Here is a 144,179-nt window from a genome sequence, read left to right as displayed (position 1 = left end):
ATGAGACAATATTTCAGAACTGCTTAATGCATTCCTATCTAGGCAATTCATTGTAAGACTGTAACCTTCACTTTCATCAATGTAACTCTATTACAGAATGTTACGCATTTCTTTATCTAGCATAGATGCAAAAATCTGGTTATCGCAGCTTAATATCAAGATTGTTTCAAGTGTTTAATAATTAAATTATATTCGCATATTTCAAAACCAGTCATCCTAGAAGGTCTGCTTTTTATCATATATTTTATTTAACGGTGGGCACTGGGTTCATGTTACATATTTATATTATTTTATTTTATTTTTATAATATAGACATCACCTAGATGAGACAGCTTTACCATGTCCTGTAAAATACTAAAGTTACATTTTTCACCAACTTAATTGGAAAGACGGGGAAAGAGAGAGCAAACACACACACTTTAATGTGTTGTGGATCTAATCTAGAAATGTATCCTTGTGTCAACTTGTGTTCATTTACGACGGACGAGAAAAAAAACAACCGCCAACCAACCACAATAAAATTTCAGCATGTGTTAAAAGTGTCCATAAAGTGGTTTTCACTGTAACAGGACAGTTTAAGAGGTTATGCAGGCAGGCTGCTGCCAGTGTCACACTGAACAGAACGTCCCTGGCCGGGAGCTCACACGAGCACGTGCTGCCTGGGCACGGTGTCACTTGTGCAAATCGTAGAGTGATTCTTGCCAAACGTGGTTCTAAATGTAAATGTTCCTTCAAGAGCTAACACAAAACTGAGTCTTTGTAAATGTATCAATAAATATGGTGTACATGCTATAGTCAGGTTTTCTAAGGTATTAAGAGTCTAATTACATGTATATGCAGAACTGGTGCCCCTCTCATCTCCAGCTCTAGGGTATTATTGGTGGTTTCTTTGCTCACTACTTACCATTTATCAGGTTTCCTTTGCACTATCTGGCTTTTATAAAATCTTGCCTAAGACAAGAAAACGAAATAGCCACAGTGTGCACATCCTGTGGTCCTTGTAAGCAGCTGCTCATGCATCAACAATTGACAACACTTTAGTCAATGAGATCTAAAAGACTGTAGCCATATTACTCTCCAGTAGCAAAATTACCTCTCCAGGGCAGCAACATGCAACAAATTTTCCTTTATAGAAATTTGTCAGTCTTCATTTAGTAGGTATTAAATCTGAAATTACAGAGCGACTGATACTTGCATTTCTGTGTCTTACACATTCCAGCTCAGAGGAACAGAAAATTACATTTGCCTTCCATATATGTTTGCCTGGGTTTCGAGTGACCTCATGCCACATGGAAATTGGTTGAGAAATCTTGGTTAAGTGCTCAGAGAACAATGGTCTGCATTAAAAAGTGCATGCATAATTTTGCACAATGTAGATTCAACTGACAGTCCATTGAAAGACATCTTGGGATTAAATGAGCATGAAGACCAAATTGCCCTCTCACCCCAGAAAAGGGTGGTCCCTTATAGTCACACGAACACTTCATTGGCTAAGCAGTGTGACCAATCTTAAAATGAACCCTGTGGTAGCATCTGTAGGTTAATAGCAGCTCTTTGTCTCCGCTGCTTTCTGCCTTTAGTCTTTTCCCTGAATTCCATCACAAAAAGTTTTACAATTAAAAAATGTCCTGACAACCATTTTTGTAAATTGACCTTAGCATCTAATCTTTCCTTATTCAACGTGGGTGACAAAAATGTGAACTTCTCCTGAATGAGCCAGCTGTCTAAATCTGTCACATAGCGCGGTTTTATTACACTCTTCATAATCAGCAAAGCAAGAAAGTCGCTGAAGTATTTTAGCAACGTTTAAATATCTGACAGAGATAACATCTTTAACACTTTCTTCAATGAAATATATTTAAAAATAAACCCAACTTTAATTCCACTGTGACACACTATTTTCAACAACCAGCTGGGGAGATGTGATAGTTCTTTTCTCACTGTTTAGTTCCTTAAAAAATACCACAGATGGCACCTAAATTGAAGACTCACAATAATATATATGCCACAGTCATGCAGAGAAGGGATAACAATGATCCTAGAGTTTTGATCTTAATAATAAAGACAATTTAGTTTACTAGTGAAATCAGAAAATAAAACTCCAGTAAGAGCTAAGAATTAAATCCAGGCCTTATTCAAATCAATGGTAAAACCTTATATCAGCTCTGCTGCACCCAGAAATCACTTTCAAAATTTAAGCAAAATACTTCAGCTTATTTTATTCAAAAAACATTTTCTGTTTGAGTCATTCCACCAAAACTTGAAAACTAAGAAGCAATCTAAGTGAAGATTAGAGGGAAAGGGGAGATAGTTTGTGAAAGTGTTTTGTTTCATTTTTAAATCATCTTTTATATCATGGGAAAGCAAACATCTGCATTAAGCCCACATGTACATAGGAAGTCCCACTGCAAAAGAAGCATTCTCAAAAAAAAAAAAAAAAGACACAAAAAATCCTAGCTGCTTATTTATCAAAAGAAATTATACTATTAAAAAGAGTGAGCAAACCCCAGGCCTAGCCACCCAAGATGCTGATATAAAAAGGGCAACTGCAGTAATTGCCCTGAGAATTGGCATACAAAAAAAAAAAAAAAAAAGGGGTCTGTAGAAAGCCTGTTGCCAGTTAGGTCATTCTGCAGCCATTCTCACACAACCTCCGAGAGTGTCCCAGAATAAAACTGAGCTTATAAATGAAACTAGATAAATGAGGCAATTAGATAAGGGCCTCCAGAAGGGATTTTATGTATGTGCTCAAGTTGTCTCTGTCTCTGTGTCTCTCTCTCTCCTAATCTTTTATTCCATTCATTTCTTCCTTTATTCGGAGATACTGCCTCTCTGTTCCCAACACATTGTACATTTCAAGCATTCTTTGAGGCTTTCCACTGTTAAAGGAGAACAAACATACCTGTTGCAAGAAACATAACTCTGTTTCTGGTGTCTGCTAGTTTTAAAACCTCTGTTTTATTATTTTGGAACAGAAAACTTTCATTTTTCTCTTTTTAAATGCCACTGATCAGAAAGAAGGCATATTATTGGAATATAAGGAGACAGAAAGATGTTATGTAAAATCAGTTCCAAATTGTTTCACTCCATTTCAGAAAAACAGTAAACTCATTTTTCTAATGTGTCCAATAAGAAATATTAACTCAAACCCTCCCCCTGGGAATAAATTCTTCCTGTTAACAGTCAGGGACACAGATGCAAACCCTTTGTACCTTTAAATCCTCACAGGTTATTATATGTCATGCAATATGTGTATGTTAGTTATAACTAAGAGGACAAATTCTGTATCACCAGCATGTCACCTCTGTTTATCTCCTCCTTTCATTCACTTCTCCACATTTGGCTTTGCAGCTTCTTCCTTTCTAGAACCACAGCAAACATCAATAACCCCTGGTTGCTGCAGGTGATGCTTATTATTTTTGAAACTGCCTGACAGACACGTGCAACGAAAAGGCTTCCCAGCAGACTGAGGCTTTTATCTTTTGATCATTCCACAGAACTTTGTTATTTTATAGTGACTTCTAATACTGTGTCTTAGCTGGATATTTACAGTTCAGGAGTACCAGTCTCACACAGCTCAGGCTCAGGCTGAGAAGTTCAGGCACAGATAGACTGAAGCTGGAGGAAGGGAGAAATCACTTTGACACTTTCCAGTCACTGTGCTTGTCAGAAAGTTACCAATTTCAATTCAATGATCAGATACCTTAACTGAAAAGCATAATGATATTCCTGGGATTCTGAAATATTGCTTTTCAGTATACACTTCCTATCATTTGGGATCAGAAATTAGGACCTTTTCATGTAAAATTATGCAAAATTGAGATTCTGAAAATATGAACAAGTAATTTCACAGGTGTAAAGTCCCACTGTGATAAAAATCTAATGTAATTCTACTTGTATCCATGAAATAGGCATTTATAAGATTAAGCATACATGGAAAACACAAGTTCGAGGACATCCTGTTCTGCTTATTTTTCCTTAATTAAGTAAATTCTTTAAAAGACATTAATGTGTTTTAATTTATTATCCTTTAATTTATCTGTGTATCAGTTTATTTAGGAATTATACCATTTTGATCTTCTTTCCAACTTAAAACATGATCCTCGTCTCAGGAAAAAAAGACAAAAGGAAGCCAGGAAGCGAATAAAATTCACTAATATTTTGCAATTAAAAAAAAAATAACGTTCTCACTGAAAAGGCAACCAACACTTTAAATTTATTCCGATTCAAATTTGAAGAAAATTTATACCAATTAATCTGGGTTCTGGCTAAAAAAACCTGATAAATATTTCTGTAAATAGTTTCAGGACAAAATGTTTTAGAAACATTGAGAAAATACTGTTTTGCTGAAAAGTTTGTTGTTTTCAACAACAGAGTAATTCAGTGAAATAAGACACGTACTTTTGGGGCTACAGGTGTGAAACAGCAGAAGCCACCTGAAAGTTTAGTACAGGATTACTTTAATCTTTGAGGGCCTGACTCCAAGTCCATTGATGTCAACTGAAAATCTCCTATTGACTTCATTAGTTATAGGATTAAGTCTTTAAAAGATATCCACTTAGCTGGCAGAAGATCTTAACTTCAGACATCAGTGCACACACATGACCTCTCTGTGTCTGCATCTCCAGTCATTAGCCCAATGTTTTCCAGAATAAGACAGCAGGTTCAGCCCTGCACAAAGCCATATGAAGCATACCCAATCCTCTCAGGTTTCCTTATAGGTATTGCCAACATTTACACAAAATCTGCCAGACTTCTTGATACTTCTTGAAAAATGTTGAACAATTTGCTCACGTGTATATGCTTGTTTCAAACAGCACGTGCCAGTAAGCAGGAAAGTAATTAAAATATCAAGTCATTGTCCCCATTTTATGAAATGGCCATAGCAAGATGGGGCCCAAGGCAGTCCCCACAGATGCTCATGAACATCTATGCAACAGTTCCCTCAGCTGTTTTGAGTCCAGTATTACAAAGGATGATTTTGGCAGTATTAGGTGTGTTTTCAGACCTTTTTTTCCCTGGATATGTAGTAAGGATGGTGTAACATTTCAATCAAGACTATATCCTAATCCAAAAATGTTGTTGTCACCCTTACTAGTAAGACTAGGGAGACTGAAAGTGGTGAGAGTCCTCAGTACTGACCTGCCAGGCCTAAGCAATAATGGGGTTGGGACATGAGCAGACACTCCTTAGACGTGTCCTCCACGTGGGTTTGCTGCTTGCCTTTGTTCTCATTGATCTCAGTTACAACTCTGCACACAGAATTTATTGTGCTCTAAAATGGTTTCGACATCCAAAAAATCTTAGCACAGCCATTAATCCTGCATGGATTTACACTGGGTAGACTGACTAATCAGACAGTATTTCTAATGCCATTGCTGGAAAAAGAGAAATGTTACTGGTTTATAGCACAAGTGGGTCAACTGACACATCCACCTTTTTCCTTCAGTTCACTCCTGAGTTATTAGTAATTGCTATTTGGTTTATATATTAGCAAAGGATTATCCCGTTGTTCCATAACCCAAAGAAAACTCCCATAGGCTTCTGTAGGAAATTTTTCTTCACGTTACACTGTACAGATTGGTTTGAAAGCCAAGCGACACACCTGCTTCCAGAGCTCTCAGTACTGAAAAGGTATCATCTGGCAATCATTTCATGCCACAGAAATTCACAAACACTTAATATTCTGTGTTATATACATATAATGTGTGTCTTTGCCTGTTGTCTACACAGACAGGCTTCCACAAACAAAAATGTCAGAAATTATTGCACAGACAGCAAGCTGCATTATTGGAGTTCTATTTCTACTGATAAAAAACAACTTTCCATCTGCTACAAGTTATCAATAGGGTCCAATGTATCATATAGTAAAGTTCCTCTTATGGTCTATGAGATTTTACTATTTATTGTCATTTTGCAATGAAAAGAGAAGTAAAAAAGTAAAAAATATTTTACGTGAAAAATGGCTTTAATTCCAAGGAAATTTCAGAAAGGAGGCACCAGAAAAATATTGTGAATATACACAGTGGCTGTGTTCACAATATTCTTGGAAAGAAGGTAGAGAGAGGTGGCTGTTTTGGAGATTTTTTTTCTGTAGGATACATTTTACTGTAGGACAAAAGGGTGTTTTGCATCACAAGGCAGTAACAATCAATCCTGTTCTGTGAACGTTCCTAGGAGGAGCTGCTAAAAAGAAAATGTTCTAGGCAGTAAAAACTGGTGTGCAGAATTAACTTAATTCATATCAAGATATACCAAGACCAGAAACCATGTGGTATTAAGCCACCAGATGTATCTTGTAGTGATCTCCATTAGCACCAGAAGCAGTAACCCTACCCTATGAATTACCCAGAAATACTATTAGCTGTCCCCCACAAAATATACTGCAGAATTAAAATTTCAAGTCCCAATTGAGAACAATTAGATTGTAATGGGAGCCAAGCAGAAAAGGAAATAACAAACTTCAGTCACTTGAGAACATTACTGTTGTGACATTCCCCTGCTCAATTAGTTTTATTTTATAGTAGCTGTCAGGTACTGTATGTACATTTGAAATGTGGGGAAATAGCTTAGAAAATATCATTCAAACTAGGTTTAAGTATCTTCTATAAACTGTATTATACTACTAAGCATATACAGGCACCAATCTAGCAGAGCACCGGGAGCACACAAGTAATTTTAAGCATATGAGTCTCACTGAAGTCATGTGCTTAACATTATTAATATAATTAATTTAGTGCTTTCTTGGTTTGAGACCTTACAAGTCTTTGCAAGTCTACCTACATAGACTACATAAGCTATATGTGCATTTCTTCTTAGGGAGACAGCATGACTGAAGTTCACAAAAAGAGAATTCAGTTACTGTCTGTCAGAAATTCTATATATCCTGACATAATTGCATCTTTGTGCCTCCACTTTCCATCTGAAAATTAGTCAAATCAATCCTTGTAAAGCGCTTTGAGCTCTTCAAATGAAAAGTGCTATAAAAACTACAAATTATTATTATATTATTGAACACCATGTATGTATACACACTATTATGTAATATATAATATATGTATAATGCATATAAATTCTAACAAATGTATTTGTGTAATATCTGAGAAATGGAACAGTTGTATCTGGAAGTGATAAATACATAGAGTTGGATTTATTGTTAATCTGTGGATTTAATGATTTTTTTAGACAAAAGGATGTTTAAGTGTATAATTGCTTTTCTTAATTTAATATATTTATGTAAATGCATGCCTGAAGTTCTGGATAGATAGTTATTCTGTGTCCTTTAAGCTAATAAAATATATTAAACTTTATCTTACTATATAAGGTACACCTGCTGCTTTAAATTTTTTTGGTTTAATATTTTTTTATGACTAAATGCATAATTTAAAGTTCATGAAATTTTAATTTTAATCGGCTCTTTGATCCCTGCAGTAAAAGCAAAACGCCAGCATTTTATATATCCTTTGAAATGTACACTAGTCTTGTTTATATAAATTCTAAGATGCTTTCATGAAATGTGACTGAACACTGCTATTATTTTTGGAATGGGAAGTTTGGAGTGGGGTTTCCTGGATAGAAAATTAAGATGCCCATATTGAAAAGATACCTGTGTCATTGCAAGCAATACCTGAGTGGCCATGCAGCTGGAACCAGGGGATTTCATGTGCAGGTGTCTTGGAGAATTAGTTCGGTAACGACGGGAGAAACATCGGGGTCCTTTATTTGTTTTGTCTATTTAATATCTTCGGAGAAGCACGTCATCAAATCAACATACATTAAATTCAGAGGTGCCACTTCCAGTGATTTAGACAAGGGCCATAAAAAATGGATGCAGTGTGGAATTCCTTCCTTTTCTCCCCCCCTTAAGTAACAGGTTCTGTATCATTGAGCTCGACACCTGAGCATACATGTGGGAGCAGGGCCAACTCAACGTATCAACCCACTGTGGTTTTTTTGATACAAAAGAACAATTAATCACAACACTTAAATGTCAACTGCACTTGCAGCTTATAACTGGGAGAGCAAAAACCAGTTCGGACAGGGAGCACTAAAGAGCCAAGGGCTTCTTCACACACTGAGTTTACTTTAGTGGTTTTGAAATGCTGTTGAATTAGTCTTACACATTTAACTTACCCAAAGTCTTTAGCCTGTCCTGTGTTTATTTTTTAGGCTAAAGAATGAAGCATTACCAACTACGATATTGATGCTATCTTTACATTTCAGGACTAAGCCAAAATAATCTTGAAATTTTCATGAAATTGTTTTTCCATTTTTCAGCTAGTTATACCATTAGTGATATGGGCTGGTGGCCAGCCAGAAAACTAGGATCCAAGGAAAATTTGAACTTCACCCAAATTTGAGGATATTTGGAAACTATATTTTACTTCAGCTTTTCAGTGAATAAATATAGCAGTTGCAGCAATGTTCTTTTAAGCACATTTTCTTTAAAATTTTCTTCGTTTCAAGAAGTGCTCAGAACAAGAAAACAGCTGGAACATGGCAAATAAAAAAAAAATTAAGAAAACCATGAGGATTGTTTTGATTTTTTAGTGGGACCTATTATATTCATGTAGAAAGTAAAAGAATTCTGTGAGGTATAGTACATAATTACAATAAATACAGAGCAGCATGTAGTTCTGGTGACATCATGAGTCACTGAGTTTGCTCTTGTAATTTATTAAGACATTATGAAAACCCACTGACATATTTATAAGCCTTGGAATTAACAGCTACCTTTCATTCCTTTTACAACACATCAGACATGAATTTTACTTAAAGAATTATATACACTCAGCTGTGTACAGCAAGACTGTAATTCTACCTAGAGCTTCTGATAGTATCCTAAAGCTGAAGGGCCAAATTCTGCTCTGCATTTGGATGAGCCAAAGGAGGTATTCTTGGCCTCTTGAAAGAGGCTTGTGTGGTTTGTCAAAAGTCATCAAAACTTTCAAAAGGAATTCAAAGCTTAAATGCACAATTCAGCAGCATTTCATTTTAGTAATACAGTTACTACTGTTATATTTGATTCAGTATTTAATCACTATTCCCAAAACATACACTTTGAATAAGCTTCTGCCCTTTTATTGCCTTCTCTTTATTTCCAGCTCTGTTCTTTAAGTCCTTCACTCTTTATTTGTTTTCTTACAGATGTGCTGCTTCTCCATTCCATTGCACTAAACTCACTACATATTTACAAATTTTTAACAAGACTGATTACGGCACAAGTTCTTTTTTTCTATTTTATTTTAACAAAAACACTAAGTAAGGGATTGGCCCCTGGTTTAACTAAATTAAAAATGCACCACAAGTAAGTAGGGTAGAATCTTTAAAATGCCAAAGAATCATTTCGGTCTATGTGGTTGCATTTATTTATTTTGGGGGAAGGGTTGGTTTGAGTCATATTTGATGACATGTCTACGGATGACATACATCTCTGGGCAAAGTGGGACATAGCTCTGGTTTTGGAAAACCTCACTGAACAGTGGCTTTCTTGTTTGCTTGGTTTGGGGTGGTTTCTGGGGGTTTTTAAGTTCTTTTTTTTTGTTTATTTTTTTGTCTTTCAAAGCTAGGACTACTCCTGGATTTTGTCCGATTTCCAAAATTTTGGGCTAGAACAGTTGAATGAAGGGCTCTTATACTGGTTCAATGGTCAATATTGAAAATTTCAGATATTGTCAATATTTCAGTTGTCTTCCAACCGTCGCTTACCTTACATTAGTACAAATCACTGATGTTGGTGTTGTCAGGAGGTGAATCAGGTTAAGTAGTTGCTTTGCCCTCTCCCTCATTTTGTATCACTTTAAATACATCTCACTCAGAAGTGTCTGTCACATTGCTCCACAATGAAACCAGTGTCATCATACTAACAGAGTTGTCTCCAGTTAGACATACTGGAGCAACTTCCACATGTTTCATCTTTCACTAGGGACATTCCATTACTCAGAGAAGGACTGGCTGAGGGATGGAATGCAGGAGTTGTATGCCCATCCTCCACTAGATCAAGTGGTACGTTCCCCTTTCAGTATTAGAAAATTAAAATTCTGCAATATATATGCAAGCTACTTCCACTTTAGGGAAGGAGGACATACATGTGAATCAAGTGGCTGCATTTAGTTCAGGAGATTTATAAGAAGAGATCCAAACTCTACAAGCTCCCATGCAGTGGAATTTGTGCTTTCCTGGTTGGATGAATAGAACAGGTGCAGACACAGCTTTCAGGTCTTTAAACTACACCAGCCCAAATAAATTACAGCTACGGAGCACGTTTAGCAATTTCAAGCAAACATTAGAAATGCAATGCCCAGGGTGCAGATAAAGTGCTTATGAGAAAGGTGGACGTAACATCTGTACTGGCACAGAACGCCTGTTCTACAGTAATAGCTGCAAAATGCCTCCTATAAAGCATAAGACTGTTAGTACAGCTGCAGCTTTTAATAGCTATTGAATTTCTTGATCAGGGAGGCAGTTCCAGAGCAAGGGAAATGGACAAGTGAAACTATAAACTGCTATTTTACACCTATGAATGTAATATCAAATAAATGTGGTCAAACCCACTTCTATTTTTTTAAGAAATTCATCCCTAGAGAGCCTCGTGCTAGATCTTACCTAGCAAGCCATCAGAAGGCACTTATGTCAGCCTAACCCTGAGGTTTCCAAGATGTATAACTGTGCTCTCTGCATATACCTCTTGCTTATTATATCTGTAACAGAAACCTGCAGCCACACACACAAGCATAATACCTCATGCATCATTTCTGCACTTGCTCAAAGCTGTTTGTTCTAGATCGATGCAAACAAGTGGTGAAAAGGTAAGCAAGAGCTTAGGTAGTTTTAAAGATGGTTCTGTAAGAAAAAAATTACAGTGAAATCACTGAGTTGCACAGACTTCAATATAGGGAACAGGATGCAACTATTAAAGGACGCAACAGGATGCAACATGGTAAATCACCGTGGTAGCTTATTAAAATTATTCCAAAGAATACAGTAGTCTGGCATTTTCTGGGTTTTCTCATTTAAATACCTTAGTAGTAAAATGAATTTGGGTCTAAGGGGCCCCTCTGAATTACTAGAATCGTATTTACTTTGCATTTATAATTGCAGCTTTTTGTTTCTGATGGAACGCCTACAGAATTATCAGATTTTCAGTATGCAGATAAACTGCATTTTAATATTTTCTAAGCTTACTGTCTTGAAAATTCTTCACATCTTCTATTAGCCTGGAGATGAAACCCATCACATAACACTCAGGCAGCAGTGACTGCTGAGACTGCACATTCACCCGAAATTACCCCAGGTGGAACACTCTTAATATCTTCAAGTCTGTCATACACAGATTAGACAGGATTGTTTTCTTTTGTTGTGTTTGTGTTTAGGACCACTTTTCCCCCCAGGAAGATAGCAGGTTTTAAGCTACATGCTGTTGATATCTACTCAAAGTGTTTTCCAGGCCTGCAAATCCTTCTGAGTCCCAAACAACAATTCTGTCTACCCAGTTTCCAGTAGTACTTAAATTTGCTGGCACCTGAACTCACTGTGTTTCTTTTAATATGGCTAAAAGTTCTTCTGGCTGGCATACATCCTCAGACGTACCTGAACAATATGGAGATAGATAATTATCTCCTTCTAAAAGCAATGCAGGATAAGACATACAACTGCCAAAGCTTGCTTGAGACCTTAGAGAATCCTGAAAAGTTAGTCATAGTCAGCACCTCAATTAACTTCATGGGTGGTGGTGCCAGTTTAGTGATAAGAACACCACTACAATTCAGAAAGAGGTGGATCTAACTTCTGGTTGCTTCCCAAGAAATTGCTTTGACTGCCGTCTTTCTGGTTGAATCCAAGCTACAGTGAAGCCAGAAATGACAAAAAATGGTAGATCAAAAGAAGAGAGAGAGGAATGGAGTCAGAATCTTCTGGCCTAGAAAGTTCATTTGAAAGTGTAAATCAGCCCACTAAATTATCCCTGCTTACTAATTTATATATACACACTTGAGGAATCAGGACCGAATGCTCCCGTTCCTCCTCCTTTCAGGTGAGTCAACTCCTTTTTCTGCCTCTAAATGGTCTGTTTGCAACAGGCAGCACTGGGAATGCTGCCTTTTCCACATTTCTTCACTTAAAATTCACTGTGACAGCGCCATATATATATATATATATCTGAAATATCAAGATGTTTTGTAAGAATTTAAAGACAAATCCCAAAGTGTTTGTTCATCGGGAACAGTCAGGGATTTTTTTGATTATTACTATTTCACAAATAGTTGTGCTGCATCCAGCTCTGGGGTCCCCAGCAGAGGAAAGACATGGATCTGTTCGAGCAAGTCTAGAGGAGGGTCACCAACACTATTAGAGGGCTGGAGAACCTCTCCTATGAGGAAAGGCTGAGAGAGTTGGAGTTGCTGGAGAAAAGAAGGTTCCAGGGAGACCTTTCTGCAGCCTTTGAGAACTTGAAGGGGACCTATAAGAAAGATGGGAACAAACTGTTTAGCAGGGCCTTTTGCTATAGGACAAGGGGTAATGGTTTTTAACTGAAGGAGAGTCAATTTAGAAGAGATATAAGGAAGAAGTATTTTTACAAAGAGGGTGGTGAAACACCAGCACAGGTTGTCTGGAGAAGTTGGCATCCCTGGAAACATTCAAGGTCAGACTGGACAGGGCTCTGAGCAACCTGATCTAGTTGAAGATTTCTCTGCCCATTGAATGGGGGTTGGACTAGATGATCTTTAAAGGTCTCTTCCAACCAAAGCTATTATGTGATTTACAAAGAAGAGAAGACTGAAAAATGGCAAAGAAAAAGCAAAAGCTACCACATGAACCGCTAAGAAAACAGCCCCAACATAAAAATTACCACCTGAGAGCTAAAAGTTTTTGGCTTTCAAAATCCACCTGCAAAAGAAAGAAAAAAAAAATCCCAGCGTAGATCCAGATTTGTTGATGTCCATAGGAGTTATGGCTGTGCTTTCAGTGGTGCCAGAATACCAACCCACAGAGCAATTAAAATCTGATGAAGTTTAACAGAGTCTCCTAGGAAGGCAAGTTCAGACGGCAATGGGCTTCAGTGCAGCGTGTGTATATTATTGTGAGTTTGGAGCTTCAGATCCCTGACAAATGAATATACCCACAAAAAGCTCAAAACAAAAGGTTTGTCACATTATGGCACTGAGACACTAAAAACTCACAAGATTAAATTAATCCTTTCATGCTTCTTTTGGACAGGTAAAATAAAGTGCTGAAGTGTTCTCTATCTTACAAAATGAAACGAAAGTGAAGACATCTTTGCTGAAGTTTTTAGCAAGCACTGAGTTGTACAGAGATCTGGGAGACAGCTTTGAGTCAGCTCGAGTATGAGCAATAGTCTAGTGGTGGCATCAGGGAGCCTGTGAAGCTCTGCATGACTATTTGAACTGCAACCAGTACCCTAAAGTGCTTACTGACACCTCATTCAGAAATTTATGCTGTGTGCTGCAGTCACTATCAACTGCAGCATAGACACAGCAGGAGCCTCATCTTTAGGACTGTTACTCAGTTAAGTAGAACCTTCAACAGGTCAGAAAACGATCACTCAAATTAACAGGGAGTAATTAACAATTAATCCCTAACCCTTTTATTAGGAACAAACCCAAGAAAATCAGATTCCTTCCTCTGCCTATTTTGAAAGCTACCTGCTCAGAAAGAGCTTTCTATCAATTATTTGTGATGGAATTATTAGCACAATTTCCTCAGTAAGTTTCTCCTCAGATATAGGCAATGCTGGCAAACTTTCCACAATAACTGTAAGAGACAAAAGATTTTAAACAAACTAATATTCTCTGGGTTGCAAATGTTGAGATTAACATAATCAGGCACTCCCATAAAATGACAGTGCAATAGAGAATAATGTTTGGAGTAAATAAACTGGATTTTGCCTATGTAAAATATTTTCACCGATTTTAATTAAACATAAAACTCTCCTGCATTTTCTGCCTTAACAATTATCCTATATTTCCTGCTATTATAAAACAACTGCTACCTTGTATTTCAACCACACTGATAGGTTAGCTAATATTACTTACCTCCTGCTTTTTATGTGGCCGTAAAAGCATGAAGTTTGGCCTTCTTTCTGGTGCTTCTCAGTGACCAAATTATTTCAAGCATTATTTTAGCCACAGCACAGCATGTAAACTGCTTAGCACAAAAGAGAGAAGTGGTCTGCAGGCCCATTTCCTGCCACCAGGTGAAAAGAAACTAAGTTTAATCCAAAAAAATCAAAGAATTGACTGAGCTGTATGAGATGTGCAGACTTATGTGCAGAAGTGTAATTAACTCTTAAAATTTTGCATGCATAAAAATTGTACTTATCTGAAAACTAGAAAATCCTTAAGCATCAGCTATATATGTACAAAATATACATTTATTAAAATATACCATGGTGATGCCTCACTTGAATATAGATAGATCAGCATAGTAAATCTAAGAATATATCTGCAGGGGGTAGTCCCACTTATAAAAAATGCTTCAAATCAATAGGGATGAAAACATCTGGAAGTTGCTATTCAGACACAACATATGGTAGAAGATGCTACCTACAATGTCCCATTCTTAAGATCAACTTGCCATCTGATCATGACAGACAGGAAATGAAAGAACACGCACCAGGGGGAGTTTGCATTCTAAAAAAATTAAGGCTTAAAGTAATTATTTCTGTTTGCTCCTATCAAAGAATGACCATAAGAATTTCCAAGCAATATGCAGGGTAATATTTTAATAACAGGAATGGAATAAAACTCTGAGAGAAGGAATTAGAACCTGATTTTTAAAATCCTTTGCACAGAAAATTGGTGTCTGAACAACCTTGAAAGTCTGGCTTTTATTTCCTGATCCTGTAAAGTGCTCTACTTTGCCAGCTTTAGAAGCATAAGTCATTGGAATGAACAGAGAGCATCTGCCTATGGATTTTAAAGTTTCACATGTATAATATGTTCTGAATCAGATCTTGAGAATAAAAAGCTTCTTTTCACTCATGATTTCTTACGACATGATATTATATGATAATCTCTCCAGTGTTTAAGATACAAGATAGAACTTTAAAAGTTATACAGCACAAATGTGTTTACATTTTTTTAGACATATCAATCGCTTACAGTAATTTTTTCTTTCTCTCTCTTGATTAGTACATATCTGAATGCCTCAGCAGCCCAAACATGAATGTGAATAGATAAGCTAAAACCTGAGAATTTCAAGAGCACTGAAGTGCACCTCTCCCCCTTTTTAAAGTGTCAGATGCTTCCTGACACGCTTGGGTCCATGGAAATGGAACATATTTTCTCATTACGTTAATTAATGGGTCTGCTTGGGTGGCATAATTCAGTATAAATTTCCTTTAGTATTCTGTCATACCGAAAAAGGATCTTATTTTTGTGATGTCTTTAAATTTTTATGACTTCTACTCTGTTTAGTCTGTGTGTAATCCTTCTTTTGAAACCTAATGTCCTAGAAAATCTGCAGGTTTTTCTCAAAACTGGCACACTCTGTAGTTTACAGTCATTTCTTTTCCTTGCCTTCTTAGAACTCCATGCGAGTCCTTAAGGTGTAGTTCACAGCTCAGGGAATTTATGATGACATCGTCAGTGTAAACTAAAGCCCTGCGATATATTAAACCTGACAAGATGCTGTTCATTAATCTCTGAAATATGGCCAGGTGTGATGTAATGAAGAGAGGCTTCCAGCTCAGAGAAGCTTAATACAGCTCCCAGCTCAGCTTGCTGGTGGCTTCCTTTACCTCATCTGGGAGCAGGGCTGCCTGGGTGGGGACTCGCACTGGAAGCGTAATTCCAGAAAAATGTGGTTTGGGGAAAAGGAGACAGGGTAATCCCTCGCCGTGCCAATGTTTCTCAAACGGCTCAGCTTCTGCTTTCCTTTCGTTTCCAGGTTAGAACACTAACTTGGTCATGCTGTCATGAACCACAACTTCCCAAGGAAGTTGTTTGATGGGCTAGAGGTACATTTTTATGCATGAAAAAAAAGGAGCATTTGAAATGCTGGAGTCTCGACCAGTGAAGAAAGCCACGTCAGGCTGGGAACACGGGACAGCAAGTGCTACCATTTACACACACATTATATCTTAACCAAAACATGTTGGTTGTGACTATTTACTCTTTTTTTTTTTAATGAATAATTGTATCATTTCAGCACAAAAAAGGGCAAAATCAGAAGGGAGTAAATATAAGGAAAAGCTCAACATTTGCATATCATTAAATCAAATCTCAAAGTAAATTGATAAATGTTATTTGCCCAATTTTACTTCATTAATAGTGCACGTGGAATATTAAGACTTTGAAACTCATCCCTACCACAGTAACAGAAGAGACTTTGAGAATGAAACTCATATTCCCGGATATTTTTCAAATATGGAAATAAAATGTGAAAATAAGTTTTTATAAACTCCAGGATTTAGCATTTTTTATCCACAAAACACTAAAGTCCACATCCTAAAACAAGTTATGGCCATTAAGTAGCTTTGCTCTCTAGTTATGATTTTCACAGATTACTTGATTTATCAATTTTATCCAGCTACAAAAGATAAATTTTGAGTACAAAGATAGCTCCTACTACATACACCCTGGGAAAAAAAGACAGATCTTCTCAGAAAAACGGGAACTTAGGCAACATTTATACTACCTTCTGAAATTTCTAGGAAAGAATGCAGAGGAAGACTAGCCCTTGAATTTTCTTCTGACCATGGAAAAGTTATAAAGAGAATGCTCCACTTTTTAAATTGTCATTCTATTTTTTGTGATTGTTGTTATTAATATTACATTACATTCTCTCCTGTTTATTTCAGAGGAGATTCCTGTTAGCTATTCCTGAGCTCCTCATCCATGGACAAAGTGAAATAAACCAAACAGGAAAAAATAGTAAAAAGATTGTGGTATTGGAAACAGACAGATCAGAAAAGATTGAGGGTCTGCAAAAAGAAAAGTGAAATGGCATGAAAGGTTATAAAGAAAGAAGAGCTGATAGGATAATGAACCCTGAAGAAAAAGTTACAAACATGAACAATAACAGTTTTCCTTATATTTCATTGCTGTGAATTCTTTGTGAATATAAGTTTAATTACTTTTTAGTACCTCTCTCTCCCCAGACATTTTGACTTGTGTCACTGCTGGATGTGGCACTGGACAGCCCCAGGAGCAGAGCAGCAGTCAGGGGCACTGGCTGTGGCATTTCCACCTCTGTGCCAAACTCTGCAGTGCTCAAAGCCACTTTGGGCACGACTGTGTTGCAGTAGCAGTTGTGGGTCCAGTTTGCACAGAGCTGTCCAGGTCTTTGGATAAGACTATTTACTCCTTCATATCAGAATCCAAATCTTAGTAAAAGATGATTCTCCTATGTCAATTATTAGCATGTATGCCTTCCTGTCTCAACTGTTTCTGTCCTACCATGCATGGCCCCAGTCACTGAATGCCGTCTTTAGAAGAGAAATTACATCAGTAAATAGATATGAATACACTGGAATTAATCTGCAGAAGAATGTTATACCTAAGAACTTAAATTTGTAATGGATTTACTGTATTTATGCTCAGGACTTTATTTTTGCAGCTATTCTGGCATTTTACTTGTAGAAATGATAAAGCAGATCCTGACGAAGATACCTAGAAAGGGAATCATGTATTTAACAAGAAACCAGAATTTTAGTATTGTATTCATGCATTAGATTAAAAATTTCTCTTTTGGCCATGTTATCTATCAAGCTAAATTTGAATATGATATCAAAGAAGTACTGGAGTTATTTGTTGGTTGATTATCACAGAATCATAGAATGATTATGGTTTGGGTTGGAAGAAAACAAGCCCAAGCCAAACCAAACCCAGCTAAACCCACAAACCCCATATACTGTGGATTATGTTTCAGACATGGAATCATAGAATGGTAAGTGGTTGGAATGGACCTTAAAGATCTTCTAGCTACAATCCTCTGTCCATGGGCAGGGACGCCTTCCACTAGACCAGGTTGCTCAGATCTCCATCCAACCTGGCTTTGAACACTTTCAGGGATGGGGCACCCACAGATTCCCTGTGCAGCCTGTTCCAGTGCTTCAGCACCCTCACAGTAATTTATTTCTTCCTGTTATCTAATCTAAAGCTGCCCTCTTTCCGTTTGAAGCCATTTCCCCCTTGTCCCATCACTACACCCTTGTGAAAAGTCCTTCTTCAGCTCTCTCGTAGCCCCTTTAGGATACCACCTTTAGAGAAGGTGCTCCAAGGTCTCCCTGGAGCCTTCTCTTCTCCAGACTGAATAGCTCCAACTCTTGTATTTAATTTAACTACATATCTCTTATTTAACTACACTAGTTGAATTAAGCACATACAAAAATTAAATTACTCACTCCAACCACTAAGTTTGAGCATATCTTAAATCTTCAGAATTATTTTGAACCCATTCACAAATAGACAAAAAGGTGATGTACATCAAATTAAATATCCCACAAGAAGAATTAATTTAGCAATGGTCAAGGTATGTTGCAATTTCCTCAGTTAACATTGCATTCTTGCCCTAAGTTAACATTACATCAATTCTGGATCAATTCCTGCCTTGTAAGAAAATTTAAGAACAAAAGTTCTTGCTGTTGTTAGAGGTGTACCACTCAGATGCCAACACTTTATACAGAGCTATCTCAGCCTTTCACCAGAGTGTTTTCTATTACAGAAAAGGCATTTAGCCAAGAAAGAAATATTTCTTGTTAGATAAATATTTAAGAAAGCAATAATTGTGAAACAAAAGTACTCCAGAACTGACACAATATCCACCATACTTTGACCTTTTTTTCTTTTTTTTTTTTTTAGCAATAGCCAGATTTATCACATTTTTAAGACTAAGAATGAAATTTAAATTCTCTTGATGCCTAGCCAACAATCTTCATTAAACTACTGAACCCTGTAGGCCTCTTTCTGTACTAATGCTACATTTATTAAAGACCAAAACATGATGTGATCAATCATTTCAAGGTAAAGGTGGACCCAAAACCCTTTGAAAACTAGTTACTTAATCCCAGGCTCTGTAAAAACTTGCTTCCAGCATGAAAATAATGCACAAATCTTTAGATTCAAGGATACATACTCATATTTTCCATCAGAAAAATATTAAACTGAATTTTTTTTCCACAAGAATGAAACTTGCTGTAGCCTTAGTTGCAGTGATCAGGAACCAGTTATGGTTTCAAACTGAAGGTAAGTAGGTTTAGGTTAGATAATAGGAAAAAATTCTTACCTGTGAGGGTGGTGAGGCAATAGAACAGGTTGCCCAGAGAAGTTGTGGATGTCTCATCCCTGGAAGAGTTCCAGGCCAGGTTGGGTGGGGTTCTGAGCAACCCAGGCTAGTGAAAGGTGATGATACTTTAAGTTTCCTTCCAACCCAAGACATTTTATGATTGATTCTATGATTCCATTCCATTCCATTTCTATTTTATTTGATAGACTGTGGATTTTCTAAGCTAATATAGGTCGGTTACCCTTCAAATATTAACTTGATTTCCAGTACAATGATAACAGAAGCCCATAAAGTTCATGTTAATTGCACACAAGGTTTTTTTAATTGATCATAGACCTTCTTACCTATTAGAAGGGATTTAGTATAACTTCATTTACCAGTAACCACTGTCAAATGATACTGCAGGAATTTGAAAGCTTAGACTCTTTTAAATATTTTTAAAACTGAAAGATTCATGTTTTTTGAGACACTCATCAAATTATGCACATAAAAGAAATGCAAGAGCTATTCTGAGCCAGGTTTTACTCTCATGAGGTCACTGACACATGGAGAACAAAATCTACCACCTGCATTATGTATTTCCCCATCCTTATGCCTCCCCCGTAGTAAAATGATGTCCTAATGATTGTGTATTTAACATCAATTATCTAAAAATAAATAATTAGGCAATAAGTCAGAATACAGCAGATTATTGTAACAATTTAGGCCAGTAGTAGGAAAAAGGATTCACTCTTGATGGTCTTGGAGACTGTCAGAAATACCCTTCATCACTTAAAAAAGTGACTGCTGCCCCACATTCCAGGAGCAAAAAGACAAAATCCCTATGAATTCCATGTCTCTTGCAAGAGCATGTGACAAGTTCTGTTAAAATCTTTTCAATGTTAGGGTGTTTTCAGTATCATTGACCGAGAAACCTAAAGCTCAGCTACAGATAGAAATTAAGATTTAACTAATTACCTCTCAATAGCTACTAGAACTATTGTACAGATGCTTTATTCAGATAAACTAATAGCAAGTAAATACTGCCTCCTGCACATAAAATCTACTGTTAATATCAGAAATTAATATTCCCTAACAGCATTGCCTTTAAAACTAGCCTGTCTCTCTTCTCTTTCTTCTTGGCTCTTGGCTAAAAGTCCACGGCCAAATTTTGTGTTCTAAAATTAAATATTGACACTCAAAATTTGTACCTTTATATCGCCTTCTACCCAAAGTTTCAGAAAACTTTGAAAGGGCCAATTAATTCTCAAAATATATTTTAAATATTAGTTACATCTTGCAGAAAAGGAAAGCTGGCACAACAAATCTGAACCTAATTTTCAATGCTCTGAAAATCACACCATTTCTGTTACTGGAAGACTATGAATATAGACACTGAAAAGCAACCTCTAAGTTTGAAAAACATACACTAAAACGGTGCTCAATAGATGTGGAAAAAAACATGATTGGCATTATCCAATAGCTACTTCCTTCTCTGCATTATCATAATCATACTCAGTGTAGGAACATCCACCACTGACAGGCATATTTTGTGGCACAACTCCCCTCTGCCAGAAAATAAACCTTCTCCTTTGCAGAAGCCTCTCTGCAGGTTCCCCAGAGCACAGCTGCATGACTTACAGAAAAAAGCTGGAGATATTTATTCAGTTGTGCTGGCACACCTCACTACACTTCTCAGTAAATTTAATACAAAACCTCAGGTGAACCAGAAGGCTTTTCTAAACATCTGTGGAAGTCTGTCATACCTATCTATGCCCACAAACTATTTGCCTGGTGAGATATCCAAAGGCTGTCACGGTCTTTAAAAAGTCAGCGTCTAGTGAAACAGAATCCTTCTCTAAACAGTGTGGGAGGTTAACTGATTTCATTCTATCTGCTTCTATTCTTTGATTTTATCTTTTAATATTAATATTCTTAAGACCACCCATCAGCTAACCTGCTTAACAAAACTTACTGCCCAGTTATCTGATGAACAATTGCAGTGAGGTATAACTTCCTAAAAAGATGCAGAAGGTAATTATTTAATTACATTCTTGTGTCATGGATCATTCTGTCTGATTTTTTTTTTATATAAATACTTAAAACAATATAGTGGATATAACTTCATCTTTAAGGTAGTGGGACACTTTGAGATTTGGTTCAATAAGATATTTAATACCAAGTGGTTCTACTCCAATTAGTTTGCAAATACTAATCCTCTAATTTTTTACCTTTAGAACTTATTGAAAAAAATCATCCTCTCTAAAATTTGAAAACTTAACTTGATGTGATTTAAAAAATAATTTCTACGCAATATGCAAGATTTACTGAATTACCCAAAGCTAAAGGAGTGTGTCAGGACTACTTGTGGTGGACTTGGGAGTCTTAGTTTAATGCTTGATGATCTTAAGGGTCTTTTCCAATCTAAATGGTTCTATGATTCTATTTGTGAAAGTTCTGAGGGAAAAAACCCCCAAGAACAAGTGTTGTATCTCTTTATCCTACACTGCATATGCTATTTGCCTCAAACAAATTCTAAGTGAAGGAAAGCTAAAATGGAGCATTGCTAAAGTTCTATGGAGCCTCAGAAGACTGTTTAGGAAAAGGAGGTTTGCAGGAAAGACCAGATATTAAAATAGCTGCCATTTCAATCTGGATAACGTTCTACAGTCTAAAGCACACAAACACATCCTGAATGCATGACTGCTCTGAAAATGCAAGGAAATATGGGATTAATAACGTTCGCTCCCAGAGCAAAATTTACAGCTTGTAAAGGCATGCAACACATGCTGTATATTGATCAAAGAAAAAAAATTTCCATCCAGTGTTATTGATGTACTGTCAACAGCATGTCACCAAGTCTCCTAAAAAGTGCCACCTAGTGGAGCCTGTGCCCAAGTTCTACAACCTAGAAGCAGCCAGCCCTGTTCCGCAGCCCTTGGCTACCTTCCAGCTCTCGCCTGGGACAACTGTTTGGCATTTACCATTTCTCACACTGCACATCACCCATCCTCCTTAACCCACTCTGAAAACTTTGCCCTGCTAAGAACTGAGCCAAAAGATTTCTAGAATATCTAGTACTCGTGACCAAAAACACCTAAACCCTAAACCAGTACCAAAATCAGTTGATTACAGAAAAATGTGCCAACAGACAAAACCAAATGCAGCAATTTCTTGGTTGTCGGCCAAAGAAAGGATTTGCACGAGACATTATTGCAATATAAGATATTTATGACTATTTTGCCCTAACCAGCAGAAGTATATGGTTGAGACAATGAGAAAAGAGCTGCCCACTGCTTAACAGCAAAACAGACACACACACAACTCACATGCCTTTGGAAAGGCTTGGGAAATTAATCTGGACAGCAAAGAAGAGAGATGAGACCAAATAACATCCAGTTTCAGATATCTAGAAAAGAGTAACTTCTGAGTCTAAAAACTACTTTAATATGCAATTTTCCACAGGATGACTTTATTTTCCCAAGACCTCCAGCATTTCTAATAGCAGTACTAGCTATTTGCTCAAATAAATTTATATTACCTTCACCTTTCATCAAAAACTAATTGATTTTTTCTTGAATTTGAATACCAAAATACATAAATTATTTCAATATTACATTATAATTACACAGAGTGGAATTATATTTTTTTTAATAAATCTAATTGTATTAGATATAGAAATATACTTCCAGTACAGAAGGCACTATAGGAAAAAACAAAAATTACATGAGTTCAAAAAAATTCAAGTTACAAGTTGTATACAATATGCAGCTAAAAGTATGAAGTTCTCATTGGTGAATCTCTCTTAGAAGAATACATATAAGTCATGTTCACAGGTCCTAAAATACTCTGAAAGCTGTTATGTGCCCTTACCTATTTTCTAACTGCAAGAAAACTTGAGGATGCCAGAAGTAACTGATGGTGAGGTGTAATTTCACTGTACACCTTCCTTTAGCATAAAATTTTCTGAGTTAAGGTATCCTTTTTTCATGTACACTATGCAATAAACGTAATAAAACACAGATCCAAGACAGGCTCCATCAGTGCTCTGGAAAGCTCTTGTTCATGCATTGAGGAGTAGTCAGAAAACAGACTTGGTTTGCTGGTAACAGAGAAATACAGGAATCTGAGAAAGCATCCATGTGTTAGGATCACAGGGATGGATGTTAAACATCTGCTGAGGACAGTGAACACCAGCTAGATTTTTAGCATGTTGCCCTCTATACTATGGTAGAGCCCAAACACTCCATTTGCAGCTACTTTATTGGAACAAACAAAAAAAAAAGATAAAACCTTGCCATGCAGCTAGATAGCCTAAAACACTCAGCTGGGTGAAAATCTGGGGAATGCTTTCACACTGTGAAAAAAAAAACCACAAACCTACAGAAGAAGGTTGGTTTTGTTAGAGACATATAGACACACCTTCCCACCCCAAGATACAGCTTGGGAACAAAATTAGGCTATATTTGTCATTTCTGGTAAAACTAAATTCAGATGGGTAATTTTTTTTCCTCATATCTCCAAAAGCCTATACACTTTTGCTGCTGGGACCCTAACTTGTAGATTGGAAAGTTGAAATGTTTTCACCCTAGGCAGGTGCAAAGATGAATAAGGTATTCTAGAACATCATGACAGCTGTAAAATTACCTAACTAGTCTCATAAAGATTGATTTCCTTTGCTTTCAGATTGTCATATGGTTATTTCCTCTTCTTGTAAGAATATTCAATATTTTGATAAGTATAAGCAGATCCACAGTATTTCAGAACTTTGTGCACTGCAGTAAGTGTGGATCAGAGCATCCATTAGTAATTAAAGAGGGATGAGAAAAGCAACTGGTAACAGTTAAAGCAAGTGTTCACAGGCTGCTTTCAATGGCTCTGCATTCTTTTGCAATGAACAGGGAAAACTGTGATTGGCTCCATATGACTGGCAAAGGTGATGATAACATGACTTATGAGCAACCTGCCACAAAAAGTATTTATCTTGCGATATATGAGGTGTACACAAGCAGAGATGCTCCTCCAGAGGCACATCACACGGTAGTTAAACACACCATTTAGGAAGGTGATTATAAAATCACCTCAATCCTCACGGATGGAAAGAACCTTTGCAGCCACAAGGCAATTGCAGACAGCAGAACTGTGAAGAAAATAGAGGAGTTTACTCTCTTCCCACTTTTCAAAACAGTTCTCTATTAATCTCAGACCTTGCAACCAGCACAACACGCCAAACTAATTAGGCAGGTATCATACTTAGAGAAAGTGAACAAACTTGCCAAGTCAAAAGGAACAATTGTGTTTGTGTCCCGATGCCTGACACGTTACCACAAAGCTCTCCTCTTGGCTCCCTCTGTTCTTTTCCAATCTATTGTAGTCTGGATTCTCTCTCACTAGTTGCAATTTGGGTTGTTTCCCCTTTCAAGTTAGTTTCCAGATGTTGCTTACCCATTTTTTCCCTGCCACACCGCATCCTTTTTCTGAGCTTCTACACCATCCCCTTCTGCATTTCCCCCCACTATTCAACTCACAATCTCAGTTAAGATTTTGAAACCTGTTGTAAATTACATTAATTGGCAGTTCTTTCCTGCAGCTGTGTGCATTTCTTAAGACCACATACTTACAGGGCTTGGGGGGCGTGTGTCTTTTTTACCTTCTTTGGACAAATTTTATACTAAACCAAATTGCACCTGGTTCCAACACCAGCTGAATAGTCATGCTGGTACCTTTCAGGGGTCCTGGCAGGGACATGTTTATAATTATTTTGTGCAGTATTCAAATGGAAGAGAGTTCTACTGGAAACTTCTACGGAAAATTGGTTTATGCATAACATGCTTGAATGCTTCGTGCTATCATGGGTAGCTCATCAATTATTTCCTGCTTGCTAAACACAAAAATACATTAATGAAAATAGAGCTTTAAAAAATGTGAGTCATGAGGTTGTCTGGTAAAAAAAGTAAGGCTCCATGGGCATGGGCAAAGAGTTTTTTTTAGCCCTGCTAATAAGGAAAGTTTCTATTTTTATTTAGAATCGATTCAACCTACACAGTTTAGAAAATAATTATTTAAAAAATAATTTAGGTTCCCTTAAAATTACAGTAATAATTTCCACAGTTCGCTTTATAATATGGTCTTAAATTAAAAAAAAAATCCTGAAATTATTCAAAGAAAATATGAGTAAGGCCTAGAAGTAGTATGTAGTATGCTAAAATAAAACCCTGAAACTGTTCAATATCTTTGAGTCCTAATAAAATAATTTAAGAAAAGATACTCTGTTTCTTTGTATTTGCCCTGCAAAATCAGTAAGAAGAATGTAACAGAGAAGAGAAAATTAGAAGGTAACATTTTTTAGTTTAGATATTATAGTGACTTTTCCACTTAAAACTAGGAAAAAAACCCTAGCTTTCTTGAAAAATGATAAAATGCCATCAAAATATTTTCATTTATACATATATCTGAACCAGAAAGCTCAAAACCACTGTGGCACAATGTCTGTAAGTAGTAAGGCTGTCTTTGGGAGGCGCATTTACTCTGACCTCTAATTCCTTCTCCCCAGTAAAATTGACTTGATTGCAAATCCAAGAGACATCTATGGTCATGCATGGAAACTAAAATTGCCTCCATCAGACATATCTGAGGTCCCAGTCACTGTGTGGCCACTCTATTCAGTGATGAGTGAAGCAAAGGAAGCCTTGCTCATTGCAAGGTCTGTCCTCTGGCCCTGCTGCCCTTTCCCTTGCTCCTTAGTGCTCTGGGTCTCCCACAGAATCACAGAATCAATCAGGTTGGAAAAGAACCATTGAGTCCAACATTGAGTCCAACCTTTGACCAAACACCACCTTGTTAACTAGACCATGGCACTAAGTGCCACATCCAGTCTTTCCTTAAATAGCTCTGGAGACGTGACTCCACCAGCTCCATGGGCAGCCCATTCCAATGTCCAGCCACCCTTTCTGTGAAGCACTAATGCTGGTCTACATCCAGTTACCAATTATCCACAAAGACTGTAGGAACAAGCTACCCCTCAAGTCTCTATCTTTCTGCCAAAGAGAATTTAAATTAGTTAGTGTTTTTTAAAAAATGTCACATATGTTAGATTGTGAAAATAGTGAAAAATGTGGTATGTACAAATGACTGTCTCCATGGCTAGAAAAATTGATTTCCTATACATTCTGGCTACATTTCACGTTCTGATGGCTTTACTAGACATTGGAGAGTAACAGGCTGACAAGTAGCTTTCTTTACATGTCTAGTAGAAGAGTGATGCCACTTACTCCAAATCTTACACTCTGAGCTGTGAGACTCTATTGGCAGCCTTTTCACAACTTTTAAATGACAGCATACTAACCAATTTATAGCTGAATACTAAAACTCATGCAAAATAAAAATAGGTTAATCTCACTTGTTCTAACAACAGATTTTATTTACATTTCCTCCAAGAATATATATTATGAAATTAGGCCAACAAATGCACTATCAAAACAAGTACACGTGTCATTGATTTAAATTTTCCTACACACTTTTTCTTTCTCCTTCTGTGTTGCCAGGTTTCTAACACAAAGTTCCTGAAAACAAGGAACTTGGACAGGGTTTAAATTGATGAATGTTTGAAGGTAGTGAAGGTCCACCAACAGACCTGGTGAGGCTGTGCACACAATGTTGTGCTTTAAAAAGTAAAGCTGTTACAATTAAATTAACATGTAGTAAAACAGAAATGATATGCATTTTTTAGAATTACATACAAAACCATGAGAAGCATCACTTATCTGAAGTTTGTCAGTGCCCCAAATGGCTGTACAGTGATTCACCAGCCTGCTGACCAATCTATAATGAATTAGAGATCTTCGGTTGCATCCAGTGTTCAAAAACACTTGGGTTCAATTATCATCAAATCAACTAATAAAAAATATAATCTTTTATTAAAAAAAAAACCAGCTCATACTATCGATCAGACTGTGTGGTTTAAATCAGCTATGGAATTTGGACAAACAAATAAGAACCATTTTACATAGCCAGCTGCACATCAAAAGTAATTTTGCAACACAAAATTTTTTGGCCAGACCTGCCTTTTAGACAGTTATAGATCCCAGTGGAGGCATGGGAAGACCAGAGTTCAAATTCAGTTTACTATGGCAGTTCTCCCAGCTCTGAATCTTAGCCATGTGACTGGCAATGCTTACTGTCACCACAGGGGAGTCTTAAAAGGGAAAAGTGGTAGCTCTGACATTCAAAGAAAAAGCAAATACTACCATACATAACTCATATAAGAGTAGCATGTTTCTCAGCAGAATTTCAAGCTGTTTCTTAGCATTGTGCTGGTATCTCATTGTTGCTTGAGAACGATAGCAGTCATAGAATAAATACTATTACCCAGCAAAGTGCATTTGTCAGCATATCTGCCTCACTGAGCATATTCTGAATAAAGTGGATATACCATGATGACAAGGTAAGAGAGACAACAACTACACCTATGTTAGCAAGCAGTGTAGTACAACAGAAGGGGTCTACTAAAATAACTAACATTGAAGTACCTACTGACACTGACAGCATTGAGAACCTGACATTCCTGCATATATATGTGCCTTTGGAGACTTTCTCTTTCAGAATTGCTCTGCTTTGGGGTTGTGGATAGAACACCAGTAGAGCTTGGAGTGTGCACTCCTGGAGTACAAGTTTCTCTTGAAAGGAATCCAATTTTTGTCCCCTGGGACTTTACTGTGATACAAACCAAAAGTCCAGCAAGTGGAGACTACGGTGAGGCTTGTTTCGAAAGCATACACATGATCTGAACTGTAATATACATGTAGCTGAGGTTTAAAAGTTTGAAAAAGTGTTCCAGGGCAAACAAACAAGCACCTATTATGATCATCCTCAAGTCATGAATATTTATCTTCACAGTAGATGATAAACTGGACACAGTATTCTAGATGTGGCCTCATTAGGGCCAAATAGAAGGGCAGCATCACCTCCCTCAACCTGCTGGCCAACTCTTCCCAGTGCACCCCAGGACACCTCCTGGCTGCAAGGGCACACTGCCAGCTCATAGTCAGCTTGCCATCCACCAAAACTCCCAGGTCCTTCTCTGAAGAACTGCCCTCTTCTTCTTCTCTTCTTCTTCTGTTCCCTTCTTTCAGTGAATTACTTACACTGCATTCAGCATCATGAACTTAAACATACAGACTACACGTTGATATGAATATAACTTGGGTATTGTAATCAATCTGGAGTCAAATAAGAAAAGGGAGCCCAGGCATTGCAATGTACTATTGGTCAGATTTACCCCTACAAAACATTTCTAACATACCTATATACCAAGAAGCTGTAACACAGGGGTTAGCTATAGAGGATTTCAAGGGACCAAGAAAAGAGAGAGCACTTCTTCATAACTGGGAAGTATCATAGATGAGGAGTGAGAGTAAATCTAAATTCAGGATACTGACACTATACATACTGTGCTGGCCGTTTGTGACCTCAGTCAGTTTATAATAAATGAAGTGAGAGCGCCTAAATCTGGCCAGTGCACAATAATAGCCAAGAAGAGTATAAATGCTATTATCATAGAAGCTTGTTGAGAAATCAAAATACAGCATATTGGTGCAAACACGTAATGTGATTTGTGAGGAAAACCTGTGCAAATCCCTAGTTGATTTCTATTTAAATTCTTGAGGGAGTTAAGCATAGACCTTTCTATGCCAAAAGCACATCAAATACGAGCAGATTGACAAGATACTTGTTTTGAGGAGCAGTCGCCAGTACTGACCCAGTACTGACACAAACAACCTCGGTTTAGATTCCTCAGTTTTATTCATTCGTACAACTGGAAGTAATGATCTCTTCTCAGCTTTAGCATAATGGTGATTAAGCATTTAATCCAAGCCTCTGGCAAGCTGGTAAGCATAGCTAATCACAGACTGGAGGAACTGATGTATTCACAGGCTGACCCTGCAATAAGAAACATTGTACACTACTACTTCTGTCACTTTTGAAAATCTATAAACTCATAAAAGCAAAGTCATAAACTATAATAGATTACTGTTAATGGACAAGACAGATCCTTTCCATCCCAGAAATTACTGAAATTTTGTACAAGTGTTTTCATAGTTGAATTTACCTAGATACTTTAAAAACAAACAGAATTAATGTTGTCAGATGGCAGCCAATTTGTAAAGCATACACATAGATTTGGAAAACTCTCCCTGCAACAGTCTTTAGCTTTGCAAATTTTTAATAATTCAACATCATTTGCAACAACAATACAAATGCCATTGAGATGTCTTCTTGTAAAAAAGTGTCTCCAGCTCTGTATTATAGAGTCAGTGACAGATATGACAATATGGCTTTGGCATTTAAAGGTGTTTTCACCATCAAAGTGTTCAGTTGAGCAAAATGTTTCAGGAGTTTCAGACAATACAGGAAGTTTTCATCTTTAGGTCACTCTTCACCTCCAGTCAGGTCACACCTCCAGTCAGGCCACCCCTATTTGGTGTTCTAACAGTAACCATCAGATAATCAACCACATCAATAAAATTGTTGCTGTAGCTACCAGCATTTGTGAAAAAGACAGTCAAGAGTTCAAAAACTATATGGGTATAAAAAAACCCACCACATATTGTATTTCTTCAGATGACTTTTATAATATATTTTAAATCTTCACTGCTGACGGCACTCCAGCTTAAGTATAAGAACATTTAAACTTGTTTCAACAAGCTAACTCCAGGATGAGAAACAATTCTGTTGAGCTATCTGCGAGCACGGTATTTGGTTAATTATCCTGCCAAAATGCAGAGTGATTAGATTAGCTAAGTGCCAAATGTAGGGAACATTGTACAAACACTGCTACATGTATTGAACCTGTTCTGTATAATCAGCAGATTACAGGGCTGTCAGTCTGCTACGTGCGGAGCTGTGTCGCGTTTGTGTGGCAAGGTTTTGGTGACAGTGGGGCTGCAGGCGTGGCTTCTGTGAGAACCTGCCAGAAGCTTCCCTCATGTCTGATGGACCCAGTGCCAGCCAGCTCCAGGATGGACCAGATGCTGGCCAAACCCAAGCCCAAACCCATCAGTGACAGTGGTAATGCCTGTGGGATGAAGTATGTAAGAAGGGGAAAGAATTACTGCACAGAAGCAAATCGTGGCCAGAGTGAGAATATGTGAGAGAAAGAGCTCTGCAGACACCCAGGCCAGTGGAGGAGAAGGTGCTCCAGGCACCAGAGCTGAGATTGCCCTGCAGCCTATGATGAAGAGCACGGTGAAGCAGCTGTGCCCCTGCAGCCCACGAAGGTCCATAGTGGAGCAGAGATCCACCTGCAGCCTGTGTAGGACCCCACGCTGGAGCGGGTGGGTGCCCAAAGGAGGCTGTGACCCCATGAGAAGCCTGCACTGGATCAGGCTCCTGGCAGGACCCATGGAGAGAGGAGCCCACACTGAAGCAGGCTGGCTGGCAGGGCTTGTGACTCCGTGGGGTGGACCCATGCAGGTGTAGCCTGTGCCTAAAGGACTGCACCCCATGGAAAGGGACCCATGCTGGAGCAGTTTGTGAAGAACTGCAGCCTGTGAGAAGGACACACATGGGAGAAGTTTGTGGAGAACTGTCCCCTGTGGGAGGAACCCCACCCTGGAGCAGAGGAAGTGTGTGAGGAGTCCTCCCCCTGAACAGGAAGGAGCTGCGGATGCAACATGTGATGAACTGACCACAACTCCCTGTTCCCTGTCCCCCTGCACTGCTGGGTGGGGAGGAAGTAGGGAACTGGGAATAATGTTGAGCCTGGGAAGGAGGGAAGGTTGGGTGGAAGGTGTTTCTAAGATTTGATTTTACTTATTCTACTCTGATTTTATTGGCAATAAATTGAATTAATTACCCCAAGTCTGGTTTGCCTATGATGGTAACGGAGGAGTTCTCTCCCCCTGTCCTGATCTCAACCCGTGAGCCTTTTGTTATATTTTCTGTCCCCTGTCCTGCTGAGGAAGGGTGTGATGGAGTGGCTTGGGTGGGCTCCCGGCATCCAGTCAGGGTCAATGCACCACAAGAGTCTAAATTCCTGTGCAAAATGATGGAAAAGCTGGTCCACATAAGATATGTATACAGAACAAAATAATGAATTTTGGCAGGACATAATTATAATTGCTGAGTCAAACCTGTAGCTCTTAAAGCTATTTAAGAGACATATTTCTGACATACAATTTATATAAAAAATCGTAATTATGCTCTTGCTTTCTCTGCCTTACTGTCATTTATTTTTAAAACAGCTGCAAAATTTCTTTTCAAAGAGAAAAGCAGTGTGCCATTTTTACCCCTCAGACTGAGAAAGTTCTGAAAAATATTACAAACATTTCAAATGGTTTCTTTGGATGTTTTTCATCTAAATGGAATTTTCAACATTCCCAAACTGTAAAAGTTAGAAGGCAGTAAGTTCACTCGAAGGCTTCTTCAAGTGCTTCATAGCTTTAGTTCTATGCAGTGCAAATTTTTATCTGTGATGAGATTATATTTCAATGCTATATTTCTACTACACTAGAAAGAAGTTATAAAGATAAAAAGGTATGTCACAGGATTGTAGTCCTCAGAAAGAACAGGACTATTACTCTACCACAAGTAATCACCTACCAATTTGATGGTAAAATAAATGATTGCTATTATTTTGAACAAATCAAAAATGCCCTGTTAAGGAAAAATCAATGGATCTTTTTTTAAATTTCATTTTCTTGTTAAGGTATTTTCTGTAAAGAAAATGTTATAGATAGAGAAAATCAATTTTTTTCTTCAGAAGATATAAAAATAGTATGTGATTCTCCACATTATTTTAAATTCTGTTTTTAGTGGGGCAAAATATAGCTTACATAGAGTGTACTTAATATTCTTTTAGATTAGGAAAATCCCTACTTGGAATCAGGTCTTCCTAGTTCAATGGCAACAGTCAAACTGAGACTCCATGTGAAGTAAACAGGCTCACGGAGTTATTCATAAAGGCAGGAAAGACAAACTTGTTAAAAAGTTAACAAAATTCAAAGGAAGAGAGCATATTTTGATTCATTCCCCTGGTTGCACCACAGCCAAAGGGACTGCTGTCCTCATGGGCAGAGTGAAAAGACACTAGTCTTTTAAAAGCCCAGAGGGCTAAAAGTGGATAACAACCAAAAGTAATGGCTTGAAGCCATCAGTACATTTCCTTCATTTCCAAAAAGAACTTCAATATGTGCTTGAAATGCTTTGTTTTAATTTGTTAGCTGTTCTGGAAAGATCTCTTGATAATACAGAATGTTTCCACAATAAATGTTGGCCAGAACAAGTTTACTCTAGAGTTTTACTCTATCATTGAGCATTTACAAAATAAAATAAATTTAAATAAGTCAGGTTGGCCAAATTCAAAACCACAAATCAAAAAACCACCAAGTAGGACCATCCTCCCTGCCAAAGCTTAATGTGACCTAATGAGAGAGCTGTAAGAGGTTAGAGTTGGTTTTTTATGTAGCTTCATGTAATACTTGGCAAACCGAAGGGGCTGGGTCAGGACTCCTGATCCTTAAACAAACATTTGATGTAATTTTTTTCACTTTTCCACTATAATAATACTCTGCATTCTGCCCTCCTATGACCTCAGCCCCTTTTCCCCAGGGTGGGTCAGATTTAGAACCTCCTTCTTCACTTACGAGTGCCATTTGAATCAGCCCCTTCCAGATGTGTTTCACCTCCACCCACAACAGGCCCTGCAGGTCCAGCAAAGTGCAGAGAGGGAAAGGACCACAGGGAGAAGGAGCCGTGCCCTGGCAGCACATCAGTTGGCTTGCAACTTCTCCCTGAGTTTATTATTCATAGCACTGGTGGGAGGGCAGGGGGCAGGGTGACTCACACAACATCTTGTCTAAATTGAAAACCAACACCAATCCACACCCCTGCAACTGAGAAGCAGAGCTGTGGTGGGTCACTGTGGTCAGTTTTGCTTCCAGTGGATATCTGGGCCCCAGGGAATTGCTGCTCCAGGCTAAGCAGGTCACTCACTATCATCTCAACGAGACAGAACAGCAAGTTTACCTTTCCCTCCAGCCTCTTCAAAGAAGTGATCTCCACTGCCTGTTCTCTCTGAGAGAAGTTACATTAATGCTTGTGACAAAAGTGAGAGTCAATGTGAAGTCTCTCAAAATATTTTCTAATTTGTAGCAAATATATGGAGAACTGTATAAAACCCCCCAGCACCCCAATTTAGTGCTACTCTAATAATACAGAAAATTAAATAACCACCCTACCAGCAGCCATCCAGGTAGAAAAAGGAATGTTATTTAGCATGAACTCCACATTGTTTCAAATGCACGTGAACAAGAAAACTGTGGTCCTAACCTCAGATTGAAAGAGTAATGTAGTAAGGCAGAAATAAAGTGGCATTTCATTTCAGGTACTGCTATAGAAAAAAACAATAGTTTATTGGATTTAATAGCAAAGCATTTGCCTAACAAAGAGTTAACACTGTTCAACCATGTTTTAAACTAAAAATTCCAGTGGTTTTGCCATCATCAGAGAACTTACTACCTCAGGATATGTGTGTATCTTCAACAGTGATGATATGACTTTTTTCACTGGTACCACTGTCCTGGCTTTCCCTGCTTAACAATTCTGTAGAATCCTGCCTTCTGCTTGCCCCCAGTGTTATTTTTGATGACCAAATACCTAACCTTGTTGTCAATACACCCTACCCTGAAGAGGGTAAGAACAAAGTAAAGAACTCTAAAACCCTGGCACCTGCAACAAGTGCTCTGAGATGGACAGGGAACTGGGATGAGCATCCATCAATGCTAATCCAGGGCTGCCAGAGAACCTCCACAGTTGAGTGATAGGAAGCTTTGAGGATGCTCGAGGTTGTTTCAGTCACCTGGAGTCAAGCAAAGGCAATGAGGACAACAGGAAATTGTCCTGCCTATATGCTGCTGCAACTCCTACCTCCTAAGAGCTCCTTCCTACCTGGGATCCAAGAGGGAGGAGATGCTCCACGTTTCCTGCTCAAGAGTGCCACAGTGGCCCCAAGTGGTAAATAAGGAAAACTTCAAGCAGAAACCTGCGAGTCTTCCCGCGGCAGAGCCAAATCCAAAATTAAAGGAATGTGTGACAAAGCTGCCAAAAGTGTGACACTTGGCAGCTCTCCCAGCTGCCTTCTACTACTTCCTTTCTAGCCCCCAAAGTATCTGTGATGTGAGTAAGGGGCACTCTTAAGTAGCTGTTGGCCCTTTCCCACTGCAACTGCTTGGAAGGACTCTTGGCTTCTTCAGGCGTCACTGGGTTAAGGTAGAGAATGTGGCTCCTGGGCCCTGTGCCCGATTCCTATTCAGATGGTGGGAAGCAGCACAGGAGATGGCTGGCTCCTTCTGAATCGAAGAAAGCTTCTAGCAAAATTAGGCTCCTTTCTTCACAAAGCTACACTGAAGAAAATAAAGCACCAGCCAAAAATCTCTGCCCTTGCTTTCTCCCAACCCTGATGTCAACTGGAGTTAACTCCCACCAAACTATATAGCAGCTAAGGGTAGGAATATCTCACTCCCTTCACATCTGTTCCACAAACCAGCGTCTGCCCCAAGGTACTTGACTGTGCCTTCACAACCATCTTTCAGTACCTTCAGTCCTGACACCTTGGAAGTGAGGTGTGTTGGCTTCAGCTCTTTTCCTTGTAGGTAGCACATGCACTCTTCACCCAAGTCACAAAAGCCATAATTAGAGAAAAATCTCTCCCACCTCGCCCTTGCTGATAAACTCTTTCCATCTGGCTAAAATTAAGTTAAAATTCTTTCTTCTCAGCTTAGATTGATATTTCTAATATTTCATCTCCAGAGGGGAGGAAAAAACAGCAAAATACTAAAGTGTTTCATATTATGTTACGCTCTGCATTGAACTGAACATCTCACTCCCTCCTATCCATGTAAGGATAATTGTGTTTTATCTGCTAGCATCAAAAAAGTGTAATTATATGTCATCTTTTAACCCCAAAAGTAGAGCATTGAACAAATATGCAGGTATTCGACCAACACAGTTAGCTACAAACCCATGGAAAATTACTATTTGCACACACAAAAAAACACCTCACAGAGGAGCAGAACAAAAATGAATATATTATACCTAAGTTATCACAAGGATAATTTAATTATTCAAATTATTATAATTTCAGTTGGTACAGATATACACACAAAATATTTATAAAATGTTTGCAACGTATGAGCAATTCCTTCATATCTTACTGATACCATGAGGGGCATGGGCATGAGGATATTGATCCAGAGGAAAAAGTAGCACTGCATTATTTCAAGTAAACTCTTGCAGTTCTTTGAAATTCCATCCTGCTACTGCTCTGACATTACTCTCTTGAATTTGAGATACCTGACATACAAAGTAGCACACCAGAACAGATGATAGCTCGCTATTTTGTCATTTTTTACAGTCCAGAAGATACAGCTTGGTCTAGGGATTTAGGTTCTTAGCCCTGCTGAGTCATTGGCTAATTGTGTGAAATCAGCAAAGTCTATTAATCCCTGTAGTAATCCCTGTTAGTAAAAAAGTACCTTTTATGATCTCTGAATGAAATGTAAGATATTGCCATTGCTGAGGTGACCTAAGGATTTAAAAACACATTTAAAATTGACAGAGCCATGCCAGGGAAACAACTTTTATATTCCCAAACAACAGACAGATATTTATAGAGAAGGTACAGATTAGACATACTGAGGCCCAAATCCCTCCTATCATTACAAAGACCCTTCAGAAAGCTGTAGGAAAAAGTAAGACCATTAGTTTTACATGACAAATGTCTTCAACAATTGAACAATTCACAGATAAAATTTAAATGTGTTTCAATATGGAACTTTTAATGGCATCTTGTCAGTATATTTTTAATAGAAGTTGTCTTAACAAGGAACCATACAGAATCTACTTTAGTATGAAAGACAGTCATTTCTGCTGCAAAGTCCATTGAAGAGTAATGACAAAAAACCACAGGTCTTTCCTTTTCTACAATTTTGGGGTTCCATTTGGGCCTGAATGCCAGAAACTAAAAGTTTCTATTCCTACTGTCATCCCTAAAGAAGCAATTGTACAAAAAAAAAATGGTACAGAATTTTTACATTCCTCGTATTTCTGTAAATGCAGCCACTTCCCATCTTCCTAAATTGAGAGACTTCACCCAAAAGTTAAGGCTGCTCTTTTCAACAGTCTATCTCCCTCTCAGCAACACAGGTTCCTTAGGAACACAACTCTGCTCAAACACTCAAGCTCTATTTGCTCATTTGCCTCTGTATCTCAGGAACCATTCCTTTTTGAGAGGGATTTCAAAATGGAAAATTGGCTTTCTCAATCAAGATCTGGGCCCTCCATACAGTGTTCAGAGCCTGGCAGGAAGTTGCCTCATTTGAACTAGAAATGGGAAACTTTCCTTATGCATCTCTTTCTTCCCTTAGTACTATTTGAATTACTTAGTTTAAAATTGCCATCTGTTTATACATTAAGAATATTTTTAAGCATGGGGCTGAGTTTTTTTCTTTCAGAAATTTAATTTCCTCCCTTTAAAAGAAAAAGATACAAATTTTTTTGAGGGAGTGGGCTACTGAGGAGCAGTGCTCTAATCTAAAGTGAAGACTCTGCTAGCCTGTGCTCACAGTCTGTCATGAATTGGTGTTTAATGTTCAGTGGTCTCCAATGTAAACTGTATTGTATAGGTGAAAAGTAGCCTATCAGCATAGTAGATATGCTGATAAGTAGATAAGTAGAGGTGCTGATAAGTAGATAAGTAGAGATGCTTCCCATGAATATAGTTTGTTTCAGAACCTCAAGAAACACCATAGCTGAGGTTGCTACTTACACCACAAATCACCCAGGCCTGGCAATCCCAGAAAGAGTATGAAGGCATTGGTTATTGTTACACAGCCTGCTGTTGTATCACAGCACGGGACAGATAGGGACAGAGAACAGTAATATTTAACAAGAGCACAGAACATTCAAATCTGCTTAAACACGGGGATTTTGTACAACAGGATTAGAGAACTAAATCTACTATTCCACACATCCCAAACAAAAGTAGTTCAGCGACACAGTGGTACCATAAGTGCGTCAGGGGGCCTGTCAGAAAATTATTGAATAGCTAAGGCATTAGGTATTTTAAAATTTATTATATTTTGTGACCAAACTGGCAACTGCAGAGGGGTTGGGACTATATTACAGTGTAATAAAAACCTCATAAAACATTTAAACAAACTCACACATCTGCAGAGAGATGGGAGGTATTATGTAATGCAAGTCATTGCTAAAGTCACCTCTCACCCTACTAGCTGCTGCAGGAGCAACGGGCAGCATAAAGTACCTCTGTGGTTTCTCACTCCCTGTCTCACTCACTCCCACCCCCAATACACACACACTCTCTCATGCATGGATGTTTTTCACAAATGGGACACCCTGGGTTTGAGTGTAGGTTGGTGGGTTTTTTCAAAAATAAAACCAAAAACATGGTCGAAAAGAAAAAACGAACAAATCTGGAATTATTTTAGTTTCAAACAAACAAGTGTAAAGGCAAAGGAGATCCAAATCTCATTTCATCTTACTCCCCATAGTAAGGAAGTCTTGGACACAGGTCTTTCCTTTAACTCATATCTAACAACCTCCAGAGGATTTCACTGGATTTAACAAAGAATATTCTGTGGACAAATTCTTGACCTACATCCTAGGCTGGCATTCCTATTGTGTTTGTTCTTAGAAAATGTAACAACAGCTCTACAGCATTCCTTTCGCGGATTGCCAGAAAGCTTATGTCTCAATTATATGCAAATGCAGATGATAATGTGTGAGGTAGGATCCACAATTTCACTCAAGGGACTACCTCAAAACCAGTCCAACAATCAACAATATTCCTTCCAAACCACAAAAGACAATGAGAGATGAGTGCTTGGAATGTTTTAAAAAATTATGTCCGCCAAATTGTTTGAAGGCAGTCAGGAATGTATACTGAGGACTCATTAGAGTTCCTCCCTGGCTGCTCTCTTCACTGCAACATATTCAGATCAGCTCCCAGAAGGCCCTTGATGAAATATTAAGTTACTGAGCTGGAAAAAACAAATATCTTCAAAGTTTCATTTCTTTCATTCTTGATTTTGTACTGACCTACTCTGAGACATGACACAACATGGGATATGGAACACTCTGCAATGCAAAACAGCTTAACCACCACCTTTCCTACTGTTGAAAATATTGTTATTTTTGCCAGCTGGAAGCTGAGCAGAAGCTTTGTAAAACTCTGAAATCCTTTGTAGGTTGGTGGTTTATGTGAACAGATATTATCTTAGAATACTGAAAACTTCCATGTACTTCGTTTTTAATTCATTTCTTTTCCCTTCAGCTCTTATTTTTTTAACTTAAAACCACATTTTCACTTATAAAGGTGCAGACCAACAGCATGCACAGCCCAAACTCTGCTAGCAGGAAAGCCACTTGAAGCAGCATTATGTGTTTAATCTTCAGCTCCCTGTAACATGCCATGAGAGTAATCTAGCACAGCATAAAGAGAAAGGGATGAAAGCCTGAAAAAAATTCTACCTGTAATGATGATTTCTAGGCTGCTAACTTGTTCCTGAAGAACAATTCAAACACAGTGATTCCTTCCGCACTTGGAAAACATTTTTCAAAGCCATCATGACATAAAACAAGCCATGTATTAAAAGAGCTACTGAAGACATCTAAACTCTAAATAACTCACCTATGTCTCTCCCAGCTACCAGATCAATTTGAATAATATATGAAAGGATAGAGTTACACAATATCTCTTGTTTACCAATCTACCATAAAATAATTTTGTGATCATGAATTGAAGGAGTTCTGCTTTTTAATGATATTTTGAAAGAGACCTTGAAAGAAGTTCCAGCTTTATCAGCTTATCTAATGAAACCAGCTTAGCTCTTTGAGACTCTTAAATCCCCTATAGTGTAATCCCATCTAGTGTAATGTAGAGCTGTTCAGCACAGCACAGAGCCCACCTGACTTGGGGAAGAACAATCTATTTGGGATACTGGGAATATAATGTCTCCATGACACCACATACTGGTAGGTGCAATAGTTTATAAGTATGAAGGGCATTCTCCAAATCTACTTTTGGAGTACTTACTGAAGACTTTTCAACGTCTGTGATTGGTAAAGCTCAATTTCTCCTTCAGTGGTTTTGAAAGATCAACGTGCACTTCAAAATTACGGTGTAAGACCTCATAAAATAAGCTTCTGGTCTTACAGTTTTGGGAGCTAGCCTAGCTGGGCTCTGTAGGGAATGTGTTATCTCTGCTTAATCCTTTAGGCAAATCACTGCCAGCGTGGTTCCCACAAGAGTTTAAAAGTTCAGGACTAGTCAGAGCTTCACTTGCTTATAAGGGCATTCAAGGAACCCGTATGCTGGCTTGGGAGTACAAAAGCTTAGCAGCACCGTTGCCATCTTTCCTAATCACCTCTTGATATGGCTGCTCCAAGAGTGCTTTATGTCAGTATTTTATGACCATCCCTCAGCAGTCCAGCAGTTCTAAATTAAGCTTCTGTCCAAAATGAAGGCTATATATATAAAATGATAGCTTTAAATTATCTTTGTTGACATTAAAAGATCTGAAATGATAGTGATGAATTAGATACTTTCTAGGGTCCATGTAATTTTTCTGCACTGAAATTTTTAAATACATCATTTTTATTCTTCTAATGTACAGAATAAACCAAGTCATATACACACATACACATGCACATACGTGTACCTCAGTACTCTATCTGAAAGCAGCCACGGTGAATGTTTATGGGAAAAAGTTAAAGAAACAGGCAAGTATAAGTGATACTTCTCAGACATATTCTCCCACATCTGAAGTCACATCATATGTGACTTAAGAGAGCTTCTGGGTTATTCATGTTGCCCTCCATCCTCTGAATTCAGTGGAGATCATGAATGTATGATGCTCCCGTAAAGGAAAGAGGTTTGAATTAAATAAAAAAATATATCAGAAGTATACTTCAAAACTTTTAACTTATAGAACTTAATTTGAAACCTGATGTCAGCTGAGAAGTGTTGTTTTGGCTTCAGTGTAAAACAGATCACAGAATCACAGAATATGCTGAGCTGGAAGGGACAACCGAGGATCACTGAGTCCAGATCCTGGCCCTGCACAGGACTATCCCCAAGAGTCACACCATGTGCCTGAGAGTATAATCCAAACACTTCTTGAACTCTGTCAGCCTTGGAGCTGTGACCACTTCCCTGGGGAGCCTGTTCCAGTGCCCAACCACCCGCTGGGGGAAGAGCCTTTCCCTGATATCCAACCTAAACCTCCCCTGACACAACTTCAGCCCATTCCCTCCGGTCCTGTCCCTGGTCACCACAGAGCAGAGATCAGTGCCTGCCCCTCCTCTTCCCCTCATGAGGAAATTGTAACTGCAGTGAGGTCTCCCCTCAGTCTCCTCTTCTCCAGGCTGAACAGACCAAGTGCCCTCAGCCGCTCCTCACACGGCTTCCCCTCAAGGCCCTTCACCATCCTCATGGCCCTTTCATTTAATCTCCCTTAAGTGAGAGATTTTGCACCTTATTAAGACTGCAGAACTCTCAATGTCAGAGCACAGACTACCCATACAATCCTTTCAAACTAAATTGAAACTAAACATAAACTACATATAGAAATTGGTCAGTCATGGTTTTTATTGTCCATTCAAGAGCAAACAGATATTATGCACAGTTACTGGTGTCTAAGTATTAAAGTAAATGCAGTTTACAAGACTGCATTTTACTAATTGTAGAAATCACAGAATGTAGCTTAAAGGATGTTTTACAGTATTCTTGGAAGAAACAAACCACTGTTCTCAGTAACCAGTTTAATTCCACTGATGTGCAACAGCACATAAATGAATGGTCGCTGTAACTGATTCTCCTTGGCTGCTGCAAATGACAGTAATTCTGCTGCAGTCAATGAAGCCTCTTCAATTGATACCTTACACCAGTGTAAATCTAGTATCAAGTATGACAAGTTTAGTCTAGCTTAATATTGCTTCAAGTGTATATGAATTGATATTATTCAAATTAATATATATAATATTAATATACTTCTATAGGCCTACGTAAGATAGAAGTGAGGACTTGATAACTTAAAAGGTGTCTCCAACCCTGTAAATCTATCATTACCCCTCAAAAAGAGTTTCCATGACTATGATTGTCAAATGAAACTGTAAATTAATATTTAATGATGTTGGTTTGTTTGTGTGTCAGAAATATTGTCAAAAAAATAGGAACAAAATTAATTATTAATTTATGGTCTGTCTGCATGTTTCAGAACCAGACAGTTGGAATAATTCTACAAAAATAGCTTTGAAATTATATTTAAAATTGATAGAGCTATTCCTCCACAGAGTCTGGAAGGAAAGTAAGTATCCCATAGAATAATACATTAGTCTATTAAATTTTACAGCTTGAAAAAGGCTGTAAAATATTAGATGTTTCTATTAAAGCTGTTTGTTGGTTTGTGTTTTTTAACCTCTTTCTGCCTTCTTATTTCTAAACAGTAGAAACATTAGAAATTCTAGACTTAATGACAGTATGACAGTTTCTATTTGTTGAGGACTTGCCCTCTTGGGAGAAGATGAGCTCTGGAAGCATCACCAGCTAAATCTTACAGTTTCAACAACTGTTCATTACTCCAGTTAATCCAGATCCTGAATTCTGAACTGCTAGGGAACAGCACTTCTGAAGGAGAGAAGAAAATTCAGTTTTAAATAAAAAGTATTCAATCTCACTCCAGCTCCCAGCAGTAACTGGAGCTGTTTCGGCAGCTGGTGACTGCTGTGCCTGTGTGCCACACCATCTCAGTTTTCACAAATCTTACCGGAATTCCAGAAGAGGTGAGGCAGGGGCCACTCTGGTACACACACAGGAGGAGATCTAGCTAGCTTTTATGCCTGCACAAAGTATGCCACAGGAGTATCTGGCAGCTTAGCAGCAGGCCTAATGTCTGCCGAGTATGTAAGGAAATGGACATTTGAAAATTCTCCAGCTATTATAATATTATTCCTCTATAAGATGAGGCCTGACTAGAGGTGCAGAACAATTGTTTTGAAAGAGGGATTGAGAAAAGACTACAACTTCAGAAGCATGTCCAAATACCAGTTATGCTTAAAACTTCATTGCTATTAGATAAACTTGTGAATGAAGAAAATTTAAGTCCATGTTCTGACTTCTTCATCCATACCAATTAGATTAAGTAGTATTGGTGCACCAAATTCTGTATGAGTGATGCACCTGAATCCCCACTCAAGCCTATAATCTCAGTCAGCTCGGTCTTCATCAGCAAAAAAGTGAGATTTTTCTAATTATCGAGAGACTCGTTCTATCTGTACTTAAAAGAGACAGGATCAATTATAAGGTGATAAGTACAGACATATTTAGCTCTTATAGTCCAAGAAAAACCTATCTGTGTAAAAAACTCATCTAGCAACAGACTTAGAAACCTCTTAGTTGATGATTTAATGATTAACTGTATTCCCACTGCCTTTTAGAAGCATGAGAAATCCAGGAAAAGAGGGTGGAGTAAGCTGAGAAGAAGTCGTTAGTTGCTCAAGAACAGCTTACGCCAATTCAAAAGAAAAATTAGAATTATTTCCAAAACCAGGGAGTTTAAGTGAAAGTCACAATGTGTTTAGTCCATTTGTGTGGGATTTCATGTTAAGGAATGTATTTGTTTACCTTTCAGGAGAAGCAGCCATAGTTACCGTAATCTCAGAAATACATGAACTCTACTAAAACACATTTCAGTAGCAAAGCCCACAGATTACTATTCCACAGCACAATTTGATACAGAAACACATTATGGTGGGGCTTTCCTTCTTCCCTTTTAAACACATCTTTCTCCTACAAATAAGGCTGTGGGGACTATCCCCAAGATTCATCCTTGAAAATGATCTTCTATGCTTAGTCTTCTGCTCATTTATAGATGAGGGCTCACCTGTCACTGTAGTAACATGACCTTTCCTCAGGGCTCTAAACCAAAAAAGGGTCAAAAAATTCAAATTGTGCTCCCTTTCCCAGCTTATCAGAACTTGCAAGGCAACAACACTGAGTCTGAGCCACAATAAACATAGACACACTGTTGCAGAGAAATATCACAGAAGGTACTCACTGAAACAGCTCCCAAAACTTTGCCCTTTTGCCAGCCAGTGGAAACTGCAGTCCCAAGCTGGCTGGTTCAGTTCCCTTGGCAATGTTCAGGGAGAGACAGGCACTTCAGGAAAGAGTCCTCAAAGAGAGCAAGGTCAGCTTGGAGCTGCATAAGACTTGTCTACAGCAAACGCCCTGGAGATGGATTTGCTTTTCTCCTGAAACCAGAGTATGTTTACACAACACTCCTAGAATTCCAGACAGTAAACCTCCAACGCCAGCATGTGTGCTGTGCTTTCCAGTCCTGATAGCTCCAAGACTGGTGTGCAGACACAGCCAGCCCAGAGTCCCAGACTGTGGTGCAGATGTGCTCTTGAACACCTGACTCTGGGCTACAGGAAGGAGTGTTCCTTGAGAAGGATCCTGCCCTGGGGTTTGACTGGACAGTGGAATTCCCTCTTCCTCATCCACCACCAATGTGCAGGGCCAGAGTTCACCAACCTTTCTGTTCCAGAGCTATTTCAATTCACATCTATCACTTGTGTGGCAGGTCAGAAAGGTTGCAAGAATGAGGGAAGCAGAGGGAGGAAAACAGTTTATTGATTTTTAATGTTGAACTGACCCACTCAAAGGAAACATTCATCAGGCCAGTAGAGGAAAAAGAAGACAATTTTTCCCAATTCCTACAGATGTGTCCAAACAACCAGACTAGAGTATTTTCCTCTGCTCTTTCATAAACACACACACCAGTGACTCATCATTGCTAATTAAAATCAGATGTGGGTGATTCCAGAGATATCCAGAGGAAATGAACCAGTGAAAATACAGGTCCTATGGTTTTCTGACATAGTCAGATAACAGAGTGGGCATTTGGGTGATTAAAAGAGTGTATTAGGAATAGGAGGTTTCCTCCTATATGGTATTTAAGCCTTTAAATTGACTTTGTGATGTAGGCCAGACCTTTCACATATACATGGGAATAAATGAAGTTCCTGGGGCTTCTCAGGGCTCAGATGAGCCCAGCGAAAAAGTATTGCAGGTTTTCTGGTACAGGTATCTCTTGGAATTTTGCTCACCAAAACTACATTCCAAAAGATGGAGAAATTATCCACTGCTGTTACACCTACTCTATATAGCATTTCTGCCAAGTTCTAAATTGCCACAGAGGAAGAGATAGCTTTAACTAAAGTACCTGAAGGGCCATCAAAAATCTAGCAAAACAGAGCATTTTTCAGGCACTCTGTTTTTTCCCTATCTTCTGAATACAAAAGACCATTGTCTCCTCAAGAAAGACTGTCGTAAACAGGCTGGTGACAGCCTGACCTTATCAGAGCATCTTACATTAAATATGCTAATATTGCTTTTTCTGTTACTTAAACAATTATTTATACTTTTATATTGCAGAAATTTTATTTTTCTCTTGGCCTCTTACTTCCCAGAAGCAACTTTCTATCAGTGATCTATGGCTTCCTAGTGCCATGAGCATTCAACTAATGGAACAACAGCTGACTAACTTTTTCTGTCATTAGATTAAAACCAATTCTGCATTTCATGTCAGGAAAGGAGTTGACAGGGTGCAATTTACCAACACCAGTTTCTTGTTTTTCTTTTAGTTTGTCATCGTCATCCCTTCCTTGCCTTGTATCAGGATCAGGGAGATAGCAGGTATAAGACAAGGCATTGCAAACTTTCTGCCAGGCAGGGAGTATTTTTCCCATGAAAACTCCTGTTCCTAAGTGTTCTTGGTACTGAAAGCTTCCTCAGCAGGATGGAAAATATAGTCTTTAGTTTTGGTAGAGATTTGTTTCTGCAAGTTTTGACAAGATTGTCCATAAATGTCAAAGCTGAGCACCTGTAACAATCTGTACATTTTGTACTCTCTGAATGTTTCAACTTCAGAAAATCTGACACCATTCCATGCAATGTAATACTTATTTCCAGAGCAATAAAAATAATTTTCTACTCAATAGCCATCTCTGACACATGGAGTAAGTCTTGAGCAAAGGCTAGAAACTAGGTCTCTGATATGTCAATATTAAATACAGATTAACGAGCTTGATCTTAGCCTTTAAGTTAAATAATTGACACACTTGCAACAGTCCTTTAAGACAGTTCTGACAAATATTGTGTGCATTATTTAATGTAAATTTTAGTTGCCCTAATGACTTTTGTGAGATTGATTCTGCTAAACATGCATGAGTAATAAAAAATGCAAACTGTCATTATTTAGATTAGTATGCCAAGATTTAGCAGTTTTAAGCATAAGCTGAAGCCTTCAGTAACACAATGCTTTCTGCATGGTCCTGCAAAGTTCTTTGGAAGAATTAGACACAAAATAATCACACAAATCCTGAGGCTGTAATTTATAAGCAGAAGTGAAATTCTACAAAAAAAAAGGAGCCTGTTTGATTTTGCCTCCCTATAATAACAAGAGGAAATGGCAAGTGTATGTTTAAGGAAGATTAAAAAACCAAAAGTCTGCTGTGTTTCTCTAACAGTCACAAAGATATTTCAATAACTATTTCACTTTCTATTATTTTATATTACATTATAAATTACAAAAAAAAATGCCATGTTTGGAGGCTTAATGAATAAACCATTGTAGAAAGCACAGTTCAGCATCAAACATAATTTTTGCTACAAACATCTCTTGTATCTTCTTGTATCAGACAGCAAATCCCTTTAGTATTAGTAAATAGAATCCTTTGAGAAGGATACAGCACCATGCTATCTAGTTGTCTCATCCACTCACAGAGTTAATAAAAACATCTGCATGACAGCACTTTTAAAAAACACAAAGTTTTGTTCCTAAGCCTTCGAGTGGAAGTGTCCTCAAGCACACTGCCATTGACAAAACCCCCTGATTCCGAAAGCCATTTTTTTCTCATTAGCCAAGTGTAGCCCAACAGTGCCTTTACTGTAGTCCTGCATGAAAGTCATAATTTTTCTGTACTTTTCCTATGACAAATTTATTTTTCCTATATGCTTTTACTGGCTGGTGCAGTTGGCATGGCTTGGCTGACAATGAGCCAGAAAGATGTTGAGAGCAGGGAAAACTCACAGCTCTCTCAGCTGCTGGCACAGCGGAGGGTAAGAGCATAGCAGAAGTGATGCATTCAAGCCCAGCCCTGTGAGTTAGTATTACCTGCCTGCCAGCTTGTGAACACTACTGGCAGTGCACGTAAATGCAGGTTATTCACCCCCTCATATTCTAAGGGAAGGTGTTGGTAACTAACTGCATAGGAGAACGTAACAAAATATTGTAAGTATTCATCGATCGTCTGAGCAAGGGAGTGCTGTTATTTGATCGCAGGGTTTGAGGAGGTGAAGTCAATTTGCAAACTAAAATGCACCTTGTGTCATGCTTAAAATAAAAACTGTTAAGGATGTTAACAGTTTTTACTGTTAAAACATTACACCTGTAATGTTTTACTGGGTGTTGTTACCAGAACAGAACTGAAGTCCGATCAGGACACCAAACTGATGTATTCTTATTGTTTGGGAGACCATCTCTGAATCACAGTGTTGTAGTTCAGTCCTAGGGAGAGCATCTTAAAAATTCTATCTGGTGATATAAATCTGTCAGGTGATATAATGCCAAAGGAAATACTAAGGTCAGAGGAATAATAAATTTGTATGACAGCAACTCACTTTAAATCTCCAGAGTTCCAGTTCACTACTTGCTGAGCATTAGTGATTTGAAGGTATCACTACCTACAATTTGATTTTTAAGATGACATTCAAAGAAATTTTGTGTATTTTCATTTGAACATGCGAAGCAGAAATAGTAAAATATCTATTTGGTAAACTGGATTCTCTGCTTTCCAAACAAATACTAGTAATGCACTTGCCTTTGGAAAAGTCATTTAGAAAAACTTCAGGAGTAGTGAAAATATATATTAAAGAATTGTCCTCACGCTTTGTGAAAAACAGGGGAAAATCCCATTTTCAGATGAAACAAAAAATAGTTTTGAACCAAGGAAGTTGAACAAGAATAAACACACAGGTTCTATGATTTAAGAAAGCCCAGCAGACCTGATAATGACACAGGATGACATTACAGGCAACAGCACAAACATACAAGCAAGATAAGCTAATTATCCAGTCCAACAAATCCCTATAAAGTCTTTTTATTTCAGCAAGCTATAAAATCCAGGAGAAAAAGAAAAAACATACTGTAACCAGAAGCAGATACAATGCAAGAATTTATCTCAATAAATGCTAAAGTTGACGTGGACAGAAGAATACACACATTAGGATCTAAAGCACTTTCTGTCTGGAATCTGTGATGACAGAAACCAAGATGAATATGACACTATCTGACTAGCCCAGGTTTAGCAGTACTAGCAGTACTAGCCAAAAAAGTGCATTTAATACAGTATTTTAAAGATCCAGTATTGTATGTGGTGGAAAAGGAATGGCAGGAAGGATATAAAGGAATCTGCTGCAAATACAGTCAAGTAGGTACCAAAAGCTAGAAGTGGAAAAGCTTTAGAAACTACACTATTTGTGATATTTTTGAGAAGCGGGAAATGACAAGTAAGTTCTGTGGCAAGGAGTTTATTTTAATGGAACAGCCGTAAAAGGAATGACACAGTGGAAGCATTTTGTGTGGTCCTGTTCATATTTTCACTGGATGGACAGAGTGCTGATTCCACCATAAGCTTTTATTAACAGCCAAATCCGACAAAATGTGATTTTAAAGCTAAAATATATACATACATAAATTGTTTATTATTTAAATTTCAAAACAAGCATAGCATTCAGACTAAGATCTAAGCTCTTGCCAATTTTATAGAACATAACACTATGAAGGTTATATATCAGTCTAAATATTTTTTTAGTGTACTGTGATGAGAAAACAGACAGTGTCTTTTCCCCTCCTTCTTTCTTTAACATAGTCCTCCCTGTTTTTTGGGGTTAGAGAAATGCAAGGTTTAATTGTCAAATCACAATGTTGGCTTCACGTTCCACACAAATTTTGCCAACAGCTAAATGTTCAAGAACTTAACCACTGATGAATGTACAGTAAAACCACAAGGTCCATTCAGTTCAACAACCTGTTCCTCACAGGAGCCCAGGGAAGTATCCACCAGGTCCTTTGATATTTCAAACTCTTTCTAGTGCTCTGGAGGGTGCTCTGAACAGCAGAGGAAAAACCTCGTTTTTTCATCTTTGACACTTCGAATTTAACAGACCTTCCTTTCACCACATTTGTTGTCCCCTGTAGTCACTTTGTTGCTCCAAACTTTTGTTTCCCTTATCCCTTTCCAAGCAAAAGTTGTTTGGTCTTGTTAGGGCTTGACACAATCCTGTTCCTGAAAAGGAACTGGTATAGACCAACGCCAGCAAGCAACTGCCTAGGGAAGAATGTAGTTGTATTTCACCCAGTACTAGATAAATCTCCAACAATTTATGGCCTGTTTTTTGGATTTCATAACCTTCAAATGATTTTTCTTCATTAATTTGTTCAGTCCTGTTCATAAACTATGCAAAAGTTTTAAATGCCTATGAACTGTCTCAGTCAGCAGCTACACAGCTTAAATACAGCTTTGAGACCAATATTCTTTTAGTTATTTTGAACTTCTCATCTGCTGCCATAACTTGATATCCCCTCTTTCTTGTTATGAAAAGACATGGGGAGGGAGAATAAAATGAATCCCTACTCACTCCATGGTACTCTTGATTTTAATCAGTTAATTTGACAGTGCTCAGGTTTTAGCAGACTGCTTCTTAGCAGGTGTGTGAAACAAGAAATTACATTCAATTAAGAGATTTGTCTTGAGGTAGCAGTCCTCTCTATCCCAACTCACCCATCCACATGGTAACAGGAGCTAATGTGAATCAGGTGGTGGGGGAAAAACTTTCTATGCCTTAATTATCTTCCAGGATGAACAGACTGGGGTTTTTTTCCTTTTTTTTTTTTTTTTTTTTTTTGGCTGCTTTCATTTTGGTTTGAGTGCTTCAAGACCACCAGAGCACAAAAAGGCTCCTTATGATCAGAATTGTCTTTGTCAAGTACTTTTTTGCCTTCAGGTGAGCTTTTGGATTTAGGAGGTTGAGTTTAGGAACTCCTGATAGGCCTGATATGCAGTATTAAGTCTTGCATTTGAAGGCCAGGCAGATATATGTGCTTTGAGACAGTAAAGATGGTTGGAACAGCTATCTAGCACAGAGGATCTTGCATGACAGAAGAAACTGGCTTTTTAACAGTTCTGAATAGATTGAGCAGGTCACAGCCATACACCAGGAATCAAGAACCATCAATTAGCCCAAAAAAGGCCTCCAGTAATGAAGGTAAGCCTGGGTTGAAACCCAGTGCAAAGCTGGGGGAGGGGGTAAAAAAGAAGAAAGAAAAGTTTAATAATGACAGAGCTTGAAAAACAAGAGTGTGAATAAGTCTGGCTCACACAAGCAGTTAAGGAGAACTAGGCAGGAGGAGTGTACTTTGCTTTTTTTATTGCCACACAGACTGCACGCTAGGGAAGCAGATTCACAGCGTGGTGCTACAGACAGTGGTAGGTTAAAACCCTCTCAGAGAGCTAACTCTGGGACAGTGCTACTCTAGCACAAATCTCTGGTGGAAGTTATAAACAAGTATAAAAGAACAGATACTCTCAGTACAAATGCCCCTGGCAGGCTGTACCTATATAGAAAGCTACTTCAACTAGTCTGAGGATGCAAATAAATTATTTTTAAAAGTCTTTGACTCTATAAACTCCAAATAAAAACAGCTCTTCTAAAGTGCTGAAGCTTAGCTACTTTCTATAGAGAGTCAATTTTAAAGCAAATGGGAAGGTCCACACGAAGTGACAAAGCATATTGCCCAGAGGATGCTATTTGGTGAAATGTGAAACATTACCCAGGGTTAACTCCCTCACAAATCTCTTCCGAGTTTCTCAAAACTTAGCCAAATTGCAACTCTGTTAGCTGAAATTTCCCATACCAGCTGTCTGCCTCAGGCTGAATTTATTTTTGAAATCTCCAGCCAAAACTATTCAGCCATTTCAGAGAAACACTCTCACAATCTTTTATTTGGAAACTTTTAGCACTCGAATGCTTCACAGTAGAGTTTCTGAAATGAGATGGGAAGAGAGAGAGAATAGGAGATATACACAGCACCATTTAGGAAAGTCTGCCCAATTTTGGCCAACCCTGAAAATGCACACCCCACAGAACTACCCCAAACATGATCTGGTGTGAAGCTATGGGGCAAAGTCATTTTGCTGTAATTGCTGCTTCCAGGTATTGTATCCTTGGGCTGGGTTGACTGTTGGCTGTTATAACCAAAAGCAGAAAAATCTCTCCCCTGTGCTCTCAATAATCTCATCATGTTGCTACTTCAGCAGGATGGTAGCAGAGGTGACAGGCAGAATATGTATTATGCAATATGAGGAAGAAGCATGTGGTATTAGTTGGGACTAGCTGGGAAAGAAAGGAAAATCATCAGGATTTGGGGGGGGAGGAAATGGAAAGATTAGGGGAATCAGGAGGGAAACTGAGGAAATAGGCATTGGGTGAGAAAATTTATTACTAAGCAGGATACAAAATGCTGCTACAGTGACTATAGCAAAGGGACAGATGAGAGCTCTGGGGAAGGAAAATGGGAGTGAGGGGAAAACTAAAGGCTGGGGTGGGAAAGCACTCAGACATGGAGATGACACTGGGACCAGTTTGAAAACTGGGGAGGAAACAAGCATTTCAAACAAGTAAAGCTGGGTACAGAGATAACGACTTGTACAGCAAAAAATGTAGGGCTGCCATCAGAACCCAGAGAAATCAGCTAATAGAATGCAAGCTTTTGTCCTCAATTAGTGAATTATGTTGTTTTTAATTCAAAGGTTTAGTTTTTTTTTAAACAGGCCACCTTGTCAATGGAATAGAACAGACGATGCAAGCAAACCTCTGCTGTCAGCAACATCTGAGAATGCTAAGTGCTTTCACTAATACTTCAGAAAATCTGAACCAGGGCTTTCAGAATAAAACCTCCAAGAAACAGACAATTAGTGATCACCTAAGAAAATATTCAAGTGACTTTGCTAGAGTCATTGTGTGAGAAAATAAAGATGGAGTCCAACTTTCCAGAACAGCAATTTGTCTTAATCAAAAAACCACGTCCTCCCTTTCTGCAAGACTTCACCCCGTTCACTTTATATTTTTCAAATTTCCAGATGAGCCAGAAGTAACAGACTCCTTTCACCACGCTATTTTGATCCATTCCTAAAATCCATTCCTAAAAGAATACATAACTATACAAAAAAGGCATTATCATTTATGGGAACAGGAGGATTGCGCAAACATTTTAGAAAATCCTGATTTTTTTACAACACAGATAAACCTAATTGTCATTGCAAACTTTGCAAGACATGTATATCAATCTTTTTTTCATTTAATATGCAAGACCTGATTCTCTCCTCACTTCCACTGTTCCACTGGTTTAATGAGGTTGCCCCTGCTTTAAGTTAACATGAAAACACAATTAATTCTTCCATCTGGGAGATATGAAAACTACAATATCTGGAGGAAAGCAGTCTAAACAGACATTTGAAGGAAAGTATATACTCAGGAAATAATGCTTCTGAGAGATCTAGGGATGACTGTTGATAAACACCACAGCCAAATCATGTGCTGTTTTTTCAGGTGTAGCCCCATAAACTCCTTCTAGAAGTACAACTACTTGATAACAAGCCTTCATAAAATCTGAAAATAAAGGAAACAAACAAAAAAAAACCCCATCACAAACAGGGAAGAATTAAAAGCAAATTGCTACTGGAGGTAAAAACCTGAGGTTAAGGAAGAAAACAAAAATTAAAAGAAAAATTATTTTTGGATTACCTACATCACTGCTTTATTGTGGGGCTTCAAAAAATTGAATAAAAGTATGAAAATACACTAGGATTGGGTATGTAGGACATGGCAACATCTGAATACATGTGGTGCATGTGCTTACATTGAGAGTTACATATCTACACACTAGGAAGATTTAGGATAACTTGAGACTTAGTTGAGAAGCAACAGAATATAAAGACTCTTTCCTGGTTTTTCAATAAATTAAAGGATAGAAAATCAAACATAATGAAGATACACATAACTTGTAATGAAAGATTAGCTAAGTCTGCTAGAAAATTAACAATAGCCTGTAAGCTTTTCCACACACTAAGAGTTTGGTTTAAATTTCTGTCCCTTTAAACTAACAATCACATTGGTGGTTTTCCAGTGGAAAAATGTACTTTTAAAAAGTGCTGTAAATTCTACACTGTCAACTGCGAAATTACAGGAAGTAGTATCTGCAACAGATAAAGTCTAACATCTGAAATATTAAAGACTAGTTTTAACTAAAAGCAGAATAAGCTTTAATACTGAATACAAGCTGTCACAAGATCCTGGCCTAGTAGTAGGTCTTAGATTAAAAATTACACTGGGTTTAAAGACAAAACATTTTTCAAAAAATCAAAAATCACACCAAACAAAACAGAAGCATGAATTTAAAGACAATGGAAGAATTAGATTGTGAGGGTTTATTTGTTCCCAAGAGTGGAAATTCTCTTCAGAGACTTGTGTCCCAGACTAAAGATTCTACTCTGAAGCACCAGAATGAACACCTATGTACTTCACACAGATTTTCAATGGCAGCAGGAGAGCAACCTGAAGCAGCTGTGTAGAAAAACAGATAAATAAAACCTTTGTGAAGGAGTGGTAAGAGTTTATAGCTCACCTTTTACTGGAAACTTCTAAGCAGTTTAAACGAAGTGATAAATGCATTTTTAAAGGGAGTGCACAAATGCAGAAAACAAGACAATTCCTTTCATGAGGTGTTTTCTAATTACAATGCCTAGACATTATGTTCTCATAAATTCATTGCTTGTCATGATAGTGTTTTTTCTAGGGCGAATGAGAGTCAAATTTATAGACTCTTTCTCCTCTGCTGCTTCAGATTACAGATTATATGAAACTCCAGTACAAAAATATGGTAAATCTTGACATGAAACAGCCATTAGGTATTTTGTTTGGTCCATTTTGTAAGCTAGATCTTCTCACCCTGGCAACATTGGCCTTATACTCAAGAATAATATTCAACATTCAAGAATGTTAAATAATCCTTTTAATTCAGTAGCACCTTCAGATAGAAGAGTGGTTTTTTAAGTGTTTGCAAATCAGCCTGTCGTGCTGGGGTGGTGTGTGTGGAAATCATAGTGTTGGCTCAGCTGCCAAATCTAAGTCATCACTGGGCTTTCCTCAAAGATGGGCAAGATAACCAGTCACCAGTGTGATGATGGTAGGCCTCTTCAGTCAACACTAGAACTGATTCTCCAGCCATAAACTGTCCCAAAACCATTTACTCCTACAGGAGTTTTGTATATTGAAAGAAGCACTTGAGAAAGAAATTTTCAAAACTGCTCCAGGTTGGTCTTTTTTTTATCTATATAACTGGGAAGTCACTGATCCCATTTAATTTACTTGAATTAAAGTATTAAATATTGGCTAAACTGTTCCCTACTATAATTAATAGTGGTAATTCACTTCAGTGGGATCAGAGTTCAGGTATTTAATGTTTTCAGTGATCCCAAACTTACTTTCTCATTTCATATGTAATTATGTCTGGATTATATCCTCTAGCAGCATCAAGTATTAGCATAATTTTCATTACCTGGGTTTTGGTTTTTCTTTTTAACTCTTCCATTAAACTAAACCACACTAATACTGTTGATTGGCTGCAAGAGATGTTTATTCTTTGGTGCAAATGGAGAAACTGTCACAGGTAATTGTTAGGCTGACGTAAAACAGCTCGTTGAAATGTCAGCCTGAACTACAGCAAGCATGGCATGTGAAGGATTACTTAAAATTTACTTCCATGAACAATGTTTAATGATGGTTTGTGCAGCTTTAGAAAAGCACCTTAACACCTTTCTGATCTAAAACAGAACACTTAAATATTCCAAACCAACAGCAGACCACCCAATACCTTTGCCTGAAAGCCTCAGCAATCCCATCTTTGGAGGGACATACTCTTAATACTATGAACATTTTAATTTCATTTAGATTATTATCTCATGCTCCAGCAAAAACTCATTGCCTTTAATTAAAGGAGTAAAATATTGTGGTAGTTAAATATTAAACAAACAGCTATTTTGTGTATACATGCAAAGGAATGCAAAGCATTCTTGTAATCAATGCATCAGTGTTAATTAACCATTAACACATAATGACAAAATTCAGGAATAAGAGCTGAAAGGTTACCACTAATTAAACAAGTCAGGCTCTTGAAGCACAGCACTTCACTGCACGTTATAACAACCAGGTACTCTTCAGAGTCCCAAAACTGTATTTCCCCCATGTAGGCAAGTGCATGCTGATGTCAGTCTGGGTCCCTCCAATGATCCTAAAGAATTCAGATGCATTCTACTAAAACTGCAGAGCTAGTTGGTAAATTCAAGAAAAATATCCACCAAAAATTACCTCCACAATTCATTCACATACCACAACACAGTAGCAGTACGATGACCATTTATTCTTTCATTTAGATCTGCCAGAGCAATGAACTCTTGCTTTGTATATTGCTAATCCAGATCCATCCTGAAAATATGGGTTACAGAAAAACCCACTGGTCATTTTGAAACAAAGAATTACAGAATATGCTGAGTTGGAAGGGAGCCATCAGGATCATCGAGTCCAACTCCTGGCCCTGCACAGGACCATCCCCAAGAGTCACACCACGTACCTGAGAGCCTTGTACAAATGCTTCTTGAACTCTGTCAGCCTTGGTGCCATGACCGCTGCCCTGGGGAGCCTGTTCCAGCGCCCAACCACCCCAAGGGTGAAAAACCTTTTCCTGATACTCAAGCTGAACCTCCCCCGACTCAGCTTCAGGTCATTTCCTCAGGTCCTGCTTCCGGTCACCACAGAGCAGAGATCAGTGCCTGCCCCTCCTCTTCCCTTCATGAGGAAGTTGTAACTGAGGTCTCCCCTCAGTCTCCTCTTCTCCAGCTGGACAGACCAACTGCCCTCAGCTGCTCCTCCTACGGCTTCCCCTCCAGGCCCTTCACCATCCTCACAGCCCTCCTTTGGACACTCTCTATGAGCTTAATGCCTTTTCTATATTGTGGTGCCCAAACCAGCACACAGTACTCAATGTGAGGCTGCACCAGCACACAGTAAAGTGGGACAAAGACATATTTATGGTTGACAAATGTCTAAAGTCTTTGTGATTTCCTGAGAAGTTTACTACACTAGCTTCTGACACTCCTTCTTTCTTTATAGGATGTAATGCAATTCAGCTCTCATTACTAGATCCAGTCTTGTCACCCTGACTTTCTTCAAGTGGTACTTGCAGTTGTAGCACCCAACTTACTTCACCAAGTGGAGGCATAAATTGCCTGAGCACCTGTTTCACTTGCAGTTCTTGAATCTGAACATCTACAGTTATTGCTGGCTATTGCTTTGAGAAAGGTGGGGATTGTTCTAGCAATGGCCTGCTGCCTAGAGACGTGGTTTGCTCTATTACGTGAAGTGATGGCTTGCCTTCCCACTAACTGGTAGCTCTCCATGGTCCTTCACTCTCTTCCATCACTTCATTTATTACACACAAGTTCATGCATTTTTGCTAATCAGAGCTGGTGATCCGAACAGCTGGCTCTCTCTCTAGCATATAAACAGATTTCAAGCCTAAATAATGTTTCGATTACTTCCCTTAAACTGTTTTAAGGCAGGTGAAGAAAAACAAGTACCAACAGTATGACTCACTTCAGTTCCTCTCTCGTACTGTGTTCATGGCAGACTAAGCCTTTGATTCTCAGAAAGGTACCTACATGCCAACTGTTCAGTAAACATCTAGTCTGATAGTATTCATGTTGGGTTATCACTAACTTAAGCTTGAATTACAGCTCCAAGCACCCCCCAGCCTAGCAACATGCCTATTTGTGAAGACCAGGGTAACTACAGAATTGGGCAACAAGTGATGTTTTACTCAGATCACTCATATCCAAGTAACTGAATATCTGCGTGAAAGACATCTGAAGTCTAATATACAAAGCAGCTATTAAAAAAAACCAACAACAATAAAAGTCCAATATTCTACATTTACACCAAACAAAGCATGGAAAAATGGCATGCACACAGCTCTTCAAACCAGACTGCAAGCTACTATGAATCTCGTGTCCAGTGTCCCATATAAAATCCAAGGCAGCTTATCCCTCTTTCACTAAAAAGAATGCTGTGCCTTTCTGGTAAGGTAAGAGCAAGTACAAAGGCAGCAGCTGAAGAGCTGTGCATCTATAGTCAGTCTGTTGGCAAAAGTATCTCCCCTACAGACTAAGTTAGAACAGCAAAAGCCAAAGTATAGTTTAAATTTCAAAATGGAATTACACACAGAAATTGCATTACTGAAAAATCTGTGTTTAAAGCAGTATCATTATCTGAACATCAGCTTCACAGCGAAAGAGAAGATGGACAATGGCGATATGGCTTCAACTTCCAGCTCTGCGAGAGTTGGAGCTTAAACAAAACATAAATGTTTTGCTGTTCTCCATTTTAGAAACCAGGAGCAGCAAATACCTCTTTGCTTCCTCTCCTGCCATCTGCCTTTTTTGTTTACACTGTGGTGCTAAGAAGACACACAGACATGACTTAGTCAAAACACAGTTACTCCTGTTCATTTCAACAGGAGTTCCTCACCATCCTGGGCACTCAGTATCCTCTCTTCTTAGTGTCTACAAAAGAATTAAGCTAAGTTTAATTAAAAGCAAGGGGTTTTTTCACTCGTAGGAATCAAATTTCTGTTCTGCGAGGCAAAAAGGCCTTGTATGGTATCTTCAAAAAATAAAAGTTTTAAAATCCCTAAATTACTCCTATTTGAAGTGATGATTCAGATCACTGCTGAGTCATGATTTCTTAGAACAGATACATCTTCCATTTTGTCTGTCATTTATTTCAATATTACTTATAGTAATCAATATTTATCAGATGTTTCTTATACAAGAGAGAGTGGTAAGATTCCAGACACCTGTGTGTCTGAAAATAATCAGCAAGGAAAAAAAGTAGCAGTTAAACACAACATGTGCGTAAGAACTTCCTGCAATGATCTGGCAGACCAGTTTGTTTGTCCCAAATTAAATACTAAGTACTGCATTAATACACAAAGGCAGTAATTTGCCTTATTTTCAGACACAGTCATCCAGGATCTCATTGCTAAAAAATCAGCAGCCCTATGTGACCAAGCACCAAAAACGTTAAAATCGACCGTGATTGCACAGGTGTTAAATATCAATGCAATGTACACACAACTGTTACAAAACAACACAGACAATACTTAATATGGGTCTGGAATGGCCACTGTACTCATTTTCAAGTGACATTGAATATCAAAGAGCAAGACACAAACTGTAGTAACGAGTTTGCATTTTTATACTGTCTTTCAGGCATGGTCATATGTAATTTTGCCAGCAGCAGTTGAAGGAGTCAGTAGTTGCACTCTCCCTTTTAATCTACTCCCACCCTCTTCAGCATGACTCTGTTCACCCCCAGGGTCTTACCACAGATTACTTGCTTTCACCCAGTACTAAGAATATACTTATTTTAAAGGGCCAAGGAAGGATCTGTTTAGTGAACAGCAATGGAAGCATCCGAAGAGGTTCAACCACGGAGATGGTAATTTCTGGCAATAAAGTAGAAACAAAATATGGGAATGTGTAGCTTCAGACTGGATCTGCTGGTGATAGAAGAATAAAGTGTAACTGTAGCCTTAACCTTTACAGAGCCCTGTACACTTTAACATCTACTAAAAACCCCTACAATAATTTAATTTGTAAGTACAGATTCTCTCCTCAACAGTAAAGTTTAACATGGGTATCCACAGGCTCTTAAAACCACTAGAACAGCATCTGTGATTGCAGAACAGCAGGATAAGTACTCAAGCTAGGTTTCAGCTTATTCAACTAGATTGTCAGATGTAACAATTTAGAAACCATCTAAATGTATGAACATCAGAGCCCTGAAAAAAATCAGTAAAAGCAAGAATAGCTCTCTAAAGATCCAAAAATGATGCCTACAAAAATGAAGGCAGGGCAGACATAAGCAGAACAAGACTGTGCTGATGTGCTTGTTCCTACTTTACTGGGTAATGTTTGTCACAGAGCAATGTTAATTTAGATATTACTTGTAGGGTTAATTGTAAGACAAAAGAATACTTTAAAGTTTCTTTCAATTCAAAGATAAATGTTACTGACCAAAGATCAGAATCACCACAGAATTGCCTGTGGTAGAATCACTAAGTAGGAAACAGTGGTTTGATGATAGAAAGGTAGGATAGGTAACTGCCATCTTAACTTTGGGGGAAAACCAGGAAAATTCCACACCTAATAATTTCCTTTCTTACAAGACTATCCATAACAAGACTATCCAACAACTCAATATATCCAGAGGGGGGTTGTTGTTGTTTTTTAAACAGAAAAATATGCAATGGTACATGTTTTGCTTCAATTGCTTAAGTGAATAGCAATGTACCAGTCCTTTACACTATATAAAATAAAATCCACTGGACTGACAGACTTGGTGAAAGGCATGAGTTCAACCAGATTCTGATGAGGAGGAATCCTGCAGCTGATACATGGAAAGGTAAGGTACCATTAAGGTCCTTGTGAAATGATTGAATCCACATTTAAACAGAAAACTCAAACTAGTCATGCACTTCTCTACAAGGTTCATCACCATGAAATGCCCTGTTCAATGACCCTCCTAAAGACAGTGGAATTCAGCCAGACAAAACTTTTCAGTAAACAACAGCTTCATGAAGCATATAAAGGATTTCAAAGCTAAATCTTTATCCTTCTTTGACAACCTTATCATTGTTTGATGAGCCTCCTATATTGGTAGCCTTTCCTTGCTCACAATTAAGAAGTGTCAAAAGTTTTCCTTGGCTGAGATTAGTCTGGATTGACCATCAGCTTTTACGGTGCTAGAAGGAACAGGTCTGATCAGTGCTGAACATTTTAAAAGAAACCCTTGTACTTCAACTTCTAAAATCTCCTTACTTTTTTAAAAGATTAAGTAACTAGTAATTAGATTATGTTAGCAGAGGTGTTAAATACTCCTACTCACAGCAAGCAGACAAAGCCTACATTTTCCTTGCAATGCTCTTTACTTTAAAACACATTAAAAAAATTCTGTGCTACGAGTCTGACATTACCTGGTGTTATACACTTGAGTTCTCAGTACTTTAGAAATTCATTAGGCCTTCAAATTAATTTCTACATTATTGTAGGATGTCAGAGCATTCTTAACTCTCCTCCTGTTTTGAACAGGTATCATGTTTAGATGACCTATTCTCATATCTATATTAATGTATATACTATAGTGAATTATTTGGAAAGGTTTGGTTTTCTTCATGTCATTGTCATCTTCACTGTGTTATCAGTCATTGGAACAGGCTCCCCAGGGAAGTGGTCATGGCACTGAGCCTGTCACAGTTCAAGGAGCATCTGGACAATGCTCTTTAGTCATATGGTTTAGTTTTAGAAGGGAAGAAGCAGGGAGTTGGACTCAAAGATCCTTATATGTCCCTTCCAACTTGAGATATTCTATGATTCTATGATCTATTTTGCACTTACAACGAAAGCTAAATCCATCCAGACAGCCATTAAGCAGAAGCAATCCTATACAGAAAAAGGTGCAACACAGTAGCATAAACAATGATGGGAAAACACTACTGGCAATGTCTTTAAACCATGTCTGTTCAAGAAGAATGCTCTTTAAAATGAGCAGCTTTTAGGTAAAGGAACAAACAGGAACACTACAGAACAAACTATTTCCAGGCATGATCATTAGGGGAAGAAATTACCCTAAATCAATTACTGATTCCCACTTCTTTTTAAAGTGTCTGGGTTTTTTTTCCTCTCAGATAGTACAAGAGCACTCAGACTGCAAGGACAAGTTCTGCAAAATCACAGACCACAATACATTGTAACACAGTATTATCTTTATTTCAAAATTGTACAAAGTATAAACATACAAGATATAATTAGGCTGAAGTAAACCCTGCTCTTTAAGTATCTGAATACTTTAGCAACGATACCGTCATCCAACTTTATCTTATGGAGCGATACATCATGAAATCAATCGTTGTGCATCGAGGGAATTTCCCAATGGAGCTCTCTTCCACCGGGGTGTACACTTTGATTTGTCTCATGTGAGTGTCCCTCCCGTTCTGGTGATTGGCTAGGACAGCAATCTGGATCATGAACGTGCGGATTGGCTTCTTGTGAGTGTCTGTCAGAGGAACGTGAATCCAGCCGCTCGGTTCCACTAGTTCAAGTTGCTGCCAAAAACAAGACAGAAAAGCAAAACATTCAGACCCAGTTAACATACTTACTATAAATAATCACATCTTAAACCCCTTTCATAAAGCAGAGTCTTGCAAATCAGATTTTAGTTGCTTTTTCAAGTTAATTTGAAATAGTACAGTCGAAAACTCATAGCTAATTTACTGCTCGTGTAATTGGATACAAATTAATCTGGTTGACTGCAGTTGTGGTTGCTTTGGCCTTTCAGAATCTACTCTTCATTTTGTGCCCTAATCTTAAAACAAAAATCAATATAAAGAACTACAGACTTCAGAATAAATTCAAGAAAGCCAAAGCAAGGATCCTGTTACTGAAGCACATTGCCCAAGGATGACAGAAAACATGCATCCTAATTTGTTTTATCTAGGCACTCTGGACTGAAATATGCTGGAATGACTTATGTAGGAAACTAAATGCACACAAAGGCTGGGTTTTCAGAAATTCCTTAGATTATTAGGAGGACTGGGGAGGAGGAAAAGGAAGGTGACAGAGGAAAAAATACAAGACATCTCATAAATTTTATGTCACCCACGTGTCAAGACAGATGCCTGGTCAATTAATACTTGCTGCACAGCCAAATGGACAAATCACATTCTAATCACATTTTGACTTGGCTTTTATACAACATACCCAGTCTGATAGGATTATTTTTTCTTTTTTAATTTTAATCCTACACAAACCAATGAAAAAGCCAGCAAGGAATAGCATTTTGTTAACTCTAAACCACATCACTGACACGTCAGATTGCCGAAATCAAGCTGGACACTATGCAGAAGTGTGGCAAAAGCTTTTGTTTAAAAACTAGTTGTCCAACTTCAAAGCACAACCCAAACACATATGGGAAGAGCACACAAGGAAGCGGAAGTCTTGGGGGGAAGAAAAACAAGACACAAAACAATTGTCCACAAGCAAGTGGATTTCACACAGCTAAGCAAATAAGACTGCTGTTCTTAGCAGCAGAGTTCCTCTAAGGAAGATGGATGAGCATTGAGCAGCTCAGAATTCCCATCTTTCTCCTGCAAATACTGCATGACACACATCCTGTTAAATGCCTTGTTTATGCTGAAGCTTTCAAAAGAGCTACTGGTTCAGAGGCAGTAAACACCTTGAGAATGACCCAAGAAACAAGTAAAAAAAAAAAATCTGATGACTACTTTAAGCTTAAAGAAACAAACGAAAAAAATCTCTCACACCTCCACCTTAAAAAAAAGAAAGGAAAAAACCCACCAGAAAACAAAAAACCGCAGCCCAAAACTCTCCATTGCTGCAGACTCTCCAACAAATAATTTCCAAAGTATTAAATTCACTAAACCTTAGCAGCAAATCATTTCCCTCCACAAACACACAGTCACTTATTTGTTGTAACCTGTCCCTTTCAAAAAAGCTACAAGCCCATTTTTTTTTTTTTTTGCATAGGAAACTTCAGGTAATGGCTGACTTGAAAGTGATAAAAAAATGATGTACTGTTGAAGCAGCTTTACAAAGGGCAGATTTATCATGGTGAGGTAGCAGTAAACAGCCTGAGCAAGTATGCTTTCCATCTCCACAGCAAACAGGAAGGATGAGGATCCTCCTAATATTTTATTCAACTAGTACTAAGATAAAGTGTCTGATTTAGAAGAGAATGAAAAGGTTATTGCTAATTAAACTTGCATTTTTATATTATTCTCAGAGTTTAAAAATTTTGACTGCTAATTCAAAGTGGAAAAGTTGAGTTCCAGAGCTATAATCTTGGGATTTTTATGCTTGGATCAGTATGAAACAGATTTTTAAAACAGTATAAAAAAGTGAAACTTTCTATAGTTTGACAACACTGGTTTCAGACAGATCCAATATAATCTGGGTTTTCATGGTCTATTGGGAAAGAAATTGCAAAAGTGAAATAATGATTCCCCCACTCCAGAACCAAGACAGCTACCAAGGGATTGGAAAAATTAGGCTATTTATACAAAATTAAATTGAATCCTTAATAAATTCACAGAGAAAATTCACATCTTTTATTTTAAAAGAATTATTAGGCTCAGAAAGGGAAGCACTGGAACGTTAAAAGTTGCAAAGGTAATTTCACTCACATAAAAATATACTTGTATCTTATTAATACATTTTTTATTACATGTTTATCAATGCTTTATTTCATCCCTAATCAAGGGAGGGGGTTATATGGTCTGTTTATAGTGTGTTATTTTCCAGTTTTGCTACAAAGGCAACCAGTTTCTTTCTGAGCCTGTCTACAGAGATGGGTCAAGTAATTTCTTCACCTGCAAAACTGGCAATCGAGGCATTAGGTTCATTAAATTAAAAGGTTCTCTGGCTCCACACTGAGCTGGTTTTTACTATCCTCAGTAAAAGACAGGATTTTGCAGGAGGTTTAGCTCCCACTGAGTTCACTTGCAGTTCTAAGTGTCTGCATTTCCACAAACTGACATGAGTTCTCAAACCAGCCACTAGATCATACAGCATGAGCAGTAACCTAGGAACAGTTATTTGAGTGCATCATGTAGAAATACCACAACTAAGCACAGATGGCACACAATTCATCAAGCAGCATTTAATTGTCTTAGCCACAAAGCCTTTTTTTTTCCCCCCAAAAAATCTTGACTTCACTTACTCCACATTTTTCAACTTCTATAACAGATGAATATACAGACTTTACTGTATAAATCCTGGACTCATCCTCAGAATAAACCCCTTTACCCATTCCAGTCAAATAGCTGCCTGTTGGACAAAGCATGTGACACTTGTGAGGGAGTTGGAGGTTGCACTACAATGTAGTAAATGCAAGAGGTCAGAGTTAGACTTAAATGTTTGAAAAAATGAGCTCTTGATTTCTGCCCTCTAAACAACATTCCTGCCCTGGGACATTGGAGTATTTTCTTTAAGTTGATGCCTATATAGTTTGTTAAAACCTTGATACCCACTCAACATTTAAACTGCAGCTTAAATGCAACAAAACCTAACTACTGTTATCTGAACATCCAGTAGAAAAGGAAGTAATATTTTGCCAGTATGATACACACATTTTCTGTGACCAAAAGAATGGTATAAACCACACACACACACACACACAGAGGGTCCTAAATTCCTCTCCACATCTGTCATGCTGTTCCAGATGAATGAGACAGTTTCTTTTCCAGAGGGCCCAGGTCCACCACCAGGGAAAAGGCCCAGGACATGGGAATAGGCAGTGGTGATACAAGACACAATGCTGCCCACTCTCAGTTCAGTGTCAGCACCCACATCCAGCTGTTACAATTCCTAGTAGAAGTGGGATGAAATACGCAGTTCTACCCTGCCTGGAGCATTCCCAGTGTGAACAAAATCTAAAGGAAGCTTACTGTGAAGTTTTAAGAAATTCCTATTAAGCCCATGCAAATGGCAATCTTTCAAAGCCTTGTAAACCGGTCTGGAAATTTGGGTGGATTTTTACAGGGAGGCAAAAGGCACATCCTCAACACAAAGGCTGAACTATTGCCAAATTTCAAATCCTTGCTTCAGAGCTTGGGGGCACTGGAGCATCAAAGAAGGACACCAGAATATTCTCACACAAGCAAAACAGCATACTTTTCACTGGCCTTATTCTTGGAACAGAACTGCTTTGGCTGAAACTTTCAAAAAGTTCAGCCCAAAGCAGATATCTGGCATGGAAAAATCAGTTTGAACTACACTTTGGCAAAAGTCAGAAAGCAACTAAGAGTTAAGCCTGGAAATGTAAAGGGTCACACAACCTTAAGTACAGGTGGCACTAGCAGCTCTACCTATAGTAAATACTATACCTGAAATCCATTTCAGTGGACTTTGTTGTCAAGTTTGTTCTTTTAAAGTATAATATACATATAAATGTATACACACACACAGGTTTCACCTCAACTCTACAGCATCAGTCCACTATGAGCAAATATCAGATTAAGTTTCCTCCAGTATTTTTTCCTCCTTGGTAGCTCATTTAAGTAATTAAGAATCAGTCACAATTAACTCTCTTCCAGGAAAAGTTCTAAGAATCAGCTATATTACTAATTACCTGAGAGAAATTAAAAATTGGAAGTTTCTTTCTGTTATGTGTTTTACCAGAAAAGTTTTTCTTTAAAAAAGGGAAACAAAGGAATGAATCAATGTAAGTTCAGTATTAGTAACTCAGAACAGTTCCTGCAGGCTCTAGACTAATCTTACATACAATGTACTAAAAGCCCAGGGTTTGTGGGTTTCTTTAATTTGCTTCTAATACTATAAATTTTGTGACAATTGGTAAACAAGAAGACCATGAAAGTCAAAATAAAAGAACAAAGGGATAAAAATTGAAATGGAAAAATCACTCACTTGTCCTCTGCTGCTGTTTTACTCTAGCTCTTCTCCTGCCTTCTCTCCGTTGGTTTCTTATTTTTCCTGTCCTCTGCATGCTACACTTTTACCTATGGACATAAACTTCCAACTCCAGCAATTCTTGTTATTTTGAAAGCTGAAGAAAAATTGATGTTCTTAATGCAAATCTCCTCCCCAGCCTGAACACAAGAGAGTTTAAGAGGAAGTTTCTTCTGCAATTGCTGGCCTCTTTATAGGGTAGCAAGTTATTTATCCAAAAAAGGGTTTTTATTTATTGTACTTAATCCTACTTCAATTGAATACTGACCTCTTCTCGATACACAGTGATATTGTGCTTAAATTCTGTTGTGTCTTCAAAGTGGCACATAACTCTAAATGCTACCTCTACTAGGCATATAAACACAACCCCAAGTTTTTTGCTATATTTACAGTAGGCTAACATCCTTGAAATAATACATGATTTTTGCTGCCCTATGAAGACATCTTTTGTGAAGATACAGAAAGGAAAAAAAGCCCACTCTAAGTAGTTTCATTTCCAGAGTAATTACAAACACATCCCAGATGTATGTTAGACAGGGCCCCCAGATTTCAGGAGAAAGCTGCCTGCTTGCTTCCTCTGGAGAAAAAAAAAAATCCTTTTCTCCACACACATACTGACAGAAAGTTGGGAATTATTGCTGCCATCACAGTTTCAGCATGATACAACATGATTCTGAGATGTTGGTGCCTTATCAAAGTTCCATTTTATCATCTGTTCTTCTAGAGTCAAATGGCTATGAAACCAAACAGCATTTGATTTTACTCCTTCTATTTTTTTCATAAAACTGTTCAAGTTGCTTTTTGTTTTAGTGATTTAGCAAACTATGAAATTAAAAGTAGTGGCTAGACTCTTTTTCACACATATAATTTTGCCTTTCTATGAGCTTAACTAGTTTTTACTATACAGTTATATAAAAAAAACTAAGCTTCTCAAGGCAGGTGTTCCCAATAAATAATGTATTCTTCCAAGCAGATTATAAAACTTAGTTCCAGGCAAAATAAATTCTATGTTCAGAAATGAAGTATTTATCAATACACAAACTTTCCCATGTCGGGAAAGGCTTTTCCCTGTTTAGCCATTGTTTTTTTACAGCTATCCAAATATGTTCTCACAACAACTGGCAAGGAGAAAGCAGGCTGGCTCGACTTCCAAAATTCTCTTTCCATAACTGCCGTGCCCTACCGTGCAGTTACCAGGATTCAGAATCAGTAGTAATTCCAAGTATTGGAACTGTCAACACACGAAGTAGCAGAGCTTGGGCTTCAGCCATCACTTCACTTAGGAAGGAAGAGAACCAGTTAATAGCAGTGATGCACCAGTTCCAGCAATAAAAATGAAGCCCGTCCAAAAGCAACTTCACGAGTTCCAAGTGAGCCAAAGGAGGGACACCACATTAGCAGCTTAACAAGGAACACAGAAACACGCTCAAAGGCCCCACTGTGAAAAGCACACTCCTCTGCTCTAACGAAGCAACGACCACCTAAGGAGGTGGCTCTGTGGTCTTAATCAGCCACCTCCTTAAACGGTCAAGAAATCCAACTTCAGTCCATTAGGCGAGAGAAGTTTTCCATTCTTTCAAACAGCAGTTCCTGAAGAGTCTAGAGGAGCACAGTCCATCCCTCAGGAGGATTCAACTATGGATTCAGGCAGACAAGAGACTTGTAGCCAAATAAGCGCTATCAGAGAGCAAAACCTGCAAACACTACAAATTCCTATCATATATAAGTTCTTTGTTCAAATAAGCTGAAAGAAATAACTTTTGGTAAGACAGAAAAGGTTGAAAAACAGAAAGGTCAAAAAGATCCTTGCAAAAAGTTTTACAGAACCTCCTTCTTCAGACTGTTCTGCTCCAGTTTAAACCAGTAAAAATTAATCAATGCCCAAGTGTTAGAAAGTTGTATCCAATTAAAATAAAGACACCTAAATGCCCAAGCCAAGCTAGAAAGAAAATCTAGAAAAGGAAGAACAGTAAAGCTAGAAAAACAAATCCTCAGTGGGCCAAGGATTAGCATCTACAATGCTCAAATACAGATTCTTATACTGCCTTTCCAAATTTCATGTTTGGATTACATAAGCAGCACACCACATGTTGGACGATGTCAGTGGGTTCATAGAGTACAGAAACAGGCATGTTTCTGAAGTGAGCAGATGATGCCAATTGAGCTATGTATGATACAACCTAAACTTCATTTGGCAGAAGTGATTCACCAGCCAGCTCATGAAATGCTTTCATTGACTAGTCTAATATTCTTCAGAATGTGATATTCCTTAGGTGTCTTGATTAGAATTTCCCCATACAGTAAAAAAGCAAGGAACAATTTTATTTGATTCCACTGCCAAAACATTGCAATCTCTTCCCAGACATACATATCTGATTCAGACAGAATTCCAATATTATAACAGGAGTAAAGTTAGGAAGAACACAGCATTGATATTTAATCCACAAGACATAACAAGGGAAAGTCAGCTTTTGCATTATTATTGCTCTCATAGTTTGTCTTTGAAATCTCCTGAAGATGAGGAACATGAGCACCTGATGAGCAAGTATGCACATAAGCCCATTGTCAAACAGAGAAAATAGAGTACAATGGCACACGCTGTAGACTACCAGGAGTTTTATGACATGGATTCACAGGTAAAACAGCTGTTTCAAAAGTATCAAGAGATGAAGACTCCTAAGTACTTCTGACTGCAAAAGGGACAAGGCTGTGCTGAACTGCCCACATAAAAAACTCCCAAGAGATGAAGTCCCGTTGGTGGAAGTCCCACATGTTGATACAGGGTCGGTCTGGGCACGTGTGGAGGGGCCCCTGTCCGTGGTACTTAAGCACCACCACCCTGCCCATCACACTCCCACCTCTGCAGCTGCTCACAGCGCTTGCACAGTCAGGTACCTGTGGCCTCAGAGACAAAGAAACAGCCTGCCAAATGCTCAGCTACTCTGAACTTGTCAGCCACAACTGTCTTGCTCAATTTTAACTTCAGGAAATATTGTCTGCTTAGTTCTGGGTGGCAGAAAAAAACAAACACGAAAAGGGAAAAAAAAAATAGACAACGGTCTTTGAATACTTCATTCTCTAGAATGTGGCTGAAAACAACTCTTCATTCTAGAAAATTTACCTGCAGAAACCATCGTGAATTTGTCACAGGTTGTCTGCTAGCAAAGTCTCTCTGGAAAGAAAGGAACTCTGTTTGCAGCGGTTCTCAGTTTTTGTTGTGCCACATACATTTTTTTTTAAATTATGTTCTGTGAGGGACAATGCATAGACAGCTCAACATTCATTCCAAAAACATATGTCTCAAGATGTATATATTGTTTCAGAGATGGACAAAAATGTTAAACAGTCTTGGACAGTTTGCATTCCAGTCCCACATCTTTAAAATTCTATTGTTAAGCGAGGTCACTTGAACTTTCACATAATAGTTTATGCTGAACACATCCATAAACTAAAACTCATTAGAGAAGAATTGCCATCCCGTGTATGTCTTAAGTGGCAACCATCCTATCCACTGGAACTTAAGAAAACAATATAAAAACCTTCACCCTTCCCTTTGAAAAGCAGAGTGATCAAATACAGAATGACAATGCAGAAACTCTAAAATGGAGTTTCACATGTGCAAGTATGGCAATAAGACCTAAAACTCCAAAGTAAACCTTCTCCCCACAGCAGGAAGTCATCTAAGTTCAGTCTGGTTTCAGCTAAAACAGATTCCATCTTAACATCTGAACCTGTTGCTCCAGAAGGAATCTCCAACTCTTATGAAATCAGTCATAACAGCTGTGAAATTTTGGATCTCTGATTTAATGAAAAATGGGTTTCATAATTCATTTAGGGATCAGTCAAGAGTGGAGGAAGGGAAGGCAAATCTACCCTAAGTGCATTAGCATTCTGCTGTGGGGACCCAAGGTCTCCTTACCCAGCTGTCACAATCCATGGGAATGCCATACTTTTGCAAGTGCACTGCTTGGCAAACCTTGGGAAGCCTCCTGGTATCAGGGGAAATCCTTCAGACCTACAGGGATTTGGCTCCAATGTGAATCTCTGTTACTTCCCTTGGGCTTGGCAGACAGCACACTGAAGATGAAAAAGCTACAAAAAAATTCTTGAGCTCATGCTCTGGAGTGGTGGCCTGGCTGACAGTATCAAAAAGTAGGTAACACAGCCCAAAACAAACTTTCTGCTTCAGTTTGCCTATTTCTGGTACCTAAGTTGTTTAAGTTGCAGACATACTGGAACAGACTGCATCTGGGCAGTCTGGCCTTAAAAATGAATGGTAGAAAAATCTATGGTTTGCTGCAAGTCTTTTAAACTTTTCAAAATTGCAGCATTCTGAAAGGAGAATGAGGGATTTATTTTTTTTTAAACCAGGGTACTACAGAACTCAAATTATCAGTAGCTTGGAGTATTATAAATGCAGATGTGAAAAACAAACAGTACATTTAAAAAAAAATAACTAACAAAGAAACAAACAAACCCCCCCCCAATTACTATAAAATATGTAGCCTATACTGCACATTGTGCATTTAGAAAGAAGTGCCTGTCTCATTTAGTGAAAACAAATGTTTTATACCTTTTGGGAAGCACTTCAAATCATAAAAGTTTCTCTCACTGCAATGTTTTTTCATTTTATGGACAAGTAACTAAGGAGGGGGCCCCATGTACATAAGGTATCTGTGTAAGCATAATACCAACAAATTTACTAATTGGGAAGTAGGAATCTGGCAGATGATGATCAACTGATACAAGTCATTTTGGGAATGCTGTGTGATGATACAGAATAGAACCAGAAGGTTCTGGTTTAAACAATTATATGTTTAAAGGGTCAACTGCTGTTAAAATGGAGCAAATGATGGCATAAACATGGCAATAGTGATTCATGGAACTTGTTCTTTGGAAAACCCTCAGTAACTTTTACCTCATCAGAAGACAGGAAAAAAACAACTGTCAAACACGACAAAACAAAAGTACTACACCTTCCCACATTCATTCCAACAAATGGCACCTTCTGCATTCAAATCTTTTAGTCATAACTAAACATATGTAAAAATATAAAATAGTGACAGATCTACCAAAAAAACCCACTTGGTTGAGGACGAAGCTATTCATAAAAGGAAAGAGGACACAAAATTTTAAAATTACTTAAGATGACACATTACTGGCCCTTTTATTTAAATTTTCATCTTAGTCATAAATTGGAGTTCTCCCCCTCCAAGCACTGAAAAGCCCTAAGATTTCCCTGTATTAAGATGTTAAAACCTTAGTCCCTTTCCAAAGCAGCACCCATCCAAAATAAAGACATAATCTCCTACAATTTCCAGGTGAGTCAGGCTGCTCTCAAGGAAAGGAGCAGCACTTCAACCATCTACTGAAGAGAGGTAGGGGAAACCAGTAGTGAAAGAGCAGACAGACATACACAGAGAACAGAAACCAGACTGAACAAGCTACAGCTTGTTGTAGCTACAGCTACAAGATACAGTTCAACCACTGAACATGCTACAGTGAAGAAGTGTGAAGATAAATTTAAAAAGAACCCAAAACATTCTGAAGTTCAGGTGAATTTGTATTACAAATAGAACTGCTGACTGGAGAACAGGACAAGGTGTCAACATTGGCAGCTGCCTTTTATGGAAGATAACAGAGCAGATTGGATTCAATGATCTTAGAGGTCTTTTCCAATCTAAATGATTCTATGAGTTTTAGCATCACAGAATTCTCCAAGGAAGGACAGAATAAACAGAACTTCCTGTAAGCAGAAAGACATGTGCTTTAAAAGAGAATCCTACAATAGTTACTTGTTAGGCAATGGCCTTACACAAGAAGACCTTAAGGCAAATGGAATGAAGACATTGGAGACCAGAACAGAGCAAAACATAAAGGAAAAGGTGCTATCTTTCTTTTTTTTCAAACTAGAACTGCTGTGGTCAAACTGAAACAACACAAACAATACAAATGGATTATGCACTGCACAAACTGATTGCAAACAGAAGTTAAATGACTGAAAACATTTCTGGGAAATAACTAATCTTACAAAGGGGAAGAAGTTTGCAAACTGGATGAAAACTGTACTGCCAGTGTCTCCAGTTCCCATTTCTTCTAATCTATGTAACAAAATTATATTGTGTTTGTGTGAAAGTGAAAAAAAGAAAATGGTCATAATTTACCTTCGAAATTGTTTAGCCATATCCAGGAAATATGTCTAGACATAGCTACAGTTAAATTATACAAAGAAAGTATTTGAAAAAAAAATGCAATGAATATTAAAGATTTAAGTGTCAGAAAAGCAGCCACATCAAGTAAATCCACTATCACATCATCTCAAATAACATAGTGGCAATAACCCAGTGACTACATTTCACACCATGCACTTTGCATCCCAGAGAATGCAGAAAATTAATAGGGGAAATGAATGCATATAAGAAAACAAGAATATCATGATATTTTAAAAAACAGTCAATAGCTGTAGTAGCAGCCAGCTGCTAGCTCTCAAGCACTCTTTATAGGTTGAGGGGAAGAAAGTACATCTAAACCAAAAGAAAAACACTCCCCTCACTGAAAGGGGCTATTATTACACATTGAAGAGAACTGGATTTCTGATCTTCTACCAGAGAACAGGCCCACAAAGCTGCATGGCTCTAACATTTTATCTGTTACACAAAATTGTATTTCCCGAGTGACTTCAATTTTTAGAAAAAGACTGTAACAAATCATACCTGAATGCTACCAAATAAAAAAAAAAATCCTACTCATTCTTTATCAGCAAGAGGACAAGCTGTTGATAACTTGGGTTAAGTGAAAGCATTTCTCCTGCTTTCACAGGAGTGACTTGTTTCTGAGAATCACAGGGGGTTGCCTCTCCTAAAATCAAGGAATTTAAAGACACTAAACTTATGTAAATAATCCTCAAATCCTGCAGAAGTACAGTATGCAAACAAGTAAAATATTTGTGTCTGGACAAGGACTCTGGATACCCAGTAAAGGTGAGTGGGGCAAAACCTGATAAACTGTAAAATTACTCCAGTGCATTGTAGCCAGGCTTCAATAAGCAAATGTAGAGTAACATTTCACAGGATCCAGAGCAGACCTAATGCTCAACTCAAGGAATATTTACTCATTGGAAACAAACGTAAAAGACTGTTGTGAAAACTATTTGTGCAACTTTAAAATGCAATGCAATGTCTCATCTAAGAAAGATCCCAAATTCATAAACATGTCTCACTGCAGATATATTTCCATACGAAAGAACTTCAGAAGAGAAGAAATATGAGTATATCTGTCAGAGGTTCAGCTGGGTAGTTTTATAAGAGCCAGAATACACTTCCATAAATTTCCAAAGCTGGAATCAGGACTGTTGCCCAATGGAAGTATTTAATTTTACATCTAAACACAATTTTTTTTAATGTAGTGGAAAAAACACAGCAGAGTTTTTACCTTTTGCTTGTGTTTTCCTACAAATTGATATGTAAGCATGACCAAAAAAATGCAAGGCTTTGTTTCACTGTTTAATGTGGAGGTCAGAGTCTGGACTCTGCTTCTTTCAATCTAGATGAATTCTATTTCTTGACTTCTTTCTAGGAGCCAAAGGTTCCTTGAGTCACCATTCACTCCCAGAATGTACAGTTCAAAAAGGTATTCAGATAGTGCTGTACAGTGCTGGGCTACTGGCTACCTCACTGCAACAGCAATTCTGCTGTAAACAGCAGTGTGGGATGGCCTTACTGCTACATTCTACAGACTAAGAACATGAGCTCTTCACTATAAACTGTGTGAGAATCAAAATTAAATTACACTGTAAGTTTGCTCCTGAAGCATGAGGGAGCAGAGGGAAAAAAACAGAGCGCGAGAACAACTTAATTGAAAACTTTCTTACCAACAGGTCCACTAAGTCCTAAATCTAGAGCTACTGTTGGATACCATCTTACTGCTTAGAAAAGTGAAGTCAATAACAAGGTGATGGAATTGGATTACAAATATATATGACTTTTTGTATATCTACAAGTCCTGTAGATATATATATAGATATGCTCCTCTGCTTAATTTATTTCTGCTATGCAAGTAAATCTTTATGTCCTCGTGACACATAAATGAAGTTATAATGAAAAAGAAGAAACTCTACTAATTCCACAATAGAAGTTCTTACCCCAGCAGTGCTGGATTTACTCACAGCTGATTCACGAAAACCTCTCAGTCAAACATGGTGACCAACATAACGACAACAGAGACCTTTTCAGAGGGAAGCCTACTTCAAAATTTTCCTAAATCACTTCTGACATGGAATTGAAACTGTTTTTGAAACATACAATTTGATTAACCTTATCTTAGTAATGTTACTCAATAACATCATCTTCCTAAGAAGTAAGAAATTAATCTCAACCTAAGAGAAACAAATTAGAATTTTCTGCATTTGCTAGTAGAAATAATCAAAAAAATCCCTCATACTCATAGTTGAATTTGACCTCTGACAGATACGGGGGGGGGAAATAATAATTAGAAAAAGAGTAATAAGTATTAGGGGCTAGACTCTCATGGTTCACTTGAAGACTGTGACTGAGAACAGCGTTCATAAAAAGCCTCAATAAAAACTGTATTTGTTAACATTCCTTTAAGATGAGACATAAAACACTCCAGAATTCATTCTGAAATAAAATAGGACTGTTAGATAAACCTAGTTTAGGAATTGGATGAAGGCAGCTAGAGAGCACAGGCCCTCAAGCCAGACACACATGCTACGTTATTATTCTCATTCCACTCTCTCCTGTGTGTTCGTGCAGAAAATGGAAAAATCCTGGGAAAGGTTTTTCTGACTCAAACACATGATCTCAGTTATCTTCTGACAGATTTAAGACAGAGAACAGCCCTCAGAAAGAAATAAATTATACTTCATATCTATAGAAACATTTCCACATACTACTTGAGATAAGGAACAGCACAACATCACATTCAATGCCTTCCCACCCCCTCAAAAAAAAACTTTGCAAAGAGTTGAATTTATGCTCTGTCTGGCAGGGTTCTCATCAAAGCTACACACAGACATATGATCCCTGAATAAAACAACATTGCAGCAATCAAGGGACCAAGACCTAACTCTAGAAAGAACTGTCATGACAGCTCTGAAGCAACTGAACCTCATGCTCAAGAACCCTGTGTTTGTTCTAGATATCTACCACTTGCCAGGTGGCATTTTCTTCTGATCAACAAATTGCTTTAATTTACCACATGAACAGAACTCCTTTCTGCAACTGCTTTCCTAATGACACCATAAATAATCTCAGCTTTCCATTACAATGCTGGGCTTCAGGAACAAGGAAAAAAAGAAAAGGGCTGATTGTAATGATAAAAGCCCCTTGTTTATCTACATAAAATACATTGATTTCTTTATTTTATCTCCATGAATTTATGGAAATTTTTGGTTGTTTCTTTTGATGCTAACCTGACAAAGCATGGCACATCCAATGTGTTTTATGGAATTGTTTCGTGGGGTTTTTTAAATCTGAATTAGTGGCATCACCTGGTAACTTTGCCACAAGGGAATACATACTATGAATAGTCAAATCTGACTGAGTTTGTACTGATGTAAATAAAGATATTACAACATGGAAGCCACACATATAAAAAAATAATAAGTGGTGGACCGATTGGGTCCTAATTTCTTTTAAATTGGGACCTCTTCCTCCCTCCACCCCACTGCTAGATGTTAAGGAGTGCTTAACATAGTCACAGGAGGTTTCTAGCTGCTGGTGCCTACAAGTTTAAGTGAAATAAAATGAGGTGTGGTGTGTCAGCTGACCAGCACCAGTTGAGATGACAGCACAAAACTTTTCATTCTTAGATACCCTAGAAAATTCCCATTCCTTTTATATCTTTTATGCTTAACCCAAACTAAATATCACCTGCTGTCTTTTCTCTTTGAAGAATTTTAATACTGTGCTAGCAGTAGCACCCAGAGGAATCAGAATCAATCTTTGACCTTTCTGCATGTCCTTAGCACTTCTCAACATCTGAAATTATCTGGTGCTTCCTCTAGGGATTACTCTCCACAATTAAGTCTGTGAAGGCTATCAGGTAAATCAAAGATGATTGTTTATAATTCACTGACTTTATCCTCCCAATCCTACTTCAGTGTGTGGAAAAAAATACCTCAAAGGCCACTGCAAAGTGTCTCCCACTGGCTAGCAACCTCTCCAGAAACAGAAAAGCACGACTGAGTGAGCAACATCTTACTGTCAGCTTTGACAGCAACTCTGGTTTAAATCTTTCAGTGCAAATGCTGGGGTTCAGTATTGGACTGCCATGGTGTTTTCACAGATGGGATCCAAAAATCGGAGGAGATAATTTCAGATTTCTCAGGTCTGGGGAATTTCTAGACTGGGAAAAGAGAACAGTTGCAGAATGTGGTAGGGGGGGAGAAGAAGAGGAGATAGGTAAACAGTGCTCTATTTAACAATTTCCATGCAGTGTGCAGGGCCCTTTAATACAGAAAAACATAATTTCAAGACCTCTTTCCTAACATGCTGCTCCCTAGAGATTAAAGAAGAGCCTTGTTCCAGTTTCTTCAGTGGTACCTAACGTTCTGCTCCACTAAGTAACTGCAAAGTCAGGTGTCTAGAGTCCTCCTGGAATACTCAACATTCCTTCTCCACATACTTCCCCAAAAGCCAATAAATAATACAGCAGGCAAACAAAGACAAGAAAAATGTTCTGTTTTCCCTAGCTCCAACCTTCGAGCTTTATGTGACCAGGAACCTCTTCAAACATCCAAGATAAAAACTTAACTGACCATCCACACATCAACTTCTCCTTGGAACACACACAATTAACAGTTATCAGAAGCTTTCCTTCAACTCTTTACAAGCAAGAAAAATTAAGAGGTGCACAATGTTGTCACAGTAATTAATACTGTAAGGAAATTCAGAGTGCAGGCTTTCCCCTTGGCAGTTATCAGAAAAACCTAATTCTGTGCCCAAACAACCTGTTGGTTTAATTTCTTCAATGGATTGTGGCACATTTGTTCACAAGGAGTTATAAAGAAGTAATATAAACTCTTAAGTAATTTGCTGTCTACCATAGAAGACCACACCTGGGTGGGAAAGCGTTATGCTTTCATCTGCAAAGGAAATTAAGCTAATCTATACCTAAGAACCAGACCATTACCATATTGGTAACACTAAAAAGGAAAGACATGCACTTTTGCAATTACTTCTCTGAAGGAAAAGACACACATGTTTATAGTTCTGTGGTCATATGACATGATCTTAACCACAGTCAAGGGGGGCAGGAACCAAAAAGCCCCACAGGTGAAGTCAGTCTGTAGTATTTTTTTACACAGATAACCAAAAGCAGACTTTCCATACTGGCAAGCATACACTGACATCATTTATCACTGTCAATTATAATAGTAAAAGGACTTTAGCAGTGTTTATTCAGTTGGATAAATAGATAATCATCTTGTGTATCAAGGCAAACCATGACACTTTACCTAGCTTGAACTTTACAATCTGGTTTAGAATCATTTCCTTTTCTCTTAACTTTTATGAATTCAGCAAAAGACTTGAAACTGCAATCACCTGCCCCTGCATTAAACATTTTGTCTACCAGGGTCTCCAACAATATGCCCAAATGCTGAGAGATTAAACACAAATGATAAAATAGACGTTGTTACATGCTACAGTTTGCAAGTGAATAGCATGACACATTTTGTGAACTACAGTTAAAATGAGTTCTGATGAACTGGGGGGGGTCATCTGACTGAGCACCAGGAAGACATTCCAGATGAGCATGAACATGGAAAGCCAGCAGAAGCTGGAACTCTGGATGCACTTGTACTGTTTTGAAATGCCAACTAGACACCACATGTGCATTAAAAAGGGAGGGGGCAAGGGGAAAGGAAGGGAAGGGGTTAAATACTGAAGTAGGGAAGTGTATGAGTATATGAGTGTTCTGTCATGCTGTCATCTCCTCCTCCACCCATCCACCTTATTCCTCACTCCCATGTTCAGTCTTCAGGAGAATGACAAATGAAGAGCATGAAGCTCTTTCTTGATACAGTGTTTATGTTGCCAAACCCCTGCTTGTTTCTGTTACTTCCGAAGCATTAATGATTATCTGCAAGAAGTATCTAGTGAGCCCACACTGGTAAACTGTAATTAGAAATCCCTACGAACTATGAAAAACCATTGACCAACAAATATCCCACTGCACTCTCCAAACACAGAACCTTTATTCCAACAGGAACTTCCAGTAAAAAATGATGTGTGAACAGCAGACACTGATGTTCACACAAGCATACTGCATACAACCCAGCAGGCGATTTTTCTGGGTTTTTTTGGATTATGCCCCAGAGGTGCTGGCACAATGGAATTTCAATACCATAACTGCTTATTTCTCTGCGTGCCAGCCTCTAAAATAACAGGTAAAAAGAAAAAAAAAATACACATAAACCAAACATTCTCTTTTTTAAATTACAGGAATCACAAAATAAAATGTTTTTAATTCTCTAGTTCAAACGATGTAATTTATAACCATGACACAAATAGAGAAGAAGCACAAAAGAAGGGAAAATACAGAAATAACATAACGTTCCCAAGGTTCAGTTTACAAGGACCTCACACAAAGTTTTTTTTTTTGCAACTCTTACTAGAAACAGTATTATTTGCTAAAAATGCAGTAGCTGCCAAAAGCTATGATCCATCTAAAGCAAACATGTTTAAGATGGAAATAGAGTGTTAATGCTGAAGAAAGACAGAATTGAGCATACAAGTTTTCTTTTTAAAGTGTTGAAGCAACTGCAGTGCAGAGTTAAGTTTGTTTTTCATCTTTCCGAGCAAAAATTGATTGCATTTGCAGATAAGCACCTAAATTAGAGAGAAGTACATTAAGACAATAACAGAAGTAATCAAATTTCAAACCTTCTAATTAAACCTCTTTTTCCTGCAGAAGGTTATTGGGAATTCAACACTAGCCTTGGTTCACATGATAGAACAATGGGAAAATTTTCCGAATGGTTGAACACTAACCCTGACAAGTGTGGAGAGCCAACTACAATACATTATATGGTAGCATAACCTGCCACCCACGTTGCTGAGAGAACAGCTTTCAAACACATGCACCGAGCTGTAAAACCACAAAATCCCTTATTACACATTGTCCCTTACTTAAGGTGAAATACACTATTCCCCCCCCTCCCTTTCACAAATCTTGGTGTTTTTTTTAAACCTTCATCTCCGAAGTTTATTTAGCAGCTAACGAGACTGTTTTTCAGACTTTATTTTCCAAATGCCATTTTTCCTGTTTTGTTTTCTAACCAAAATAAAATCATGTTTTTATAGTACACAGTGAAGCCTGTTGTGTCTTTCACTGTTGCTTTTTTTTTTAATACTACTTCCACCTGTGTGACATTACCCAAACTTTTAAAAGGAAATGTCTGATATATGACTAATTCATTTGTGAAGACTTATTTCTGGAGTGAAATATTTTCCTTTTTTTAATGAGAAGATACATGACTCATCACTGGTAAAGTAAAAAATGGTGCTTGTGATTGGAAGACCAAATATTCTGATATTTACTGTAATTCTTTTCCACTGTTATGCAATTCAAATATATTCAAAAAGATAAACTGCCCCAGCATGTGTGGTTATAGACACTGGCATTCATGTAAGTCAACCATTGCTGTAGAATGACAAACATACTCCACCCTCATTACAACATGCTGTGGTTACTCGCCAAACATTTTTGCCTTTTCTGAAAAGGCTACATTATAATAAAAGCAGACCAGCAAAACAAATAATACAAGGGGAACCGAGGTATGGGAGAAGTAATAACAATTGGTAGAAAACATAGCTCTGAAAATGGAAAGTGAACTACTTAAGGATTTTAGGAATGCTCACAGCCTCACGCTGCAAAAAGAGACCACTGAAAAATGCTGGTACGTACAACTTTCTTAGTTAATGATTCCCCCCTCCTGCCCCCTCCCACCACACATGTCTGCTGCTTGAATCATTGCATTCCAAGATAGTTAGAGGATATACACAGTTTCTTCAGGGGTTTTCAGTTGCAACTTTGCTGGCAATGGGAATTTTATTTGCAAGTGTTTCTATTCTACTGACAAGGTCAATTAGTCCAACGAACTATTGGTTGTTCTGTCTGATAGTTCCGTGTATTTATTCAAGCAAGCACTTTTATAACCCACAATTGAATGCAGACAGTTACCCTTGTAAACACAACTGTCCACAGGGATTTTCACTACATTTGAGCATGTAAAAGAAAAACATGCTTTTCCTCCCTCAGCCTGATAGCACACAAGTTTGATTACAACTTGAATTTCAAGGAGCGAAGGGTGTGGGGGCTACTGTTTTAAATATATATGATCTATTGTACATAAATACACAGATTTGGATCAATTCCTAGGAGCTGAAGAACACAGACATTTGACTGATCTCTCTAGGAGCTCCAAAAATTTGGTAATGCTATCAAAGAGAGACAGATCAGCATCTCTGCTCTATATAAGCATTAAACAGAAAAGGCCATGGTTTAAAAGAAACAAAGAGATGCTATATGTAGCACGAGGGGTTAAAGGCTACATAAAATGCTTTCACAAAAGCCAAAAGCACCATGTGTGTAAATCAGCTGCAGAAGATGGTAGACTTAAAAATAAAATTAGGAAAAAAGGAGGACTATTCCAAAACTCTAGCTAGAACTTTTGTAGGTCAGCAGCATGGTCATGCCACTGACAGCATGTGCAAAGAGGAAAAACGACATGCCCTAGTCTTTACAGAACTTTTATTAACACATTGACCATCCATAACAAAATCTTCTTGTGAAGAAGAGATTCTTCACTTTTACTAATTAGGAATGGTAAAGGGGTTAGTCTATTAGTACACTGATCTCCACTATTCAGATCTTTCCTGAACAAATCCTTCAGGGATATAAAAAAGGCAAGAAACTATCACAGAAAACCAGGAATCTTTCATGGCTCTATTCTACTACTTTGGGTATTATAGAGATGCTACAAAGATTGAAAAGCTTACTGCAACCATCTGTGAAGTCTGTAGCACAGGGGACAATCACAGAGATAATCAATAAGGAAATACGGATTCCAGAAAGCCACAAATTTGGTGAACAACCCAGAAGTATACACAGTATATTAAATCCCTAACAGCTGTTTAATCAATAACCAAGCACTACTGAAAAGCTTTTCTGAAAAACGTTACCAAGAAAAGCTGAGTTAGTATAACAAACTGATGAACAAATGGGAACAACGGGTTTTAAGGACTGTTCTTAACTGGAAGGAACTTAATTGTATATGGTGCTTTTTCTGGGGAGCTTTTAGGTAAATTATACCAGGGGAAACTAGGCAATTCTAGACAGAACTAGTTCATTTGAACAAAAATGCCAAGTGATTACAAATTAGTATCAAAATGAAGAACACAATTACAAGTTTCAGTCAGGTATAAACTGGACACAACCCAGTGTGGACTTTGACTCGGGATACTGGTTCCATAGCAGAGATAATCTGCACAGACTACAAACAAATCACCTTCCTAACAGATGACTAATAAGATTACCATTCTACAACAGTAGTATTATCCTACATACTTCAAAAGAGTGCTGAAGAATATGCTCACCTAAATCTGCAGCTGGTTTCCTATACTATCCTATATCTGCTGTAAGGCCACAATTCTCTCCCTGCTTCTTTAAAAAAATACTAATATAAAAAGTTCCAGTATCTGGCTCTTTCCCTCTCACAGAGAAAGGTACATAGAGAACTATTTGCAACCTGCTCATGTCCAAAGGACTGGAACTTATTTAGAGCATTGTAATTAGAATACACTAGTGAAAGCCTGCATTAAAGCCAGTGAGAAAGTCCCCCATCATTTTGGAGGGAAAATGCAGTTTTCCTGCATTGATAACATATGTTTTTAAAAACCTGAATTTTTAAGCCACTGGTACCAGAAAGATTTTTACAGAAGTAAAATATTTAACAAACAAGCTTTTTAGGAAATCTCTTCAGATCCTCCTACTAGAACTTGGTTCACAGAAAAGAGATGAAACCATGTAATCAAGCACTTGCTACAGGAAGAGAAGGTTTAGGTGTGACCTAATTGTGGCCTTCAGTACCTGAGGGGAGCCTACAAGGAAGAGGGAGAGAAACATTTTACAAGGGCCTGTAGTGACAGGACAAGGGGAAATGGCTTTAAACTAAGGTTTAGATTAGATATGAGGAATAAATTCTTTACTGGGAGGGTGGTGATGCTCTGGCACAGGTTGCCCAGGGAAGCTGTGAATGCCACATTCCTGAAGTGTTCAAGGACAAGTTGGATGGGGTTCTGAGCAATCTGATCCCGTGGAAGGTGTCCCTGCCCATGGCAGGAGGGTTGGAACTAGACGTCCCTTCCAACCCAAACCTTTCTATGGTTCCATGATTCCAGAGCCTAACATAAATAATTGATTAATAAGTTATATTGCCTTTAGTCATTGGCAGTGGAAAGAGAAGCTCTTTCACTTTTACACGAAAAAAATCATACACTTTTTCCAATTTCTTTCCCATGGTAAAACTTAGATCAAATACTCATGAAGAAAGGTTATAATTCAAGGCAGGGCTTTCACACATATGTAACATTTACTGCTTCGATCAGTTCCTAGTCTCTATACACTTGAGTTCCCTGGAGGAAAGCTCTGTACTTCATCAAGTTCCTGCCTTCCAGAGAGCAGCTGCCACTTTGTTTCACATTGCTTTTCCTCTGCTTCAGAAAGTAAAGTCAGACTGACAGTATTAAAAATACTGGGCCTCTTTAAGGTACCCTTGCCTAATTGAGCCCTTCTGTGGCAAGAAAAGGTTCCTTCATAGATTTGGTTTTGAATGCTGGGATACAAAACATGAGAAAAAGTATCTTTCTCCATGCAACACATACCACAGCATAAAACCAATTTTTAGTTTTCCTCTAAGATCCAATAGAAGAGATATTTATTTCTCTTAAAATACCATTTCAGAACAAGATAAAAATGCTTTAACAATTTTATGATGTGTGGCCCAAAATAATCTTCCATGCTTCAGAATTCTTCTAGATCTAATGTGGATCTCCCTGTTTGTACACACACAAACACTTCCATATGCATAAAAGGCTATTTCAGTAAGTGCATTTCTCATGATTGCACAGCTCTGTTCTAATGTTTTACCATTCAAAAGCATAAAAGGGCAGGCAAATTGTAATCTTGTTCATACTTTCCACAGTTTGAAGCATATATTAGCTGATTTTCATAAGCATAGGAATGATGAAAAGGTCATATTATGTAGAATGTGATGACATTGGCAGGGAACAGTGATGTTATGTCATTAAATTTGTCTTCCTTTTGTAAAGATGATTTCATGTGAACATCCCAGTTGGTGACTCACAAAACATCCTCTGCTGGAAGGTGGAAACATGTATGAAGTGCCAACTTCATATGGAAATAACCCTGCTTCCTAAACTTGATTCCTATCTTTAACATCAATCACAAGGCTTAATAACTAACCAATACCAGTGGGTCATTCTACAGCCCTGCTGTGCAGATTTCCAGTACCAGTAAATTTTAGATGCAAGAACAAGTACTGTCTGCATCCTGATGAACTAAATCCATACTCAACCACCATAATAGCAAGATAACAACCAAAATGAACAAGAGGATGTATGACCTCACCTAGAGAGCATCCTAGAGACAGACAGGAAAGACTACAGCTTGAAATTCTATAAAACTAAAAGTTTACTTGGTCTTTTCTTAGCATCAAGTATAGCTTGCAGAAAGCAGACTGACTATTTTTAATTGACATTCTGAACTCAAGGAATAATGAGGGGTCAGAAATGCCTCTTTTCTTACATGGAAGAAAGAACACAGAGGAATGGTCTCTAACCGAAGTACTTGAAGCCTAGTCAAGAATCTAAAGGATTAACAACTCAGTACTCCATCTTCAATGGAAAGCAATTTAAAATGCACCTTACAGATGTTTGATTAGAGACTCAAAAGAATACATTTTCGTGATGCATTACCTTACAACAGTCCTATGGCAATTTGCATACAGAAAACAGGTTGAGATTGCTAGTGCTGAATTTCAGAAAATGTCTAGACAAGTCCAGCCTCCTCACTACAATCACCGGACGCTGTAGGGTAAAGAGATTATAGTAGGGTCACACTTCCTTAATTACCCCTTGGAAAAGCCCCCCAGTTTGGGCATTCCTCCAGTAGATAATTCCCCACTGTAGTGCAGAATCTCTTACAACGGTGAAGAAGGAGCCCTGTCCGTGGTGCTCAGCTACAACACTGGGCCACCAGGGAGGCTGCTGGGGCTGCACCTGCTCACAGAACACCAAGCAAGACCAAAAGGATAGAAAACAAACTGAAAACAAACCAGACAGCAATCCAACAAAAAAAATCCCAACAAACCAAAAAAACCCAAAACAAATCAAACCAGGAAAAAAAACCAAAGAAAAAACCAACCAAAAAAAAGTTGAAACAAAGGCCTTGCACCGTTGCCAGCAGAAGTGTACTATGATAACAGGGCTTTCACCTGAGTCTTCAAAGCCACCTTCAGAACAGACTCTTGTTGAAAAGGTTAAGTAGGCTTTTGTTCCAGGAGGAAAGCATACAGGGACTGAATTCAAGTAGGCCTCTTGCAAAGCAATGTTTAATACTTGGCATCGTTCTTCGATGCAGAGTCTGCTCCATGGGATCTCAGGTGATAATGTGTCTTTTCCCTGCATAAGGGCTGTCCATCCCTGCCTGGTGATGGAGCACTGCACACCTATAAAGGTTGTCAGCCAGGGGAGTTATCCTGTTCCAGCAGCTTTGTTTCAGACTGAATGGCTTCTGAAAAACGAAAGAGCAGAGACCTTGCTTACCTTGGTAACACAAAGCCACATTATCTGCTTGCAAATTTGCCCTACTGCATAAACACAGCAGATCCACAGCCAGACACTTCCTGGTTCCCTCCTCTTCAGTGGGGTATTTCTGATCATTTCCCACTAGGCCTGAGCACTAATACATCTCAGCTACAAGTGGATGATTACTACCTTGAAACAGTTTGAAAAGCAAAGTAAGCACAGCAATGTCAGGGCACCAGCAGTGGTTTGTTCCTATCACAAAGCTTGCCAGTTTCTCTCAACTACGAGCAACCAAAAAACACGTCCCACTTCAAAATCAAAAAGCAGGTGAAAGCCCAGAAAGCTGCAAGGACTAACTCCCCCTGGAATGGGAAAGAAATTATCCCTGTCTAGCTGCACCTTACCTAGTTACTATGGCACATTCTGCTGCTGAGTCCTCTACAGGGCACAGCAGAATAGAAGACTGGTTCTTTCAGGAGGGGTCCTACCTCTTGAGGCAACTTTAATTTTGGGATTAAACCCCAGTGCTTCTCAGATGTGAACCGATATGAGAAGAAGCTAATTTCAGAAAGTCTGATCCACACCTTCCCAGAGTGTATTTTTTATCCAAAGCTGTAGAAGTGACCAATGCAAGAGTTTACAGGTGTCTTGCTTTGCAGTTTAAAGACCCTCCATTATAGGATGACAGCAGAAGCCACTGAAACTACAAGGTGAATGTATATATGAATACAGACTACAACCTGAAACCCTACCTGCACACTAAGCATCACAACACTTAATCTTTTCATGGTAAAGTGAACTGCTGAAGACCTAAATGTCTTGGAGAGGGTCCAAAAGCAACAGGCAGGTGAGCATCACTTGAGGAGACCAGAGATCTCTTGCAGCCAGTATTTCACTCACATCCTTTGCAGGGTTACTTTCATACCATGAGAAAGTGTAATAACTTAAATTGCATAGTGAAGAGTCTGGATTCTGTTCTGGAATCTGTTATAGACTGTCTTGTCCATCCAGACTTGTTTGAACCATTATGTGGGAAAACTCCACGACTGGAAATAAGAAAATCCTTGCTCTCCAAGCTTGACAGCTGTGATAAAAAGGTACTTAAGTTAGAGGAGAAGGCTGACTGCACACAACTTCAGTTCCAGCTGAGTAAGGGAATAACACTGCCAGATTATGATGGCTGTTCTCATCCATACAATGGGATACAAACAACTTGTATCTCAGAGGGGAAAAAAACATTTTATTCAGAAAATAATTTCATTTTAGGTTCCAAAAAAAGGCATGTCTACACACCAGAACACAAACTAAAGCTAATCTTACATTCATGACACAATTTAGCCTAACAGCATATTGCACTGTGTTGAAAATCAGACCATTAGGAAAGAAAACACATTCATTAGACACTATGAGCTGGGCAAACATCCACGGAAAAATAGAAAATAATTTAGCCTGATTTTCCATCCAGTTAATCAGTCCTGAAGCCAATGGAATCATTGTATAATTAAGCAGATTTCTCTAAAGAGCTCATAATAGTTCACACTGCTTTAATAACCTGCCTACGTGTCAGAGAAGCTGAAGAAAAGAGAAATTTTCAGGACTAAAGGAAAATTTAAAAAACACATTCTGAATATCAAGTAGTTTAGGAAATATGAAAATTCATAGGAACAGGTAACATCAGGGTGGTGACAAAGAAGCATGACCATATTTTCTTCTCAGTTTTGAAGTAAAAAAAGTACCTGAGGATGTGGTACACATAAGAATTACTCTCTTGTGCAACATATTGTGGTCACATTCATATACTATAAAAAATCCTAGTAATTTGTTTCATTTAGAAGTGCCATTTTTAACTAAATACATTATATGCAGAATCCCATTCTTAGCAAGAAAAAAGAAATATTTCCTGTGAAACTGCAGAAGACTAATACACCTGTTATGCATTTCATTGTTTCTGTAGATATTTAATATGTTAATAACAGATATACCCTCACGAGTGGAAGTTTACCACTGTATAAGAAACTTAAGCTAGGGAGTTATATGCATAATACTGTACAAGCATTATTACAAAAAGGATAATCATTTAGTTATTGAAAGAGTAGATAAAAGTGCAGAACCAAACTGATAATTAAGGACAACAATGACATCTAGTGGACACTCGGAAAACTGACCCGCAGATAACAGGGAAAAGATCCAACTGCTGTTACTGTTCTACACACAGTGATCAGCTCCCAGATTGCTACAGTACAATTAGGAAGATTAAAAGACAGAATTTGCTGCTGCTGAAGGTCAAAGTAATGTGATGATTCATTTCTTTTGAAAGAATATTTAATTAAATACTTTAAAAAAAATAAAACACATCAAGACCTCTCCATTTAAGATTTAGGATAAAAGTAAAGGTCAAAGCTTGAGAGAACATCACAAATCATTGAAAGGACAGAGTGCTAACATAAGAGGCATACATATTTGCTACCCCATTTTTACTCCCACTGCATCTACAACCTTCTACTTATGCATCACTCTTGGGACTTCAAACTGTTGGGATTGAAAAGCAAAATGAAAATAACAAAAATCCCAGAAATAAAAATTCAAACCACTATTTTCTTGTCATTCCAATCCTTCTGTTATTGTAAAACCTGCCATATAAAGCTGGTAAGTTAAACCTTCCCAAAGTATCTGCCAGTAGCTACTGAGTTCTAGAGAAGAAGATTTTGAAACATGAGGCCCTGCTTATACCTGTAAACCTGATTAGTTTAGAAGGTGGACATCTAATAAGATCACAGACTAATTTTAATCTGCTTTTACTATTTATCAGAAGGTAAGCAAAACTAAGCAGTTAAAGCAACTCAAATCTGGTCTCATTTGTTCTGGCTAGAAACATCACTATGAAAAAATACTGGGTTTGACTATTACACTTTTGTAAATAAAACATTAATAAAACAGTACAACTCTATGTGTCATTCAAAGTCTTAAGCATATCTTCAGAACTGGAAATTGGAGTTTGCATCATATTGTTAAAAAACTGCATCCCTTTCACAAATTTTCACAATTCATCTCAGTGACTGTCCAATATATAAAAAAAAAGCTTTACAAAAAATTAGAAACTGTACTCAAAAGTTAAATATCATTAATGAACATATTTACATTACTTTCAATTTAAGTTGGTATCTTGTTTGCTCTGTGTATGATTACAGAAAAGTTAGCTGCAATTCCACTAGCTCTCACCACCAGCAGCTGCTGGAGTCAGCTATTAGGAGATATGGAGCAGATTCTCCCTTACATAAAGATTCTCTAACCAGCAGAATACAAAGAAACCTTTCTAGAACTGCTTATCTGCCTTTGTGTCCTAATTTCTCTTTCCAGAGTCTCAAAGTTAGCTTTGAATCAGATGCTGCCAGTTGGTAAGAGAATATGCAGTCTCCCAACAATGAAATCCAGACTCTAAAATAGTTATGCACCATACATGCCTATAATTAAAATCTGTAGTTTTAAATTCCAAGTCCTAGTAATGAGACTCAACAGCTAAGCAAGTCATTAATGAAAAAATTACTCAAATTCATGCTTTAAAAAAAAAAAAAAATATGCAAGCATTTAAAAGCTAAGTTTCCCTTTTGATGCATGCAATGCATACATCTGCAGGTATTTTACATGAGTAAAATCAAAGTTTAACCAACTCTAAACAGCCTAGTTCTGGAAACCCCTGCTCTCTATCCCATTATAGGCTCCATATATCAAGTCCATGATAACGATGTTGGCAATGGAGCCTAATAAAAAACCAGAAACCAGACGAGTAAATTTACATGGCAAAAACTAAAAGCAAACATCAAAATAAACCCAGCCATTTTCCCACTTCAGGCACAATGCCATATTTTACCTCCCAAACTGATTTTTCTACATCAGATGTCCTAATGAGAGAGAACAATCTTAAGACACAAAGCAAAGCATCAGAGACCTACCCGGATTTCCTGGAGATTATGAAAATTATTTCCTACTCTGACAGAGATTTTGCTTGGAGTGTAACTTTCATCAGATTTGTAGTCTGCATAAATGCATAAAGTCTTCACTGTTGTTTTTCTTCTGCAAGAAGCAACACAAGCTATGTAAGCACCATAAAGAAAAATATTCAGGATCAGGTTATTGCTAGCTTGCACCGACTAAGGATTTAAATGTTCTAAAAATGAATATGTGTGTCTACTGATTTATAAGAAACTTGCTGTTAAAGAACAAGGTGGTTTTTTCACCTTAGGTTATGTACACACAGTTGATTTTCAGTGTTCTCCTTTGTCTGCCTTCAGAAATGTCAGAATACCAAGAAATGGGCCAAGATGCCAAATAAGCACTTGTATGTAATGAAGCTTATGTTTAGCTTATCAAATATCAGCTCTCTTGTTATACCAAGGGGTTCTCAAAAAAGCAAATAAAAAAAAGTGACAAACATCCAACATCATCTTAAGTTTGGTTAAAGAAAAAGTACTGAAAGCATCCTACACAGAATAGAATAAAAAAGGTTTCTCAAACTCGGCTGTCAGGTTACACAGGACTACTTTAACAACAACCATCTATCCTTCAAATTACTCTCAAAGACAGAAAGTCTGGATAAAAGTCACCTTAGGTAGGTAAATGTGATGCTGTCACAAATGACATACTATTAAACCTTTCTTTTGCTTGCTTATTTAGGTATTTAGTAAATCATTACATTTGAAAATCTCACTTTTATAAATGCCATCTAACTGGCTTCTTACCAGCTGGGTAACAGGATTAATGCAGGAGTCCTTTCACTTCCAAAATTCCTATCTTGGTGAACAGTTATCAACACAAAGTTATATAAAGCACCCTAACTCATAGGGAGTATTTTTTAATACCTAAATTGGATGTTCACCAAATGAGGCTGTGATCCATCTGACTGCCAGTAAGTTTCTAGATTATCATCTCGTAACTGATCCACTCCAAACCCTAAGGAAAAGAAAACGTTATAGTCTTGAATTTCCCATTTCTGTGATGCAAATGTAGCTTCTCTTCAGCTGTTACAAACTAATGTAGCCCAAGGTATAACATATAAGGAAATATTCCTAGATACCCAAGTTGTGCCTATGCTTTTCTGACACAAAACTAAAACAGAGGAATTTGTGAAAACTCAATGCTGTTGAAGTCTGTGGGGTGTGAAACCATGTCAACGTGTCCTGGAATTTCAAATGGTTAAGTAGTAACTCATATTGATTGTCAGAACACCAATTAACAGTTAGATTTTCCCACTTGTTCTGTAATTTAACTTGCTGAACTAAGGGAAAATCGTTAGCAGAGACCATTCATTTATTATAAAATTTTAGCCAAATGTAACATTTTCAAGTAGTCTTCTGAAATATTTTTGCTTTTTCAAGTTACTAGCTAGAAAAAGCAACAGATGGCAAAACCAGTATTCCTGAAAGTTAATGCCATCACATTTAAAGAAGCAATTCCAAATCTACATTTTTCTATCCCTTCATTATCTCTCCTTTTACTAATCACATCCTTTTATTGATTGCCCACACTAATTGCAGTTCTAATGTTGCAGTTGAAGTTTAATCTGCAATAAAAAATTACTTTCCCCCTGTTTAAGCAACAAAACCATATGACATTTTTCTTCAAGTAAGCTTCCAGGATATCAGACCAAGCACATTCAGCCTGAGCACAATATTGTGACATAAACAGATCATTCCCTTTAGGCTGCAGCAAGATACAAGATAAATTCCCAATAGCTATTTCTGAAATAGCAAATCAAACACCCCAGAGGAAAAGAACACAGATCTTAAGATATTTTGAGCAGGTATCATTAACTGCACTTCAGGACCACTTACAACAGTTTTATTTTATTTGCAGGGTTTTAGGGAGCTACACTATAATGGCCAAGTCCACACAAAGTTTAAACAGAACATTTAGGTCACACAACTGCATGGCTGCTCTTTGGCAAAAATCAAAGACACCCAGGCAAGATGCCAAAGCACAGAAGCAACTACACAGTTCTGGGTGGGTTCTTGCTCACATGGTTTAGTTTGTTCACCGTGCAAGTAAAACAAAAAACTCAATTTAGTATAAAACAGGTAAAACTTCTGTTAACATGAGATAGTAGGATTTTACCTGGCTTACAGGATGAAAGGGACCACACTGCTTGTGAGCCTATTTCTCTAACAGTACCAGTCCTCTCTAACTGCTTTGGATCAGCACCAGGTGGGGTCTTGTTTGGGGTAGTCATTTCTAGTAAGAGAAAACAAGTGAGTTAGTTGACACGTTTTTGGCTTAATGGGAAAATTAAAGGCTTGTGTTTGTTCACAGACACTTTAATTCTTTGGCCTCACACTTAGGTAACAGCCTACAGAATATGTGGTTTATACATATACACATATATGCATACATTTTTGCACATCTGTAGAACCTTTTATTTATACATATATAAGGTAACATGTATAACTATATATAATACACTAAGTAGTCTAAGAGGTTCCACATATACATTAGTTTTGTGTCCTTAAAATTTCAATACATATTTGGAACATTCATAAGACCTACTTTATTTGTATCATTCTAACTTACACATACAGAGTTAGTCAGGGGTTCAGGATTTGGTTTTTATGGTTCTGTTTGTTTTTAAGACACTAAAACAGACCTTGATTTAAAGTCTAGCAGTACAACTTCACTCCACACTCCTCCCACATACACTTAAAAGTTTTACTTAATCTGCAAGTTCAGAAACCTATTCAGAAACTACAGCAAGCCTGTCCTGGAGATACTGCTCCTTAAAAATAGAAAATGAGAGTTTAAACAAAGTGTGTAGTCTCTAATTTGTAACAACTTGTTACAGCCACATTTATCCATGGTTCATTTCCTTAACTTCACAACTTCATCTGGAATCATCACCTGTGACTGGCACTGCTCAAGTAACCACGTACATCTCAATACCCAGACCACCACCACATACACTACAACATAATCATGCTGGGTTCCACCTTATTACTGCCTAGAAAGTAGCTTAAAAATAATTGGAAAAAAAAATAAAACAAAAGCATTCCAGAGAAGCATAAGTTCCATGAAAGGAACTACATTAAAGCTTAGAATTAGACATACAGTACTCAAGAGTCAGGGAATTAGAGGGGACTTCTCATCCTTTGCTCACATGCATCACATCATGTTGTGCTCTGCTATTCTCAGAAAAAGTCTTCCAGTACCTCACCCAGAGAGCAAATAAGGTACAGAACCAGGCTGGTATCCACAGGATCCAGACCTTACCCACTACAGAAGGGATTTTCTATGTACTAATAACTCTGCAGCTAAAAACTCTTTGTGGGACACAGGAAATCTGAATTCTGTAGTGCACATCACTCACTGCACCAAACACTTTCTACTGGCCCTTGGCTATTTTATTTTTTTTTAAATTTTCATACATATGACCTGAGACAGTATTCCAGGGTTTTATGCTACTTTCTCATATACAAAACTGCAGCCCTAACTACCATAAAAACATCTGAATAAACAACTGCACGTGTAGTAAAATCTAAATACTGACAACAGCAAGTGTCCCAAAAGGCTGCAAACAAAAACCTTATTCAAACACCATTCTCTCAGAAAAGAAGTTGAACACTACACAGCTAATCCTACAGATATCACACATATATTCACAGATATAATAATCCTAATGCCATCCAAATAAAAAAAGGCAAACTCATGCAATAAGATGTTTTAAAGTCCTTGCCAATGCAGAAAAATTTTGTTCAAAAAAAAACCAAACAAAACTATTAAAAAACTAATTTGACAATCCATTTAGCCATTTCTCTAAGAATACACTAGCACATACATTTTCCGTAGTCACTGTATTTAAATTGTGCATTATCTGATTTAAAGCTTCTATCAGGTATTAACAATAGGCTCCTTAAGACACAGCTTTAATAATAATTCTTTACTGAATCAGCTACATTATAAACCTGTATATATCAAGAATAGAGTAGAATAGAAAATAAATAACTTCCTCTGGATGCTACTTAATACAACTTTAAATTTATTAATGGCAATTTCAATAGACCAACATGTCACAAGTGGTCTAATTTTCTAAGAATTCAAAACAGTCTTGGAAAAGAATTACAAAACACTTAGTTCACAGCTACTTCAAGACCAAATATTTTTCACAGAATCACAGGATGGTTTAGATTGGTGGAAGGGACCTTCAAAAATCATCTAGTTCAACCCTCATCCTACACCAAAATTCAAATTATGTTTATTAACCATTGGGGAGAGTATTTTTCTGGACTTATGAATTTTAAAGCTCAAATGACCTACTAGTCCAAACTCTGCTATTTTTCACTTTTGTGACAATAAACTAAGAGAGGTTGAGTTGCATTCATATTTATATAGAAAACAATAATGCTGTTCTTCCCACCTTTGAAAATAGAGAAGTGAATTCAACCTCACAAAGTGAAGTTGTTATTCATTTTAGTTCAAGTAATCACATCTCAAAAACATCATACAAAACATCTTTTGAAAATCATCACCAGCAAGCCTTCAATCTCTTTTGACTTCAAGAGAAAATTAATGAAAAACTCCAAATCTGATACTCACAGGTTCATTCCTAGACATAGCTATTGTTAGATACCCACCCTCGAGACAAAAGAAGCATGCAAACATTCTATCAAAACTCACCAAAATAAGGTAAGTCACAGAAATCACACTGTGATTTCTGATTATATCAGAAAGTTGATTACACTTGCTTTCAGAAAAAACTTACTAGAACTTTTAAGTCTGCAGAATCCCTTAAGACAACGATGTTGAGATTTCTTATAAGCTTCAGCGCACAGAGAAAAGTTCTAAATAATTTAACACTGCCAAAATTTGTATTGTAATGTACTCAAAAGTTCGAGCCAATCATTCTGGGGGTCTGAACCATAAAACAAGAAACACCATCCAAGTTTCCCAATGTTTTAAACTGAGTTTGTTTCCTTCTATTGAACAGGCAAAGCTACTCAAAATCCAAATCCCAACTCCAAACCACTGCTGGCAAATAAATCAACCACATACTGTGTACTGGTGATGCAAAAGACTGAAAATCTTTAATGGTTGAACTAACTGAGTCAGATTTTCATGACAGAACTCCTGTTTAACTAGCTCAGGAACAAGACATTCTGGATAGCTAAGGAAAAATAATGCAGCAGCAGCTCATTCAAGCAACACTTCTGGGCGTTTTCCTAGCAGAAGTAAAAGTACCTCATATTGAGCAAGACACAAATACTTAGCTTTAAAAGTAATTTAAGTCACCTAATAAAACTTTCCTTGGCTTTTTCAGGCTGTGTAAAAACAACTAATCTTTCTAGAGGCCCTTCTCCTTGACATGTGCTGAAAAATGGAAAGACACACCACATCTATAGAAGCACTGGCTGGAAACATCTCCAATTTTCCAATTCAGTAATTCCAAAAGATCATTAATAGGCCGCTGTTTCCTTATTAGCAACATTAATATATGAATGTTTTAATGACATGATCAAGGCCACGCTTCCATTTTGTCCCTTTCCACTATAGGGTATGCACATCCTTTGATCAAGACAAAGCAGTGGATCAGCTTTTTTTCCCCCCCCCTCCTTTAACATTTTATCCCTCACCATCTTCCTCAGAGAAGTTCGCTCTTTTCCAGAGAACATCCCATCCCTGTGGAGTAACAGCCACTACAGACGTTTTAGCAGGCACACAGTTTATAAACTGTGAAATGGATTTAAATGGTTGGACAGTCTGCCTTTCACAGCCAAACCAAATGGGGCACCCTCAGTGTACCAGCACAAGACACCTTTCAAAGGTGCTGATCTGAAAGCAAAGGACACACATACTCCTCCACAACACACCAAACAGGAGACACAGAAGGATACACCGTGGGCCTTTCCTACTAAAGCTCCAGAAAGACTGAGGCTCGAGGGAACTTGCAGATTGCAAAGCAGTTTTCCCCAGTTAAAGTTTCTAATTCCACCAGATTATTACAAACAGAACTGTTTAAACTCACACCTGTAAGGGCCCTTGAGAGACCAGACTGCCCTTAAGAGTATCACTTTCTAGGAAAAAAGCAGGATTTCTGCTCCTGCTCTCCAGAGAACTCCAAGACTAGTTAATCACTGGCCTTTACGTTCCAACCCTTTACAGATGTGAGGGCCCTCATCAAATCTGCTCTTAGTTTCTTCTTTTCTGGTGTGCCTAAGTCTCTCAAGCTTCCCTAGAAATCAAGTTTTATAAACCTAACACTCTTGCAGAGTCTAGGTATCTACATAATATTGTTCAAGAAAACAACCATACCATTTTAGCTAAGGCCCTTATTCAACAGAGCAATCACTTTCCTTGTCTTTAATCACATTTGTTAACTTGTCTAATTGAAAGAACATATTATCAAACTTATATTTAATTTACTATGCACTACAGTGCTCAAATGTTTTTTTGGGATACTGTTTACTGTTCATTTTAGCCTTTCCACTAATCAGGCCTTTGATTTTTTCTTCCTGCGTTCTCTTCCTCCCTCAGTTCTTGTTAACTGAGCTTAGTTACACTGGTTTCTAATCTGCTACCAATCTTCTAAAGATCATTTTGAATTCTGACCCAGAGCTGTACAGTGCTTCCAAGTTGGCAACATATTTATTTTGTGTTCATCACTACAGAATATAACGAAAATACATTCAAAGCTGAACTCACCAGGAGCACACTTTGTGACACCCTTGTTTAAAAGAGAGATTTTACATGTCAGCTTCAAACGCAATTTTTCAACCAGCTGTACAAGATCTTTAAAAAAAATTACTTTTAGACCACGTTGCAGTAGCTTGAACAACGGTAGAAAATGTATAAAACTCAAGACAAACTCCTTATATGCCTGTCTCATTAAATGCACCGGCTACTGTAAAAAAGTTTGATCCAGACTGCTCTTAAACCTCAGAATCTTTCAGGGAACCAAAGTTCAGCCTTTCTATTTCAAAAAAAATGACTCTGATTGCATTCCCATCGTATAATTTTATTCAGTTTTAGCAAATATCTGACTACAGGTTTTCCAACGGAATTGAACAAAGGCTGCACTGACTACACCAGCATTTTTCCAACATCCATAAGACTGTTTTTCCTGTTCTTCTTATCAGAAGGAAATTTCATACCTTAGATTCCCTAGTTTTCTTAGTGGCACTACTAATTTTACCTCATAAGCTCTTTTCCCTGCTCTCATTTTCTTTGGCTAGACCCTTGCTGGTTTAAGGCCTTCAAAGGTCTCCAGATATATCCAAAAACCAGACTCTCACTATGTTTACTATTTGTTATTCAGATGGAGGACTAAGCAACAACATTAGACATTCAAATTACTAGCGTTTACTTAATATTTAACAATGATAGTAAGCGTTCAGTAGCACCCTATTGCAACAGCCGCTTATCTGAATGTTCAACCTCTCAGATGATTCTCAATACAATTCTAAACACTTATCCTTACTCTGCCTTCAGAGCATCACTTTAAGCCTACTAGTGAAAATTACTACAGTCCTTCATTGCCACAACTATATTTCACTAAAAATAAGGGTAATTAGAGCAACTATACAATTGAATTACATTAGCGATTTTATACGTGCATCCCTAATCAATTTAAATAAATGTTGTGGGGTTTTTAATATATTTTTGTGAAAGCCAAGACTTCCAAACTTACCTGGTAAAGATGTAAACTGTTCATTAAGGGATTCGAGCACCTCTTTACAAGTCGTGTGAAGTGCAAACATTAGGTGGAAGCCGCCTCTAAAAACCACAGCACCCAGGGGATGAAGAGGCTTTGACAAACGAAGAGCTGCTTTCGCTCAGGTTCCTTGGTAGCCCTCCCCCCCCCCACTTCCTGATTAATTAACCAATTTTACAACACCGTAGCCCGCAGGCCTGCAAAACGCTTAAATATCGATAATAAAGCAGCAACACCTACTCGCGGAACACCCCGGCCGCGCTGGAATCCCAGCCCCGGGCTCCGCTCTCCCGCTCCCGAGACACCCGCACGCACCGCGGGAGGGACGCGCTCGGGCAGCCCCCGACCCGGGCGAGCGCACCGCCTCAGCCCGCCGAGCTCCCTCCCGAGCTGAGTGTCCCTCTTCCTCCTCCTCCTCCTCCCCTCAGCCTCCCCCCGGAGCCGCAGCTCCCACCTTTCCCACCTGATCCTGCCGGGAGCCGCCGCCGCAGCGATGGGCGGAGGCGGCGGCCAAAGGGCCGCAGGGCGCGCGCGCCGCTCCGCCCTCCCTCCCTCAGGCGCCGGGGCCGCCCCTCACGGGATCCGCGTCCAGGGGCGGGGAAAAAGACCCGCCGGAGCTTCCTGTGCTGGCTTCTGGTGTGTGGGAGCAACCGCTGGGCGTGCTCACTGTTGGATTCGGAGTGCGAATTTCGGTGGCGGGCTCTTGCTAGTGCTTGGAAGTGCTCCCCCGCGGGGGAGCAAGCGGTGTGCCAGGCGCAGGTGACGGGCTACCCGGGGCAGGTAAAGGCCGGCGGGACCGTTCCGTCCCGGTGCCTTCCGTGTTGTAGCAGTCCCCTGGTGTGTCCGATACTGGAGCTCGGCTCCTAATGTCGAAACTGCGTCCGTGAAAGGGAACGGCAGGGCCTTTCCTTGAGGGAGGAAACACCCGCTCTGACTGTTATTGCTGCCTGTGATCATCAGGCAGCGCGGGATAAAAGGCCGGCAAATCCTTTCTGTTCTGGGACCCGGCATGGACACGGGTCAGCACGGCTCCGCTCGGGGAGCCCCGCACTGGGAGGCGCCGCTCCCTCCGCACGGCCCAGCGTCTCTACGGCGAGAGCCGAGCTGCCCTTCCCTCTCTCCTCCCCTCCTCTCCATGGTGATGCCGCTCTCCCATCCCTCCCTCCCCTGCTCTCCCCGCCCCTCGGGCCCGACGGCCATCTTGGCCGGGTGGCGGCGGCGCGAGCACGTTGCGCGCGCGGGCCCGCGCGCGGGATCACCGGGCGCCGCTTCCTCCCCCCCCGCCCACCCCTCCCGCCGCGGCGCGAGGGCGCCGCGCGCGCTCCCAGCCCCGTCACCGCTTCCGCTCCCCCCGCGCGGCTCCCGGTGAGTAGCTCCGGCAGGGAATTCCCACCTTCCCGCACGCCAGGCAAGGGGGCCCCCTCCCCCCTGCCGTGCCGCCGGCCCGGCCGCCGCCGCCCGGCTCGGCCTGGGCGGCGGCCTCGCCCCCATCCACCGCGGGAGAGAGGGGTCGGCTCGCCCGCGCCCCGCCCGGGCGTCGGCGCCGGAGGCTCCCGGGAATCGCGGCTCGCTGGCGGCGTGGGCACGGCCCGGGCCGGCACCGATCGCACACGCGGCGCGTCATCCCCGCTGCCTCCTCGGGTTTTGTGCCAGCCGGGAGCAGGGAGCGCCGTCCCCGCTGCTGCTCCCAGCCGCGGGAATGGCTTCCCTGGGGATGCCGTGAGGGCTCCGGAAAAGGGAACGCCGGCATTTTCCTCCTGGGAAAGCGGGGGACTTCCTTCTCTGGCGGGGGGTGGGGAGTGGAAAGCCGTGTTTTTCCAGATTTTGGGAGAGGCCGGTACCCACGTGGGGCGGCGAGGAGATCGAGGCCTCCCGTGGGTGCGACAAGGTGGAAAGGGTAGGGCTGGTTTTTACAAGGTATGTGTAAAAACTAAAGAAAAGCATGGCAGGGCTTTTCTCACGGACCATGTAGTGTTTCCTCTGTGGAATGCTCTTGGCCATTTCACCTGCAAGTTCCTGTGGCAGTTTTCACATCCTAATTTAAGTTTCCCTGCTGTGGTTTCCTAAACTCCAGTGCTAAGCAAGTGGTCGAGAAATACTCCTTGTGGTAGATTGCTAATGTATGGGTTTATTCTCATGCATTTCACTTCATGTTAAAAGGGAATGTTAAGGATCGAGTGATAATTAATAGTGTTCAGCACCAGCTAAACACACCCACTCGTTGTGCAGCGTCAGTGTATTTGACCATATGCTTTCATGTTAACGTTGAATTTTCATATTCCTGTCATGTCCTATGACTAACAATGATTTAATAGAGTAGGTAGATTTGGGACGTGTCTAAACTTTTTTTACATCGTCTCAGTTTCAAAAACAAGTGTCAAAACCTTAAGCGTAGACTAGTTCTTAATTCTTAATAAACTTTATTTGTTCTTGTACCATTTACTGTTGTTTCTGCTTTGACACTGAGCAGAGAAGCGATCTCCCATATGCAATTGGAAAATCTGGTGTGTCTTTCATTTAAATATTCTTTGGACATTCTGGTTCTTAACTTTCTTGTTCTTGTTACGGAGTGACTGTATGTAATCCATCAGCAGTGGACTCGAGAGGTAATTCTTGAGGTTAATTGTTTCCAAAGGAAACTGGAAATGCTGCTCATCCTCACTTGTTTTCACAGCATTTGTCTTTGAGGTCCTGATGGAATGTAATTTTTTTAAATGTTCACTGTTCTTGTGCAGAGTAACTAAAGTATGGCACAATTCTGAACTCAGACCTTGCCTTCACATCTTTTCATTGAACAGTCTTTGCTCCTGTTTCAGTCTTAATTTACTTTTTTTTTTAATGTTTATTTGTTTAAGTTTAATAATTCAATGCAGTTACAAATCCTTCTTGGTCATAATTGCCTTGCCTTAGTAAATTTTAATTTAGCTCCAATGCCTGTGAAAGAAATTAGTGTTATTAATACAAGTGCATTACACTTGTTCTACAGACTGTACATTTCTGTTGCCTTTTGTGACAGATAGCAAGGCCTGCATATGTGCTGCTTTTTTTTTTTTAATCTGGTGTGTCAGAGTGTGCAGCAGCTGTGCCAGACAGTCTGAGAATGCTGACTTAAAATGCTTGTGATAGCATGTTTTATGTCTTATTTTTAAACATGTTTTACTTTTTGTATTAAATTACTTAATGGGCAGCTTTTGGTTTCAATAAATGATACTGTCAGGGTTTTTAGAATGTTTTCTTTTGCCAGCAGTTTTTATTCATTCTCTCACTCTTTCACCTGTGTTGTCAGTCCATCATTCTGGGAAGCTTTTCTGCTGTCACTCCATCACCATTCACTAATTCAAAACAGTGCTTTACTCTTGTAGTTAGTAACAAATTAATGTTTTCACACTGGTTTTTATCCTGTTCTTGATTTGAAAAGGAGAAATGCATGAACTTAAATGCTTCTGAGTACCAGTTTCTCCTGTCCCATAAGTGCTGACTGCCCTGAACAGTTCCTGGTGTGCTGAGCTGTAGCACTGCTGACCTGTGTAGTGCCTTGAGAGTTCTGCTGTCTGCCCCTTGGAATCAGCCCATTCTATTCAGTATGTCAACTTAAATGCCACTCAACTGACTGCACATAACTATGGAACTTGAGTTCTGTCTGGGTTTGGACAGTTGGTTTATTTTGCTTCTAAGTAGAAATCACTGGTTTTCTCTTGTGGACAGTTGTCATTGTAGACATCAGCACAGTCCTGGAAATATTGCAGGAGTGACAGAAGTTACAAGTATTATTTTTCTGAAAAAAGCTTAAGAGCACTGTAGAGTTTTGGATAAACTGACACTTCCGTTGTTTAGATGGGGGCAGGGAGGCAGGAGTGTGTGTCTCCACGCTGGTTCATTAGTTCTTTTTGCCTCCACTAGTACTTAATAAATGTGTATAAATAAAGGTGTACATACTTACTTCTGTGGCCCCTTCAAAACTATTCACCACAGATGGGCATTTTCCCATGTAAGTGAGTTAGAATTAAAAAAACCCCAAACTTAAGCTGTTTTGTTACTTACCAACCAGGGGTTGATTCATTGCTGAGGGTAAACTTTAGTGGGATTATCCCACCTAGACTGGGTGGGAAAGCTTGCTGAGAAAGGTGGCAAGAACTGATTGCTTCACACGGTCTTTACCTTGGTGTTTTAGAGCAGCCCCCATCCCACTCCTCTGCTTTGGAGCTTTAGGTTCAACACCATCTGGAGCGGTAGGTGACTGAGGGGAGGGGCTCTCTGGGCTGCTATCGGCACTGCTCAGGCAGGAGCCTCGAGCAGAGTTTGGGGGGCTGGGGCAGGTTTGTAACTCACAGAACTAGTTTCCTGCTCCTTAGAGCGCAGGGGAGCCCTGCCTGGAAGGTGCAGTGGAGTCTGTCTGCTCAGGCCTTGTTGGAGAAAAGGCTGATCCAGATCAGGCACTTCCTTTGGGAAACCAGAGAGGGATTCACCCCCAAATACTCTGTGCACTGTAAACTACAGGATTTCAATGAAAAGCACTGGGATCTCTTCCCAAAGAATGTATCTTTATTTGAAGTACTGACGAAATCCACTATCTGTCCCCAAGAAAATTACCCCGACTCAAACATCTTTGTAGTCTTTAAAATAAGGCTTTCAGTTTTTTGGGTTTTTGTCTGTTAAAGTGAGAACTGCAAACCCATTAGTCCAAACCTGTTGGCCTGGTCTGGGGATGTAATTTCGATGTTCAGCCCTACTTTGGCAGTCTGGCCTGACAGTGCAGAACTGTTGAATCACTTTTTAATTTTTATTAATAGTCATTTTAAATCATCAACTATGTTGATAGGACTTTTAAAGTATTAAAGAAAAAAATTGAAATATTGAAAGTAGAAGCTGCCACGGTAAGGTTGGCAGCATAACTGATAGTTATGTTCATTTATATCTGATGAAGAATTATCTTTTGACGTTAGTTTAAAAATAATTTGGAAATTGAAAAGAGGAATAAGACTACCCCTTTTAAAAGGAACTGATTAAAATATTTGTAGCTATGGTAGTAGTGGATTAAAGAGACAATAACATCTGCTTTTCTGACCTTTGCTCCCTGTTAGATGTCAGTCTCTTCCTTTCTTTCATATTGCATTAGTACCTATAGTTCCACAACTGAAGTTTAGGGAAGGATGGAGTTTACCATGGTAAATGTGCCATCCACCTGTTTTTGTCTTGCTTCCTTCAGGAGTTTGAAAGTCAGAACCTTTCTTCATATAATTGTATGTAGTAAATATAGTCTATAAACTACTGCAGGATGCTTTAGTTTGGTGAAGCAAACAACTGGACGTCCAACAGAAAATACTTCCTTTAATAAAAAATATTGGAATCCTTTTCTTGGATGAAACTGCACCTTTGGACTGTGTGGAAACCTGAAGTATTTCAAGACTCCTTTCCAGTTATGTCACTGAACTACTGACACATATTGCACTGAGATGATTTTGAATTGGCATCAGCCCATTGTAGGGCTGCCATCCCTTTATTTAGTGATGGTGAAATGAAAGTGCTTTGTACTTTATTTGTGGCCTTTCTTTTGACCTAAAAAAATGTGGTTTTGCCATCTGTAATATCTTGTAATCTTCCAAGAGCCTCATAATTCAGTTGTCTTTTATTTCAGAGCAGGGGTGAACGGAGAGAGTTGTCCTTAGGTGTGTGTTGCTCAAAGGAAGGTAAAATTACTGTTGTTATTCTCAGTATTATGAGTGAATATGGTCAAGGAAATAGAAATCTACTTTAAAACACATTCCACCTTTTTTTATCTATCAAGATTTAAAATTCTCTGTCCTCCCCTTCCTGTGCTGCAGCTGTTTACTGCAAAGTGCTCTACACTCCCAGTACAATCCAGTGCTTGTCAGTGTACATTACAAACAGCTAAGCAAGGAGACTGTCATAGAGAGGGATACGAGTCTTAATTTCACTTCTCTGCATGCATTTATTTGTGATTTCAGGAACATTTAATTGTCTAGTACTTCACAGAATTATAGAATTTTTTAGGTTAGAAAAGTCTGACTGTTAACCCAGCACTGCCCCTTAACCTGTATCCTCGAGTGCCACATCTATACTTTTAAATACCTCCAAGGATCATGACTCCATCACTTCCCTCAGCAGCCCCTTCCAGTGTTTGATATAACCCATTTCTTGAAGGAATTTCTCCTAATATCCAATCTAAACCTCTCCTGATGCAACCTGAGGCCATTTCCTCTGGTTCTGTCATTTGTTACCTGGAAGAAGAAGTCGACCCCCATCTTGCCACAACCTCCTTTCAGGTAGCTGTGAAGAACAATAAGGTCTCCCCTGAGCCTCCTTTTCTCCAGGCTAAAGAACACCCTCAGCTCCCTCAGCTTTTTCTCGTAGGACTTGTGCTCCAGACCCTTCCCCAGCTCTGTTGCCCTTCTCTGGACTTGCTCCAGCACCTCAATGTCTTTCTTGAACTGAGGGGCCCAGAACTGGACACAGCACTCAAGGTGTGGCCTCACCAGTACAATCCCTGCCTTGGTCCTGCTGGCCACACTGTTTCTGATCCAGGCCAGGATGCCATTGGCCTTCTTGGCCACCTGGGCACACACTGGCTCATGTTCAGCCACTACCAACCAGCACCCCCAGGTCTTTTTCTGCTGGGCCACTTCCCAGCTACTCTTCCCCAGCCTGTAGCGCTGCAGGGAGTTGTGACCCAGGGGAGGACCTGGCACTTGGCCTTACTGCACATCCTACCACTGGCCTTGGCCCATTGATCCAGCCTGTGGAGCCTTCCTGCCTTCTTTGTAAAGAATCTGGCTTATTTTTATTGAAATATATTGTTAGGCATTGATGCCATATTAGGAAATGCATAAAGTAATTGTAGTTATTCAAATAGTAATGAAGCTCAAGATCAGTCAAACATCATCATGTATGTCTGTTCACGTTGCCTGGTTTACTTTTTTATATGGAACTACAAGTTTTCCCTTTTTAAAACTGGTTTAAATTTTAGGTTATTTTAATCCTTTAATACAGAATATTGAGATACAGTTTGTAAATGTATATATAACCATATGCTTGGAGTAATATGTCACAATTTGACTTTAATAGATACTGCAGTGTGAACAAGGGTGCTTTACACAAGGCAGGTTGTGAAGCTGAAGTTTGCAGTAGTATAGGTTCTGTTCTTACATGCTTTCCTTGAAAACAAATCCATTTTCAGATATAATCACATTTTTATTTTTACACTGGAGAAATAGTAGTGGGATGGACAGCTGATGTTAAAGGCTTGTTGCAATTATTTACACATCAGTACTCTTACTTGTATCTGAGACTTTGCCCCGTTAGCCATGTTGCTTAAAAGAGCAATCAAATGATTTTGCATTTTTCATCTCTGAATTCTGCTAGTAATAACTTCAGATGTGTATGTTCTCTGTGCTGTCAGTAACATGGCCTCTTCTGGTTTTTTTCTTTTTTTTTTCCCTTAGGATCTGGAAGACTCCCTCTACTCCTTCTCATAATTGGTGTATGTGTTTAACCCTAAATTGTGCATTATGGCAGACAAATTAACAAGAATTGCTATAGTCAACCATGACAAGTGTAAGCCAAAGAAATGTCGTCAGGAATGCAAGAAGAGTTGTCCCGTGGTTCGAATGGGTAAGAGACAATTCAACAAAGTATTTGAGCAATTGGAGAAGTTCTAAATCCAGTTCTAATAAAATGAATGTTTTTTTTATAATTGCCAGTTTTTTGTGTATTGTTCAAGCTTTTGTTTCATAAAGCCTTTAAAAACATCACTGAAAGCAGGAACAATTCTAGTAATAATGGCACTTTTCAAGCCTTTGAAAGATCTGAAGCTTCAGTGAATGTTCCTCAGTTATGTGCTCCTCTGTGAAATGTAATAGTACTGGCAAGAATTCTGATTCACCAGAAACTTGAACGACCTTATCTTATTTCTTTTTCACCAGGAAAACTTTGCATAGAAGTCACATCACAGAGCAAAATAGCATGGATCTCAGAAACACTTTGTATTGGTTGTGGTATTTGCATCAAGGTAAAAGTTCTGCTGCTTTATTTAAAGGGCTGCATTTTCCTTATTTTGCTATTATATTTAGTAATGCATACTGTAACTTGAAAAACAGCAGTTTTCTTTTCTGGACTAATCAGACTTAGTTAACTGTTACTGTCTGTAGAAAGCAGAGAACTGTGTCAGTTTGCTGAACTGGTTGGGTTGCAGGGTGTGGGTTGTAACATTGTTTTTTGTGGCTTTGTTTTTGATTGACTTTGGGTTGGTTTGTTTGTGTCTGTAGACGCCTAGCAGGAGACAGATGGGTTTTGTGAAAGAGATGGAAAATATATGCAGCGTGCCTTACTTGTAAACTGACAGTCTAAATTGCTGACTACTTAATTGGAAAAATGTGATATAGAATTTTTTTGTAAATGAAATCTGATAGAAGTTCATTTAAAAATGTAAGTGCACAGCTGGGTGCAGTAGAGAACACAGTCTTTTGTTAATAAACTGTTTGTGGACTAGTAATCTATAATTTATTTCAATTACAGAAATGTCCTTTTGGAGCCTTGTCAATTGTTAACTTACCTAGCAACCTGGAGAAAGAAACAACACATAGATATTGTGCCAATGCCTTCAAACTTCACAGGTATTTTGTTTTTCAAATCATTGTAAAAGAGACAAAAAACTTCAAGTTTTTGACAATCTAAACATGGTGCATATCAAAGTGTTCTTGGTTCTTACCTTGGTAGCTTCCTTTTAGGTAGGAATGTTAATTTTATGTTTTTCTTATTAAAAAGTATTATACTGAAATAAATGTTAGTGTTGATTTGACAGGGCCCTTGTTTAAAAAGTAGACTGTCCTTAAATATTTCTTACGAACTTCTGTTATTAAAGAATGTTGATTTAGTTTGAATTATACATTGGCAAGTAAACAAAGTAGGCTGAAATAATCAGATAAATGTGTTCTAACATTTACTTGACCAGCAACTGTTGGTGTGTGATGGCATTAATATAATCCAAAGTTATCTGTGTTGTGTGCAGGTTGCCTATCCCTCGTCCAGGTGAAGTACTGGGATTGGTTGGAACCAATGGTATTGGAAAATCAACTGCCTTGAAAATTTTAGCTGGAAAACAGAAGCCAAATCTTGGAAAATATGATGTATGGATCAGCAGTAAAATAGAGTTGGCAATCTAGATAGCTGTGTTTATATTTTTTTGACTGAATTTTTGTATCTGTGGACACAACAGAATTTGTGAGGACGCTGGCACTTTCCTTATTATCAGCCAGTGACTTACTCCAGAGAAAATTGCCAAATTTTATTGCATTTATCAGTCTAATCCTTTTCCTTTGGATTAGCTATATCAAGATAGCTAATCAGTGTAGTTACACTAATCCATGTTGTCATTTCCCCCATGCAGTAGGTTCAGTTCAGTAGCTTCTTAACTGTGCAAATTTAAAAGGTTTTTTTGAAAGGGCTGATCACACCTGGAAAATAATATCTAAACTTTGGTTTTGCAATTTTATAATTTTTTTTTCCCCTTAATGGAAACTTTGCAGAAGCAACTTAACAGCTTGGTAACTAGCTTTTATCCAGGTTTGGGTTTTGGGTTTTGTGGTTGTTGGTTTTTTGGGGGGGGGGTTGGTTTCTTTTTGGTTGGTTGTTGTTTTTTTTTTATCTTACAAGCATATTCTATTTGCTGTATTGATGGGAATTTTAAAATTAGAGTTTTTAAATTAAGGTTTTTTAATGGTATAAGTAAACACAGGCTTTAATTTTGTCACAGGATCCACCTGACTGGCAAGAAATTTTGACTTATTTCCGAGGATCTGAATTACAAAATTATTTTACCAAGATCCTGGAAGATGACCTGAAAGCTATCATTAAACCTCAATATGTGGACCAGATTCCTAAAGCTGCAAAGGTGAGAAGTTTCATGAGGTAATAGAAGGCTGGGAGCCTCTTCTGTAGTACTTCTCTGGTGCTTAAAGGTTTTATTTAACAGCATAATTCAGTATAAAAATCCAGTATTCTCAGAAATTAATTTTTTTTATTATGCAGGGAACAGTGGGATCAATTCTGGATAGGAAGGATGAAACTAAGACACAAACTGTTGTATGTCAGCAACTTGGTAAGTAATTTTGTAAAGTCACATTTCAAAGCATTGGAGAAATTCATATGTGCTGGCAAAATAAAGTTACTATAATGTCATGGAAGATGTAAATTATACCAATTTCAAAAAAGAGAAAAAAGTAAAGGTACTTTAAAGCCTAGGGTATGCTGTAAGCATATCTGAACCCACACAAATAATACTTTCTAGTGGAAAGGCAATCTAACTGATATATTCTAGTTAACAGGATCTAATGCAGTTTCTGTTTCGTGGTAGAAAGTGCTTGTTTTTAAACCTGGAAAAATGCCCCTTACCATCTGCTGCTCTTATTTGCTTACAACTGTGGCAAAATGTTAGCATCCCCTCTGGGGAGAACCACAGCATATAGAAAATGTTGCTCTAATACACCCCCTTGCCCCTAAAGCCCATATATATCTGATTTCAGTGGGAGTAACACTGACTTCTGAGCTTAATACAATTAATAAGAACATCTGTGTAGTCCTGCCCTGGTAAGTTTTTGTAGGTGTTTTGCATTTAGTTGTTACTAAATTAACAACAGGATTCTCTTTGGTGGATCTGGGTAGTAGAGGTGGGGCTGCGTTGTGCCACCAAGAGGTGGGCTTTGAGTCCCACTTTATTATATATACATAATATGTTATATATATATTTACAATATATTCTTGAAATTTTTTTGATCATTAAGCTGAGTAGAAAATACTGGTTTCACCCATTTGCTGTAATGTTTGAGGGACTTGATTTTCCTGAAAACCAGAATTCTTCATCCAGGTCTGACAAAAAAAGTTTTAAAACTGGTATAGTTTCTTTTTAGGGCCAGAAATCTTTACCAAATACATGGTGAAAAAAGCAATACAAATGCAATCCTTCTGCAGGATAAGAAGCAGCCATACAGATAATTCTGCAGAGAAGCCACAACTTGCTTGGACTCACTATGGGCATTATGATACTGATACTGTATAAACTGAATGCTTATTCTTGTTTTTTTCCTCTGTGTAGGATGTCTGCTGTGTTTATACACGTTTCTGTAGGTAATAAAAATATGGTTTGTTGTGTTGGTTATAACATCTAAACCACTTATTTGCAGACTTAACCCATCTGAAAGAAAGAAATGTTGAGGACCTTTCAGGAGGAGAACTTCAGAGATTTGCTTGTGCAGTTGTTTGCATTCAGAAGGCTGATATGTATGTTTAATTTACTTCTGTTACACATTGCTTCTAATAATCTATCTCAGTATGGTCCTCTAATTTACTTTTATTGTTAAAAATAATACATTTGTGTGAAATATTGAAAAATACTTAATTATTAATATTTTTAAGTTGTTGGTTTTTTTTAATGCTTTTGCCAACTCAGCAGCCAAGATCCATATTTGCTCCAGATATATATTCTCTGGGTTTTGTGTACTTTAATTCATCTGACTGGAAATAGCTGATTTCAGAAGTCAAATTTCAGCATCACAACTTCATAACCTCTCCCTCATCCCCCATAAATGTTTCCTGTTTGATGGCATACCTCACTTAGCCTCTCTGAATAAGGAAGGTACAGATGCTTCTCCACCTCTGGAAACTTGTGTCCCTCTTCTCCTGTCTTGCAACCAGGAAATTACTGTCTAGTCTGTGCTGTTTCCTGACTCACTGGGACCAAGAAAGCAAGATCAGAAGAGTTACAGGGTTTTGATTTTTTTTTATTTTGATGAATTTTTTGGTTTTGTTTTGTTTGGGCTGCTCTTTTTTTGTTTGGCTGGGGTTTTTTTGGTTGGTGTGGGTTTCAAGTGGGTTTTATTGTTTGTTTTGGTTTACTCTTCTGGAAGATGTCCTTCTTCCAAAGTATTTTTCCACTTTTCAGTTCATGTTAAATTTAAGATGACTCAGAATGAGTGCATGGGATTCCTGACTGCTGATTTTTTGTAACTTTTGATAACTTTGGCAGAGCTGTTGGCAAAGTAATACTTAAACTGTTTTAACACTTCCATGTGTCAGTCTACAGAGATTCAAGGCAGGTGTACATAATTCTCATGTTTTGTCTCCCTTTCTCAGTACAAATAACGATAATTTTTAATTTCCATTTACTTAATGGTTGAAATGTTATGTTTGAATATGCAGAAAACTTGCATTCACTAAGATTTGATCCTTTCTTTTGGGCCTAGCTTCATGTTTGATGAACCTTCCAGCTACCTGGATGTCAAGCAGCGCTTGAAGGCTGCCATTACTATTCGATCTCTAATAAACCCTGACAGGTAAATACAAGCTTTAAGTGTTTTGCTAGACTGTAATAATATGTGGCTGCTTACAGAGGGAAGAAATAGCCAGTCCCATCACCCCAGAAGTGCTGACTTCTCAGAATGGTACACTAACAGATGTATTTAGTTTAAAGCAAAGAAACCTGTTAAATAAAAATCATGGTGATAGCTTTTGTTTATGCAAGGCTAGAGTAAGAAAGAAAGAAAAAATGTTTTGCACTGAAGTAAAAAAGCATCTCTCTGGCTCTGTTTTTCAGGTACATTATTGTCGTGGAGCATGATCTGAGTGTGTTAGATTATCTCTCTGACTTTATCTGCTGCCTGTATGGTGTGCCAAGTGCTTATGGTGTTGTTACTATGCCTTTCAGCGTAAGAGAAGGTAATTGTTGCCATATTTCTCTTTAAACATACCCCAAAACGGTACCAAAATGCCAGTTGTCTCTTATGCAACCATAACTTTTTCCTGTTACAGTTCAGCAACAAAAAAACTGCCCTTTTATTTTCTGCAGAATTTTTGTTACATGATCCTAAATTTATAACTCAACCCAGAAATCTGAATTATGAGATGCCCTTTTTCTCTTGCTATGGACATAATTTTAATACTTGCAGGTGTTTTGTAAACAGTGGAGTTACACAAAAGACCTTTTAAATAGTAGAGAAAGGCAGGAGAGAGTTTGCACAGTACAGAGGTACGTGGTGTTCAACTGAACTGTCCACACTTGTAGCACTGAGACTCAGTAGTAACTGGTTTTATGAGAATAGGTCCAACAGCACTAGTTTGTTGAAACCCCCCACACATCACAAATAGTGGGTTTTCAGGAAGAGCTTCTCCAGCCATTCTGTAATTCAGTAAGATTTTTCTTCATTCAATTTGCATAACGTACACACTTTAAAAGAGGAAGTCTTGTTCCTTCTTTTAGCATATGCCATTTAAAATCCAGCATTCTCATTACCTGATAAGAATTTACAGTCAGGAATTGCAATTCATCTTGTCTTAAGTTTTTGTAGGCCTTTGTTAATGATCTTTTTCCCTCCTGTCACAGGCATAAACATTTTCCTAGATGGCTATGTTCCAACAGAAAACCTAAGGTTTCGAGATGCATCTCTGGTATTTAAAGTGGCTGAGACAGCTAATGAAGAAGAGGTTAAAAAGATGTGCATGTACAAATACCCAGGAATGAAAAAAAAGATGGGAGAATTTGAACTATCCATAGTAGCTGGAGAATTCACAGATTCTGAAATTATGGTGATGTTAGGGGAAAACGGTAAGTGCAGTTATGCTGGAAGCTACTTTTCCAGCCCTAAATATGCTCCTAAAGTCCTTTTTCACTTTGGGAGCCAGGCTTCAAAATGATTGGGTTTGAGTCAGGTTGAACTGCTTGTTTCCTAGTGAAGATTTCACGTGAGTTTGCTCTCTAATAGCAAGAAGGTGAAGTTACTGAGTGGTAACGATGCCACTGTGTCTGTCTGTTACCCCACTGTAAGAACTGAGATTGCAGGACAATGCCTGGCCTGGTGAGCTCAGCTACAAGTCCAGACTGTGGTAGTTTTAAGATGTCTCTTCCATTTGAAAAAGCAAGTAGGAGCAAGTGCTGCTTGCTGCACGTAGGAATATAGGAATTTTCAAAGCAGCTTAATTTTAAAATAAACTCATTAAGCCTTTTTTTTTATCAGTGACTTAATTGTTGGAGGTCTAAATTACCAAAAAGTGATTAATCTGTAACTTGCATTTTATTTTAGGAACTGGCAAAACAACCTTTATCCGAATGCTTGCAGGAAGACTTACACCCGATGAAGGAGGTAATAATGTGTCACACCTTAGCTGAAACCTATTTGAAGATACTGGAAGGGCTCTTGTTTACACTTTAAATTTTGTGTTTTTACAGGTGAGGTCCCAGTTCTAAATGTCAGCTACAAACCACAGAAAATCAGCCCTAAATCTACAGTACGTTTAAGCCTTATTTATTAACTATTGTGTTTGCTACAAAAAGCATGGTTGTAGTACATATGTAGAATTTTTTTATACCTGGAACAAAATATTAATTCTGTTTCTCCTTGTTTTCTTGTGGTGCATAAAACTGAGTGGCAGCATTTTTCTTTTGATAGGGAAGTGTCCGTCAGCTGCTGCACGAGAAGATCAGAGATGCCTATACACACCCCCAGTTTGTAACTGATGTAATGAAACCTCTCCAGATAGAAAACATCATTGACCAGGAGGTATCAACTGCCTGAAACAACATCCTAACTTGCCTTTAACTCTTGACCTGTGCCTGAAGTAAATATGGCCTTGTTCCCCTCGCACCAATAGGTCCAAACACTGTCTGGTGGTGAGTTGCAGCGCGTGGCATTAGCTCTGTGTCTGGGTAAACCTGCAGATGTGTACCTAATTGATGAGCCCTCGGCATATTTGGACTCTGAACAACGTCTGATGGCTGCCAGAGTCATTAAACGGTAAAGTACACGTGGTGGGGAGGGGAACTGAGATTGGCAGGAGTTTTGCAATAAGCTTACATTAACCTCTCTTCTTTTTTTTTTCCTATTTCAGTTTCATTCTCCATGCTAAAAAAACAGCTTTTGTGGTAGAACATGATTTTATCATGGCTACATATCTCGCTGACCGTGTGATTGTTTTTGATGGCATTCCTTCCAAGAACACACTGGCAAACAGGTAAGATTGTTTGGATTAGTAAGCAAGATCATCATCAAAAATACAGAGAAACATCCTTGCCTGTGGAAACTTAAGCTGTATTTAAAGTGATCCAAGAGCATCCTGAGGGTTGTTTTGTTTTGAATCATGGAAAAGAAAATTGGATTGACCCTCATTTAGAGGCTGCCTGGACCCAGAGCTGAGAGTTTGGTTGGGTTCTCAAACTAGGCCCAGAGACCTAGACCAGCTCCTGGCTTGAACTAGCCTTAAGCAACTGCACAACAGCTAAATTATGGCCAGAGGAGAACAAATAAGTGGCATTGATTGCAAGGAATGAAAAAAAGTAGCAGTTGTAAACTTTGCTTAGGAAAATAGCTTTGAGATGGATTAAAAGAAAGCAGTGTGCTAAGGTTAACTGTATGCAAATCTTGTGCAGGTCTCGACAGCAACATGCCAGGTACACTTACCCGAGTTTTACTCTTTATCAGAATAAAAGAGTACTTTTGATATGTCTGCTTTTGTTCTTGTAAAAAATTAGAGGCTTTTTGAAGAGCATCCTTATTAGAAACCAGGCTTTTAGAACAGTGTAATTTCCAAGTACTTAGCACAAGACAGGTGGAGTAAACATGTTAGTCTACAATGCATCTACAACCCACTGCTACCCTGGCTTTGATAGTGTTCCTTGGAAGAAAGCGTGTTGGAATTTAAAAATCACAAGCATGTAACTGTTCCTCAGCCTCAGGGTATGTTATGATCTTTGTCATATTTTGCTTCTGGTGCAACTTGGGTTTTTTTCCTTTGACTGTTAATTAGTGTGCAAGCACACACACGTGGATACAAAATAAAAAGGGTGCAAAGGTCGCCAGCCAAAGACCTGTAGTGCCACTGTGAGATACTGCTGAAAGATGAGAGTAGTATCTGAGACAGCATTTGACTAAAACTGTAGCACCTCCTGGTATGTCAGATACAGGTCACATTCACATTTCCAGTCCTCAGGGAGCTCAGAGTGGAGATAAAGCTGCCTGTAACTTTATAGTATAAAACTCTGAAAATGTAGCTGAAATGTTCTTTTTTCTTAACAGTCCACAGACTCTTTTGGCTGGAATGAATAAATTTTTATCTCAGCTTGAAATCACTTTTAGAAGAGACCCCAACAATTACAGACCAAGAATAAACAAACTCAATTCCATCAAGGTAAGAGAGAAGCACCTTTACAGTAAAGGAGCCATGACTGTTTAATATGAAGCCAGATTTTAAAATAAGGAGCAAAACGAAGACTGACCTGGTAGTTTTGCTGTGCTGGAAAACAACACATGAAACTACTCAGAGTAATAAGGAAAGTAGAAAGGAGCTTAGTAAGTGTCTTATTTTAGCTATGCTCAAGTCTGCCAAAGACTACTTCAAGTAACAGTGATCTTTTTTTCTCTTCCTAAGGATGTGGAACAAAAGAAGAGTGGAAACTACTTCTTTCTGGATGACTAAATATTGAATCTGAGCATCTTTGTAACTGGCATATAGACATGCATATTGGAATCTAAACAGTTGTGGATGAGCTGGCTCAAATCAGGTTTTAGAACACTTAATCTTTTGGAGCTTAAAATCTCTTGCTGCGTTTAACATCCGAGAACAGTAGCAGTATATACATCCTAGTCCAAGTAAAACTGCCACTTTCTATACTTTGGTGACACAGCCCTATATTTTCAGTGTAATAATTTCAAAATAGACCACCTTGAAATTGTGCAAATGGGTCTCCTGATTTTTCAGAATTTAAGGGAGGTTTTCAATTCAATATATCCTACTCATGTACCAAGTACTGACTGAACTTCCTCATTTTAAAAAAATCTGTTTTATGTATAAGAGGGAAGCTTACCAAGAATGTCAAGCTACAAGAGCAACTCCTCTTTTAAAAAGATTGAATCTCTCTGGATGAGGGTTTCATAAATAAATATCCACCTAACTTACTCTTCTGTGACACTGCAGCATTTCTTGAATTACTATTTCAGATGTGTGTATATTTATATGATGTCACACACCCCCCTTTTCTCATACTGTAGCACACACAGAAGATGCAGTAAAAAGAATGTAACAGCAGGTAGCTACATCTTTTTTTAATCCTCTGTCCCTGTGCATCTACTCTCAGACCTAGTTACAGGAAAATAATTAGTTAAACAATCTTAAAGAAACATTAACATGCTTTCAATCTTTCCAACTCATCCTTTCCATGGAGAGATGAAGTTTTTATAAGGCTAAGATGCAGGGATTACTTTTTCCTGAAGTACAAGCTTTGATCCTTACTACAGACAAAAGTGAAGGTAAATAAAAAATAGCTTGTCAAAAACTTTTTTGCATATAAATCAAGGTCCTGCAGGGAAATTTAAAAGTTCCTACTTAAATTTTGCAGACTTGTAAAAATAACTTTCAGCTGTAGATCTTGAAGGATGTTTTCCATTCAGCAGTTCTCTGGTCTGCCTTCATTGATTAGGATGTGAAAAACATTATGGGAGAAAACATGGCTTTGTTCCTTATTTACATTTTTCCTCACAAGTTACAGAAAGGAGTGGTTTGTCCTTTATTTTTATTTAGAGTAGCAAGGCAGGACACAGGCCCAGCTGAAATACTTTGTCACTTTTCAAAAGTGAATTCTAAAAGCACATCCCTACCAGTTACTGCCATTCCTCTCTTCACTGTTCTTTCCTCCTGAACGAGTTTCTGTAGGAAGTGTTACTGCCTTCAGTCTTGCAAAAAGGCTGTTGTAGTACAGCATGATTATCTCAGTGACTGCTGGACAAATCTGGGGTACTCTGGAGTTAAAAATTTACCAGTAAACACAACAAGCAGCCCCCTTTAAGCTTCTGAAAGTAGTTGAGGTAAACAGAGAACCTCAACTGTTAAATCCCTCAGTACTTGCTTAGTTCTCAACCTGAAAAACTGAAGATTGCCTCTTTTGAAATCCTCAATACATTTCTGAATGAAAAGGTATTTAGATTAAAAAAAGAAAAACCAAATGCCTTCAGCAGGACCTCTACCACCACAAATAAAAAGTAGAAATCTAGCATACACCCCCTTTTTGTTTGCAGCTTGCAAGGTGCTGCTGTCTACAAGTGGCTCTATCAAAACAACACTTCATTTAACATCATTGCAACAGGTTAAAGAATGTAAATATAATTTAGAAAGAAAGTGAAAAGACAAACATTTATTTTTATTAGGGGTTTATACACAGCATGCATCTGAAAACAAACTGTTCACCATGTAACTATCACTCTGGTTTCCTCACCAAGGGTGCACAATCTCAGACACGAATGAAGGGGTACCATCACTTACACTACTGTATACAGAGATATAAAAATATACACAACAGTTAAATTTTACAGAGCAACGGAGCTGAGTGAATACCGTGCACACTGCACTCTCCAGGTTTGGACAGCTGAACATCCAAACAGCAAAGGCAACGGGAACACTGCGGAGATCGTAATCGGGGTCAGAAGAAACAGCATCAGAACTCTGACACAGTGTAAAAATATAAGGCAGAAGCCACTTTCTTCTGAATTGTAGGGAAGAGCAGAGCACACAGAGACTCCCCATCTTGCTTTTAAAAGTAGTTCCAGCAAGGAGCTGTACATGCAAAACATCAACAGTGCAACAACAAAGGAATACTGAACAGTAGCTCAATCGTACAAACTTAAAAAAACGTAACACGTACTTTATGCATCTCCTCACAAAATATCTAGGATTTGTCAGTGCATTAGTGTTAAAGTGGCATTAAAAAAACTTCTGCTATTATAACAGATGCAGAATTATTTTGGAAATGCATAGCATCTACATTTTTATTGTCTTTGTAATTATTCAGTTGGCATAGGCACCATTCTAGTCACACCAGCATTAAGAAGAGAACTCATGGTGGAAACAGCCATTCTTATCAGTTCATACACAGGTATTTCTTGACTGCTCGTCTTGATTTTGATTTCACCAAATAAATGCTTTTTAAAATTCAAAAATATACCCTATGATTATGAAAAGAACTATATACAACATACCTAAGACACAGGGTTAGCTGGCTGCCATACGTGTAACACACAAGAGAAACATTCAAGTTTGACAGATATTTTTTCTTTTTGAGATGAAAGGCCTTTGGGTTGGAAGCATATCAGAGACAACAGTGCAGTAGGCTGAGAATTCCTTTAGCTCAGTTCAGAACTAAGGCATTGTATGATAAAATATACATTTATATTTGGTGCAATGTTATTGTCAATTTTAGAATCTAGATCATGTCAAATGCTATAATTTGTCACTCTAGCAAACGTACATATCCATCTTCTATCACAAACTCAAACCTTTGTGGGGAAAAAAATTACCAAAACACTAAACCTATATTGGTTTTTTTCTAATTTGACATTGAGGAAAAACTGCTAAGCCAAACAAACTCTAAAATCCCCCCAAAAACCCTATGCTAGGACTTCACGTCCTCCTAGTCTTTATTTGCCAAAAGTTAAACGTATCCTTGAACTTCACTAAGAAGAAATTAAGATTTTAAACTGCTACTTCAAATTACATTTTGCATTTCAGATTTTTCAATTATCCACTCACTCTATGCTTGCTGCCCCCTCTGATTATCTCCCAGTGCTGCCCTTCTCCTGTCGTTCCGGTATGGCTGCCCTCTGAAGTTTCGCTGATATTGGTAGCCGTCGTCTCTGCTTCTGCCAGGTGGTCCTTTCCAGGCCTCCTCATTTCTTTGGAACTGGTATCCTCCCCTGCTGGAATAACCCCTGTCCAGTCTAGGCCTTCTGCCTCCTCCGTAAGTCTGGTTATAGAACTGCTTGGATCTACCACTCCTCAGCATGTCGGAAACTTCACTCTCGTCCTCGGAACTCTCTTCCCTCGTTCTCTGTGCCCTGCTTTCCATCTGTAGATTACCAGCACCCTTGGAATCCCTACCTTTCCCAGTCTTCTCCTTGCGGCTGGGAATGCTGTTTTTCAGTTCGTTTTTTGGAGGCTCTGCCAGCGGTGACTGAGAGCCGGGCGCTGCCGGCTGCCTCTCCGTGCCCTGTGCCTGCGGAGCCTGCGGAGCGCGGTGCTGCTGCCCAGCTGGTTTCTGCTTGGGAGCAGCTGCAGGACAAGTCTGCTCCAGCTGAGGTGCCCTGGCTGAAGTGTCCTTCGGGGCACTGCACTGGCTGCCTGCACCAGCCACGGGAAACGGGACGGTGTTGGAACCGCTGCTCCTGTTGTTCTTCAGGAGCTGCTCCGCACAGTTCACCCCGGGCACCGGAGCGCCGCTTTCTTTGCCCACGTACGCGTTGGCAGAGGTGCCAGCTGCTGCCTCTTTGTCCTCAGGTGACATGACAACATTGGGTCTCCCTACTGAATTGTCAATGAAACCCTGAACTGGGTACCCATACCAGAAGTGAGGAAAGAAAGGAGGTGCTATTGGAACAGCTCCTAGAAAGTGATTGTGTCCAAAGGGTGGCTGCGGGAACATATTTTTCCCTCTCAGGGACTCCTCATAGTTTGCGTGAAGAGCTTGCGCCGGATTCTCCGCTTCTACGCAGACCTGTCCTTGGCTTTCTGACACCTGAGCTGTGGGTATAATCAGAGGCAGTGATGGAGATCTGCTGTCAACCTGTGGAATTTGCCCGTTGGATCTGGCCTCGCTCTGAACACCAAAGTGCCTGTTGGGTCGCGCGGCTTCGCTGTCGCTCTGAGCCGGAGGAGCCTCCTGGAACCAGGGGTTGTGCGGGTACACGGGGAGGGACACGTTGGGGTACATTCTAACAGCAGCTAAATAGGCCTGGTGCAGGGGGTACAAGTAAGAATGGGGTGCCCACATGGGACAACTGTATGCCTGCAAGACAGCAGGGGGAAAAAAAAATTTTAAAAAAATCAATTATTTGATCTCTTAAATGTTCAGACAGACATAAAAGCACAATTACCATTTTGAACCAGTTAATTATAGGAAATAAAAGATAATTTTATTTACAGTGCCCTCAGTTCTAAATCCTAGGACTCTAGGATGGTGTTCTTATTTTTTGATTCCTTCCAAATGCAGTTGAAATGGACAACGGTTATGACCAATAAGAAAACTTAAATAATAATTTTTATATAATTAAACACAGTGCTATTAAGTCAAGCTTTAGCTATGCATTTGAAGACAAACATTTTAAATTCATTTTCCAGAATCGCCTCTATTAATTGGCAATTCATTCTACCAGTCTGCTTTGGAAATTTTAAAGGGATAATGATCATAACAAGCAGCAGCCATACCATACACATCTTTTCACTGAAAAAAAAAAAAAGACTACATTGAGACCCAAAGTTAGATTATTTCCCTGAGGACTATTTGTAGATTGAAATCCACATAACCCACAGATCAGCTTTTTTTGAAGCCCTCCCAAAAAGCTGGGGTATAGGTTTCATTAGAATATCCAGTGCACTTTTCCATCTAGTGGTGTGAGTCACCAGTGGACACAAAGCCCTTTCAGCAGCAACCTCTCCTGTGCTGGTAGTGAACACAAGCCATGTTGACAACACTGAGGTGTCTGTCCCCTTCCCTTTTCTCTCCTTCCATGTTAATGAACCAGCATCTGTAGAAACAATCCCTGGAGCAAACTATCCTGAAAAGCCTACCCAGACCTGCCCTCCATGGGAGTAGTCCATTCCCTCTGAAGATGCAGCTGGCAGGGTGTGGATAACAGCAGGGAAGGAACTGGGGCCACCCCAGCAGACAGAGAAATGCAGAAACCCAGTTCCTGGGTGTGCTGTACCCTGTGACAGCAGCAGAGGAGCACAGCCACTAGATCGTGGTCCTGGGGCCAGCAGATGGTGCTGGAGCACCAGAACGACGACAGACTAGATCCCAGATAATCCAAAGTACCAGTAAGGAGAGTCCCAAACATATGTCAGCTTATGAAACACATGCTGTTTAAATACTTTGCAGTGACACTTGCTAATTAATGACTTATGGATTTCCCGTTTAGCAAAGAGACTTGTATTAGGCACAGTTACCAAATTTACATTGTAAACTGTGCTGAACCTTTCCTCTTTCCATGCTCACAACACCATGGATAAAGTCATGTGGAATAAGCCCAAGAGCTCTCAGAACCTTGTTCAAAATCGTTTGCCTGACAGAAGGAGTAAAAAGGCAAAAAAGGAACATTTTTATGTGCAGAAAGGAGAAACTAAACAAACAACTAGTCCTTTGCCAAGTAATGGAAAATGCTGATTGTTTGGATGAGCCTCTTCCCCAGCCACACACAGATTTGCATCACATTTACACATCAACTGCTGTTATAATTACTGAAAGGGTTAAAGTAGAATACTGTTGTCATCAACCTGAGCAGAAAGGACAGATATGCAGGTTATTTAAGGGCGTGTCCCCAGGGAAAGATCTTGGGATCTGTACTGCAGTGGCTTTGCCAGTACACAGCCATGGTTGAAGTTCAAGGGCATTTTCTCTTTCCCTATACCCTGCATCCAAAAGAGTGGATTCTTCACACTCAATTTATCTGTGATTTTGTAAAGCACATTCTGCTGACTGTACAGCCACAGCTGGGAGCCAGTAGCTCTCACTATTGTTCAGATAAAGTTGATTTCTACTGACTTGAACTGCACTGTGGACCACTGCTGGAATCCCAGTTAACAGAAGAGAAAATAAAGTATTTCAAATTTAAAGATGAACTTGCCTGCAGCAACCAAATCTCTGCACTCAAAAGTCCTACCAAGCATTTACAAACAATTTTCATGGTATTACAAACAAAAAAACATAATGAAGTTTGAAGAGTTACCTTCACGCCAAGATTGAAGAAAAATCTAAGAATATTCTTATCTAGAAAGAAAAAAAAAAGCCAGAAAAAACATTTATTAAGACCTAAAATATTTCATCTGATACAAAAATTAGTCCCTCCATAAAGTTCCATTTCAGTAGCAAACACTGGTATTAAGCTGCTGCTTGTATGTCTTTCATTGATTCATTGGGGGTTTTTTTTGCCACAGTTCAGATATTTAGAACACAACAGCAATTTAAATTTCAGTTTTAAGACTCTGTGGAACTGAACCTCTATTTTACAAAGAAAGAGTTCAGTAAACAAACCACCATGCAGTCAGACATGAGATATTCTTTATGGGCATACCTTGCATTTGTAGTATGCCAAAACCTGTGTTTTAGAAACACTCAACAGCTTCCAAGCTTTTAAATTACATGAGCAAACCTGTCACTGTATCAGCAAGCAGTTCTCCAAAGCTAATTCTTTACACTCAGAAAACCTCAAGTTACAGTGGGTCAAGCTAGGAACCACAAAATGATCATATCAGCTTTCCATGTGTGACCACTTCAAACAGTCAGGATGCTGGCAGTGTGAACTGAAGAGCTACAGCTCTATTCAATATCCCCTCCCACATCTCAAACCACAGAGTGACAACAGTTAGATCTTTTGACAAGGACTGACAAAGGGACCAAAACAAGCTGCCTTTATCTACCTTTTAAGAAAAGAAAACCTATTAGGAAAAATGGTATAAACCCCAGACCTTCTCACCTTTAGGTAAGTCTTCCCCAGTATTGCACAGGGAGTAAGAGGGTGCAACGGCTCTTTCTCCCTTTTCACTTAAAGGGAATCCGGGATAGAGTGGATCCTGGTAAGGATTCAGAGTCTGAGGCAAAGGCATTAAAGGCTGGTTAACTGCTTGTAGCCACACAGGAACTCCAGCAACTGAAGCAGATGTTACCTGAGCCTGTGATACAATAGAGTCAGGTCCCGCTGCTGGTCCTGGCATCAACGAAGAAGCAGGTATTTGGGATGGAATACCTACAGAGGGGAAAAAAACCCAACATATATACATATAGATACACTTAGATATAAGAAATATATATAATGCATCAATACATATATAATCACAAGCCAAAATGACAGCAGAAAAGCAAGCTTCCAAATGCAGAGAATAGTTCCCCGAAAGAAAGACGTAAGCCAAGCTTTCCAGAAATAGCTGAACTGTTCCCATATTTATTTTTAAAATTACAAATGCCAGAAGGGAATAGGAAGGGGAAAAATGGGGGAACTGAAACTCTTATGTGAATTCCTGAAGTTCTCACTCTGAGTAGTCATTTACAGTCTGAAATTCAGTTAACTCTAAATCTGAGCTCAGTTTACTGGGCTGTGCATCTTCTGTCACAGACACAGTTATGTATGACAGGATTACTACTGTATAACGTGAACAAAGTATGCTGATCTGAAAGGCAGTCCTGGTACAGAAACACAGCAGTGTGAGAGAAAATACAGCTAATCTAATACAGCTAATCTAATGGGCAATACTGAATCTAAGCCAATTCCACACACCAAAAGATATGCACAGCACAAAAAAAAAAAAAAAACATTATACTGGCTTTGCAGCTCAGGTCCAACTGGATCTCATTAGTTCCAGACATACAAGCCCCAAGCTGAGTCCTTAGTCTTATTACATATGACCCAGAGCACAAAAGCATGTATCAAGTTTCAACATGCTGACAATGTGCTCTACCTTAAGCAGATCCTCAAAACTCAATGCTATCCCACTTAGAGGAAAAACAGAGAGTTGAGTACACATGCCTCCTCCACCTTCAGGCTGGGAGTGAAGCAAACTGTACATGCAGGCTATCAAAGACTTAACAGAACTCTCACTAGCTTTCAGCAGTGAGAAGCTATATTCCTATGAATGACTGCCTTTGGAATGTGAATTTATATGAGGCAGTGTCTCCTGGAGATAGCTTCAATTTAGTAAGGCAGTTAAAGTATTTTTCAGGGTTAGTAGTTTCTGATTTATGCTAATATTCCTTCAAACCTGCTGGTCCATAGGTCGTTGGCTCACTTGGCCAAGCTGGCACGATGGCTGGTACAGAAGGCACTGCTGGGGGTAAATGCACCTCAGAGAAGACTGGTGAGGGTGTTGGAGTCACGCTCGGTACGCATTCCGTCAGGTTCTACAAAAACAAAGAAAGCACATGGAATTATCCTAAAAGCACACCATTGTTGGTGACCCCCGGTGGGCCTGAATTCTACCAAAACTGATGACTCAGTATTATCCAGACTACCACCATCACCACAGCAAAGTATTAACTTGGGATGTGTCAAAAGAGACCTGAGATCCTGAGCTCTATCCGGAACATGCCCGTCCCACAGACAGCCATGGGTGCTGTAACCACCCCCACAAGCATTACATTCAAGCAGCTCCCACCCAAAAGAAAAGCCACCCTCACAAACCATTACCAATAACCTTGGAGAAACCTGAAAAGGCAAAAGCAAAGAATTTAAAGCGAAAAGCACACTTTACTTGGTAGAAAGATCTGAAATAACCCCTCTCTCAGAAGAGAATAGATACACTTTTACTTTTCTAGCACAGGTTGTCCTTTTACATTCTTTATGTTGGACATAACAGATTCCTAACCGCAAATACGAAATTTTAGCATTATCACCATAGAAATGACTAGGTAATTAAAAGCCAGTATTGCAATACATACGTGGCTGTGATGAAGCTCCCCTTTGTCTGAAGTCTCCTGACTGGAAAACTTTGAAATCAAACAAACATTTCTTACTTGCTCAGCAAGCATCGAAGAATCTGTTTTTACTTGTTCCAAAGGAGACGAAGCTTTTGGATAGCTCTCATCTTGACTATTCTTCTAAAGCAAAGTTAGAAACAACAGACACAGCTAGTCTAACAGTAAGATTAACTTTACAAAGAGTTATGCAAAAATAGTAAACCACACTCCATACAAAGTGGGCTAAGCACCCAACCACTATTATACTAGTGTAACATTTTGCTCGTTGAAAGGACAGCAAAGGTTAAAAGCCAACAAGGGGCCATAAATCTTCACTGAACTTCAGAGCTCATGGTCTGTTAGCACAGTAGCTATTAGCAAACATCAAATCTTCTACGGTCCCATTATAGTGAAAGTACAGACTGTACTAAGCAATTACAAATTCAGATTCTTAAGTTCTCTCGATAGCCCAGATTTGAGAACTCAGATTGCAGAGAAAGGCTATAATTATGGGTTACAGGGGCTGAGGAAAGCTGACAGAAATACAAGCCTCCAAACTTAGGAGTATTTCTTTAAAAGCTGTAAAGCAGCAGCAGCAATCACGGCTCTAAAGGCAGCTATTGCTCTGCTAATCATGTATCAGAGAAGCAATAACATTAAAAAAAAATTTGGTCTTTTCTTTAAGATTACCTCAGATGAATTTGGCTCAAGCTTCTGACTTAAGTGGATCTGCCTGGAATTTGACTCTGCAACACCAAGACATAACCTAGTAAATGAACCATTACACCACTTATGGCTATCACAACCTAAGCCAGTTAAAGTTTGTCTTTCCAAAATTAAACTTTCAAAACCAAACCTGCACCTGAGTACATATTACTTCAGAAAACTTCTATTTTTATCAAAGATCAAAGCATCCTAAAACAAACAGTTCTTAGGACAGTGACAGAGCAGCTATTTCAACCTGGGTTTTCCAAGCTATACAGTTCTTTACTAATATTTGTTAACCATTTCAGTGATGCTTGAGGGAAGCAGGAATGAAACACAGCTGTCCCTTCAAACATATTCATCCTGAATTGCTCCTAATGAAACAGAAGTATGTTTGTACTTTGCTTAAAGTGAAAATGTTCTGATCTGCATTTTCATATTCAAGTGTTAAGATAACAAGCTCAAACTCTTGTCTACTTTTGACTAAGGAAAAGAGCAGTTTAGAAGTTTCAGTGGTTCAAAATATCTAAAAAGTTTTCAGACTGCTGCAGAAAGTTTAATTTCTCAAGCACCAGCAAACACCTTGGTGGGGGAAACGGTGTTAAAAAATAATTGCAACATAATCTTCACATAAGATTTGTACAAGTTCTTCACATTCTGGTTTATGTTTAAATCTGGTTACCACTGCTTGTCAATCAAACTCATGCCCATAAGTTTTATAATAGCCACTAAACAGATACGTATTTTTTTAAAGCTTAGTACTTGCACCATCACAACTAGACAACACCGTAAATTAAAACAATATTGATTATGAGAATTACTGCCAATTCCCCAAGCACCAACAGGAATCTCTAAATACTCAGAAGGATGTACAGTTTATTCCCATAGCATTGTTAACCAAATTTCACAAGAGGCAATGCAATCCTGAGTGTCACAAAATCAGAGAAAGCTGGACATGCCATGCACTTCAGCCAAATCCATCATGACACTGCAGTAAAGAGCTTTCTCTACCATGAACGTTCTTTTTGGCATTGCTGATGAAACTTTTCAAAGGAAACAAGTTTTCAGACATTTGGAGAACGAAAAATAAGCAAGATTGGTCCTTGTGAGACCATTCAATAAAGCATTACATGTTGTTAGAGGGACTAGCACATGCTATTGCCAGAGATAAAGAAACACAACAAAAAATTTTAAAAAATGGAGGGAAGGAGCAACTTCTGTAAGAAGGCTAAGGAGCCTGGGTTTTATTTAGTCGGGGGGAGAAAAAAAAAGTGGAAGAAGCCAAGCTCAAATTTGGTTTTTAGTCATGGCAAAGCTGACAGGACAAAAAATTAAAACCTAAATAAAATTTAAAAATCCCATCAAACACTATCAGTTACAATGAGCAAAGATTTACTAACTACCTCCTGACAGCTACAGCTTTCATCTATTACTGCCACGTTTTGCTTCCTCCCAGAAGAGGAAGAGCTTTGAGTCCATGAAGAGAAAAGCTAAAAAGTGTCGTAACTGACTGGGGGAGGAAGAAAACCCAAACAAAATTTTGAGCTTGTCGCAGATCTTTCTACTGCAAAGAGGGGTTTTTTTCCAACTCTTCTGTACACCAGCTTCTCCCCTTTCTGTGCCATTGTATGCTAATTCTTAACCATGCCACACTGAATACTTTTACCTACTTCTCTCTTATCTGACTCCAGTAAGCACTCCTAATGCTCCTCCCACTGCCACTTTCTGCCACACACACTAGAATTTCAAAAGGATCTAATTTAGGGTAGCTCTGATAAGTCTTTTAGTTTCTCTTATTCCTCTTCCCATTTACTGCAAAAATCCCAGTGAGGGGCCTGCTCTCTCAGCCTCATTGACAAAGCAGGAAAACACGTACTTTCTTCACAAAGCACACCTTTGCTACCTTGAGCCTAGCTTAGTTTGGCACTGTTATTTAGGATAATTTTCTCCTCACTGCCTAAAGAGATGCCTTATCTTGAATAAGCTCTGAGGCTGGTAACAAAACCAAGCAAATAAAAAAAAAAAAAAGGCGCCTTAATCTAAAACCATTTATTTTTACCTTTTTCCTTCTGCTCTTCCACCTCTGCTGTCCACTTGCTGTTTCTTCTTTCATTATTTGAGAACTTTTTCTGGCTTAAATTATCCATAGTCTGTGTAGCAGCCTGACAGACAGACTGATTCTAAGGAGGTTTACAAAAGCAGAAATACGGATTTATGTAAGTCAGTCCAACTCGACTTTGCCATCATCTGACACATTACTATTATGTCTTCGTGACACATATTTATGTCTGTGACAGGCGGAAAGGGGAGGGGTGAGCAGTCTTGATCAGTATCATTCAGATTCATCCACTCTCATTAGCTGCTAAATTTTGCAAAGTGTCCTTTAAAAGCATTCATGTCATTACCTCACATGACAAAAACTGTTTCGCTCAGACAATAATTCACTTTAAAAAAAAAAAAATCACATTCTCCTCCTGCAGGTGAGCAAATACAGCAAACTGTTACAGCTCAGAGGGAGAGAACAACCTCTGTCCCTTAGTTTCAGTCTTTCACCTGCTCATTCTTCCCAGCCTCGTTTTTGTTCCTGTTTGTCCTAGGATTTAAATCCAAAAAGCCCCACACATCTCTAGAACAAGTCTATGTAGAGAGCAGCTCTTCACCCACAGGACCTGCTCACTTCCCTGGATGTACTGAGACTCCAAGCCGCTCTCATTAAAAATTGCATCCATACAATAATCTCTCAAAAATCTAAAGGCTACATCCTTCCCTCAGACTCAGGGAAGTCCACTGAAGCCTGCTCAGCTCCACGACAGAAAGAGAGCAGGTCTGACAAAGCATTTGCATTACACAAGACACCAGGTAAGTTCTCACACCAATAAGTTCTCAGGCTAGAAAAAAAAGTCATAATTAAAACAGGTTTTATGTGAAACAAATAGGAAACAACCCCCTAGTCACTGATACTGTGGTGCTTGGTGCCATCTTACTCAGCTATTTCTCAGCTAAATTAAACTGTATTCCAGAGCAAGTTCTGTCCTCACCTTGAACTTTGATCCCACCATACATGAAAGAGACAACATCCAAGTAAATAAAGGGAGTGCAGAGCCTCCCAAACACAGGAGGAACACGAAGAAAAAAGCCTACAGCTGCAGCAGCTCACGTGTCTACCATGTTTACATGCTTAAAAAAGAACTGCCTGTGGGGGATGTTAATTATTCCCAGCGTAAACTACTAAGTATATTTCTTATCTTTAATACACAAAGCATTGTAGATACCCATATCCCTACGCAGAAAGTGAGTGCAAAGAAAATAACCTTAATTTTTGAATCGCGGCGTAATTCAAGCACAGCAAACCACTTGCTAATTAAAGGTTCATGGAAAATGAACTCTGGGAAATGCACTATTAATTACAATGAAAAGAAGCATACATTGCAAAGAGCAGGAAAAGCTTGTTCATCCCGCTGCTGGATCTCATAAAGGGAACGAGATTCCTCTATAGCCTGCTTCTCCCTGCGCTCCTCTGGGGACAGGCCAAAGTAGTTACAATCTCTGCTGCCAGGGCTCAGATCCTCAGCTCTCTCCCTCTCCACCTTCCTGTACAGGAAAAAAATGAAGCAGCATCACTTGGACAAAGAAATTCCCCAATATCAAACACAATTCAAGCTCAGGGTAATTATATAAGCATTGCTTATGTGATTCCACATACAGCAGATCTCTTTCTGCCAACTGCAGGTTACCCATATGCATAAAATTTAAGGAAGGGAAAGAAATTATTTTGTCCACAATTCGTTTTAATACAATTCTGAAAGGCTTTATAACAAATGGTAATTATTAGACCATAGTTAAAAACCAAATGCCTACATCAAGCCATCTAACCCATTTCTGTGCCAGCTGAGAACTGACCATCCCCCATCTGCTCCCCATGAACATACAAGAGAAAGCTGGGGAAGAAGGTTGCTGTAAATACAACAACGAAAAGTAAAATGCATTATGAATTTTCAGTTTCTGAAGCATCACTACACAAAATTAACATCACTGTTTCAGCTTTCTGAATTACTTAACTAAACTTTTTTGGATACTCAGATATTTAGGTTACAGGTGAAAGAAAAATGCCCTTAAAATGCTCCATGTGGCAGACTCCAAAGACCCCTTACTCCATTTTTTCTACAAGGAGTTAATGATACAGAAGAGTGACAGACAAGACCATGAAGTGTTTAGGTTTGTAGACAAGTACAGAAGAACCTTTTGGATAGAAAAACAGCCATCAGAAACTCTGCTACAGCAGCCCACTGAATTAAAAAATCAGTCCCAACAAATGCAGGCAAAATGCTGTTCTCATACTCCTTCAAGTGATCAGTCATAACATCAAGCCCTCCCCTATGACAGGTTCAGCACAAGCTGAGGGAAGACCTTTGCCATGCCCAAAAAGCACTACATGCAACATTACTTCAGCCCCAACCAAGAAGAAAAAAACAAAAACATCCACTTTCAAGAAAAAAAAAAATGCAACTTTGTAGACAGTGCTTCCAGGGGGAATGCTACCATGCAAGAAAAAAAAATTATTTTTCTTACGCTTGTGTGTATTCTTAAGGACTTGGAAAAGTTCATAGGAATTCAGTGCCAACATACTTCAAAAATGTATGCTGGAACCACCTGAAGCAGGCACCTGGGCTTCCAGGAGCTCAGTTAGAGGTGAAGCTAAGGAAGATGTTATCTGCAGTTTTACCTTACAGACTGGGAAGGATTCCTGCCTGGAGCTTTCTGCTCAGTTGAGGTCTGATGAGGTTGGGGTCCAGAACACAAGAACTGATGCTGCCTAGTTCCCACAGTATGCTGAAGTCGAGGAGGTAGTGCTGACTGGGGTTTTATTGACTTGCTCTGATTCTTTGGCCCTCTGCACTCTGCATCTGTGATAATGGCATCAAAAGAGATAAGACTTCTTTTAATCATTTTTTTTAAGCTCTTTGAGACAAAACAGCAGCCAAAGAAGATCTTGCCACACAAAGCCAGGTACAGTCCTACCGGGCTGAGCGTTCTGCCCCCACGTTGGGAAAAACTTCTTTATCTTCTTCCCTGGCACAGTGTTCCAGCCCTCCATAGGAGAGGTCTGTGGAAGAGGTTTAAGGCTCTTCAGTGAGACAGCATGCCTACAAACCAGGGAATTATGGAGAGAAAAACATGTTCAAGACAAGACCTGGGCTTGCATAAGTAATACCACATGTTTCCTAAGACTCATAGATCATGCCATTTTGGAGAACATTGCATTCAAAGTCCTTTGCCTTTATCATTACACTCAAGCAATGTATAGAAGAGCAAACTGTCTTCTTTTTCTTTTTTTTTTTACATAAAACTAGTAAGTTGGCACAAGCTTATCTAGTAAAGAATTATCAGCCATTTGTAATGTGCATATTATAATGCCTTCAGGGCAGCCAGAAAAGGAGAAGCAATACACCAGATAAATTTATTACAAACACTGCAATAGATGCCAAGATTGAAAAACGTTGTATGGGTGGTGTATATCCCAGAGCAAATCCTGCATTTTCAACTGAGGATGCTGTAGGATGCCCAAGAAACTCTTTACATTATTTCTATTTTTTATCTATATATATATTTAAAATATATGTTATTTATTTACATTACTTATATATTATTTATATATTCACATTACTTATATATTGTTTATATATATATATTTATATATTCAAATCAGGTTAAATTTCAATTTAAAAAGGGTTCAAACTGTAAGACAATCTTCAGATCTCACTACACTTATTTTCTTTTTATTTATGAAGAAGTTCAGATGAGATTAATTAGCACCTTTCTCTTTCCCCCGACTGAAAAACTTTCCTCTTCCCAAACTACACTCCATTGTGGGTTTTTTTCCCCCTAGAAGTCACAGAACTTGCAGCAGAGCTCCAGGTACCTCAAACTGCCCTCCACCCAACCCAAAAAATACCCCAACAAACAAAACTCCCCCACCCCACACAACCATAACCATCAAATCTGCAACCTCCAACAGCAACTTTAAACACTTAATTTGTTCCCAGGCAAGGCAAAGATCACACTGATCTAAACAGCAACTTGGCACTCTGTATGAAATCAGGCAGAGCTACTCAACCAACAGAGAAACTCAGTGCTTTGATGAGCCTTCTAACATGAAAATTATCAGATGCTAGATTTGTGACAAGTTAAAGTACAACAAACAACATTTTATTAGCCTAGTGTCAATCTGCTTAGGATGGAATCTTGTGCAAAAATCCCAAAATTAAAATACTACTAACATAGTTACTGTTCTACTCTGCAAGTAATACTCAGACTACTTAGCGCTACAGAAAGAATTTTAAAGTGATAATCAATTTTTCCCCTTCTTCATTTAATATGCTGTTTTCTTAACCATTTTGTGATGGTACTGCTTTAAGAAAAGCAGCAGATACAAAGGCTGAGGTTAACTCTGAACTGAAGTAATGCTTTGTTTAGTTTGGTGGTCTGTCTCAAAAGAGACTAAGCACTTACTTTGCTCCAAGCTCTTCTACAAACACAACAACTGGTCCACTCTCTGAATGAACTTCTTGAATGTGGGCATTATAAAATTTCCCATTATGCTCTAAGCGCACCTATAAGGACAAAGAGTGAAAAAACAAAGGTGCTTTAGCTCCAAAGATGACAATAAGAGCAGGTAGCTCTTTAAAATATCAACAGTGTTAGAAATAGAACTTTTCCTCCTGGCAACAGTAGACCTGAGAAAAAACAGAATTCAGTAAATGTATCAAAAGCAAATCTTCAATCCCTATCACTTCTTCAAAAAGAAATAAAAATACTATTAAAACTAACACACACACACAAATAAGTAAACAACCCACAAACAAACAGAAAGCTTGCTGGGGAACACTACTCAATGAAATATGTTTTCCAAAACCATATGAGAAAGTTAAAAGTAATCAGTGCATCAAGGCTTTTCAGCTTTACTGAAAACACTTTCTCTTAGAATAAAAGTCAAAGCTTTCCCCTGTTGAAATCCACTTCAGTGAAATTTAGTTTAATTATGGACATAATGAACATCAATTACTTCTGAAGTTATTCTTCAGAAGGTTTTTTAAAAACAACCAAAAAAAGTTTATTAGATGTGATCATGGTGTTACTTGACTGTCACTGTGTTCTTAAAAATCTTCTGTTAAATATAAAATAAATTTCTTAATATTCTGCTGCAGTATTTGGCTTTCCAGTTGTATTAACTTGGTCAACTCTACTTTTCACTATTTAATTCATCTTTTTTTCCAGTGTTTTATCCCATATATTTTCTGTCTTGCCACACAGATTTAAGATTTGACAGAGAGAGTATGTTAATTACCAGAGTTTTTTTCCTATCTGTACCATTCAGTAAATACTACACAAGACAACTGCCTTAGGGAGTTAAAAATTTTAAGCCTGTACTACTAAGCAATAAATAATCAACTCAGCATTAGATTGGTTTTTTTCTTTGGAGGGGGGGAAGGGGGAAGTTGGGAGCTTGTGGTTTTGTGGGTTATGTTGTGGTTGAGGGTTTTTTCAAGTTTAGAGATGTCTTTTCCCTGCAATTTAGCCACTACGGTTAATTCCATTACACAAATAAGAAAGTACAAACTGGAAGAGCCCCCATACTGCATGATTAGCCAAACTGAACATTTTCTCATCAATATTAATGATTTTAATAGATGGTCAAATGTCCTAGAAAGAACCATGGCTTAGCCAAGTACCAGTTTAATCAACCCACCTAAGGAGATTAATCTTAAATGTGAGTACTATAGAATTTAATGGCAAACCTTACCTTTTCTTAAGCAGGAACACATACTACTAACTTTAACAGAATTTAAAGAACAATTGTGTAACACACTGGGAACACTTTAAGAGGAAGGCTCGCTCAAAACTTCAGGATCTGCAGGAACTAAAATGTGCTTTACTCCACTACTTGAAAGTACTGATATTTTATCAAAGCCAATTTACAAACAGTAATCATTATCTCTGGTTCAAACATCAACACATGGAACTACAATTCCATGCTTAACATTGGGGTCCACAGTCATCTCATTAAAAAAAAAGTCCCCTGACTTTTTAATGGAGTAAAATGGCACTGATCAGTTGTTCTGTTTAATGCCTTTTCTGTATGTGTGCTGGAAGTCATGAACACCACCAACAATTAAACAAGAAGTATATCCTTGCTTGAAGACATAAGCAAAGAATACTCAGAAAGTAGCAATTATATATATCAAAATAGTTAACAAAGAGGGTAAGTGGGCATCTTGAGCAAAATGGCAATGTGTCTGTGAACTCTAATTCAGTATTACTCACTTTACATTTATCTCCCACGGAGTATTGCATGCCAGCAGCAATAGAGAAATCTTGTTTTTGCTGATCTGTAAAGACATAAGCAGTAATATACTGTTAGTTTAAATACACCAAAAGTGTTACTTTCTTGATGCAGTTAAAATGCAAACCAGCTGTTCAGGCCCTAAATCTGCCCACTGACCAGCATGAGGAAGACCACTGCCTAAACCCAAACTGCCATCTGCATCACTGCTCTTCAAGAGGGCTTCATTTCACACATCAGCCTGCCAAAGCTGCATATTTTAAGTATTCAGTTACTTACCCAATTTGGATTGGAGCCAAACATCATATTCAATGTTTCTGTAAACCAATGGATCGAGTGATTTAAGAACCTTTTTAGGTACGACCAACAAGGCAGGATTCCCATTGTTCTCCAGGTGCTGTATGAAACAGAACAAAGTGCTAAGTGGTCAAATGCATAAAGATGTCCAGTTTTCTATTTATCAATCACAGTGCTCAAGCTTTAAACTGAAATATTAAGAAGCTGAGAATACATAAAGCATAAAGAGCTTTGAAAAAAAATTAAGTAGTGTTTTTTTAACCGTACCAGAACAAAACTAAGAACTAAGCAGCTTTAAAAAGGACACTATCCACCTTTGAGCACATCAAAAGTAAACATTACTTTTCAAAGAAATATGTAGTTTTTAAGATATTACATGTTAGGAGAACTAGAAACCCAAGATTCTCTCATGAACTAAGTTGAATACTAAGAAATATAGCAGAGTACAATTTATTAGAAAGAAAATAAATCTCAACAGATAAATACCTTGTTGCCAGAAAGAGATTTCATTCCATTCATATCAGTAACTGTTGTAGCTTTACTTCTGCAATAGGACAGTAGCAAGTTATGTTTTTATAATGTTTTTATAATGAGTTATTAGTACTATAAGACCTGGAAATCAGGTAAGACACATCTAAGGAAGTGGATAAAAATACTGAAACTACCATCATCTACATGTTTTCTCCACAATAAGCATACCACAGAACATCTTCATCTCTAAGAGTGAAAAAGCTGTCTACATTTTTAAACTTTATATGATATAGAAATAAGGTTTTTGGTTTTAAGTACGAGTTTTAGGAAGTCTATCTTACATGCAGTGACTTCTTTGTCACTTTGAAAAAAAAAAGGGGGGGGAGGAAGCGAAGGGAGACAAAAAAATCCTCTTAAAATCTTTGGAAAATATAGCAAAAGCAGACAAAGAAACCCCTCAAACCAAAAACCACTCTGTTAGTTAATTTGCATCAGGCACTCTAATTTACTCTTATTTTCTACACCTGACATCACTGGAAAAATACTTTCCACAAAGAGAAAGTCCAAGTATTTTTCCCTACAACAGCTGTAGGCAACTCTAAACATTAACTTCTCCCAAAACTATTACATTTAATAACAACATAACTGAAAAGTTTATATTAATAAAATAATAAAAATCTTCTGGAAAACTAGTTAATGAAACAAGCTGAAGTCAACTTTAGGCCAAGCAAAAAATTTAGGACTTCATAAACACAGTGAAGTGTTTGCAATTTGTGTTAACCAGGTCAAGAGTCACACACACACACACCCCCACACACCTCTTGCATTGTAAGACATACGGTTTAAATCAAGAATATTGAGTTCCATAGCCCCAAGTGAGTATATGACCTTATTTCCAAAGGTGCTGTGGAGGTTAGCAGTGTATTTTCTTAGGAATCCCAAAGATACAGGGTAAGGCCACTGCATTTGAAGCCCAGGAAAGCTTCAAGAACAGAAAGGAATAAAGGTTTCCGCTCTCTGACATTTAACTATAATAATTGTTCCCTGAGGCAGAAATACTTTGTATTTTAATTGGCAACGTTCCCTAGTTGGGTTTTTTTTTCCAAACATGAAGAGAAGCTAATCCCTTTCCCACAACTTGGTTTTCTTTCTGTGATGATTTCCATTATCTTCCCTTCTGTTGTTTTCAACCTGAGGAAGAAACCAACAGCTCTCAACAGCTCAAAGAACTACTTCTGCCACATGCCAACACAGCAGAGCCCCCAAAAAGGACTGTAATGACATTGAGCAGGAAGAGGGAACATGATCCACTAATACAGCCTAATCTCCACATTTCATACAAGCCAGGGTTAAGAATCATATTAAACAAAAGAAAAACTGCCAATATGTAAGTGCAAAAATGGCACTGTGCAAGAAGAATCAGGTCAAAATCCCAAAGCTAGGCAGAACACCCAGGTCCAGCAAAAAGAATTACAAACCCACTTCATAAAGATCAAGGACAGAATGGAGCAAGCTACATCTGTATTTCTCCATTAGCTTCCTCTCAAGCAGGCATTTCAGCCCCCAGATGTGGAAGCAACTCAAGCTGGATTAGATTCCTGTGACTCTACTCAGTTGCAAGAGCGAGCCAAGTAATTTTCATGGAGTTTACCATGCCAGACTGGCACACTGACAGCTCTCCCAGGGGATTCTGCTACTTTAAACAGGAAGAGGGACATGTTGCAATGACTATATTCCATTATGTAAAAGGACTCAAAGCTAGACTGCAGGAAAAACAGAGGAGCCAGAAGCCTGTCCTTTGGTAAAGTGAAGATTACACGCTGCATTCTTTCACACTTCTAACTCTACCTCTCTGTGCTTCTTTTTTTGGTCATTTGTAAATGACTAGATTCTACTACCCACCAGAAATTCAGAAAACTCATTTAACATGTCTTGTTCACAGGCATCTTGTGTTAACTTTTAAATCCCATTTACCTGTAGGTGTCATCTTCTGAATCCGAAGCAGATACTTCACTGCTACCATTACTTTCCCCTGTCCCTCCAACAGCACTAAGCTCTGCTATGTTTTTCTTTATATCCACATCAAATACTTTCTCATAAAGCAACTCATACAGCAGAGCTGGGGAAGAGGAGGAAAAAGTGGGAGAGCAAAATCAGTTACCAGGGAAATCACACTTTATACCACCATTACAGATGCATTTCAAAACCCTTTAATCAAAAAAATCAAGCATTTCTGCAGTCTAGTAAAGCAAACAATAATCCACAGTTATTTTTTGCACATGCAAACCCCATAATTCCTGTGACAAGTTACATGTCCAAGGATAATTTTAACACAAACAATTGGTTTGTTAACATGAATGAAATCACAATTACAACCAGAATGCTGACCAAAGACAATTCAAGGCACTATTAATCAGCACACCAACATTTTCTGTTGACATTAGACCACCCAGATTCAAAGAGGCAGATAAATCTTCTCTTCTTGGTATATAATCTGCCTTATCAAGAATCAGGACACAGCAAGAATTCAAGATCTCACAGAATCATACAGTCATTGACAATTCAAATTGAAAACTAAGCTTCTAAGGAATGACTATAATAAACTTTCATACTTTTCCCCAAATCTAACAGTGATAACTTAAGATTTTTGGTAAAAATATGCTTTTAACTAACCAACATAATACTTACACTGGCACAGTGCAGCTTTTTCTGAATACTCTATGGGATAAACAATATCATAGTGGTTTCCATTTGAGAAGCACAGCAATACCTATTAAAAAACCCACAGAGACATTTCAGGCTTTGCATCTCACTTGAGTTTTCATAAGCACTACCTTTTAAATTCAATTTAAGGTACCCATGTGCTTTGTTATCTCTCAGGATCTCAATGTATCGATAAAACAATCAAAGTGTTTCATGGATGTCCTTTAAACCAAACAGAATTTAAACAGAAGTCAAAAAGAATTTAAGACAGTGGTAGGTAGTGGTTGTGAGTTAGCACCTGAAAATTGATTTTTACAGAATTTTAGATTAATAGGAAGATATGCCCAAAATATATACCATCTATTTAAAAAGAAGTACTGCATGTATTAACAGAATAGCTGCCTTAAATATGTACAAAATAAGTTGCTGAAATTAAATTCTCAGAACATTTCATTGTGTTGAATAATAAATCTCATGTGCAACTCCTTTTTGTTTATAAAGTAGTCTTAATTCAGCCTTTCACAATTGCCTTTTTTTTTTTTACCTTATCAGAAAAGCCATTTTCTGTTACACGTGAAGGAGAAGCATTTGGTTCCTGGTATATTATGAAATCTTTTCTGGGGAAAAAAAAGAAGTAGCAGTTAAGAATTCATTTTAAAAATAGTATCAATAAAAATTTGAGTATTCAAGTCAAATTCAACAACCACAGAAAACACCTAGTGATTTCTCTGCTATAATCAATCTCTGTCATGCTCTTACACTTAATTATTTTCTCTCTCTCCCTTTTTTCCATAATCGTCCCTCTGAATTCTTTGCTTAGCAACCTATCACTTCCTTCAGCTTCTTCCTTACTCACACAGCCAAAAGTGTCATCAGTCTTGCAAAATGATGGAGTATATTCACAGTTGTTGGATTAAAAAAAGAGACTTCTTACAACTCAGAAAAGACAATTCTGAGAGAAAAGAATTTCATAGCTCAGGGAGGTAAGAAAAATTTACTGGATAACCAAATCATACCTGTGACAGGTTTGAAGAGTGAAAGTGAAATCAAACCTATTCATACTGAATTTCTATCTATGCCTGAGAAGTCTGAAATTCTCTTACTTATCCACTTGGAACAGAACAGGAAATTCTTCCTTCCACTTCCCTTCAGTCTGCCAGTATGGAAGAAGGGAAGTAACTCTTCCCCCCTACCTCCACCACCATTCCTACTTTCACTGAGACTCCAAATTGCCTTTTTAATGGAAGCCTGTCTTCCCAAAACAATCATGGCAGTAACTATTCTTGAGTGTTCACCTCTGCAGTGAACATATACTTCCATCTACACCACAAAACTTTCCTGGATGCTTCCAATGAAAATTAAAAAAAAAAAAAACAAACCACTATTATCAACCAGGCTTTGCCTCTGTATTCATTTATCAGCTGTGGCCTGGATACCAATGTGCATGACTTCAAAATAAACTGCTTCTATTTATGAGAACATATTTCTCATGGCCAGAAATTCAACAGAACACGACCATCGACTCTGATATAATTAAGCATGCAATTGTGTTGACTTAAATTGAGATACATCCCTCTACACCGTGGCTCAGTCTAACCATCAGACCTCCTCACTAAGCCTCTTGAGCCAAACTTTGTTCTGATTTTCAGTCCAGTCCTCCCCCACCCCTGCAGCACATGCAGCTCTGTCCCATTGGTCTCATAAAATGCAATGAATTGCATGCAACTTCCCACACTTAGCAGTCACACAAGTACCCAAAAGCAATACTTAACTAATTTGATTGACTCTTTCCTCTTATCAGCTGTCTCATCAAAAGACAAAGCCATTAATTTACAGTGAACATTTTGAAATACTGAATTTTTAACAGATCTACCAACAGCAGAAGGCAAAGATGCTGTACATTCCTCAGGCCCTTGCACAGAAATTAGAGACCAGTTATAAATATTCAGCATATTGTTTCTCACTACTTTGTGAAGAAAGATAACTCTTAAAAGATATAAGATTACATTCAATAAAAACAAAACAATAAAACTCTTTAGCACCAAGAGGAGTGTTTATCTATGCAAAAATAGCAAAACTTTTCTTAACCACTGGTCAAACTATGGCCCCTGACCAATCCTTACTTAATTAACAAACTACAAACTGCACGACTCTACCCACAACTGGTTGTGCAGGTGAGATGCATGACATTGTCACAAACCTGTACTCACATCCCTGATCAAATGTTATTTTCAAAGCTCACTTTTCTATTTTTCCTTAATCCCTTGACAGCTTCAATTTTCAAAGCATATTTGTTATTTTCTGGAGAACCACAGTATAACACAATTCTACCTTTGCTATTCCAACTGATTCACTAACAAAACAACTGATCTCAGTAAAACATATTTAAAGGTTTCCTTACTTGTACATAAGAGAAAGGGCACTTATTTCTACTTGTCCAACCCATTCCTGTGTTGAAAACAAAAGAAAACAAAGTTCAAACGAGCACACAATTATTATACCTCCTCATGCTCAGATCAAGAGATGCAAGAAATCATTGTTCAAAATAAATATATGAACACTTAGTTCAGCCAAGATACTTCGATTGTAAGTGGTTTTTTGCAATAACAATAACTATTCCAGTAAGTTGGTTAAGGGGTACAAGCTAGAGGAACTTTTCCCCAAACTAGCAATGGAACTGGATACCACAAAGAACTAAAAACAATCACACAAATGCAGATTTACCATTAAACGGTGCAGTTCTGAAAGGTGATAATAGTATTAGGGGTTTCTTTCTTTTGTTAAACAACTAGCAGTCTAGCTTTTAAAAAAATGATTTGTCAAGTGCTTTTGAAAAAAAAATGTTATTCTCTACCTCCAAAACTGTCAGGTTTTGCTGGCCTTTAGCTACAGATGAACTGGAAAAATGAACTTTGAAGCTAAATTCTCAGGCCTTACTCAAATTGTCAACTCCCTAATAAAAATACTGAAATCAAATTGGGGGGAAATAAGAATAAAAATTATTATAATAATTTATCTTCAAATCAGTATCTTCTTCAGAAGCCACTGTTCATAATCTCCCTTACGTGAGTAACTGTCTTTGTATCACCTAAACTCTCAGACCTTTATTCCAGGGATCTTGAAAAAAAAAGTTAGTCATGCTGTTTCTTGGCATTTGCAGAGGCTAAAAACATTTGGATATGATTTTGAGCGAGAGATTTAAAACAAGACATGAAAAAAATATTCCACAAATCATTTTACAGTAGAGTGCACACATAAAAGTATAAATTCATGTAATTCGAAGACCTCTAAAGCTCAATCAAAAATACTTTTGAGGGAAAAAAAAATTCCAATTACCTGTCAACATCAATAAAAGTACTGCTTTCTATTACAAATCGAGTTTAACGTACCTGTGGATTTTCCAAATTTTTTAAATACTCTTCAAATGGCCCCTCTATGAACTGTATTAAAAAGAAAAGCAGCAGTAATTAGTTATTTTGATTAGCACAGCATATGGAATCCCCAGTCTATGCCCTAGACTTTACCAATGGGAATGTACCATTGGAAATGAAAGGCTACCCTGCCCTCAAAAAGCTTACAATCTACGTATCAAATGATGTAGAGATGAAGGAATAAAAGGTGAAACATGTAGGTCTGCATCGCAGAAAATAACCACATAAGCAGCTTTTGAAGTCATCACGCAAGCCAAAAAAAAAAAAAAAAACAAACAAAAAGCCCCAAAAAGAAATTCAGCAGCCAAATGGGAAATCTGAAAGAAAGCAAAGATGCTGTCAAGTAGATGTTTAGGGGCAATTCATCCCAGGCATGCAGAGCATCACTAGAGAGAACATGTGTGGGCGTATTCAAGTATCTTGTTAAAAGAAGCAGGCAGCAATGGACAATCAGGAATGAGTCACATTCCTGTAGTATGAAAGCAGTGATAAAATACAGTATAGCAAGTTTTTTCAAGAACAGAGAAAGATGCTGCAGTAATTAAGACATGTCAACTTCAAACTGTTTCAGCCATCCTGGCCACAGAGAGGCTGGATTTAAAATTTTCTATTTAGTCACAATCTGCTTGATTTAGTTAAAACAAAGATCCACAGAGGTCCAAAGAAAGACACAAATCTCTTCACAAACTTAAGCTACAAGATAATAACGAGAACTGAGTGGAGTAGTGAGATTAAAAGTTCTGCTTTAGCCATTTTGAACCTCATTTTGGACCGTGTTGCTCATGAGAAGAATCAAAAAGTCTGGCCCAAACTTTTAATTTAGATGGAAGCAATCAGGTGTGAAGCTAAAAAGGTGGATCAGTAAAACATGATCATAGTCAGCACTTGCTTTTTGTGTCAAAACTAAATGATGTAAAGATGAAGTATCGAGGAAGAAAGGAAGGGCACCAGAAAGTTCTCACGAGAAACTTAAGAGTTAAATAATAAATGTAAGTCAGCAGCAATTAAAGGAAACACTTCAAGAAAGGATGAGAAAGAAAATGAAGAGGGCAGTTACACACCTGAAACTGTGGTTATAGCAGTATCAGTGGAAGAAAAGAGACACACATTCAAGCTGAAATGGTTACAACAGACAGAGAGAAGAGCAAATAATCGAACTAAGAGATTAGGAAAAGAGGCGTTTGTTGGTTTTAGGCTGTTTGGGCGCTTGGGTTTTTTTTTTTAAGAGAGATAAGATAACAATGCTGTATTCCAGATGGAAAACACAAAGTATAGTAAGAAACACTGGCAGCAAAAGAGATCAGCAGAGCTCAAGTGAGGTACCCGAGGGAGGAAGGAGAACAGATATGGAACACCTCAACCTTCCACATGAAACATCTATTCTAAAAAAATTACATGAAACATTGGAAAAGGAGACTTTTCAGAAGGACTGCAGAGGTGGACAGAGGAGAGGTCGTACCACTTGGATCAAGTCTGAGGAAAGAAAGAACAGTGAGAGCAGAAGTTTGAGGAGAGAGGCCAAGACAGTAAAACCAGCTAAGGCTGACAAAGCAGTCATTTGGATGAGAGGATGCCAGAACTGGGGATGGGAAACAAGGTCCACTTAAGCATCAAGAAGGGCATGGTATTTCAAAACACTACACAATGCAACAAGAGAAAAGTAGCAGAGAAGCAGATATTGGAGTGAGCAGGGTAATTCTGGAAAGAAAGGGATTAAAAAGTCAGCAGTGAAAAAAAATAAAATAAATAAAAGAGCAAGAAAGTTGGTTAAGTCCTGAGATGGACCGGAAACAAGCCAACAGCCCTGGCAAATGGAAAGAGTCAAGTCACAGCTGCATTGTCCCAGAGAGATTCACTCTAATGTCACTAATTCCTGAAAATTTCCACTTTTATGTGATCAGTCATATTTGACTATAGAAATTATAGCACAGACACACACTCTTATTCCAGCTTTCCATCTCTTCCCTATGCCAACGTGCATCTAAAACCATCTTTTTATTTTGGGTCTGGGTAAATTTGGAACAGAAACAGAGAGCTGAGTAATAATCCTCTTGTAACAAATCCTTACACGTACTCTTGTTTTGGCTATCCTGGAAATTAGATAAATGGCATATATACCAGAACCCACACAAACACAAAAAGGAGCACCGTTATTTATTACTGCTCTTTTAAAAGAAAGAAAAAAAAAGAATATTTTAATGTTAACACTGATGACAGTCACCAAATACAGATCAATATCAAAATATTTTACATCTATGATTGATGAAAAACTTCCTTACAGATGTTTAGGAAAAAAAACAAACCTATAGTACCAATGCATAACAAACTGCAGACCCTGAAACAAATTACACTAATCTCATCAGTTAAATCCCTTTTATATTGTAAAAGCAATTAATTACCACAATAAGAACATTTTATGACATTTATTAAAATAAGTATTATACTTTAATAATCTATAGTGAAGCCACCAAAATCTGGATTTTATTTAAGTTTAAGTAAATTTGCTCTTCTTTTTTAATGAGCCTTAAAACCATCTCCCACCCCACATCAGTCCAGTCCAAGGAGCACACGGGTCTTTCTCCAGGCTTATGAAAATGAGTTACTACCCCACATGTGCCAATTAATTTAAAGAGCACTCACTTTAAAAAGCACCAACTGGTATTTAGCTATGATGAACACCGTCACAAACAGCAGAATAAAAAAGTGCAAGGAAAAAAGTAACTTTTTTTTTTTTTAGAGTGCTCACAAAGAAAACAAGAACACTCACCGCTTCAAATTTCTCCCTATTTTTCCGAAGATAGTCAACACAAGCCATCCTAACATCAATATGCCGAGACTGAGAGTGTAACACCTACAAAGGGAGAAAGAGAAGAAAGTGACACTGGATCTTAGGAGTTTTGATGACAGGTCACAAATAATTAATGACTGTTGTCTAAATACAGGCTTGGAAATACTCTAGTTTTATTTTTAAGAATATTTAACATGCGTACTCATCAGTAACATCATCTTGATGTGAGTGAAACCTCAATTAATTAATCAAAAATTCAGTAACTGCAGAATTCACAGATTTTCTAAATTCAGACGTTCAATTTTATGAGGGTTTACTAAGCAAAGTGACTAGCATTTATTGTTAATCTTTAACTGACTGCTTGGCAAAGGACTTCAGTTAATCAAAGAAATAAATTACAGCAGGAGTGGATGAGGAAACCAACTATCAACATGCACTCATTCAAATGAAATCCAACCAAATCTCACAGAGTGCAGGTTTACTTTCTCCTGACTTGTAAGAGGCCTGTTGCCCAAACACTCTTTTGAAAGCCAGAAATTCAGATCCCTATATCACACCTGCATTCTACCTCCTGTTCAAATCTGTACTGAAAGACTATTACTTTTGTCCCAGGTTCCAAGTTCTCTCTAATATGACTTTGTCTGCACCTTCACTACAAATGTAGGGAACTTCCAGACAATTTAGGTTGCAGTATCTCTTGCAATCTTTACACACTACCCTCAATATAAAACACTTCCAAATTCAGTTCAGGCTTTCTGAATGACGAGTAATGAGATTAGACCAAATTCATGCATAAACACTTATTAACTCTGAATTAAAGACCTTCCCTTCTTACAGGTCATTTCCAACCTAAGTGATTCTATAATAAAATAAGAATGGGATGTTAAAAATTTAATAGTTGGAGTTCTCTCACACTCTATCAACACTGGATTGTGAGAGAAACCTTCTGTGTATTAAAAACATCAGAATATCAATATATATTCACCGATTATTCCCTTGAAATAAAAAAACCCACTCAATTCCAAGTGCTTGCTTCCCTAAACTGACCAATTTAGTGGGGAAAGGAATTTAAAAAAAAAAAAAGTGAACTGTGTATAATTAGCACAGGAATCGGGGCTCCCACAATCAGAAGCACCAGAGCTCCCACTGCTGTCTGCTTGTACTTAAGACAAGATGACGCTGTCACTTTTTTTCCTTTAACACCAACACTGAAATGGGGGAGGGGAATTCAACAGGAAGAACAGAAAACAAATTACTCGCTTTCTCTAATTTTATAGCAAACTAATTAACAAAACTATGAACGGGGCTTTTCAGGTCTTTCCCACTGAATTCCGTTTCCTAGACAGTCTCATCCGAAGTAGCTGTACTCCAGTGTTGAATTCTTGCACTGAAAAAAGCTCCGAGGAGGCGGTGGAAGGTCAAAACAGGTAAGGATTTCTCAGTGAGAGGAGGCGGCTGTACATGCAGAACTTTTCTCACCTCGCAGGACGGAAATTACTTTAATAGTCCTGTTTTTCACTGGCACATGACCGTGTAACCTTAACCTACACCTGTCTGCGTTTTAACACTAACCACCACCCACTAATGAGATCCACTTCCCACGCCAGGAAGGAGCTTTGTTTACGCAAGGAGTTACCTGCTCGGCCACAGCCCTGAAGAGGCAGGATCCGTCCTTGGCCACCTTCTTCCTGTACAAGCCCTGAGATCGCAGGTAGCGGTCCATGGAGGCGTCCCCGGGGGCGTCCCCCCCGCCGCTGCCGGGATGGCTCTGCTCCCCGCCCGCATCCATGTTCGCCCCGGAGAATGGCCGCTCCTCTCCTAGTCCCACATGGCCGGGCGGACCCGCGGGGCAGCTCCAGGGCCGGGCACAGGTGCGGCGGCGGGTGTGGGGGGCAGCGCCGGCCCCCCGGCCCCCGAGGGAGCAGCGGGAGCAGGGGCGGGAGCAGCAGGAAGAGCGGCAGCCGGTCTCACGCTGTCCACTCGCATGTGGGAACCGCGGCGAGAAGCGGCAAACTTTCGCTGCGCAGCCCGGACTCCCGGCTCCGTCACTCCCGCGGCTTCCCGGCGGCCCCGGAGAAGCGGGCGGCGGCTCCCGGGAGCGGCTCCGAAGGGTCCCGGTCCTGCGGGCGGGCGCGTCCCGAGCCCCGAGCGCGCAGCCGGCCTGCGGGCGGAAAACAAAAGGGAAAGGAAGGACACGTGCGGCCCGCCGGGAGGGGAGGGGAGGAGAGGGGAGGGCACAAACAGGAGCGTAACCTGGCGCTTATTTTCACTTTCAGCCCGGGCGCTTCTGGGAGCGGTAGTCCCGGAGGAGGGAGCGGCGGGAGCGGGACACAGCGCCGGGGCCGAGCTGTCAGCCCTGCTCCCGGCCAGGCCCGTCCCATTGCTTTTTAGTTTTATAGCCAACACCGGGCTGATGGCTGAAACGCCCGACGCTGAGCTGGCAATGCGAACGCGCAGCCCAGAAAGCCAAAAGAATCCTGGGCTGCATCCAAAGCAGTCTGGGCAGCAGGGAGAGGGAGGTTAATTCTCCCCATCTATTCCACTCTGGCGAGACCCCACCTGGAGTGCTGCATCCAGCTCTGGGGCCCCCCGCATAAGAAGGACATGGCACTGTTGGAGCAAGTCCAGAGGAGGCCACGAAGTTGATAAGAGGACTGGGGCACCTCCCCTCTGAAAACAGGCTGAGAAAGCTGGGACTGTTCAGGCTAGAGAAGGGAAGGTTGAGTGCAGACCTTATAACAAGCTTCCAGTATCTGAAGAGGGCCTATAGGGAAGCCAGAGAGGGACTCTTCATCAGGAACTGTAGTAATAGGACAAGGGGAATGGGTTCAAGCTCAAAGAGGGGAAATTTAGGTTAGATATGAGGAAGAAATGCTTTATTTTGAGGATGGTGAGACACTGGAACAGGTTGTCCAAAGAACCTGTGAATGCCCCAACCCTGGCAGTGTTCAAAGCCAGGTTAGATAAGGCCTTGAGCAACCTGGTCTAGTGGGAGGTGTCTCTGCCCATGGCAGGGGTGTTGGGACTAGATGATCTTTAAGGTCCATTCCAACCACTCAACATTCTATGATTCCATGTCTGAAACATAATCCACAGTATGTGGGGTTTGTGGGTTTCGCTAGGTTTGTTTTGGCTTGGGGTTGTTTCCCCCCCCCCTCAGCAGATGGCATTGTAAGAATATTTTTTAACTCCATCCACTTGCAGGAAAGAAGATGGAAATAAAACAGAGATGGTAAAAGAAGGCTTAATTAAAAATGGATTTAAAGAAGCCACAGTCATTTAATACTTCTAATGTACTACTTTTCTTGTATGCCACTCTTAGTTGTAAGAAGCCACAAACATTTTTATTGCAATTGCATGATCAAATTTTGCTTGGCATTGTAAACAGGCTTTAGAAGGTTTTGATGCACAAAATGTGACATGAAAGGATGCTCTCCAAACTTGTAAGGCTTTTTTTTACTGTGGCTGTGCAACATACCTGGGAGGGAGAGCTACAGAGCTCTAAGAAGCACTAGCAATAAATAAGATGCTATGAATTACTTCTTAGCTTAAATGAGCAAAGTTAGATGCAGAAAAGAGTGGCAAAGACAGGAAGAACAAACCCCCTGATTTTTACTTTCAGCTGACAATAATAAGACCAGGGAGGGCAGTGATTTGAGCCAAGATCTGCTTATTCAATCAGTTACTATTATACACAGAAGTTACAAGCCAGGCTGAGTCTAGTGATCTACCAGCTCTTTTTCTAACAGAAGCTCAGGTTTGCCAGAAAGGAATTGAAAATGAATGCAAATTCCAGGATGTCCTAGTTAGGACAGCTGAGATCAGTTCATCATGGTGGGTGTAACCCAAAACTGTATTCTATAGCCTTCCATGTCATTTCCCAGAAACTAGACTATTGTTGTCAATAGACTATTCGCACCCTCTACCCATAGAGCCTGACTCCTCAGGCTATAAACTAGGTGTTAAGAGGCCTGTGAGATAGAAGGATGTTTCTGTCCTCACACCCTTTGTGAACTCCCCGCCCTGAGGAGAGTACCAAGCATTCCTGCCTGAACTGGAGGATATATAATCTTGGAGTTTTGGAACATTTTTCAACCCACTCGTGGGATCCAGAGGACGGCTGCATCTCATCGCTCTCAACCAGACTTAGACCACCACTGGACTGCGATCACCAGTTCTGGCCAGACTGCAGCAGCTCTCCCACCAGCAGGTTCTTCCCCTCTCCCTTTACTTTGGACTCAAACAGGGCCCAAGGAACACCACTTTGTTCAGGCCCCAGGGCACTGGGTTATACATTTGGGTTTTTGTGGGTTGAGACCAATTGTTTGTTTGTATTATTGTACTTACTGTATTATTTTAATAAATTGTTATTCTGACTTATAATCTCTC

At 38.7% G+C, this 144,179-nt stretch overlaps 4 protein-coding genes across 12 annotated transcripts in view; 2 read left to right on the top strand and 2 right to left on the bottom strand.

Annotated features, from left to right (window-relative positions):
* Window positions 1-7,323, top strand: part of HHIP (hedgehog interacting protein) — a 79,237-nt gene extending 71,914 nt beyond the window's left edge. Inside the window, exon 13 of the mRNA XM_051790932.1 lies at window positions 1-7,323. This exon is cut by the window's left edge and continues 694 nt beyond it. The gene's annotated coding sequence lies outside the window, so the exon portion shown is untranslated.
* Window positions 7,324-60,283: 52,960 nt separating this feature from the next.
* Window positions 60,284-96,167, bottom strand: ANAPC10 (anaphase promoting complex subunit 10). 3 transcript variants are annotated; one of them, XM_051790988.1, is made up of 6 exons: window positions 96,020-96,052; window positions 95,542-95,625; window positions 89,985-90,101; window positions 88,733-88,823; window positions 87,827-87,947; window positions 60,284-60,644 (listed from the first exon to the last, which is right to left on the bottom strand). In XM_051790988.1, the coding sequence occupies exons 2-6, from the start codon at window positions 95,609-95,611 to the stop codon at window positions 60,414-60,416; spliced, it is 630 nt and encodes a 209-aa protein (XP_051646948.1). In that variant the 5' UTR covers window positions 95,612-95,625; window positions 96,020-96,052; the 3' UTR covers window positions 60,284-60,413. The 3 variants fall into 3 exon arrangements, with proteins under 3 accessions (XP_051646948.1, XP_051646949.1, XP_051646950.1); XM_051790989.1 differs by lacking the exon at window positions 95,542-95,625 and having other exon boundaries at window positions 96,029-96,167; XM_051790990.1 differs by lacking the exon at window positions 95,542-95,625 and having other exon boundaries at window positions 96,020-96,134.
* A 14-nt stretch (window positions 96,168-96,181) lies between these two features.
* Window positions 96,182-112,521, top strand: ABCE1 (ATP binding cassette subfamily E member 1). Of its 4 annotated transcripts, none has more exons than XM_051790935.1 (18): window positions 96,182-96,201; window positions 103,026-103,194; window positions 103,506-103,591; window positions 104,098-104,195; window positions 104,591-104,708; window positions 105,335-105,472; window positions 105,610-105,679; window positions 106,761-106,857; window positions 107,820-107,909; window positions 108,170-108,291; window positions 108,956-109,177; window positions 109,653-109,712; window positions 109,799-109,857; window positions 110,019-110,129; window positions 110,221-110,363; window positions 110,458-110,580; window positions 111,642-111,753; window positions 111,994-112,521. In XM_051790935.1, exons 2-18 carry the CDS (start codon window positions 103,092-103,094, stop codon window positions 112,039-112,041), a joined length of 1,800 nt encoding a protein of 599 aa, XP_051646895.1. In that variant the 5' UTR covers window positions 96,182-96,201; window positions 103,026-103,091; the 3' UTR covers window positions 112,042-112,521. The 4 variants fall into 4 exon arrangements, with proteins under 4 accessions (XP_051646895.1, XP_051646894.1, XP_051646893.1 ...); XM_051790934.1 differs by lacking the exon at window positions 96,182-96,201 and adding an exon at window positions 96,211-96,345; XM_051790933.1 differs by lacking the exon at window positions 96,182-96,201 and adding an exon at window positions 96,749-96,930.
* A 1,216-nt stretch (window positions 112,522-113,737) lies between these two features.
* On the bottom strand, window positions 113,738-141,929 carry OTUD4 (OTU deubiquitinase 4). 4 transcript variants are annotated; one of them, XM_051790908.1, is made up of 22 exons: window positions 141,427-141,929; window positions 139,770-139,853; window positions 136,961-137,011; window positions 135,973-136,019; window positions 134,116-134,188; window positions 133,557-133,638; window positions 132,843-132,987; window positions 130,884-130,941; window positions 130,380-130,497; window positions 130,082-130,146; window positions 128,270-128,370; window positions 126,779-126,903; window positions 126,483-126,663; window positions 125,185-125,350; window positions 123,819-123,939; window positions 121,745-121,800; window positions 121,037-121,195; window positions 120,361-120,499; window positions 119,272-119,351; window positions 119,082-119,196; window positions 118,335-118,375; window positions 113,738-116,395 (listed from the first exon to the last, which is right to left on the bottom strand). In XM_051790908.1, the coding sequence occupies exons 1-22, from the start codon at window positions 141,577-141,579 to the stop codon at window positions 115,145-115,147; spliced, it is 3,411 nt and encodes a 1,136-aa protein (XP_051646868.1). In that variant the 5' UTR covers window positions 141,580-141,929; the 3' UTR covers window positions 113,738-115,144. The 4 variants fall into 4 exon arrangements, with proteins under 4 accessions (XP_051646868.1, XP_051646864.1, XP_051646867.1 ...); XM_051790904.1 differs by having other exon boundaries at window positions 119,082-119,351; XM_051790907.1 differs by having other exon boundaries at window positions 119,082-119,351; window positions 121,112-121,195.
* Between the last annotated feature and the right edge of the window lie 2,250 nt (window positions 141,930-144,179).

The sequence above is a fragment of the Manacus candei genome, unplaced genomic scaffold (assembly GCF_025592945.1).
Source record: "Manacus candei isolate 608988 ecotype Guabito, Panama unplaced genomic scaffold, ASM2559294v1 h1tg000028l, whole genome shotgun sequence".
NCBI classification, from domain to species: domain Eukaryota; kingdom Metazoa; phylum Chordata; class Aves; order Passeriformes; family Pipridae; genus Manacus; species Manacus candei.
Note: the sequence above shows the minus strand (reverse complement) of the source record. Positions and strands in the feature narration are given on the sequence as shown.

Excerpts from the sequence above, each read along its gene's own strand:
- ANAPC10 (XM_051790988.1), bottom strand. The coding sequence starts at position 95,611 with ATGTTTGCACTTCACACGACTTGTAAAGAGGTGCTCGAATCCCTTAAT. Across the intron at positions 88,824-89,984 it reads CCTTTCATCCTGTAAGCCAG|GGTTTGGAGTGGATCAGTTA; the intron begins GTAAAATCCTAC and ends TCTTTTCCTTAG. Across the intron at positions 87,948-88,732 it reads TTGGTGAACATCCAATTTAG|AAGAAAAACAACAGTGAAGA; the intron begins GTATTAAAAAAT and ends TGCTTCTTGCAG.
- ABCE1 (XM_051790935.1), top strand. The coding sequence starts at position 103,092 with ATGGCAGACAAATTAACAAGAATTGCTATAGTCAACCATGACAAGTGT. Across the intron at positions 109,858-110,018 it reads AAATCAGCCCTAAATCTACA|GGAAGTGTCCGTCAGCTGCT; the intron begins GTACGTTTAAGC and ends TTCTTTTGATAG. Across the intron at positions 110,130-110,220 it reads AAAACATCATTGACCAGGAG|GTCCAAACACTGTCTGGTGG; the intron begins GTATCAACTGCC and ends TCGCACCAATAG.
- OTUD4 (XM_051790904.1), bottom strand. The coding sequence starts at position 141,579 with ATGGATGCGGGCGGGGAGCAGAGCCATCCCGGCAGCGGCGGGGGGGAC. Across the intron at positions 119,352-120,360 it reads AACGACCTATGGACCAGCAG|GTATTCCATCCCAAATACCT; the intron begins GTTTGAAGGAAT and ends TCCCCTCTGTAG. Across the intron at positions 118,376-119,081 it reads TGGGGAAGACTTACCTAAAG|ATAAGAATATTCTTAGATTT; the intron begins GTGAGAAGGTCT and ends TTTTCTTTCTAG.